Source organism: Eleginops maclovinus, chromosome 23 (genome assembly GCF_036324505.1).
Source record: "Eleginops maclovinus isolate JMC-PN-2008 ecotype Puerto Natales chromosome 23, JC_Emac_rtc_rv5, whole genome shotgun sequence".
In the NCBI taxonomy this organism is placed as follows: Eukaryota; Metazoa; Chordata; class Actinopteri; order Perciformes; family Eleginopidae; genus Eleginops; species Eleginops maclovinus.
This window is the reverse complement of record NC_086371.1, coordinates 7,174,847-7,319,025: the sequence shown is the minus strand read 5'-3', so window position 1 is coordinate 7,319,025 and position 144,179 is coordinate 7,174,847. Positions and strand designations below refer to the sequence as shown.

The window sequence follows — 144,179 nt, the reverse complement described above, 5'->3', positions numbered from 1 at the left end:
ATTGGATCGAATGCAAGTGGTAAAGGCTAAGGGAGGATTGGAAACGTGGATGGAGGGATGGAAAGAGTGACGGGGAGAGGATAAAGCAGATTTAAAGAGGGATACCAGTGATCAGATGAAGCCAAATAAAGCCAGAAATATAAAAGACAGCAGGAAAGAATAAGAAAGAGAGGATTTCAAGCGTCTGAGGGGATCGTACACACACAAGCCAGCGAGACGGATGAATGGATGGATGGGAGGATAAGGAGGATAGAGCACAGTTGAGAAAGTAAATTGAGGCAGTGGGTGAGATGGAGTTCTCATAGCTGGAGATTTAAGGGGTTTTGGAGCAGTTTTAAAAATATTCGGGAAGCGTGGAAATAGCAGCACTCTGTCATAGTCATTTGTTATTCTTCTATAATGGATTTACCTACATTTTTACAGTGGATCTAGACAGGAAATAAGGGGGGAAGAGAAAGAGGAAGGCGTGTGCCAAAGGTCAAGCCCAAATAGGGGAAGTGCAGAAACAAGGTGAGCCTCAATTGACATTTAACTCTACATGGGAATTAACATGCTCACCAATAAACAGAGGCTAGCGCTGGAGGATTGACAGCATCTGGCTTTATTTTAAGTTTTGTATTGTGAGTCACTCTCATAATTAAGTGGTGAACTAAAGTGGATTTACACATATAAAAAAATAAAAGGCACGGTCTTCAAAACACAACACACGTTTCTTAGAACAGCCTATAAAATAAAGCAGAGGCGCTAAGGAGATGACCCTGTAATGACCAAATACGGCAAAACATCTCATATATATATATACAGTGGGGCAAAAAAGTATTTAGTCAGCCACCAATTGTGCAAGTTCTCCCATTTAAAAAGATGAGAGGCCTGTAATTTTTATCATAGGTATACCTCAACTATGAGAGACAAAATGAGAAATAAAATCCAGAAAATCACATTGTAGGATTTTTAGTAAGAATTTATTTTCTAATTATTGTGGAAAATAAGTATTTGGTCAATAACAAAAGTTCATCTCAATTCTTTGATATATACCCTTTGTTGGCAATGACAGAGGTCAAACGTTTTCTGTAAGTCTTCACAAGGTTTCCACACACTGTTGCTGGTATTTTGGCCCATTCCTCCATGCAGATCTCCTCTAAAGCAGTGATGTTTTGGGGCTGTCACTGGGCAACACGGACTTTCAACTCCCTCCAAAGATTTTCTATGGGGTTGAGATCTGGAGACTGGCTAGGCCACTCTAGGACCTTGAAATGCTTCTTACGAAGCCACTCCTTCGTTGCCCTGGCGGTGTGTTTGGGATCATTGTCATGCTGAAAGACCCAGCCACGCTTCATCTTCAGTGCCCTTGCTGATGGAAGGAGGTTTTCACTCAAAATCTCACGATACATGGCCCCATTCATTCTTTCCTTTACACGGATCAGTCGTCCTGGTCCCTTTGCAGAAAAACAGCCCCAAAGCATGATGTTTCCACCCCCATGCTTCACAGTAGGTATGGTGTTCTTTGGATGCAACTCGTTGAGTTTTTACCAAAAAGTTCTATTTTGGTTTCATCTGACATTATGACATTCTCCCAATCCTCTTCTGGATCATCCAAATGCCCTCTAGCAAATTTCAGACGGGCCTGGACATGTACTGGCTTAAGCAGGGGGACACGTCTGGAACTGCAGGATTTAAGTCCCTGGCGGCGTAGTGTGTTACTGATGGTAGCCTCTGTTACTTTGGTCCCAGCTCTCTGCAGGTCATTCACTAGGTCCCCCCGTGTGGTTCTGGGATTTTTGCTCACCGTTCTTGTGATCATTTTGACCCCACGGGGTGAGATCTTGCGTGGAGCCCCAGATGGAGGGAGATTAGCAGTGGTCTTGTATGTCTTCCATTTTCGAATAATTGCTCCCACAGTTGATTTCTTCACACCAAGCTGCTTACCTATTGCAGATTCAGTTTTCCCAGCCTGGTGCAGGTCTACAATTTTGTCTCTGGTCTCCTTTGACAGCTCTTTGGTCTTGGCCATAGTGGAGTTTGGAGTATGACTGTTTGAGGTTGTGGACAGGTGTCTTTTATACTGATAACGAGTTCAAAAAGGTGCCACTAATACAGGTAACGAGTGGAGGACAGAGGAGCCTCTTAAAGAAGAAGTTACAGGTCTGTGAGAGCCAGAAATCTTGCTTGTTTGTAGGTGACCAAATACTTATTTTACAGAGGAATTTATCAATTAATTCATTAAAAATCCTACAATGTGATTTCCTGGATTTGTTTTTTCTCATTTTGTCTCTCATAGTTGAGGTATACCTATGATAAAAATTACAGGCCTCTCTCATCTTTTTAAATGGGAGAACTTGCACAATTGGTGGCTGACTAAATACTTTTTTGCCCCTGTGTGTATATATATATATGTAAACTAAACATGATTGATTTTTACTTTGTTGCCAGCAAATATTTACATGCATTTAAGAGTTTTCCAGTATTGTGTGAATCATTTAGGGATTAAAACTGATCATCTTCTGGGAATTGAGATTAGAGGATCGGACCCAACACCACCCAATAAAAACAAACCCTTCCTTCCTGTGACCTCTCGTTAAAAAGGGTCAAATCCAAGTGTGTGACTGTAGCCCTTTAACATTTCTCAGTTTTCCCCTCCTCGATTCCTTGCGTCTTAGTCCCGCCCACAGGAGATGCGAGCATGTCTACAGGATATTCCATATATCAATTCATTTCATTTACAATATTTCCCCCTCAGACCAATCATCCCGGTGGCTTTCCGCATCTATAATCTGTTATTGTCTCATTATACCACATTGTGAATGAATTAAAAGTAAATATATAAATTTTCATGAACACAGTGCTGCTGTGCCTCCTCTCATCACTAATGGACGTCGCTTCAGAATGACGGCTCAGAGGAGAGGATTTCTCATTTCTCTAACCGCCTGTTGTTTCCTCTCCTCTCTCCTCGGCTCCCCTCCTCTACTCCTCCGCTCGCATCTCCTGTGGGCGGGACTAAGACGCGAGGCGAGGAGTCGAGGAGGGCAAAACTGAGATACGAGAAAGGGCTAGAGTCACACACTTGGATTTTACCCTTTTTAACGAGAGGTCACAGGAAGGAAGGGTTTGTTTTTATTGGGTGGTGTTGATTGTCTGATCCTCTAATCTCAATTCCCAGAAGATGATGATTAATCCCTAAATGATTCACACAATACTGGAAAACTCTTATATTTATTTAAATATTTGCTGGCCAAAAAGTAAAAATCCATCGTGTTTATTTTTAGTTTACACCTAGATTACAAATTAATATCTTGGAAGTTAAACAGTTTAGGCATTTAAATGTCAACACATTTGTTCGGTTTCTGGGAATGAAAATGTTGTTTCCCAATGTGCTAGTTATTAAGAAATAAAGCTGTGTAATAACAGAGTCCGTTCTTCTCATGCCAAACAAGATGAGTGATACCATTAAACATCAAAGTCTGTGAGTCACTAATTCAATTAATGGAAGTGATGAAATGCTTACACATCCGAACAGTTTTCCTGAGGGTTGTTGGGATGTTTGTTTTACAGAAAGAGAGTGAAAGACAGATGGAGAGGAACGAGTGTGAAAGGGGCAGAAAGCAGAAATGTTATCCAAAAGTGAGCGGGGGAAAGCTAAATAACGAGCGTTTGACAGAGAAGGAGAAAACCCCTTTTCAAAGTGGCTTATTAGATTTCGCTGTACTTTGCTTTTAAAAGCCATGAGTTCGGGACAAAATTATATGTTTCAGAGCACTGTAAGCAAAAAATTCTGCCTTGAGTAGCAAAAGCTAAGACATTTGTCTCAACAGTGAAGCGGCCAGCCAGTCATTTTGAGCAGAGACCCATGTAATTTACTGCTTTCCCAAGCACAATGTAAACCAAATTAGGGGTTGTAATACAATGCATGGCTTACATTGATAACAAGGCCATTTGACTACAAGGCAGAGAGTCAGAGGGTTTGGCCCATGACCATGTGCGAGAACACAAGTCATTATCACATATACGAACACCCTCACACACAAATCATTGTAGAGTTTAAGATGAGACTGTAAACTTTGCTGTGAAAGTCTTTTAAGGCCAGATCCAGTGATAAACTTTGGATTAGTGCACTGAAGCGAGCAAAGAGAGTTTGGACTAAACATTTGTGAATTATTTAAGCTCCGAGCGGAGAAAGGGAGAAAAAGGTTTACATTGCCTTGCTTGGGCCCTCGATTTCCTTTCCCAGGATATTAATGAGGAAATGACACACACTTGTAAAGAAGGAAAGAGAGGGAAGAAGGAGAAAAAGAGTGAACGAGGGATGTAGGTTTCAGAGGGAAAAGAGCTGGTGATTAATCTCGCTTTGAGTCGACTCCACCGGGAATTCCATCAAAAGGACGGCGAAAAGGGGATTTTAATTGCTGCTCCCTCCACGTTTCCCAAAGCGCTTACCTTCTACCCTCCCCTCCACCGCCCGCCCTTCATTCCTTCCCCTTTCCTCCGCCATCCTGGTGAGGGGGGTCGCCCTGGAATCAGACAGGCCTCCCAACACACACACACACACACACACACACACACACACACACACACACACACACACACACACACACACACACACACACACACACACACACACACACACACACACACACACACACACACACACACACACACACACACACACACACACACACACACACACACACACACACACACACACACACACACACAATTACTTTCAGATGTTGGGTGAAAGCAAAGGCAGGTAGGCGCTTAAAATGCCACCTCACTCTCTACGGCCTGTGTGTGTGCAGCTCCTCATTTGAGTATTTAAACGTGTTTATATTGCTGTCACGTGTCTGGGTGCTCCACCTGTATTCAGTTTCAGCTTAAAGAAGAGTCCTGTTAGAGCTAAACCACCAGTCCTACTCAGTGTGTTGATAACCTCACATGTGCACTGACCCTTTTTTAGCTTCCAGATTGGTCTGCATGCATAAAACTGCTTGTGGAGTTTGTCCCTGCCACATCTGCTGGATTAGTTTCATCCTTCTGCTGAAGGAACTCTTGGAGTGGACACTGGGGACCAATGAGAGGTCCTTGAAGTTTCCCTGTGGTTCCCCCATAAAAATGAAGAATAGTTTTATTTCTGTATTATTTCACCTACAAGTTAACCAAATCTAAGAGTGTAACTGTGCTGTGCAGCTTGTACAGTAGACCTATCGTGTCAAAAGTGCACCTCCATTTACAATTTACAGACCTCTCTCTCCCCTGGATACTCCATAACTGTTAGATATACTCCATTTATGATACTCCAAGCATTACAGGAGATACTTTAAAAAGGGCAATGCACCATGAAGTTCATTTTGCTCACTTAGAGGGCTCCTAATCTAACACCAGTTCTAAAATGTCTTTCAAGTGGAGCTTTTGATGTCTGAAAAATAACCACGATAATGTTGAGATTACTTTGGAGTTATCTCCCCTTGGGCTTGGAAAACTAGGCATTTACATACAGTATGGTTATTAACACAAACATGTGGATGTTGAACAGAAAATGGGACTGTATGAGAAATATTCGATCCAAGAGTTTAGAGCCATAGTTGGGATCCACCAATTAAATCATTCAATTAACTGGAATTGATTTCAATACTAAACCACGGGGATGCCCCTTTAAGAAATATGAACTAAATTCAATCTAGTCAGTGAATAAATAGATGACTGATGCCATCAATCGATAAATTAATTAATTTACTTTTTGTAGCTAAAATATAAATATGTTAAAAACTGTGACGTGGGCCGGGAGAAAATATCCCTAAAAACATAAGTGTGAATGTAATTTAGTTGTATGGCAGTGTCATTTTATTGGAGACAGCGTTACTGTACCGGCTGTTTAAACTGGGTTAAAGAAAACCCCAGTAGGCTGTTAAGATAATGTACTTGAGAGCAAATGGCCTGCAGCAGAACCATTATTATATTTTAACAATCGGTGGAGCATGGAAAGAAGGAAGCTGATGTATAAACGGATCCTTGGACATTGATCTTTACACTCCAAGAATGTTTCCTTTCATTTAAGAACAGAGGTTTCTAATGAGTGGCTGCTATCAGATTCAGCATCCTACTCAAGTGCCTCTGTATCTATGTAAACAAGGGGTTGAAAGCTGTGTAATATCCAACAGTGGGACTGCCTAACTACAACACAGGTGAAACCGATGAACACTAAATTTAGATTGACAATAAATAACCATATACTCCTTCAAACAAAGAATTTCCCAACCCGATTTAGCTTTAAGTCCCCTCATCCCCTTTTTCACCTCAACTTCCCCCTTTACATCAAACGGGATCAAAGTAAAGAGGTTAGAGGAAGGGGGTCTTTAAGTGGAGATAAGATGGGGGTGTTTGATTTCGATCACAGCTAGAGGTCTGACTGTCATGTCATGGATAGACGACTTTAACAAACTTCCCTCAGATGAAACCACCAGGCAGTAGTAATGTACCTCCCCCTGTGGCATCATATGGCCCTGGTTAGAGATAAAGGCCATTTTAAATGTTTGGTGGAGTTGTCTCTAGATGAACGTTAAAGGGCTGCTGTTGAGGTAAAATAACATGCGACTGCGGTTTGTTTGTGGGTTTTCTTCAAAAATGTTAGAAAAAGTAGAGAGAATTTGATGGTGAAAGATGAGACAAGTGATCGAGATTTTTAAAACCATAGAGAATGATTTAAGATTTTATATTTCAGATATAAAACATTTCCCAATGGTTTCTAGCCACTGACCAGATCCAAAGAAAATTCTATAAATAATAGTTACACACCTTTCTCATTGAATAAAACCCAACCAACACATGCTCACGAACACTTAGCATCATGTGGTTCTCTTTAAAGACTTTTAAAAGGTTTTCTTTCCGTTCTTAAATGCTAAAAATACCTTTTACAATGCAGAAGGTTATTGTTGTGTTATCTGTGCCTTGGGAGGGCAGCCGCAGGATAACATCTTTACTGTTGATGTTTGCAGGAACAGAGTGCAAGTGCAGGCATTTCCATTTGTCCAAACATATATCAGAGAAGCGAAGGGAAAGTAATAGTGTTTATGTGTGTAAAACCCTGCTTACATATAACTCAGCAAGATAGAGGTTTCTGATAATGTGTGGATTGGCCACTTACCATAGAAGGGGATCATGTTTGTCCTGAAACCCTCTGCAGACAAATATCTATCATGCGACACATCAGAACAAATCCTTTACGGTGCAATGTCTCCTTCAACTACCCATTCTTGCATTTTCAGCTACAGCTACAAAATACAGTAAACGTGTCAAATAACAAAAGGGAAACAAGAAGGCATCAGTTTAGAGCCAACAAATTCCCATCACATCTACATTTAGCATTTCGATGAATATTGACCTTTGATAAAACTCTATTGTTATGATCAAACCTGAACCATACCAAGCATGTCAAGCCTTGTATTACATATATTCCATTATCTTTTTTCAGCATAAGTGAAACATAATCCTCCCCAAATGTGTCCAAAAATACTTCTACACTTCTGTTTTTTGTACATATTGAACAAACAGTATAACACAATCATTAGTGAGCTTTAGAGGAAGTGGTTTCCCCCCCTTTCCACTCAATATGCTAAGCTAAGAGGGTGCAATCTTGTACTGTCTGCCTTAAAAAAAGATATATTCCACAAATATGTCCTTATACAAAGTCTATATGCTAAAAGGATGTAGCCTTATACTTACCATACAGAAAGGGCACTAACCAGTCTTTGCAACCAACAACTGACATGAAAGCAGACTAGTGTTTTCAGAAATGTCAAACTATTGCTTGATCCTTTCTCACTATAAAATGTTGTCTTTAACTTTGTCATGCAAGGACAAAAGAAAATACAGTATACAGTATGTGGTCCAAATTTAAAACAAAAAAGCGTGTCTTGCTTTTACTGACTGTGTCTCCGTGGTGCAGGAGAATATATTGATGCAAACTAAAGATTAAAGATAAGTACATAAGGTAAAAATCTATTTAAACAGGCATGTGGGAAAGGATAGAAAACTGAATCCAAACAAAAAACTCATTATGTCCTTGTCTCATGTGTAGCAAAAACCACCGGCCAGGAACATATTATTTTGCTTTGTGTATAAATGAAAGCGCATGTAGAAAAAAAAACATGCTGAGAAAAGAAAACACAATACATATTCTTGCAAATGAACTTCAGAGCAATGCGTGTTATCACTGCGGCTGCATGGGAGTGATAACGGACATTTGTTTTCCCCTGCATGAAAAACTGAGCGAGCAGTGTATGTAGGACACACAATGTAAACAGGGAGAGGGCACAGGAAGAAGCGATGTGGCGGCGCATTTAATTAAATACAGCCACGGGAGGTAAACATAAGACATCATGAGGCTAGGTTGGATGTCAAAACATTTCTTTATGATCAAATCTCCAAAGTCACATTGACAGTGGGATAGCAAGAGATGACGCTTTAACCCTTAGTTAACCAAGAACACTTCATTTTAGAGGGCTCAAAGTATTTGTTTTATTGTGGAAATAGAGGATTCAAATGAATTCCTCTTTAATTGTCACACACGTAAATGTGCACGGCATGACAAGCAGTGTGAGATTAAGTATCAGCATCCAACCCATCCATGTTTATGGGCACACTTTCACATGCTGTGCTTTGTCAGTTCTGGGACTTGAACAGGCCACCCTATGGTAATAGTGTGCAAGAACAACAAGTGTTGAAATCTAGATGCACAACAGTTTGACTTTGTGAAGTAATCTGCTGTTTCCAAGCTGTGTGTGGCCCCAAAATCAAATATCTTTACGATCAGATGTCATTGAAAGAACAAGTGTCACTCTGAATGCAACATGTAAAGGGTTTGTTTGTTAAAGTCACTCCTCTGGGTCAGGCGTGTTTCTAGTTAGCAGCCAACAAGAGTGTCAGATCATAATCAACGCGACACCTGCTGGGTTTACCCAAAAGCCCCTGCTCATATGGGTCGCATTACTGGTGTCTCTAATTGGCTGGCTCCCCTGTGAAGGATAAACAACTCTGCTCTGTGATTGGTCGAGCTACAGTTTGCTGGAGAGTGAAACTGCAAATCTGTGAAAAATGCAGTGTGTGTGTGTGTGTGTGTTTTGGTATAAATATGATCAAATTGTCTCAGAAAATTGCTCCTAATTCTATATGTCATGTTGTTGTTTTGGAGAAAAAATATTGGGAAAGAGAGAGAAAATGGAAAGAGATGACATCATGCAGTAAAACTTTCTTCATATTTAATAAATGAACTCTAGGCAACTTTCTCAAGGCTTGTGGGTTCATAAAAAGCGAAATGTTGCATGTGCAGAGTTTTACACTGGGAGGAGGTCTGCGTATGGTTCTCTGTAATTAAGCCGCTCTGCCAGCCTCCTCAGTGGATCCCATGATCCTCCGGGAGACATTCTCTTTAACCCTCAAACAATACAAAGCCCTTCTGGTACATATTTTACAGCCACATAGTTTCATACACATGCAACAATGCCAGAACACATTGTGCAGGAAAAAATAAAAAGTATATATGAATGTTTTATATGCACACACACATGCACACGTGCACACAAAGTCAAACCACAATAAAAGTCAATAAAAGAGTTTTAGGATGCTCAGGAGAGCATAGTTTTAAGACTTTCTTCCTGCTTTCACTACTGGATACCCAACACTTAGAGTTTCAATTACTATCATTCAGCAGTGTGTGGGGCTGTGTATTCATGTGTGCACTTTTCTGTGTGTGTTCACCGGTCCTCCATCAGTCCATGGGAGTCAAGCGCACAATTAATGACCTCTGTTCTCTGGTAGCCGGCAGCCAACGTGGAATGGTTTGAGTTAAGAGGAGAAATGGCGTGAAAAGAAAGCTAAAAAAGAAAGAAAAGAGAAACACTAAATGCACTCTGGCTCCACGGACGTCTCCTGTGACAGCTGAGGCTGAAGCTCTTGTAAGTCTCATTTCCACCCGGCTTACTCCCTGAATTTAATGCAACTCTTGCGGAATGAAGTGATTTTTCTTTGCCTCACCTACTTGAACTTTTCTTAACATACAGTTATTAACACCAGAGGAAGCACAGAAGCCAATAAGGTTCCTGTTACTGATGCAGCGTTCTGGTTTGAAGTAAAGGAGCATTTAGAAGGTGTTCAGCGGGGTAAAGAAGAAACTGAAAATATCAGACTTAGTAAAGAAAGGTTTTGAGGCAGTAAACCATGGAAAGATTTGTGATTGTGTGATTATCCTGTCAGCCAAGGCCCAAAGCAAACTTTCATCCAGAAAAAAGTCATTTGTTTGATTCATTGGCTATCAATCAATTTTCTATTCCAAATCAATCTTCAGTTGCTGCTCATATTCTTAACACATCCAGATTCTTCCAAAAGCTGCCTGAAAAACCGTGATCTTGGATGTAGTTTCCTGTAGGCAAAGCACCGTCAGACTCCAACCGCAGTCAGTGTACGGCTGCCCACTGAGTTAATCACACTTTCTATGAACTTTTATTGGTTACACACATGTAATGATGTATAATTGAGTAGAATGTCCAAAGTTTAAGGCTAGTTTACACATGTGGATAGTGTCTTGGCTGGTACCAATGTGCTGGAATAAAACATGAATTCAGCTAGGACTTACTTATTACACACTTTGAATTTCAGACTATTATGAGCTTTTTTGAACTGGAAAAACCAGTCATTTCTATAGAAGGACATTTTGTATTATCATAGAGGGATATATGGACAGAAAGGTGGTGAGCATGGTGAAAAGTCAAGTAAAAACAAAGGATTAACCTGGAACCTCAAGAGCCCAATATTATAATCAGACACACAATTTCAGAGGATGTTTTTTCTTTATGCTCCAGAAAATTTGAGAAGAAGTCAAAAAGAAAAAAGGAGAGAGTGAAGGGGAGTAAGAACAGAAGAGGGAAACGAGGAAATTAACCATTTTGAGGTCAAAGGAAAGATTAATGAGGAGGCAAAAGCCAAACAGAAACAGGGAGAGGAAGTAAAATATGAGTCAGTCTGTAATTGTGAAATTAGTCTCAATCATAACACTCCTACATTCACATTATCCAGGACACACAAATGTTTAGTCTCTGCAGTTCGAAAGGAATCTGAAACAGCAGATTACCAGATGGACAGAAGAAACATACATTCAATCTTTCACCCACATCTCACATTGTAGAAAAAAGTGGTATATCTTGTCCTTATAGACTTTAACTTTCTGAAAGGTCACATCCCTGTGTATCCAATCAGGCCTGAGAACACCTGTTCAGTGTTTCTTTTGGCTGTATTTATTTAATTATGTGACCACATCACTATTTCCGGCTCTAGCTTTATTTAGAATGGGTCAGTGCACATTGTGGCTGGATTAAATCAGTACAGAGAAAAGTTAGGTGTGGAGTGGAACCCGTTTGGGGAAAGTCATCTATCTGTGTCTCTCTGGACCCTCATCAGTGGACGTTGACTAAAAATAAAATAAAATAAATCAGCCCTTGTTTAAATACTGGGGAGGAGTAACTGGATAGGGTTATACGTACACCCTCGAGGCCTGGATAAAACTGCTTTGGTTGTTTTGACATCGTGCTAACAATTCATTGTGAGTTTTGAAAAATAAAAAACTCTGATGATTTAAGAGTCATTTATCTGCCAAACTCTAACCATTTATTGCAAGAAATAACTAAATAAGTGCCTTGTTTTTCATAACTTTCTTATTGTTTAATTTCTGACTGGCTCAAAACGCAGATCATGCATGCTTGTTTTTCAGCAGCCTACTCTTAAATGATCTCTTTCCAAAGGTTTCTTCCAATGGATGAAAATGTGATATAATAATAAAGCAATTTCATTATAACTCTAGGTTTCCAGTGTCTCCAATTTTTTTTTTTAAAGTTACATCATGGTTGAGATCAAGTGGTCTAAACCTATCATTGTACTGTTTACTTCCCAAGCTCTGCAAACTCTCCATTCACTCAAAGGTTCCATGCGATACCATGATGTTATTAAAAAAAGGTCTGTATCATGCAGCAATTGTACTTCCCGGAAAACATCTGTGGCATAGGAAAGCAATAGTAAGTAAAGGTAGAAAACAAGGTTTGGGAAGGGTCACTTGTGTAGCAATAACAAGGGCTTACCATTTGTTGTTGAGCAGCTGGAACAAAACCTTCTACAGTTTTGCACATCAACAAGTTAACAACAATAGTGAAGTGGAGGGAGAGAGAGAGAGAGAGCGAGAGAGCGAGAGAGAGAGAGAGAGAAAGAGAAGAGAGAAAGAGAGAGAGAGAGAGAGAGAGAGAGAGAGGATTTGTAAATTCAGCCTTTGATAGCTGATGTCCAAAGGGTCATGATTCATGTTGAAAGTGATTGAAAAGGAGAGGAATAATTTGCTCCAATCCCACATTACCCTCCTGGGTTCTACTGTGTCATCCACTCCTTACTTTATCTTCACTTCTCTTTCCTCCATTTTGTCTCTAGCTCTTTGTGTGATGGTCAACTGTGTTCTGTAGCGCTACATCAGCATCTCTCTCCCGTCCTCTATCGGTTTTATCTCTCTCATCATGACTCAGTTTCTTTCTATACGTTTCTCTCTCTTTTCATGGTATAAATTCAGCTGATGATTCCACATTATCTTTGTTTAAACACAGAGGAAGATTATATGTCTAAGTGGGGTAATAAAGCTTTGTGGAAGGAATCCACTGACCACATCTTCAACCTAACTATTTACTTTAGTTCAGTTGAAGAGTACCTTACATGTATTTAATGTTTATGGACTGTATCTCTTTATGCCTCTCTCTGCCCTTTTTTCTTTCTCTCACAAAAAAATAATATAGGAAACACTGTTTTGTAAAAAGTTATTTGTTTGTCTTTCTCTGCACCATCTCTCTCTTTAGATGATTTATTTGACTGCATTGCCGCACTCAGCTCCAGTTTCAGGCGGTTCGGCCAACATAAACCTTGTCACAACTCTGAATTCCTGACTGGGCTACAGCTTCCAGGCAGAGCTACAGTGGATCAGCGCTGGATAAATACACCAGATAAGCCGCACCAGGGCCACGCATAGCACAGGAGTTAGGCAAAGACCTCCTATAACCACAGAAGATGTGTGGTGGGATGTTTCATCCTAGGAGTGGAATTGGCAGCTTGAAGTGGAGCCATTGTCAGTGATACATGTCATTGTGTATGTCATGCTGCCTTTAAAAAGGGTATACCTTATGCCGATCCTGTTTACAAAGAAACATCTGAAGTTTATTACAATAGCTACATTAGCCTCCATTAGCTACTGGTCATAGCAGATCGAGTAGCTGTAGCTGAGCATACCAAATTGCGTTTATTTCTATAACACAGAAATGTTTTTTGTTGAGTAGTGCACAACTTAAGGTAAATATGATAATTTTCTGAATCCAAAATCTTTACGTCACAGAACGACACCTTCATATGATGATTGATCAGAACATTTCATATCATATCTAACCTTCGCCATTTTCTTGTATTAACCACAGCGCTTGATATTTAACAGGAGGAGCGTGTCAATTTCATCTTCTTGCATAACCTTTCTCACGGAGTGTGAGAGTTTATGTTACAATAAATTACAGTTTGCTGGCACACACTGCCGAACAGGGATCAGAGTGTCACTCAGCATCAGAGTTTCAGTGCTCACTTTCTGCCGAACGACCAGCGGGATGAAGTGGTGAGGAAGAGAGACGCCAGCTGGACCGAGACGGCTGCTGACTAACAAGAAAATCCCTTCAAATTTGCTAAACTACGCTAACCTGACCAATATTGTGAAATATAAATAATATGTCATGTTGGCCTATTAATTATCCAGAGGGCCACACATGTTGTGTAAGTTCTACTTTATTTTGTGGAAAAACATATTTTCTGGTAACAAGGTCCACGTCCAGCTTTCTTTCTTTTAGCTTAAACAGTAGCTCTCTTTGTCGATTACTACAAGGCCCCATATTGTGCTGACAAAGTATTTATTTCAGTCCTGCTTTGGTTAGCCATTAGCCTTTATTAAATTAGTCGGACCCGGTCGTAAATTCTCTACAGCTTGCAAGCAATTTGAGATTCCTGGACTACTCCGGGTACAGTACTGCATAGCTGTAGATTAATATTGAATGCACAAAAGCTCAGGTGTTGTTGTCTATGACGTCGTCACACAGGATGATGTCGGGTAAGATTTATAAGGTTTCATTAAAAGCTTTTGAAAGATGTTTTAAGTCACCATAGGCATCTCAGCAGTAGAACAAGGGGAGCAAATGCATTGCCATTATTCAATTGGTGCCTTTTATAAAGTAAAACAATCAGGGGATGTTTTTGCAGCATACATAAATGGTTATTTGACTATCTTTACCAAAACACAAAAATAGTAATGAGTTACTTCACATTTTTTGACAACCCTTTAGGTTGGTTTAATCAAATTGTTTAGAATGTCTGTCGATACATACAGCATATTAAAAAAATATGGAATTCTTCTTATTGAAGACAATGTACTGAAAATGAAAAAGAGGAATAAATAGGCAAAAATGAATGTTGTATGAACCAGCTTGGCCACCACCTCCTGACTCAAGACAATATAAGCTAAAAGTGAGATTGAACTGTTGCCAAAATGCCTAACAGATTTGCAAGTCAGTGTTAGCTTACTTAGCCAGCCAGCCCACATAACGAAAGCTCCCTTTCTAAAACAGAATTCATTAAGTGTAATACGTGGAAAATACGGTGAGACATTTTTCCTAATTCTAGATATAATTCACTTATCAACCTCAATGCATCATGTTCCATATATCAAAAAAGAGCTGACCCATATAATAACACATAAGAAACTCAAATAGACCCAGGTGTAAAAATACTCTTTTGAAACCATTCCATTTTCTTGTATAAACATTATTTTAGAAACCCACATCTTTTTGTTTGTCCTATGACCGTGATTTGCCTAACCCTGATGTGAACTCTGGCTGGTCTAAATCTCTCCAAACAACCCAGAGCACCTCGATAAGGGGTCGAACCTGTGAAGTCATTTCTACTCCAGTGAAACAAGGATTAGAGGTGAAACAGCAACAGGGGCCACTGGAGTGAGTGTTTGTATCCACGCATGTGTGTGTGCAGGCCTGCTGTGTTTTGAATTGAAAGCATGCAAGCTTAAAGTATGCGATGCATACCTGATATAGGAATGTGTATGCATTTCAGATAGTGTGTTTTTGTGGTTGTATAATTGTGTGTGTGTGCCCACTCGCTGTGCCTGGTCTGAGCCTGGCAGTAATGCCTGAAAGGACCCACTCTGTGTTTTCCTACCACTGTTTGATCAGCCTGACAGGAGACCATTGTTTAGAGCTGGCTGGTTAAATCTTTGTGACCAAGTACTGCTTGGCAGAGAAATTGCATTTTTGAGAGTTAGATACACAAATGATGGCTTAGATCAAGTCTTTCATCAAGACAAGTCACTGAGTCTGTCAGCCAGGATGAAAATAAAAACACTGCTGTTGTTATTCAGGGATCCACGCCAAAGACCCGGACACACTTTTAAGGAAAAATGTAGGAAACCAGGAGAGCACCCAAACTTTCCTATTAATAGGTTGCAACTTCATTTAGTTTACACACTTGGTGGAAATACAAGTCAAACAGTAACTTTAGCTGAAACTAGTCTATGTACATGTCAGCACACCACCAACAGTATGCTCAGAGAAGTTTTAATATACTGCCTTCCTCTTTTTGAGGTAGTCGGTTTTGCCATTTAGGGTGATCATTTGGAAATATTTCCTTACGCGTTTAACTGGTTCAAATAAAACCGTATTCATACTCTAGCCTGCTTTTTCAGGATCAATATAATAAACATTAAATGATATTAAATATAATATAATTTGTAGAAATCATAAGAAATCAACAGTATCAGAATGTTTTGTAATCATAAAACTTGAGTTACAAACGTTCTACAGTGCCCTTACTGTGTGTGCAAACTAACATAAAGCACAATAGTTTTGGTAACCATGTTTAGTCCTTCTAGCAGTAACCAGAATCTCCTTTATACAGTTTCAAACATGTTTATGGAGCTCACTGCAAATCTGTTGGGCACTGATCATCCCCACGGCACCAGCTCTGAGCCTTAATGTTCTGCAGTGCATGTGACAAGCAATAAATGTATTAGTGATTGTATTTACAAACATTTCACAACCATGATTGAGGGATTGCCTCCTCGCGGCTCCAACATGGCAAAAGCTGAGCCAGCCGCTAGCAGCTAACAGTGCTAACAGCACGAACAGCGCAAACAATGGCAACAGTGCTGACAGCATGCATGATGTCCCTCCCAAGTGTCCTCTGAAAGTTAAAAGCCACACACTGTGGTCCTTTACTGACGGTCATGTGCTGAAAAGCCACATACTGTAATGTATGTAGTGCTCCAGAAACCTTTCTCCAGGGAACCTTCCTGGAGTCGTTCATTTTTACGAAGGGACATCTCCCTGCTCGCTTTGGTTTAGCAACTGTGCGGTTCAGAGCTCTCCCAGGGAAGTCCAGACTTTTGATATTTTGCCAAAGCATATGTACATGGGCACTACAAAGGACAGAGGCAAGCGCGCGTTAAAGGGGTCTTTAAATAACCGTGGCTCTGATAGAGCGTGAAAAAGGTTGTTTCTGATAAAATAACAGACAAGTTGTATCACTTGGAATGACAGTAGCGTGTGACAGTCCATGCACACATGAGACAATAGTAGGATCTCCTCGGTCTGGCAGTGTAATCGTCTGTCTGTCTCTGGTGTGTGTAGCCAACATGGCCCACACTGCAGAACCCACTTCCCGTCTGTCACAATGGACAGAAGCACAGAGGAGATAAAGACAGACTCAAAATACCTGTTGGGTCTCTGTTACTCGCTCCTTTTTTTTTGTAGTGTATTGCAAACTGAAACTTAATACAGATGAACAAAACATATCTTTGCAATTGTCAACTGCCAAAGATGTTGTGATTTTTAACATTGCGGCCTGCACATCAAATCAAAACCATGTGCAGAGACTGAGGAGGGAAGCAGCCCAAAAAAATGCTGAACTGTCATCTTTATACTTTTCATGCCACCGGACACCAGAAGGGCTGACAAGGACAACCAACCCCAGCAGAGATGAGTCAGTGCTGGGGTGGAAACATTGGGATGTTGTCTTTCTTTTTAAACTATTTATTCAAGCAAGCCTTGCTGAACATGCAAACTCTTCCCAATTTTTATATGACAAAACCACAAACATCTTCACTGCAGCTGCACTTAGCGGCGGGGGGGATACCTGCCTCGCTCATCTCACTATCATGGTGTCAAAAGAATTCAAGCATTACTCACTCTTTCCTGAACCAGATTTTCAAAGAGAGTACTGGGATTTGAGCTGGCCACAAAACCACATGGGCAGCATTTACTGTGTAAGAACAATGGTGTTAAGTTGATTCTCATAAAGTATATTAAAAGGTGCTACTTGTAACTTTTTTTCCCCTCAAAATTAAGACCATGTTTCCCATAAACCCTGTTGTTTCCTGTGGCATGTGAATGTGTTTTGAAAAGTAAAAAGCACAAGAGCCAGTAGCAGCGATTGAAAGCTGCTACAGTAGGTTTTAACTGTCATTTTGAATAATGGTAGCGGTGTAATTTGGTCCCAGTAAAACAGTTCCTATTTTATGCCCAGCAACTATTTCCCTTCGGGTGTGAGTAAAACCAAGCGGTTTCACAGCAAAACTCAACTTAAAATCAGTCCAAGGAAAACAGTATAGTAGAGAGACTGATTTTTAAGGTTAATTAAGCTAGAGGTTTTTCATATATTCCCATTTTCATTCATAAAACTACATGCATGTGCTTTTGAACTTTTTTGTTATGTTTTGTTTAATGACGTTATCTTGGGAATATCGACTGTAGGGTCTATATGTCTGTGTGTATTTCTATGATTCAATATGTGTACGTAAATGCTCACGTTTCTCAGCAATACCAGAGATAAGCCATTCCCTGATTAAAGGACAGCTGATATCCTTACATTTATGGTTACCGCAGTAGTTAGCTAATTGTCACAAATTACCCGGAGTGTGGCGGTCATTTCCTCGTTAAGTGCTTAGGGAGGTCGAAGAAGGCTAACGTTACACCAATCGCATGAAGGGTTCTCAATCAAGTCCTCAGATTACCGCGAGTGTTGCCGCAGCCTGGATAGGATCAGGAAGAGGTTTTCGTTTTTTATTTCTCTTTGTGTTTTCACTCAAACATCTCTCTTTCTGTATCTGTTGCAGTTACTTTCACTCTGAATTACATATCTTTACGCTTTTTTCTCTCATTTATTCTCTAGATACGTGTGATTTATTTTCCTCCATCCCAGGAGAAATCATCTTCACATCTGTTTTCCCAAAAAAAAAAGAGTAATTTTTCCTTCTGTCTTTCTTTGTTTCTCAAATTTCAACCTCATCATTTCTCCTTCTGATCCTCTCCTCTCTCCATGTTTCAACTGCCCATTTATCTTTCTGTAAGTTTCATTCTAAGAATTTCTCTCTGCATCATTTCACCTCCGTCCCTCTCTCTGGTTTTGTCTTGATTTGAGCTGCCTAAGGCCAGCAGGAAAAAAAGAAAGATGGCATTTTTTTTTGTTTACAAGAGGAGATGTGCGGGAAGATTGGGGAGGGAATAGGCATACAAAACACTGAAGCAGAAGAAGAGGGAGGAGGATAGAAGAAAAGTATGGAAGTCGGTCTCCCGACAAAAGTGTTTGTATAAATCATAATGTGGAAACAACATGGACGCTAAAAAGAAGATATTTTTTGTAATCATGTTTAAATCGCAGCATGTGCTGCACCAGTACATTTCCTAAATCTTGTAAAATATTGCTCTAACTAAATTATTATCAGGGTTAATTCTTATAAATGACTTTTTTTAACTCATTTAAGTCACTTCTTGGCCAGCAACAAATAGTTATAACCTAATGCCATATTACAAATTACATGTGTTAAGGGTTAGGGTTAGGTTTAATAAATATATTTATATATATATATATATATATATATATATATATATATTAATTCATACAACATAATTCTGCATAGTATGAAATCCACTCTGGTATTTGAGTACAAAAATATTGGCCAACTTTCCAAGTTGTTCTGACTCAAGCTATGAATATCATCTGTTGTGAACTCATTTTTGTAAATAATTCTGACGCCTCCTGAACCGAGTATTAGAGGCGAAAAGGAATAAAGGAAGAGGAAGGGTATAGAAAAGAAGAGAAAACACACAAAGAATTAATGAAGTGAAGGAAAGTTTATCAGGGAGGTAGAAGAGAAGAATTGGAGAGAAGAGAGAGAAGGGTTTGACGAATAAAGGTGAACCGGCAGGATGGAGGAAGACTCAACAGCAGGAAAGGTCAAAGCTGTTGTTACTTTTGGCACTTTGTCAAAAACTCCAACAGATTATTTTTCCCAAGACAGAATATTTAAGACTCTTTGCGGTATTAAGAAAATGTTTAAAAAATGACATGGCTGTCATAACATTTGTACAGAAAAATGTTGTTAAGAATGATGGCTCCTCTGCCCGCCTCTCACAGATTTAATGTGCGCTGACGTCTGGATGAAAAATGATGTTTCCATCATAGCAGAAATTATTTTTAAAAAAGAGAAGCTTTTTTGTTTCATTTTTTTGGCTCCGTTTGAAAGCTTTATCAACACGTTATATCTCTCTTAAGAGAAGGGAGGCTTTCACTCTGTTACATGTACGCACACACAAAGGCAGTTAAAACCTCCACAATGCAGGCATACACACTCACACACGTCTTATATATACAAACACACATCATATACACATGGTCTCACTGTGCAGAAATGAAGTTGTGCCTACTTCTCTGTGTGTTGAGTGATACAGACCACATAGGAAGGGAATGTTTCTGCTTTACGTCACATTTAAATGATGAAAAGTTAAAGAGCCCACACACACACACACACACACACACACACACTGTACCCTTTTCTGAACAAGTACTGTACTTATTCATATAAGTGCTCACAGAAACACATTTCTCCCCTATATTCGTATCCGGGGTGTTTTCTGATTCTATCATGTACTATGGTTCTGTTCATTATTTTATCATTTATTTATTTATGATTCGCGTCAGTATAATATATTTTTCTGGCTTTCATTATTGTTTCAAGTGTAGATACTAACGGCTCCATCTGCCACTAGGAGTCCCCAAAGTCAGAAAAACTGTCAACTCATTTATTTTCTTGATTGAGAGGAACACAAAGATAGCTATGACTAGTTTTGATCAATCCTCAGGAGCCAGATGTGCAACACACCTTGCCAATGGTGAGATTCACAAACCTCCATAACTTTACTAATAAGTTGATACTCCCTAAATTTCCCTCACAGGTAACATTGAATATAATTCATAAGTCAGTAAGAACTTCCAAATCAGTGAACATTACAGAAATGTTTATTTGGTTCACTTGAAAGATACATTTCAACTGCAACATTTTCCGCAATTTTTGGAGCAGAATAAGACCTTTTTTTTATCATTGCTAACAGGTGCAGCGTGACCCAGCTGGGTCTGCTCCTTCTTCAGATTGCTGGTGCAGAACATGAGTGTATGTAATTTGGACCAAAATCTGGCCGAACTGTCTAAGACTATTATCTCTTTTTGAAATCTGAAAGAAAACATAAAGGCTGCAATCCAAAAAAAAGTCATCTTGGCATCCTAATTGTTCCGCATGCTGGTAAGGTTGTGGTGTAAGCGAGAAGAAAAATAAATCCAACTACTGAAAGACAAAGAAAAAAAATCACATAAATTAGCACTATTACTGCCAAAAAGCAGAGAGCAGATGGGCTCTGAGGAGCGGAGGAACAAATGAGGCGCAGAACAGAGGTCAGTGCTGAAGTAATGATTTAAACCATTTTGGAGTGAAAAACATATTGCAATAGCTGCTATGATAATACATTTGGTAGTGAAGGATCTGTGTGTATTACAATCTTGTAATCAAAATGTCATCATGACACAAAAAGGCTGTAAAGACTCTTCTCACATTGCAGATCAAAGTCCTTTAAGGTTGATTGCGTTGCCCTTAATTATACTTAAAGCCTCAAAGGGCTTAATGAGGTCCTTATGAAACAATAAAGGAAAATGACAACCTCTACAGGCCCCGAATTTGGCTACAACCCCTTACATACATTACATTTGTATTTATTCCATGTGGATTCATTGTTTTTAGATTAGACTTTTAAAAAATTCTACACTCAGTAGAAGTACAGTATTTGCCAGATGTCACTGGTGTGAGAGGTTATAGCCTTCAAAACTGGACTGATTATGTAGGAATGGACTAACAACATTGGCAACATCCAAATTGAATAGTTCTCCCCTCAAACAAAATCCTTTTAGGCTAAGCCACAATACTGTGTTAAACTAGGATCTTTTCAAGTGCACCTTCATGTCAACAATCTTTAAAGGAACTTAAGTTGCACGAACACCTGTCTGAGTTTTTAAACCAACTGAAAGTCTACTGAGAATCCAACAGCAATTACTTAAATACTATACTGAGCTTCTGTGGCGGAGCGGATCACGGAGTGACTGACTCCGCCACTGACAGTGGGCGGCACACACGCACACACACACACACACACACACACACATATAAACAAACATTCACACTATGATTCACTACTTACAAGGACAGGTGGCGAGCAGCGGTTTTTGCCGTCTCCCCAACGAGTGAGTATTTTGAAAAGACGGAGGCGCATCACTTCCGTTGTTTAAATATGATTTAACGATGCAAGCAGTTATCCTTTCTTTTAAGTTGAATAATGATGTTTGATTTAAATCTCGGTGATAATTAACCTATTTATTTAGGAGGTTAGAATATGAAAATATGGCATATATTTTATGTTCTAGAAGAAAGTCAACAAATAGATAATGCCCTATTCTGTTGAAATGATTGACTAATTGAGGGACAAGCCTACTGGGAGGGGCTATGTGTGTATATAAGGGACTGTCTTGGGACTGAAGGGGAGTCTGATTTTGGTTGCAGAGAGTATATGGTTGTTGTTTTTTTATTTTGTAAATAAAGCATCTAAGCTCAATTTTTCGACTACGCCAATGTTTGTGGAGGGTTAAGAGAGAACCCCGTCACACCATCTATTAATTAAGTTTGTTTGAGACAATAGGGACAGCATCTAGATGTACAGCAAAGCACTGATTTCACAAAACAGTTGCTCCGTTCAATTAAATGAGGCTGCTCAGTGAATTTCACCAGAAACTGCAAAAGCCTTACTGAATCATTAATGCTGATATCTGCAGTCTGCACTGATTTTGAGATAAAGGGAGACAGAGAGCCAAAAGAAAAAAACAGTGTACTGAAGTGTAATATTATTAGAGAGTTTTGGTGAACATAAGATGAATTCTTATAAGAGAGAAAGACTGACGTATTTAGAAAAAGGATGAGAAGAGACACCATTTAATCATGTAATGCTATATCGAGAAGGATGTGATGAGATGTAATAGCTAGACACCAAGCAGGATATCTGCCGCATTCATCAAACATCTGATATCTTCTTCAGGGAGTTCCCTGACCACCCAGCCAAAGGGTTTACAGACTCATAGATTTAAGAGAGGTTGTTTACGTCACTATCTCAGAAACAATCTGGTTTATCAAAGGAATGATCATATTTGGAACAAAACAACCAACGTAGTTAGAGAAGGTCCGGCTGCCTGATTCCCTTTCTGATCAGGGGATGGAGAACATGTTGATATTCAAACTTTCGATGACTTTACTTATCATTTAGATCAGATTGTGATTGCTCAATGGTTGGGAAGTTGACCGAGGCCACATACAGTCTGAGATGGATGAGAACCTTCATTATACTTCCAAAAATGGAAAGTAGAAAACAGACCAAAAGAAACCTAAATTATTTTAGATTCTCATTGTAAAAGAATGTTGTTTTATGTTTTGTCATAAAGTCAGCATACTTTATCTAACAGCCAAGTTCAACAGGTACATTTGAGCTGTTTAAAATTCCTCTGTCACACAGTTTATTTCCTCATGTGTTTTTTCATTTATACATTTTTGAACTGTTGCTCTGGTGTCTCTCACTCTCTCTCTGGTTTCATTGCTTTCCACTGATTATCGCCATCAAACAAAAAATAACAGATTACACACAGATGTAAGCACTCAGAGTTCAAGAGGCAGGGTGGATGCACATTAAAAGATTTCAACCAGTTTATCTCCCAATTACAGAAACACAAGAACATAAATTCAAGCCTATGTCATTGTTTTCCCTCAGAGGCTCTCTTAATCCAAATATGTATCACCGAGAGTAACATTTGGTGTAATTACTGAGGAAAATCTCACAGGCCAAGTTCCTGCTTTGTCAGAGTTAAGTTAATATAAACAAATGGCTCATGAAGTATCTTGAGTGAAACGTCATGAACTGGTTTCACTGCAAGGCTGCCAGCGCTGCAGCATCAACAGTTCCTCTGACATCTAATGAACAGCAAGAGTAAACAAGGAGGTGAAAGAAAATAAATTGATTCGCTAGAGAACACAAATATCATTAAAACTTGATCAAAGCAGCCAAACTAAAGACGTGGCCTGGTGAAATATGAAGAGTGTTAAAACAAAATATTGATATTGAGAGCCAAAGTGTGGGCGTTATTGGATCACAAGTTGTGTGCGTTCATGTGCAGCATACAAAATAAACAATGGGATCAACAGAGTGATGGCAATAATGTCAACACACATAACAGAAACAATGCAATTAGAAGAAAAAAAACAGGATGAAAAGTAATTAGAAGGATTGTAGGGAGCCGAGATAAATATAGTGAAAGAAAGATACATTGTTTAAAGGAAAAGAAAGAAAAATGTAGGGTGTCGGAATCAGTTGCTGCAAGTTTCCTCACATATTCTCATTTCAAAAAAGGGAAATGTGTGGAAACCCTGGACATAAAAAGGCACTGCTTCTTTGAAGACATTTTACTAGAGAAAATTATTATGCAGCTTAGCTTGATACTTTATTGCCTTCAATGTGTTCTTCATATCCCTAAGCTACAAGATATATACAAGTGTAATATATGTCGTCATATTCACTTGTGCAAAATCACCAACAAAAGCAACACTACAACAATATTCCCCAATGTAACCCTATGAACCAGAAAAACGTTAGAAAATAACAACCTGACAACACTTGCTACAAGTGCGCGCGCGCGCGCACACACACACACACACACACACACACACACACACACACACACACACACACACACACACACACACACACACACAGCTACATTAGTAAACAACAGTTGTGCTGATGGTGAGAGTGAGTTGAGGGTGTGTGTGTGTGTGTGTGTGTGTGTGTGTGTGTGTGTGTGTGTGTGTGTGTGTGTGTGTGTGTGTGTGTGTGTGTGTGTGTGTTGTTGTTGTTGTTGTTGTTGTTGTACTCACGTCAATGGCCTTTGGATCTAGAGAAATCCTCCTCAATCTTCTCCACGTTCAACTCGTTCAATCTCACAGCTAACCTTGGTCCACTTAGCATCTCTGTCCCACTGTGTTCCTCGATTTGGAAAATAAAAGGTTTGATGTCAATGACAATCTGTCGTCACAGGTGATTTTCTTTGAAAGTTTTTCCTGAAGATAGAAGTTCCTCAGTGAACAGAGAGGTCAGACCCAGCACGCACCTGGAGCATCGCGGATGTGTTTGATTTGTGTAACTTCACATGCCAACCGGGGGGTGCATTAAACCAGTCATTTATTATCGTAAAGATGCCACCTTTTTTCGTTTCATTTTGCCAAGGTACAAATATGCTACCTGCAATCTCCCAACAGCGTCAATTTGATTGAATTGTTAGGCTACTTATTGTTTGTATTGCAGGCCTGCATTAATTGCTAGCGTCCACTGACTCGTGAACGCACAGATCTACATCGTGCACCTTTTCCGGTGATGTGCCATAGATTGAAGCCGTGTTCGCGGGTACGCGCAAGGCTGACGTCATTTCCGCTATTGAGCGTTTCGTCTAGTTTTCTAAGAAGAAATGATTTACTTTCTCTACACTGAATCAGAGTCTGATTAAATACAGAGAAAGTAAATCATTTCTTTCCACACAAGTAATTTGAATATTCCTTCAATCCAGGGCACAACACCGGAGTGTCAGCTGAGTGAACAGTATTATGGGATGTGAGCGATGCCCTCCTGCAGCCGCAGACACACCGGCATCATCAGGTGAACAGACAGACAAGTGGACACACACAACTTACATCCTTTATTTGGTTCCATTCTCACTCAGTTTTTTATTTTATTGCATTTTGAGTTTTTCATTATGTTTGAAGTTTCAAAAGCAAATGGAATAATTATTGATTATTATTCATTAAAAAAGACTTCCACCAACACAAGTAAATGTTATAAGGCCAGTGGTAGAAATGATTAAATTCTAAGACAGAAAGCATGACTTTTGGTGCCAGATTCTAATTAAATGGGTTTCTGGTGCCTTTATGTGCACTGGGTGCATGTTTACCATCCATGAAGCTAAAAACAAGAATTGTGCTTGTTCAGATTTCAAATTAGATATTGTTATTGTTATACGATATCTCAGACTATCTTGAGCAACTGACACCATGAACTTGAGTAAAACTTTGCCTCCTTGAGTACTCACACTCCAGTAATGTCAACAAAAAAAATATCAAGCATGTTTGATTAACGTTCAGGATGTCCGAGACAAGGGCAATGTGGGGCTGAAATTACAGTAAAGGCAGTTTACAGTAAACATGACTGAACCAACTCTCTGACAGTGGGAGGTCTATAAAGCTTCATAACGGATGCCAAGTCAGGATACTGCAAAGCTTTGGCTCCAGTTGTTCAGTGTGTCTTACCTCCAGCACACAAACATACATACGTTAGCTCATGTTCTTCATGTATGTGTTACATCCAGCCGACACAAATCATGAGAAATATCACACTTAGGTTTCATTGCGGAAGTTTATACTTTGTAATATAGCAAAAAAAATGAGAAGCAAGAAAAAGTGTTTTGTAGTATTATTTGCAATTTTCCACTTTATATTGTGATTTTTGTCTCTGCAGCTTGATATTCATCCATGCTGAAATGTTCTAGGAAAAGGCATTTAACATTGATCTTTTTACCAAATGTGGCCGTACTGTTCAGTCACACTGACGCCACACTGTCTCTGTAACACTAATCTAATAATCTTCACAGGTGTAAACATAGATGCTGCATTCAGGATCAAAGAGCAGTGGTCATGGAAACAACAACAAACACACCAAGCTAGTTGTGTGTTTGTTAGTGTGAGTGTGTGGTTGTGCTATCATGTGGTAGTTATCAGTACCTGTGCATGATTCTTTGTCTCTATCCGTCTGTTGCATATGTGTGTGTGTGTGTGTGTGTGTGTGTGTGTGTGTGTGTGTGTGTGTGTGTGTGTGTGTGTGTGTGTGTGTGTGTGTGTGTGTGTGTGTGTGTGTGTGTGTGTGTGTGTGTGTGTTGTGTGTGTGTGATGCCTGCATTAATGGGAGTGAAAAAAGATGTTTGTGTGTTTGTAATATGTGAAGGGAAGTGGTTTGCCTATTAATTAGGTTAACAATGACCTATTGCAGAGGAACAGCTGTTCCACAGTGAGCTATGTTCCAACATTCACACAATTGTGCTTTCCTCCATTTACCTGATCTTATGCTTTCGGAAACGTGTAATTGGCTATTTTACAACCTCTGAAGCGCTATATGAGTGAGAGCACCGTTGTTGGTGTTCGGCTCTGTTTTCTTTCAGCAGTGATGTCATAGTGTTGCAAATTGAGAGGAGGCTTTGGCTCCAGAACTTTAGGTTTAGGTTATGGTTTTAATTATCTCACATTTGTTTCTGAGAAATTATATTTTTACGTCAGTATAATGGTAAATGGTTGTAAATACTACGATCCTCATGAGCCAAAGCTTGTCATTGCTGTGGAGGAGAAACCAGCCAGAAACATGAATGAGAGCTGTGACAAATTCAAATGGTTTGCTGTGGCAAATGGGACCATATTACTGTGCCATATAGTGGCTTATTTCATCCCAAATTAAACTAGGATCCAGGAAAGAGAACAGATTATATTTACTGAATGTTACATATACTGTAAAGTGTAATATTTAGTTTTGGCTGGGCATTAGCCATGCATCAACAATGTTTTCATATCAGTGATTGTTGGAAGTGAAGTCAATTAAACTGATATTCTCGAACATGGCTGCTTTGCTACTGATAAACATTGTTAGCAAAAAAAGAAAAGGACGTTTACCTTTTATCCTACCCTGGATTTTAAAAATAAGTCTTCTCTCTTTGCTGCTCTTCACTGTATTACTGCTCCTACAAATCTTCTGTGATTAACTTTTTTTATTTAACAAAAGTTCACCTGGTGTAAGTCTAACCTTTTCTTCAATGTGATTCTGACTGCATCCATCTGTCTGTAGCTGTTCTTTTGTTTATGCATCCTTACTATGTATTTGTGCACTTTAGCTTCAAAGAAAGGATGTTTTCACTGCTGTTGCTTGGCAGCTATCTCCGTAGAGACAGCCTATCGCGGTCACACAGAGGATTTCTATTGTGAGAGGTGTGGCGTTAAGGAAGCTGATCTCTGGGAGTATCAGGGTGATATCAGAGGAGAGAGATGCTCATCTCACCAAAGAGCAGGGTCTTTGCGTGGGTGTTTACAAGTGAGACGGAGGGGAGAAAGTGAGAAAGCCTTTATTGTCTGTGTGTAGTATTGTGTGTGTTTGTGCATGTTCTTGCGTGCAAAGATGGGAGCAGAGGGGGAAAAAGAGATCAGGGCCATGCAGCTCTGCACCGTAGTTGGGTTTCCTGTAGTCACAAGCACAAAGGAGGCTTATAGATAAGAAGTAAACAAACAAACTTCACTTCCCTTCACAATGTTGATATAAGTTTTAACTTTCAGCACAGCGCATCTTCACTGGTTGCAAAAAGGAGAAGGATAGTAAAGAAGTCTATGAGAAAAATGATGCAACTTTTCACTTTATTTATCACCTCAGTGAACAGTTGTTTTTCATTTAGTAAACGGCGGTCCCATTCATAATGATAATATTAAAGCCGGATATGCTTTAAGGCATAACAACTCCTAAAAATATATTTTTCAGAGGTTGGTTGTACTTGCACCACACTCTTGGTTCCCTTCTGGTTTCTAAAGAAACTAGATGGCAACAGCCACCAAACCATGATCACGACAGACACAAAGCAAATCTGGAGGCTTCCAAACTGTAGTCCAGAAACCAATAGATAATTTCACAATAATTGCATCTAGTTCTTATATACAGTCTATGCATTAAACCTGTCAGTCATCAAACATCTCTGTTTTTTATTGTGTATTGATACTTTAACAGCTTCTACTCTTTTGGTTTTAGACTTTCTTCAAGGTTTTGGAGCCTAACTAAAGGGATTTGCTTCCATTCAGACATAAGCACATTACTAAGGCATGATGCTAATGTTGGTGCATTGGCTAACTTGGCTTAAAAGTCATTGTAGTCTGTTCAAGAGTTTCCTTTATTGAAATGAAGAGGCCAAAAAACATAATTAACAGGCCAGAAATATACATAATTATGTTGAAAGGGTGTCAAAACGTGTTTAAAAACTCTACTTTACTCAAGTATTGCAGAACAGTTTTTCACAAGTAATAATATGTTAAATTATGATTGCATTTTCACATTTCACTATATCACAGACATTTCCTCACTTTTGGATGTGAGTTTCTACATAACACCCTCACAGTTGATTATGAGAAAAGGTTTTAATAAAAAGGAGGAAGTTGTTGAACGTAATAACAAGCCTTCCATGAGGGGGAGAAAGTGAGGATCCAGCCAAAGTATAAAGCAATGAAAAGCAATAAGTTATTGTGTTGTTAGAAAATACTTTTTACAGGATTGGCTTCCTTTATAGAGGGCACATGTTTTTTATATTTAGAGCAGTTTAAATGTTGTTTTTATTACTGATGACACCAGACATTACCAAATGGTTTATTGTGGGAGCCTTCACACATTCAAATAAGGTTTAGTAAAGTTCTCCTGTAAAAATGATTAATGCATGTCTGAGTTTGTCTAAGAGCAAACGTTAAAAATAAATATTACATTACCCAACATGGTCCAATTCCAGGTCAACTTCATTTTATGTTCTGTGTTTACCTGACAATGACCTCTACTGGCCATGTGAATTATGTCTCTTGTCTTACAGAAATAAAGGTAGAAGCAGCATGATGTCCAGCCCTATCCTTTGTACAAAGGCTAGGGTTTGGTTCCATAACCTTGCCTCGCATGAGCTTTCTTTTACTTAACCTTCAGTGTGTTACATACTCGAATATGATATTTGTTCTAGTGCACACACGGACACGGCTTCTGTTTGTTGTCTAGTTTTGAAGGCTTGTTGAACATGGATATGAGTTATAAAGAGATGATCCAATGCAAAACAAGTGCATTCTTGTTTCCAAATCTTGAGGTTGGTTTCTTTCAAAGCCCTGCACAGGTGTGTTTTCACTTATGCTGGCTGATTAAACCTCAGCTAAGTGCCAAGGCTTAGTGCTGATCATGTGACTGCAGTTACATGAGAAGGTGTGTTGAACTGGTTGCAATATATTTGTGGACTTATAACTATTTTTTTGTGTAATCCTGCAATATAAGTGGTGCTATTTCATTCTACATTGTTTCGACCTCTCCACACATTTAATAAACAATGAGATATGACCAGTGAATATGTCCAACAAAATGTCTTATGGTTTAACTCAAGCAGGAAGAGGTGATTTGATTTACCTGGTTTCAATTGAGAATTCCTTTACAACTTCCTTCTGTTATTTATTTATACATTTATTAATTGAGTGATCAGAAAATGTATACCGAAACGTACATATTAGTTGTATCATTCAAGAGTTAAAGGGATTCCACAGACTGTTGAGTGGTTCCTCTGTCATCAGAAACGTTTTTATTTAAACAAGCTTTATGGTCCTGAGGTACAACGCATTTTAGGCATTAATAGGGGGCAGCTCAATGCTCCTAAATTGGCCAATAAAAGGTAAAATGTTACAGAAACATGAATCTAATATAAGGAAGAATGCTGAAATACATACAGGCTGAAAGACCCTTTAAATCAAGTGATTAGGCCTTTGCAGGAATGGTAAACAGTATAAAAAGTAATGGCTCTCTGCATGGGGTCATGTGTGACTTCACCTACATTCATATACTTTCATGTGTGAACTAGCGAGTGTGCGTGTGCAGAGTAATAAGTCATACTTTTGGTAATTCTGAGGAATTTGTGGAGACCTATAGCCGTGCTCACAGCCAGTAAATACAGCCTGTTAATCCGGCTGATCACTGCGGCCCAGCGCTCTGATTTACAGGTGGACAAACACAAGGTGACTCCGGGTCTCGGTCTGGGCGTGTGACTTGTGTGTTAGTGCTGAGAAAAAGTCAGAACAAGATAAATTTACTCCTTAGCAAACAATCTGTCATTTCTGAAAAGTTTTACAGAGGAGGGCGGATGAGGTGATTGCAGTAATGCAGTCCGGAAAGTGCTCTGTTGAATGAACCTGAAAAAATCTGGAAAATGTTACAGCATGATACAATCCATGACGATATGAGTGCTCAGTTTGTCACCAAAGATATACTGAAGTGTTTGAGGTTTAATATCTGGTTACAATCTGAGTAGGATTCTTACAATTTCTTGGATAAGTAATTCCTGAACTGGAAACATTTTTAAAATAAAGTCATAGCAATGGTACTCAGCATCACGAGTGTAGAGAACGTTTTATAAGTGTTAACTTAGTTTTGGTTTAAATAACAAAACAATATTCAAATACAAAATGAATATAAACATGTCTAAGGAACCCTCTTTTAATAAACTAAATATGCCAAAGTATATTTTAAATGTTAAGACAAGAAAGATGTTTTTCTTAATTAATGATACTAAATTTAATTAAGTTACAGCCTTAGACTGGAAGATATTTGTCAATAAATAAGTAATAAGACTAAGAATCGGATAGAAACTCAATGCCAAATATCAATACTTTCAATTGTTATAGTACATGTAAACTTTACCTTGTGGTGATTCAAAAAATATTGAGTTTTGAACAAACAAGTTTGGCAAGTTTGATGCCATCACATAGCAGTGTTTAAAGCGCAGGATGAGTCAGCATTTAATCAGTCTTAACACAGATACTTATGATGATGACAATTTATTCATTAATAAATGTATGGATTTCATGCGATGCTGTCACTTATTTACATTATGAAACTATGTACATTTTGAGCTTGTATGAGCACATCTTTTAAATATTCTTCTTATATGTTTTATATGTTTTTCATCGTTGCAACATGGGCTTCCCCTTATAGGAAAGCAAGTACGTGTTTAAGTTTGTGTCAAAATCCAAACAATGGATTTGGTGAATTAATAATCTTTTCGAGATTTTTCAACTTTCCACAAGTTCATCAAGTGGAGAAGCAGAAACATTAAGACAGTGCTTCTGGCTATAGTGCCCACAAACCATTACCATTAGACTCAGTAAAGAACGATGATGTAATCTATCCACATAGCTTGCTATTAATTAATAAACAGAAGGAAGCTGGTCATATTCAGCCATTAAAGAAGGACAGTCTGGGAGTTTTGAACCATAACTTGCTCCTGTAACGACCCTCTCTACTCCACTAGGGGTCTCTGTCTGTGTTTTCTGCTTGCTGGCTCTTATTTGTGTTACAGGTGATCCAAACCTTCAGCCTGATGAGCCACACGTGAGTGGCTTGGATTAAGAAAAAACTCTTCTTTTGGACACAGCTTCTGTTTTATTTGTTGCACATTTTTCACACATGCATACATTTCTTACTACTGACTTTCACATGTGTTTGGGGTTTGTTAAATTGTTAGGTTCTGTTATCTTGTTAATAAATATGCTTATTGTTACTTTAAAACTCATCTGGTCTCCCATCATTGTTGCAGCCTATGAGTCGGCTGTAACATTCTGCAGACGTGGAAGTGTGTAGACAGCCAGACACAGACAATAAGACAAAAGTGGCAAAGACAAAATAAAGAGTATAGGACAGAGAAAAAGGGCAAAAAGTCTGAGGAAGGAAAATATACTGAAAAAGCGAATGGAAAGCAGATGGCAGGAAAGATAGACATTAAATGAGAGAAATTGAAACATCCTGAGAATATTAAAGCATAGGTTTAGCTTAAAATGGTCAAATTAAATTTGACACACCTGACGTTAAATATGTAACTACAGGAAATATTTTTGGCCATTTAAAAAACAATAAATAACATCAGTGATATTTGGACTTACCGTATATCATAGCCAGGAAACTACCTAACCCCAGGTTTTAACAAAGTTCAACACCTTTAAGGGTGCAGAGGGAGTGGGAGAAAGTGAGATATATACGCTCTGAGTGTGAAAGGTGGGCGAGCTCAGAACATGAGCTCATGACTGCAGCATTAATGTAACATTAGTGTTAAGTGCTCATAAAATCCCTTTTTGCTCCACATTACCTCAGAGTGTGGGGGAACGAGAAATTAAGTTAATAATATTGCTGTTATGAAAACTTGTATTTTTTATGTTTTTAATGAAACATCTCAGAACAAAGTGGAGGAAAATGAAACGGATAAATCAACACCTCGGAAAGCCACCAGCTCCGATGCGTATACACAGAATATTTACAGTAGCGATAAATATACTGAGTCAAGGGCCCACACAGCTACAACTTGCGAGCACACACAAAAAACTGTAGCATTCAGAGCTGCTCCTCCCTCTTTACATATTGTGTTTTGCAGCCCCCAAACAATCCTAAATTTGACAAAATAAATTCTGTGAGTTTGTTTCAGAAAAGTTGAAGGCCAAAGGCTCGCCAAGAAGCGTTATGAACAATGTTGTTTTTTCCTTTCTTATCACTTATGACGCACATGATTTGTTAATGTTTGTTCCCAACAGTGTTGAGAAAGAGAACTCCAATTTAATAAATGTGTTACACCGGCATCAAACTCATTTTTAAATGACCAATGACCGCTGGATTCGAACCAGCTTTACAAGGCCAACTGGAAAACGTTCTGTGTAAGAGGGAGTGTTTTCCCACGACTGCATGTGTCCTTGCACAGTTCATGCGGGTTAAGTTGAATTTGCAGAATGTTCCCAGCCGGAGTGTACTGGGTTCGATCTCTTATTCACACCTTAAGCTTCATAAAAAGGACTCATTGGACTGAAATGAAATAATGTCTTATACATCACAATGTTTTTAAACTTGTGTAATGCGGCGCCCAAACATTGTCCAAACCCTGAATTTGTCTAAAAACACCAGAAGGAATGTAAATATTACAAACACTTTAAGCATTAGATACATAAAATAATATAAAGAATAGGTACAATTGTCATAAGTTCATTTTAGGCATACGATACGATTTATCATACGATAAATGTATAGACAAAATGCATAAAATAAAATATTTTCATTTTGCAACCAGAAAAGCCCACAACTGAAACAGCTCACCTCATTGTAATGAGAAAGCTACCCTCTATTCTGTTACAACCTGCTTCTAACTCAGCTCTGATATCATCTTTGGGCAAGCTGAGCCCGGTGCCAACCCTGAATCAGTCCAGTCTCAGGTTTGGTTATACTAAGTCACACTAGGTTAAGCAAAGTCCTGTTGTATTCAGTTCTGTAGCATTCTGTGCTTTTACAGCTGGCTCCATTACATTACGCTTTTTATTTTCCCAGTCTGGGGGCTAAATATCCCCCGTTAGCTTAACAGGCCCCCGTGGTCGCTTGGACTGTGTGTGTGTGTGTGTGTGTGTGTGTGTGTGTGTGTGTGTGTGTGTGTGTGTGTGTGTGTGTGTGTGTGTGTGTGTGTGTGTGTGTGTGTGTGTGTGTGTGTGTGTGTGTGTGTGTGTGTGTGTTGTGTGGTAAAAAGAGTGTTTTTTGGTGAAGCGGGGGGTTGGACTACCTGGCATCCAGATGTGGAACAAGAAGTTGTGCTTGAAACAAAGCTATTCTTTCAACACATGTACAGATATTGTGACAGCTGGGGCACAACAGGTATTATTTTTTTTGCAGTAGAAGACAAGTGATAATAGCAGCAGTAGCAGCAGTGACATTTCCGGGGTGCCACAGGAGCAGTAGTGTTAGTAACAGTAGTAGGAGCAGTAAAGTAGAGGTACTGTAATGAGTTTGAGCAGCATTATACTGTATATTGAGCACCAAAACAACAAATGTGTCATTTTAAATTTTAGAACAATCAAAGAAAAATATAGGTGCTGGCGGAATTCACATTAGTTATTTGACAACTAAAAGTGGGGTCAAGACAGTCTAAAGTTTGGCTGCTTGAACCAGAATATGTTGGGTCTGCTCTCGGTTTGGTTCCCATTGGACATTTAGTATGAAAGATGTCATATCTTCATGGCAAGTGGATAGAATAAAACAACTTTTGACATTATGGAGCTGCCAAAGGTAAAAAGAAAACAAGTCAAACTTGATCCTGTATTGTGGGTTTGAATCCCAGTGCAACAATGATTATAATAATACGCCAGAAATGCTTTCAAATTGTACTTTGAGTCAAGACCCCATGTTCAACATACTCTGTTGGGTTGATGGTTTTCACTTTTGAACTTTAATGTGTCTGTGACCGCTTCACAACCGTTTTTTTCCAGCTTTGCTGCCCATGGCAAGGACATGATAATGCAAAATGTCTGTGAATGACAAAAACATATTTTGAGAAATGGGAAGTGAATCCAAAAGCTGCCAACAGACCCTCTCCTGCTCACTTTCTCTCTCCTCTCTCCTCTCTCTCTCGCCCTGCAGCCGTTTTCCATTATCAGTGCCCAAACCAGCTTGTTAAAAAGAGTGAAACTCAAACCACAGCTTTGAAAATTACAGAATTCCTTCATAAATGCCCAGCCCTCCCCATGGCTACGCTGGGTTCAGGCTTGAGGTGAGACCGCCATACTACAACATACACACTCACACACACTCATTACATGTATACATGCAGAAACAGCCAAATGTATTAGCACACAACAAAAGGCAGCACAGTATACTCACATCAATCTACACACACTTTATTAGCACACATTGATCCTAAGAAGGGAATGGACTCAACCATTAAATATCATGACAATACAAAAATACATGCTTACACAAAAATACACACACGCACACAAGTGCACAGTAATAGTTTTGTGGCCACATCGCCCTCTTTTCTTTCCTTTCATACTTTAACCAGAACCATTTCCTACAACAGCTGAGGCTGCCGCATAGCAACTGGTCAGACCTCCCTAGCAACAACAACATTATCAGTCATTTGACCTCTTAGTGAAAGCAAAGTAATAAAAAAAGATTTCGTTTTTTTTACAAATTTAAGGTTCAGTTTTGGAGTGTTAGAACTGGCTCTGCAGCACTTTCATTATTTTATATTTTATTGGGAATTTTTACAATAGAACAAAAGTTGACTTTAATGCAATTTAAAGGGATGTTTAGAGAAATATGAAGCAGTTATTCTCTAAAAAAAACTGTATTAAATCAATTGTCAAATGTGTTTTTGCCAATTGCACACCTGGCTACTGAGTAGATTGCTTTTCCAAATCTTTGAACTGGCAGGTAAATTGGGGCCAGTATGGTGATGCTGAATAAATTACACTTCTCTGCAGCTGCTGTTTAATTTCCCTCGTGTGTGGTGTGTGTGTGTGTGTGTGTGTGTGTGTGTGTGTGTGTGTGTGTGTGTGTGTGTGTGTGTGTGTGTGTGTGTGTGTGTGTGTGTGTGTGTGTGTGTGTGTGTGTGTCCTATCGCCAAACCAGGTTAATAAACAGTAATCATTCTCAGCTGCTGGTACATGTAAAAACTGCTTGAATCTTGAACAGCATGTATGCTCTCTAATACAATTTTAAAATTGTAACAGCCAATCTTTGTATTTTACATTTAAGTTTTGCAGCAGATATAAAAACCGAAAGCATTAGATACGGGACTAAATAATGTATGAATGTCATAACACCAAACCACGAGTGTTTCACACATACACAGCATTCAGTTTCGCTCTCCATGAGTAATTCTATGTTTTGCTTCAAGGGAAATTGGTGCACTTTGGCCATAATTGTTTCAAAACTGCTAGCTAATTATGACCTTTTGAAAACAAAGTGTACAGATTGAATGTGACATTTTGCTGCGCCTGCAAAATATAAACGCCCTCTTGCACTGGCTGAAGCCCAGTAAAACCTTATAACGAAAACAACCATGTCCTAACGTGTGCCTTGACTGAACAAGAAAGGCTACATTCACCGTGTCTGTCCACTGACCCCAGGACAAAATACTACTTGGATTTTGGTACAGTAAGACGGTGCGCGGCCCTTTTATTTAGAATTGTCTTTGACGTTATCATGGTGCAGTCGAGCTCAAACTGAAACAGAAGTTCATTGCGTTTCTCTTTGTCGTATCATTGCTTTGTTTCGTGTTGTAACTCCTGTCTGTATTCAAACCAGGGAGTTGATGATCACCATCTACTGTAAGTCATAAACCCAGAGTGAAGTACCTCGTACCAACCCCCTTCAAATTATCCCTTTAAAGCACTCTTAGCTTGACCTTAAAGACTACCCATCTTATAAACACTATACACATAATGTAGTGGTGCAAGGAATACAGAAGTTTTCCTAAAACGTCACAGTTTCAATAAAAACCCTTAACCTATTCAGAAAAAAAAACACATGCGTTATAGCCGGTTGTAATTGTTTTGAACTGAAGTGACAGATGCCCAGCAGCAGTATGATAAAGGTTGCAGTAATAGTCAGAACATGGAAGAAAGTAAGTACGTAATCCGCTGTCAACAGGGGATATTCTGCACAAGTTGAGTTATGTTCATGTTCTTCCATCACCGCTGGCTGACCACTTCTCTCACTAAGTCTCTACTTGTAGAAAACCAATTGACTCCTGGCTTCTAGACAGATTCTTTGAGGCAGGCAAGAGCAGAAAGTATAGCACAGGTTAATGATGTAATACAAAGAACCTAGAGCATTTCAGATCATTATTATTCATCAAACAATAATATGTTGAGGTACAGTTCCAAAAGGTGAAAACCATTATGCTTTAGTCATTTTTGAATGTGTGTTTGTATGGTTTGAAGTTGGACAGAGCTTTTGAATATATTGTTAAACACATGCTGTCTCTTAAGGTATAAAAAAAATCTCTCTGTCTGTACTCTCTCACGCGCACACACACACACACACACACACACACACACACACACACACACACACACACACACACACACACACACACACACACACACACACACACACACACACACACACACACACACACACACACACACACACACACACACACACACACACACACACACTCACTCACTCACTCACTCACTCACTCACAGATATAGTTCCAGCCTACTGCCTGTCACAGAGCAAGGATTTCAATGGAGCATACTCAACCATATTACCACCATCTGTCATGATAATTTGAGAAGAAAAGCAGCTTCCTTCAACTAAAACTGCACTGAAAACATAAAATACTGCAAGTGTGTATTAGTTTATCCCTTGACAGTTATATAGTCCTTTGCCACCATCTACTGGAATACACATGTAATAACCAATCTAAAGCCGCCTGGCAATATTGCACTGAATTCTCAACTGGATTCAATAATTTCTAGTTTTATTAATTTATTGCATTTGGTTGTTCGTCTCATATGTTATATAGTTTTGACAAGATTCCTGAAATATAAAATATAATAGTGATTAAAGTCATGGAACGACATGAAACTACTTTTTTCAACATCTTTGATTATCCATTGGATTTGATAACGAGGTGAATTGAAGAAACGTTCAACATCTAGTCTCCAATTGCTTAGAAGATGCACCTCAATTTTATTTGATCTCAAACAACTCAACAAGCCAGCAAAATGCTGCACAACACTACACAGTTGCAATTTTGTAGATTTTTTTGGTTGACACTGAATTAGCTAAAATAGGTTTTACAAGACACAAGGCTTCTTCATCTGCAACACTTTTTCATCTGCAGTTAACTGGGCAAAGTAAACATCTATTTCCAGATATTTTTGATTAAGATTCAAGTGCTTTATTTATCGATAAAATTTGAGGGTAAATCAGTGTTTCACCTCTAATGTATAAAACTTTGGAGGATTAAAGCACCACATGCTGGCAACAGCAAAATAATGTTTGTTTTTTTGGTAGCTTCGAAATGCTTCTGTTTCTGTTTGGTCGTGATGTTTTCTGTCCGTGCCATACAAAGAGCCGAAAGATTTCCCATGATGCTCTTGGCCGAGCAGCGGCCTGCGAGGCGTAATGCTGGAGGTTTGGCGTCATTAAAAAACGTCTCGCTTCTGATAATAATAATATTCTACCATTTTGGATCAGTGGCTGGAACGGTTTCAATACGGTGTTTTAGATTAGCTTGGTTTGTACGGTGGACTATGTGGAGAGAGATCAACGCTTGCCATTTGAAGTACCTCGATAGTAAGTAGAACGCTGTGTATCCCCGAAGCTTATTGGCTGTTGCCGTGCTGCAATTTCATTGGCTGTCCGTCAAGTACTGTGAACGTTATTTGCTCGTTTTTGGCAGACGTTCGAATTTCTGTTAGAGAAAATCTAACTAGCCTACTACTTCTCCAAGCCTCAAAAACGAATTCAAAAGCCATGTGTTACGGACAAAACACTAGCATGGCCACCTCAAAGGATATCGCTTTGGTTTTTTTGCCTAAAAAAATGCATATAGTGACCATTACAAAGTATCAAACGCTATGAAAATGGCCGCGGTGAGATACGAACTCAGTCATGCTTTCAAAAGGTATTAATCCACTGCCTTACCGCTAATGGCCTGAGCTACTGTTCAGACGTTGAAGCAACAAGCTGAATATGTATTATTGACTATTTACTTGTAGCTGTTCCCAATTGAGAAAAACTGTCACAATTGACTACAACTTCATCACTGGATGAATAGAGGCATGGTTCGGCAAGGGACTTTATTTATTTGTTGGCTGTCAAATACATGCAGGACAGTAATCGTTGTCCACAGGTGGTTCCCCCACACAAAGGCTGTGATACCAGCTTTTACAAAGCGTGCACTACGTCTGGAAGAAAAGGCCAAACAAAAAGGGAAAAAAAACAAAGATATGCTTTAGGACAGTTGTAAAACATTACAGTAATCAACTTCAAGTGCTCCAAACTTGCCCTACCCATTGGTCATGGGTGTCATGTTCGCCACACACCCGACATAGCTCCGACAAATCATCTGCTGATTACAGATAGCCATGTTATTGGCTGGAATAAATAGCACTTGCATAACAACTGAAAACAAAGTAGAAACCAACCCGTTTCCTTGATGAGCTGTTGCGTTATGTCCATTCGCAGATGGCTGATCCCCTGCTCATCAGCCACCAGTTTCATCAACAATCGACAAAATAAGTCCATAATTACCAGTTTCCAGAGTGTCTGCTTGTAGCTATTTCTTGTGCTTGTGGAACTGTAGGGCTGGACTGAGGTGAGGATGGGTGAGTAATTGCGGATGGGGAACCAGTTTGCCATTTGTGCGGCAAACGTGGTGTTGGCTCTATGGCCGAGTTGGTCTATATACTTTATGCAAGGTCTTGCCCTTCTTTGACATTATGTCAGCACTTTTTCAATCCATGCTGACGATTATAAATGGCCCGTCTAAACAGCTATATATATATATGTATCCGTTGCCACCTAATTTGCTAATTGACTTCATCCAGTGATCAATTTCAATGTCATTGTTACTGTTTTTCCCAATTGTTGGGAACATCACCTGTTCTTTCAACGTCTGAACGGTAGCTCAGGCCATTAGCGGTAAGGCAGTGGATTAATACCTTTTGAAAGCATGACTGGGTTCGTATCTCAGCGGCCATTTTCATAGCGTTTGATACTTTGTAATGGTCACTATATGCATTTATTAGGCAAAAAAACCCAAAGCAATATCCTTTGAGGTGGCCATGTTAGTGTATTGTCCGTAACACATAGCTTTTGAATTCGTTGTTGAGGCTTGCGTTGGCAGCGTCTGCCTGTGTCATATTGTGAATATCACCAGTTAACATGGGTGGGGTTTATTTCATCCATGTTAAACGGTGATTGTAAACAGCTGACAAGAGTTGACAACACTTATATGGTTCAAGCAGGGCATTGTTTGAGCCGGTCGGTGGTGAAATGAGTAACATTCATGATTGATATATATATTACCCAAATGTACGGTTTCGAATCCTGTCGCTAGAGTATGAATATTGTTTATTTTCATTTTTATTTTTTGGCCAGCATATTTTCTGTTGTTGTCTGTAGGTGATCTCGACATGTGCATTTTACATGAACTGGTGATGTTAACATATTTTCGCCGAGGTTTTCTACATTGTCTGGTCACACTTCAGACACACAAGTTACGTGAAAATTACGAACCTGGCAACCACAACATCTGGCGGAAAAGGTAAACAAACTCAACCAGTTAAACCGGAATCCAGTTAAACTGGAACACCGGCTCTCAGGATTTCAAGCATAATGCAACAGGGTTACCAAACATTAGAGCAGCAGAACAATAAATTAACGTTTGAATGACACAAAAGCAATAACATTTCCGATACCTTAGTGAATGTGTGTTGTATTATTAAAAAGAGGAACGATAGACTTGTTGTACGCCTCGACTCTCTGGGACAGGAACCATGTTTGCTGTTAAATTGCAAAGTTTGTGAGCATATTGCTGTAATAACGCCCACATGACATAAGGGGGCAGTGTTGGTCCGTAATGTTGCCTAGAGCTCGCGCTGATGGACCACAGAGCAAATCAATGACTTACTGTACATGTAATATACTTCATGAATTGAATAGAAAAGAATAGGGCTGCAATTCACAATTTAAAGTTTTATTTCAGATAATTGCCAAATTGTTTGATTTATTAAAATGTCAGGATAGAGTAGATGATGTAAAGTAATCTCGGTTTGTCAAAGTGATGTCTTTGAATGTATTGTTTTGTCAGTCCAAAACCTAAAGATATACATTTTAAGATTATATAATACAATATCCCAAATACTGCATGGAAAACATATTAAAGCAGAGCAATACTGCCTGAATAACTATTTGATTAGACGACTAATTGTTGCAGCTCTAATAAAACATAATAGAAAAGAAAGCTAAATCTATCCTAATATGTTCTAAAATATGACGTTGTTATATAGTACTAATACTACTACTATAATAACTACTCATAAAAATATTTCTTATTTAATTAATATAAAAGTAATATACAATTAATAAAGGCAGGTGATCTACTAAATTATGGTAATAACATGATTTAAATTTATTTAGGGTTAATGCCCCCTCCTCTCCCTCTAAACCGCTCCAAATTTGTCCAGCCAGTTCCTGCTCTCTGATTGGTCAGCTCTCTGATTGGTCTTCTCGCTGATTGGCTGAAAGTTCGGTTTGCGGACAGTCAGTCGACGCAGTTTGTTTTCTCGCCTGCGGCTGAAGATTGGACGGTGAGCCGCTGCTGAAGGATAAAGTATTCAGCTTCTCATTTTATGGATAAGTGTGTGAATGGTCATGCAAACCGGCGGAAAACGTAGATAAAGTCTGGTCTTGCATTCTTTCTTTTCCCGGCTCTGTGAGGGGTGTCCATCGGAACGGTTTACATGCGGACTGTCAGAAATACTACAGCCTCACGTGTTTGACTTTAGCTTAGATTTGATATATTTGTTTCTACATTTACTCGCATTTTCGCTCTCGGAGCCACAGGCTGCTTTGCTCACTGTCAAAGTCGACTTCATTCAATACTTGTTAGAGTTTCGGTCACAAACCCCTCTATACGTGAATCATTCTGGGACTGAAAAACGGATTAAGTTATCGCAGTCATAAACTGACTGAAGAGGAGGAGAAGGACTGATCGGGAGAAAGGCATGAAATACGTGCAGGTCATCAGAGGGTAACACACTGTGGAGATCTCATCACTTTTTACAGTAAGTAAACTATTCCTTTAAGCCACAGTCCCATGTATTTCAGTTATTTACGTATGTCCTAATGCATATATGTTGCTCTTTAGAATAAGTACGAACTTGTATCATTTTTATACCACCTTTACTTTCGTCTTTATTCTACAATTAGGCTACCGAGTCTTGTGTTGCCAACTAACAATACACGTCTAATATAGAGTCAAATGTACTTATTTCCATGAAATGATAATAATCTATAGGGGCTTCAATTTTGCAATATCCGTTTAACAGTCATAACATTTTACAGCATATATTATGCACCATTTGTGTATCATTTACAATACTACTACTAGTACAACTACTTAGAATACTTTCACAGTTACAATATGTCTTAAAAAGGGAAATTGAACCTGCCATGATGCAGGTGAATGGGTGGGTTTGGGTTTTTAATTAATTGGCATATAAATGAATTATGTTTAAGCACTCGTACATATAAATTCAATATACCTCCAATATAGATGATCATAATGCAAGCAATCACAGGTTCTGGGCTCACCTTCTTTAACGGTTTACTCTTTCATTTGAACCCACTTTCTTACTAAGATTTTTATTGGAAATTTGGGGAATAAAGATTGTTAGATAAATAAGATAAAAGTACATACTTTTTCACATGAAAACATGACTAAACCTGACTTTGGAAGGTTGGAAATCTGCTCTTTGATAGCCACAAATCAAATCAATTATCCAGCACTTTTAAGTGTGCGGCAGTTTTTTCGGTGGAATTGAGACACTGAGTTTGACAGATGCTGATCAAAGATACAACATGTGAAGAACTGAAATAGGATCCCATAAGGTTCAGAGAAGAATTTATGTGGCGGAGAGATTAAAACCACTGTAAGGAGAGACATGTGGACAGGTGGACGGAATAAATCTCTAAGGAAAAAGTTTGACTTCGAAAAAAAATTCTGCTCCTGTGCCATAGCTTCATGATGGATTTGTAGCGGTTCTCCGACAGGTGATGGACAACTTATTTTACTCTGACTGCGGTGAACTCTTGTAGACCCAGATAAGGTTTGGAAGACAAAAAGCAATCTGAATGAATAGAGGAGATCAAGTTGAAACGTTTTCAGGCGACATCTCCTATTTAACGTCTAACTTTAAAAATCATTATCTAGGTAGATTTGAAAACATCTGGATGTAGGAAATAAACACACACATTTCTCTCAGTTTTGTTTAGGAAGTAAAGGTGTTTTATTTCATGACTTTCTTTTATTAAATACTTTTTTTTTTTACAAAGTTGTTTTCTAGTTTTTGTCTTCTGAACTTTAAGACAGTTTTTCCACAATAAAGCTCACCAGCTGTGAGGCAATTGGAAGTTTTAATTCCTTGGCACAGCAGCTATTGTGACATAAATTCATAAAGTAAAACACTCATCAAATGGTGAAATAATCAATGTGGCTGGTAGATTTGTTTAGAAATGAGTATCCTCTTGCAGTTGATGATAGAGCAGTTTTGATAACTTGATTAACTGTATTTACACAGATGTGATCTATAGATTAAAATGCATGTTCCACTAATTACTCAGGATCTCGTAATATAGATAGATCACCTGTTATCTTTTCAATATGCAACTTCAAGAAACTTTAATTTCCTTTTTAGGTAAAGAAGCGGCTCGTTCCTCTTCCTGAAAATTGAAACTAAATGGATCTTGTCTGGGTCTTTCTGCTGCTGGAGGTGTTTCTGATGTCCGCTGCTGCCAGGGGTGAGTAACAGAAGCACTGATTTCCACTGACACTCGGAGCATTACAGTCATCGATGCCAGTAAGATAAATCACTGCCGCTGACACGAGTCAGTGGCGGCACTTGTAAAAGTGTCTTCCAAAGGTTCAGCCCGAGTAATTTTTCCGTGGTTAAATTTACTATTTTTGCTTTCTCGCTTTCACACTGCTGCTCTAACCTATGGGAGGACAGGTAGCAGGAGTGAAACTTCTCTTCTGTCTTTTTCCTCTTTTCCTGCACCTGCTCTTTGGAAGTTGTTAATATGCTTTGTAGAACGTTGTGCATTTTAAACATTGGGTCATTTGGCACTGATACATTTGCTCTGATATTGGAGTATCTGCACACTTTTGTCCTTGGGTGAACTTTACTCAATGAAGGCCTTTGCTCTTTAGAAAGTCAGTGAACCTTTGGCTGGTTATCCAGTCACTGTGAGGTATTCTTGCACCCGCCTGCGAGTTTCAGATTTGTAGTGTGGTTTTCTACATCCTGCTTATTTTTCAAAGATGCTACCTTGTTGGCTGTATGGCACAATTCAGTATTTCTATTCTAAATTGAACAACCCCACAAGAGTTCAGTGGTCAGGGTCAGTCACAGAGTATCCCCGGTATTTGGCGTTCTACTTTGTTTCTCTAAATGACACTAAAACAAATGGCTACAGAAGCTGTTCATAGATGAGAACACAACCCAGCCTGCAGGCTTAATGGGCAGACGGTCCCCATGCTAGCGGCCACTTCCGAGATCACACCAATGATGAGTTTTCAGTGGGAACAAAGCAGCATTCAGTGAGGCGAGGCCGAGCCAGCATGCAGACACGGGGCCGAAAGTAAACACAGGCCCATAGACCGCAAAGAGATGAGATTAGATTAGCCTATTAGGGATGTTTGCTGTGCAATGCTACAGCATTTACTCCCCCTCACCGCCTGCAGTTTGTCATTGAAACCAGGGCAGGCTGCAGAGAGAGACAGAAGAAGGGGGTGCATGGGAGGCAAGAGGAGATAGATGGAAAGAAAAAGGAGTCTCGACTAAGACTGGGGTAATGATGAAGTAGGGAAAGGGGAAAAAAAGGAACTAGAGAGGAACGAGTGAGGAAGGAAAGAATGGACAAGGGAAGGAAACAGATTACAGGAAGGGGTGTGAGAGAGAGGACAGGAGAGCATGGAGAGGACAGAGGGGACAAAATGCTCTAATTAACTTATTAGGAGCTAAGTTCTCCTTTATCTGGGATTGGCTTGACTCGTGTTGCCCGACAGATCTTATCTCTTTGTGAAAATGTAGAGATTTATACAAATCTGCCGTGAAATGTTGACAAAGGCGGTGATATTCGGTTCTATGTTTATCAAATGTAGTGTTATTTTTGGTTATCTGTGTTGTTATCTGTTACAATGACTGAAGACTACAGAGAAGCAGGCCAAAGGCATTTATACGGTACTCGGGTGTGTGTGGAGTGGGATGCTGGGTTTTAGTGGTCTGAGGTTCATACCATGTAATTGTGAATTTGTGGTGTTTGTATTTGAGTAATGCTGCACGTCATCTGTTCTCTGTCTGTATCTCATCTTAAAATGTTTAACAGAAAAGCAGAGTAAGCTGAGGAAAAAAAATGCATTAAATTGTAGATTTTTGACCTATTGTGTAAAAAGCAGGAGTAATATCTTTGAATATTTGAGGCAAACTCTTGTACCCGCTGGATACAATTTTACTGACGTTTTTTGCATCAAACAATTAAAGTCAGACAATGTTAAGCAAAATCAACGTATTAATCCAACATGATTGCAGGCGGTTCAGGGCGTCTGCCAGTGGCACCAGTGCAACAGGTTTCAAGGAACAAATCAGAAACAAGCAGGTATGCAGTACATCACTGATTTTGTTCATCAAAATTTACAAAATGAGTGAATAAGACAGCTTTTGGGATGGTAAACAATATACAATTTACCCCTTTACCAGTTCCAAACCATGATCTGTCAAGGTAAAAGTTAGAAGTTACTAAAGAATTAATTCAGGACAGTTTAATAAATCAAATGGGGTACAACATTTTATACCACATTGGACAAATCAAATAGAAACAAATATAGAAAAGCCTCCTCTCAGAGCCTCCCCTTATCCACTGCCGTCTAAGGAATTACCTAGAGAAACATTTAGGGACTTGGCTGACTAATGATGAAGAGTAATATGCATACTGGAGAGGGGTTTCTCAGGGCAACTGTGCAAACACTGAACAATAAATAGCAAAATGTCATAAGACACATTTGAATATGGAAACATTAACTCTTTTGTGGCGTTATCTTGTCCCTGCACCCCCCTTTTGCACACACTGCGTTCAGTCAGAATCAATATAAGTCTGCAAGTATTTAAAAGAGTACTGTCCAATATCTTCTTTATAACCGCACAGAAATACTGCAAAGAACAGCGTGTCTTTTTGTATAAAGGAAAGAGCAAATAAAGAATTCCTTTAATGATTAGATGCCAGAAAGCACCAATATTTTAGAAGATTGTTATTAGTTGCTTTTCCCTGGGTGTTTTTGGAGTCTGTGAGTGCTGAGCATCAGATGGCACTGAAGGCAGTTTTCCATTGCGTGTGCCGATCAGCAAATGAAAGCAGGAACAGTGGGAATGCTAAAAGGTTTGTTGGATCCCTGCAGATGAAGAGAAAAAATAAGCGATTGAGGGCTGGAACAGGACAGAAAGAGTCGAAGAGATATAGATAAAGAGAGGAAAAGGGAAGCCAAAGAGAAGGAACAGGATGCAGACGGAGATTAGCCTCGAGATAGGAACAGAAAGATAAAGACGCAGCATTTATGCCCCTTTATTACAGCAGAGTCACATAAACCACACACCAGAGGCTTACACAACCCTGCTGTGTGAAGCAGTGTCTGGGCCCCTGTGTGCATGTCTGTGTGTGCGTGTGTGTGGCTGAGCATGAGACTGAGCAGCTGAGAGATTAGCATTCTCCGCTGTTAGCTGAACAACATTGAGCTTGAATACAGAGGTCATAGAATAGCAGCAGGCCAAAGCATTGTGGGCTACCTGCAGCTTCAGACGGAGGTATGCAGCATTTCCAACGCATGGTTGAGTACGGCTCAACTCCCCTCAACTTGATTAGCTTCATTCTTTTTTGCTTTTTCCAATAGCGGAGTTATGGATATCACTTCATATTTTTTTGGTATCAGCTCTGTCGTGGTATGGGTGAAGTATCGCTTAGGTAAAATGCTGCAGACTACTGATTGGTCAGACAGACATCAGTTCTGCGACGTGGTATTCAGTGTTCGGCACAAAAATGGCATTATAAATGACCAAATTACCATCTTTATCACTTTAGATTTATACAATAGTATTCTGCAATAATGTTGTCTATTAGGTTGCCAATGGAAGGATCGATCCTTGAGGATGATGTCACAGCAATTTCATTATGATCAGCAAAGAATCCCACTTGCATTAGGTGGAAAATAAATCCTGAAATGTACCAAATGAATTGGCTTAGAGTCATGAAGGCTGTGAACAGTGTGAACTATTTAAACTATCTATACTGTCAATAGTTTTACCTCCAAGAAAATGTGCCATTTCACTTTCTTTAACATCATTAGCACTTTTAGCTTAGCATAAAGCAAAACCACAATATTGTACCACCAAGTACAGCTACCTTCAAGGACAGTTTTCTCTATTTTCCACATCAATCTGAAATCTCTGGGCTGATGATAATGCAGGTGGTAGTTGGGGATTGAAATACACTATAACATTAGACATTGCATTGAACAGATCAGAAGTGTGTTTATTTCTGAGTGTCTTTTTGACTGCTTGCCATCTCACACACACATACATTAATTTTGCATGTGATGTGAAATGCCACATGTATGTCAGATGGTTATCAGCATATCGGATGGTATTTATGTAAGCCAGCTGTAGAGCGCTTCAGTCAAACAACTGAAACAGGGTGGAGAAGATAATAATAATAATAATAATGTGATCGTTGATGTTACTCCAGGAGGGATTTTCATTTTGTATCCACTACAACCTGGGATGATGTGTGATGAAATGAACTGCGAGTATCATCACATCAATCTTGTCTGCCTCTACTGCCCCAATCCTTTGAAGCAGATTCAGAAAAGAATGGATGTCCAAAAAAAGTCAGATGATAAATGTGGGTTTGTGTCCATCGTCTAAACAATTAAAGGTTTTCCATTAGACCACCCATTCCAGAGGAAGTGAGAGGGAAAAGATGAGAGGGTTCATTTGTTGTAATACCAAGTGTAAAGAGCCACAAACACATTAAAACTGCATCTTCACTGTCTCGAAGCTGGCAAAAACAGAGAAAGAAACGGAGAGAGACGAGAGTCGTCATCTCTGAAAACAGTGTAAACAGCCGCATACACACATGCTGAAAACGTATACAACTAGAAGATGCTACCAATAAATATGACCTAACACACGTAAGCACACACAAAAACCCACAACCACACACACATAGCCCACAATCACTTAACAACCTCCTGTCCCACACACTCATTACTCAGGAATGTAATTAGCAGGCTAACACTAACAATGATGGGTAGGAGAGGTTTCTCTTCCACTTGCTCTTCGATGCTTCCCTATGGTAAAAAGACAACTCATCTACATCTTGTGGGAACAAACCTTTGCTTGACAGCTAACTATTATTTTCAGTACTGATTCATCTGCCTATTGTTTCCTTGGGGTCCGAAAGTTATTGAAAATGTCTTTGCCAAGTCCAAGTTGACGTCTATAAATGAGTTCATATTCAGTCACAAATAGTATTAATAAAATAGTTTCAGGTAATTTTTCTGTGTCTTATTTTCTCTTGTACCTGCTCGGACATCAAGCTAAATGGTTTCTGCATACTGTGAGTAGTTTCCAACCTTCAGGGATCAGAAAGAAGTAGTGCAGGAAGAGCTTAAGTGGTTCTAATAACAGATGAAGGCCCACATGAATGATTACAGAGATGTGTTAATAAATGTATGCTCCTTAATCATTTCTTTTTCAAAAGCAATGGTCTTGGTGGCACAGAATTTAATGAAACGAATCATGTCATGTTATGCTTAAACCATGTTAATGTGTAGTTCTTCCACACACTGTGTTCAGCACTGATTAGCCATGATATAACGTGTTGTGATAAAGTCCATTGTGGTATTTGTGGCAGGCATCTGCCTCTCTTCAGAAAGGAGGAGAGCATCTTGATTCCTCATAGAGTTAACAACTGCATACCGGAGACAGATGCTTCAAACACACAGCTTCACCTCATTGTAAACAGACACACTTTATAGACTTAGGTCAGTAAATCCCCTCCACCCTCACTCCTGTTTGTTAAGCATGCAAAGCGTCCTAAGTCACAGCTAACTATCGTAAATACCATTTGACATGCTGATAACCATTATACTGCCTGATGGGCATCTGCCCGCCAGCCGCAGCGTTTGTAGTGGAAACGCTGCGTCCAGAAGGTGGGAACTTTCATCAGCACTCACAGATGAGGGTTTTAGGAAAAGCGCATTTTCTCAAGACCGTTAATATGGAAAAATGTTCAGTTAGTGAAGAAGATCTTTTTGTCTTGGGGCCTAGTTTAAGATTTCCTTTATGATTGAATGAAAAATAAATAAATAATAACAATATGCATTTTAAGTTGCTCTATTATACTGCTTCATTTATTATTTGTAATGGTCAATGTGTTCATTTTGTGCTCTGAATGTTAGAAACGTGTGTGTTAATTACATAGTGATTAACAGACAAAGGGAAGCTTCAAAGGACTTCAATGACTCTTTCAGTTCCTCTTGTTAAATCCTAATGCAAGGGCCACATGTTGTATTTTGGGCTGTTTGGATAAATAGAGCTGTGGCTAACAGAGAAAAGTTCAAGAGAGAAAGTTAGAGAATGATTGACACGTTGAAGAAACCCTACTCCCAATCTTCTTCTATTGTCTACTGTAAATTTGGTTTGAAAACAGTTTGACTTAGAAGAGATTTTTTTCAGTTTAGAGGGATGTGGGATGTTTCATCATATATTCTTGTTTAAAATCATACAGAAGAAGAAGATGGACGTTTATTAATCCCCCGAAGGGGAAATTCAGTTTTCCACTCTGCTTTTGTTTTTTACATGCGCACACAGTTGCAAATGCACATAGTTACAGTATACACATGCACATGCAATGAGAGGATCCAGAGCGGAGAGGCAGCCAGTCTAGCCGGCACTAGGGAACAGTTGGGGGTTCAGTGCATTGCTCAAGGGCACCTCGGAAGTGGCCCAGGAGGTGGTCCTCTCCAGTGTCAGTCCACACTCAGTCTTCCTTGTTCTGATCGAGACATGAACCGCCAACCCTTCAGTCCAAGATCCAAGTCCCTACAGACTAGACAAGTGCCGCCCAAAAAAACCCTAGATAGATACAAATATCTATGTCTGTCTTTTACCCCAAAACAAATTAAGCAACTGTGACCTGAAGCCCCCCCCCCCACCTCTGCTTCCCCTGCTCTCCTTCAGAGTTTTACGGGGCCTGTTAATGTTGAAGGCTATTAGCCCACATTTAGATAAAGTCAATGTTTGCTTTGCCTCTACTAATGGTGGGGTAGTAATGGGGCTGTCTGGACGCTCTCTGTGGGGGTTGACAGCGTGTCGCATGGATGTGAAAATGTGACGTGTGTTTGTAGAGGGGGTGCAGCAGAGAGGAGAGCAGCCGGAGAAGATTAGATAGCAAAGAAGGCTTTGTGGGAGAAATAGTGGGAGACAAAGAGAGAAATGTTAAAGAACAATGATACTTTGACATCAGTTTCCCCCTTTACCCCCCTTTAGGGAGAACAAAAGGCTGTAAAAATCATCTTGTGCGACACTATCTGACAGCTTCACATATTTGTATCAACTTTTCATATGAGCTATATCAAGATTCAAGATTTTGGTCATATAATACAGTATTGGGCAGTTACACAGTCCAACAAAATCCTTACGCTCAGCTCGCCAAGCCTAAATATTATATATAATATAAGAAACTATGCATACAAACAAACATGAGATAAGAAATGGCATATAATACAAATATTGGCTTTGACTGTGTTTTTAATGGCTGCACATTGCGTTAAATTGGGAATGTTGTTGTTATTAGAAGCATCATTTCATACATATTTTCCCAAGATTCAGCTTAAAAAATGTGGTATGTTTTGAGACTTTGGAAGCTACATTAGAATAAATAAAGATCTTTATGTTTGAAGAGTGTTTATCTGCACAGCATGAGCTTGTACTGATGTTGTACAAGACTCTCGGAAAGTCAAAGTGATAATTGACAAAGGACAGATTGGAAGAAATCCCGCTGTAGGTACAAACAGAAAAAGTATGATATGAAGCGGTGCGTTTTTGTCAGCAGGACATTAGAAAGATATTTGGGGAGTAGAGGAGATGTCTCTCTAGGTTTCCCCTTTCTAGCATCCCTGTACACCAACACTCCCATGATTCCTGTAGTTTTTGTAGCACAGAACAATGATTTTGCTCAAGATGGCACCTTGCACTGTGGTTGTACCCGTGGACATGGTAGTAGCAGGTAGTTGAGGATGGTTTAGTTTGAACTCCTTGTTTGAATGTGACATTAGGTCAAAGTTTGTTTTTGTTCTCCCTCTTATGCTATTTCTTCCCAGCTTCTCTCTGTCTCTCCTACATAGTGCAGTATTGTGTGGGTCGTGGCGCCACAGTGCTGTATTGTGGTCTCAGTGGGGTTGGGGTATGTTTGGTCAATGCTACAGCACTGCGGGTCAGAGGTCAGCCAGTGGATCGGGGGTGAGGGAATGTGTGTGTGTGTGTGTGTGTGTGTGTGTGTGTGTGTGTGTGTGTGTGTGTGTGTGTGTGTGTGTGTGTGTGTGTGTGTGTGTGTGTGTGTGTGTGTGTGTGTGTGTGTGTGTGTGTGTGTGTGTGTGTGTGTGTGTGTGTGTGTGTGTGTGTGTGTGTGTGTGTGTGTGTGTGTGTGTGTGTGTGTGTGTGTGTGTGTGTGTGTGTGTGTGTGTGGTGTGTGTGTGTGTGTGTGTGTGTGTGTGTGTGTGTGTGTGTGTGTGTGTGTGTGTGTGTGTCAGAGAAAGCACATGCCAGCACCAGAGGAGACTGTAATAACACACCAGGAACCCCACAGGACAACACACACTGCTTTCACTCCTTTATCTCCCCTCTGTCTCCGCTCAGTAACCTCACTGACACAGGGTCAGAAACAGAATGACCAAACATCCAATAATACCTTTAATCCAGCTATTATGAAGATGATGTCTAAATGGTTAGTGTTGCTTAAATATAAGAAAGATATAAAGTTGAAAATACCTGTTTTTATGGTTAAATGTGCAATCATGTCGGTTAACAAATCCAATCAAGGAATTATACAATTAAATCCTGATTTACGGAAAATCTTTTTTTTTTTTTAAGTTATTTTTTGGGGGCTTTTTGCCTTTAATCAGATAGGACAGTGGAGAGTGACAGGAAAGTGGGAGAGAGAGTCAGGATGGGATCCGAAAAGGACCACGGGTCGGGAATCGAACCCGGGTCGTCGGCGTGCGGTACAGGTGCCCCAGCCAGTTGCGCCACGGCCGGGGCCGGAAAATCTTCTACTTTGAAATCTATTTTTAATGTCTTAAAATATTTACATCTGCATATCTGGACAACTATGATATTAGTTTAAGTCTTCTTTACAAATTCAGGCTATTAAACAATACCGTGAGGTTATACAAGTAAGATTGTCTCTAACTGTGCGTTTTAAAGGTGTACGGTGTTTTTGGGGTTGAGCATCAGCTGTGGTATAATTTTATCAGAGGCAGAACTCATTGACATAATATAATATGTAAATGGACACCTTACTATCCAAAATAAGATTTAGTCTTCGGCGAAACGAAAACATATTAAATTATCAGTTATATTTGTGAACTTTAGGGAAGGACATTTCTATTAAAGGGCTACTTTTCCCCTTAGCCCTATTGGTATATAACATTTAACCGATGATTTAGTTCTCCATCTAAATGTCTTTCCAGTGAAATAATGTAAAAAGACTTCCTTCAAAGCGTAATCCACAGGGAGGTCTTTATGGGTGTCATGGCGCTAATTGTCTGTACTCTGCTTCCTTTACATCGTCTCTCTCTGATCTGTCTCTCCTCTCTGTCACTCTCTATCTCACTCTCTGACAATTTAATTCCCCGACCACTTTCTTTGTCTCTGCTGGTTTCTCTCTGCCTTGTCTACCCTTCAATCAGACATTTTCCAACCTCCTTAACCCCCACCTACCACACACACACACACACACACACACACACACACACACACACACACACACACACACACACACACAGAGTCTCCAGCTGTTATTCCTGATGGCCTTACAAATGAGATGTTGAAAGGTGATCTCTGGGACAGGAGACACAGACTCTTGTTTTCTTTGGGCTTGTGTGTGTGTGTGTGTGTGTGTGTGTGTGTGTGTGTGTGTGTGTGTGTGTGTGTGTGTGTGTGTGTGTGTGTGTGTGTGTGTGTGTGTGTGTGTGTGTGTGTGTGTGTGTGTGTGTGTGTGTGTGTGTGTGTGTGTGTGTGTGTGTGTGTGTGTGTGTGTGTGTGTGTGTGTGTGTGATTTACTGTGATAGACAGAAAGACATAAAAAAAAGGAGACCCTAAACAAGAGAAATACCACCACTATGACCTCAGTCTGAAATGTGATTGACATGTTATGGACGGTCGGCCACGCTCTCTCTCCTTGGATGTTTATCATACACATACAGATGACCTTTGACCCCAGGAAGTGGAGGCTGATCAGGGGCAGGATGTTAAGGCAGACAGCTTTGGGAAATAGTTTTTGTAAGCTGTGGCAGTAGATTCTAGCTATGACATATTGTGCTTGTTAAGTTGTGCTCTTAATCATGCCAAATGACGATAAACAGCCTCAGGGGGTGCAAATCAATTCATTTATAAACTAATTGAACTAATTTAAAGTTATACAAGTAGCTAACTTCATTAAGGAAAAACTTGCTCAGGTTGTGTATTGCTAGCATGTGCGCTAGTAGAGATAGCACAAGTTACGTTAAGTATGAAGTTAGCAGTTATATTTGTGAACGTACCATTGCAGTGTTTACAGTTTATTGGTTGATGAGAGACGCTACAATTTCTCAAGACACACACCAAATTCCCGTCTCTTGCAACCTGCTGATTAAAGTGCCAGAGGTTAGCCAGTGATCATACAACAACGGCTCAGATAGATAGATACCTGGAAGTACTTTATTGATCCCAATTTGGGACATTTTTTCGTTGCAGCAGCTAAAAAACAAGGCTATGTAATTACAATAATGTAAAATGAAATAGCATTTAAAAAGAAAGAAAAAAAGGCACACAAAATATAACAGAACACAATATAGAGCAGGACATTATATATACAATAAGTGTGAAAGGTATGGAATATTAAATAGAATAAATATAGAATGTACAGTATGGTATGGTTTGATTCCAGTTATCACAGTGAAGCTACGGAGCAGAGAGTCATCTGCCAGCCAGAGGTGAATTGTTATACAGCTCCACTCAAGGTGGACTGACTTCTCTCATTGTAGTGACAGAGCGATTCTCCGACACACATGAGGGGACACAAACGCATTCGTCTTTCTCCCAGTGCCAGCTGTCCATGTGGAATCCATACTGCAGCGGGAATGTGAGAGGACTGTGGGAGATGTGGGGGTGGGTTCTGCAAGATGGGAACTAAAGGGGACATATACACTGGTGACTGTGCCTTTGTGGCTAGACGGATCCATTTTTTATTGTCTCCAGAATAATATTTCATCTTAGAATTCAAAATGTCCAAGATTAACATTATTAGTCAGATTTAACATAATTTGCCACCTATGTTGATCGGCGTCCCTAATCCCAGGTGTGTGAGAACAGATCCTCTGATGGGATATACTGATGCCTTAAGTCTGTTTTTAGGATTTGTAAATGTAGCTTAATGTCAAGCTTAATGTCAAGTGAAATTCACTGGAAGTGCCTGTCTTAAAAATGTGTGGATTGGCTTTAAACTCGTTGAATCTGTCTATAAAAGCAGAATTATGTATTCGGGTTTTCCATTCATTTGTATTAATCCCATTACCTGGAACGCAATACCTTGAGGGGAAATGTGTGCTTAGACTCAAGGATCAACTGATTAAATTATATTGATCAAAGGTCGTGCCAATTCCTAAATCCTGAACTTATAAAAATATGAAATGGTGACATTTTGGACAGACATGGAGTAAACTGTAACTTGAGTGGTCGGCAGGAGAGTACCACGAAAAATAATTTTGGGATTTGTGAGTAGGTTTTTTATTTTAAACCTTCAGCACTTGGCTTTTAATCTAAGAAATGTGGCTGTGCAGATAGAGAAACTGGTTTTGAAAACAATGGACTTGATTTTAAAGTTGTCTATTTGTTTTGTACAGGTCATGTCTTTTCTAAATAGTTTTGATATGAATAAAACCCGAAAAATATTTAAAGCCACACAAACGTCTACAGTGAGCCAGCACTCCTGCTCCTAGACTAAAGTCAAGAGTTCGACTCTGAGACTGAGACAGTGTGTTCTGACACAATGTGGTACAACTATTTCAGGATTTCACAAGCAGCCAAAGTAGACATTGCATTCAGCATTGATTATTATTAATAATTAGAAAAGCAGCAGAGAATAGCATGCGTGGCATTTCTTGCATTTTTCCTAAAGTAACAGGCAAAACATTGAGCAGATCTGTACAAAAATCAAGACCAGAGTTTCTCCAGACGTTTGGATACAGCCGCAGTGAAACAACGGGGACATTAATCCCCTGCCAGTAAGCACACAGTGCTGACGTCTAGCTGAAAGCCCGCACACCAGTTAACCGTGTTGATTATTTCCCACTGCATGGCCCTTCATCACATTGGTCAGCTCAGCCTACGTATTATCCCGAGGTAATCCCTCTGTTGTGCTGGCACCATTATCACACAGGGACACAACGGGCCTATTCTTCCAAATGTAATTAACAAAGGTACTTATGGGCTGCTTTCTGGGAATTAACTGTTGTGTTGTCGCAGCTTTAGCGGAGGCGGTGAGATGTGGTGGAAAAAGGAGAAAGGTGGGGGAAAAGGAAAGCTCTCGGATCAGCCGTGTAGTGGAGGTTTAGCAGTTTGGGTTTTAGTTTAGAGAAAACTGTATGTAGCTTGTATTGCGTGTAATTGTATTGTATGTGGTTATGTAAACCCACAACAACTTTTTTTCAGCTGAGGATAACAGGCCTCTTTAGGCTCAGTGTCAATGCATCTTTCAGATAATCCGGTGGGTTCTCATATGGTTTACTGAAATAATAGAAATGAAATATAGAAATACAACATTCAAAATGAGAGCCACTCAATGCTTGAGAACTACTACAGTTGAGAAACACACATTGGACATTACATGAAAATGGTATATATTAATATCAGTTTAAAAGATATGATACATATGTTGTAAAGTATTTCAAATTGGCTCAAACCACAAATGCTGCTTGTATTATAAAACTGAATAAATTATAAAGTGATATTTGAATAAAGAAATACTAAATTGTCCGTTCTGCAAAACAAGTTCTTTCCCCTACCACCCCCAGGCCTCACCTGCACAGGTGTTTCAGTTAATGTCCGTTATGACACCCCCCCCTCTCAGAGTGGGCATGTGAAAACCGGATTTTTGTTTAACGTCTCCCTCAGTCTCCTGTTAGTTTTGTTCTCACGTGTTATGGCAGAACAATTTGATCCTTCCATAACTCGTATTATTACATCATAGATCTGCTAAACATCCGCTGATCAAAGGTGTAATCTTAGCCAAGATAATTGAATCACCTCATAACATCCTCAAAATGAGATACATTTACAGGGCTGTTTTACTTCTACTACTATTTACTTTACGCTGCTACTTTTACTGAGGACAGTACTGGTCTTAAAGCTCTTGTAGTAATAGCCTATATCCAGCATAAAGGTAGAATTGCTGGACTGTTATGTACTTGGTTCTATGTTTTCCCAGTGTCTGACTCTAAATATGACTGTAGTTATGATTATGATTTTGGATGATGAGAGGAAAACAAGTTTAAGGGTTGAAAGAAACATGACAGCGAGAGATTAGTCCACACACTGATCGCTACAAGTGACATGATGACTGATTGATTTCAGGTGGTATTCTGGGATTGTGTGTGTCTGAGTGTCCACTATCAGTCAACACTTCTCAGGCTCAGTTTCTGAATCACCCTGCAGTCGTGGCCAACACTGTGTGTGCTGGTATTTTTACTTTTTTACCATAAGTGGTGAGTAATGCACGTAGTTTACGGCACTATGCTGCACTAGGCAGGGATTTATACAAATGTAAATGCACTGTTTAAGGTTAAAGGTCACAAATCTTTAAGTTGTGACATTTTTAAACTGTCATTTAGTTATTTCCCTCCATTATTTTCTCTTTTTTGGGAGCCAATAAGATGTCAATTAACATGGGGCAATATAAATGGATATAAAGCCTATAGTTTAATCCCATGCAATTACACACACATACCCCCACCCCTCTCTGTCTCATTCACACCAACACACACAGTAGCCTGAAAATGAGACAGGGACCTGAGCTGAACAAATGGACTTAGTCACGGCTGAGGATTGGTGTGGAATGTATGTAGTGTGTGTGTGTGTGTGTGTGTGTGATCGGAATTTCTGACTCCCCACCCAGTGAAGCACAAATCCCAGGTGGAGGAGGAGTAATACTGAATTATTACATGTACATTTAGTTGTTGCTTTTTATGTGGAATTCAGTCCTTCATTGCTTTTGCTTGGCATAATTATTTGAGGCTTACAGATAAAAACTCGCTCATAGAAACTTCAATACCTAAATATACCGGTTAACAGCGATGTTATACGTGAAATAAATGGTTTCAACCCTCTGTTACTATGTCATTAACACACGAAATCAGGTTAGCAGAAGCCAAAAGTTTGAGTTAAACACAGATAAAAGCAATGTTTATGAAGTTGATGACTCAGAAGGTATTGATTTGTTCAGTAGTCTAGATTAGAGTTATGTTGTTGAAAAGTGAAAGGTTTTTAGACATTAAGTTACATTAAAACAGTCCATCAACATCTATGGTATTTATATTTAGGGCTATCCTCGACTCAATACATTCTTGGTCAGGTAGGACTTTAACCATAAAGTAACATTTTCATGGACAGATCTTTATAACACTCCTGCAAAAGCATTTCTTTAAATCCTGTGTTTTCAGTCGATGTATTAAAGCGTTGTTTTGGAAATTAATGACTAAGCATGAAAAAGCAGTCTTATTTACATAACTACATTTAAATGCAAGTCGTAACTATGTATTAAAAGATATTGTAATTACTGAAAGACATTTGATTAACTTGCTTGCTGCCTCACTCAAGGGAATTACCTTCGTAATGTAAAGTAACTACTTGTTGAAGGAAATGACTTAATGTTCCTGTTGTTTCTAGCTTCCAGGGTCAACTACTTGTTTTCAACCCATTTATATCTTATATGCAATTATTGACCTAGTAGGAAGCCAAGTACACTTATTGAGATGTTTATAAAACCAATCTCTCTCTCTTGCCTCCGTACTGTCTCCTTTTTTATCTGTTATATCAATATCAAAGGCTCCCTTAAAGCAAATATTCACCTGTTTATCATTAAAGTGTGTGTGTGTGTGTGTGTGTGTGTGTGTGTGTGTGTGTGTGTGTGTGTGTGTGTGTGTGTGTGTGTGTGTGTGTGTGTGTGTGTGTGTGTGTGTGTGTGTGTGTGTGTGTGTGTGTGTGTGTGTGTGTGTGTGTGTGTGTGTGTGTGTGTGTGTGTGTGTGTGTGTGTGTGTTCTGCTGTTAATGAGTAACAGTGTCTGCCTCCGAAATGCTGATAAAAGTCAGGTCGAGGACACCGTTTACTTCACACACACACACACTCACATGCACTCCAACAATCACACACACTCAGGAGTGTTAACTATTTCTTATCTGCCACCGGCTATGTCTTGCCTTATCTATGAGGCACGAGGCACACACACATACACAGGACACACGTACAGCGGATGTATTTACTGAGACCATGTTAGCTGGATCACTATAGCAGAGGAGTGTGTTTGATTGTGCTTCGGTTCAGAGGGTCACGGCACAGTTGTGTCCACTACTGGTGCCTGCAACCTGACATTGACAGAATAAGTCAAATGACCCTGACCTCAGATTCCTCACATTCAACCACAACACCTGCCACAGTGAGGAGAGACTCCACAGGCACGGGTGAAGGTCGGCAGCAGTGAAATTGTGAAGCTGTTTTCATTTCCGTGTGTTCTCTAAGTCATGGAACAAGCTACCTGACTATAAGCCCTTAAATGCACCTACATCTACTCTCAAACACAATATAACGTCATGTTTCGCTAGAAAAAGCTTTGGTTCGATTTTATTCAATTTGACATAGTGGCCAACCATTCTCTTACAACTTCAAGGTCCGTCCCATTTGGCCAATTGGGCCAAAAATATATTTATATTCATGCTGTACTGGCCCCGTGGATGCAGAAGATACCCATTAGCTTTGGGTCATTTTACACTTCTCTTCCATGCACAATGCACACCAGTTTACTGATGCTATTTCTGTTATGTTTAAATGCTTTTGCATAAGTGGAAAGTAATAGAAGTAGAAATAAACAAATGTATTCTATTAACATGTTTAAGACCTACATTTCTCTTACTGAACACCTGCAGACACTATGGATCTGGAGCTTGTGGTTTATATAATGTGGTCGCCAGCTTTATTGAGAAACCAAAAAAAACATTTTGACTTAAAGGTATTTCAGGAGGAATGTAAGCAGAGTCCACTTCCTGGTACCTCTCTGTCTCAGGTCTTATTTTGCCCTAAAATGTAACCCAGTCCCCATCCTCCATACCCTGAACTGGAATAGGACGTGTGGCCTTTTGACCTACTTTAAGCCCTTAGCTGGTCTGCTCACTCCATTTAATAAGTCTCTCTCCTGCTTACTTGTACACATATGCTGTTAAGAGGAGATACAAAAGCTTGATCTGTAATGTAAAGCAAACCTCATCAGGTCACACGGATGTTTTGGAGACACTATGTCATCACAGGAGACAGGTGTGGCTTTTTAATATGCTCGCTGTCAAGCTGCGTAAAATCCAATTTACCTTTCTTTTCCGTCTGTGAAACACAAAACCAACAGAATACATCATTTTGTGTTTTGTTTGGTGAGCAACTATCTGAACGGTTTTCAACAAGTCATGACTGCGAGTTGTAAACGACCCGTTCAGGATGTCTGTCAGTCTTCATCTTTTTTTCCCTTTTGTGTCAGAGGGAGTTAAAGTAACACAAGGTTATAAAGTAAATTCTGTAACAATTCTATCCAAGGTACTTATTAAAATGTCAGTTTCTTGTCGAGTCTGAACTTTACCTGTAAATCCGAATTGTTAGCAGGGATTTGTTTGGATTAATTCATCACCTTCCTCCCTTAACGCCCTGCTGAGCTGTGTCTGATATCTTCCCATTTATTGCCTCATTTTCTTAACTTCCTTGCATTTATATACAAGGACTGAATTGTTATTACACATACACCCTCACACAAGTGCACACTGTGTATGATGTGGTTTCTGAAAAGCCCTTTATAATGCTTCATAAGCTGTTTCTAGTTTCAGCCCTCAGGTTTTCGGTGGTTTGCAGAACCTAATGTTCTCACGCTGGGTTTCCTCTAAAGCCTCATTCCCACTTTTCCCATGTTCTGTATTCTCCATCTTGCCGATATTTTAGATTAAACTGCCACAGTGTTTATTTTAGGAAACACAGGTGCGCAGGTTTTTTTTTAATGGATTCGCATGTTGAAACTAAAAGCAACCTTTGCATTAAAGCACTGTTGAAACAATGTTTCTACATGAATAGGGCTTGGTCTCTGTGTTTAATCATCTCTCTGAACACAAACATTAGGGATGATACCCTGCAGGTGTGTTAAGGTGATTAATGTTCAGCTTTTGTCACTAGTTTTTCAAAATCTCAAATGAAGTGGAACCTGTATAGGATTCTCCTTTTCATAGGAGGCTGGTGATCAAAAGGTTCCCTGTAAAAACAGATTTTGCACATTTATAAACAAAAATGTCACATGAAATTACTTTATTTCACTTATTCACAAAACAAGAGTCAGGGAAACTGTGTTCTTTAATGGCTTTATTAACCTAACTCAATACCAGCAAAGTGAAACATCTTATTTGGTTTTTAGTGTAGTTACTATTGGTTATAAGTGTAACACGTGAGTAAAGCTACTCAGATTTATTTGTGTGTAATTTTAGAAGCTGTATTTGTTATTGAATGGTCTGCTTTGACATCATCAAAGTTCACAGTGACATTCAAACTGTTTTTATTAAATTACCCAGAAGCTATTTCAATAAGTTATGCAGCAATTCTTGGTTTTCCCACAGTTGCAAACACAAGACAGAATTTCAAAGTAGCAAATTGTTCCCACATTGGCTTTTCCTTCACTGAGTTACATTTATCGTCTTCATAAATCTCTTCGTCTGTATTCATTTGGGTGGGATTTGTCGTTAAAATGATTCATTGCTTTTTAACTTTTTAGGGCTTAAACTGGGCAAATGTATTGATCTTGCCAACCGAAAAGGAAACGTCTGTGGTACATTTTGCACCTTACCCAGAACAAATGTACACACTGGTCTTTGTTTTTGGAGGGAACAGTGAGAACATGAGGTAATTATATGTCACATTTAGAGTCCATTTGAGTCTGTATTTGTGCGAGGTGCTTTTTCTAAATGAGCTTTAGGGAAATCTTTGAACTTAAATCTCCTCAAAAGGGATAGGGTAAGGCTGGACTTGATGAAAGCTTTTACTGTAGTGAAAAGCAGACAGGTGCAGCAGCCAGAAGAGAGAGGAAAAAGGTGGAACCATATAGCCAGCCATTAGAAAAGCTGCAGTGAAAGGAGCCGAGACAAAGAGGTGTGAGGACAGGTGAGGATGGAGAGAATAAAAAGAAAGAGAAAATAGGATTTAAATGTGTGTGTGTGTGTGTGTGTGTGTGTGTGTGTGTGTGTGTGTGTGTGTGTGTGTGTGTGTGTGTGTGTGTGTGTGTGTGTGTGTGTGTGTGTGTGTGTGTGTGTGTGTGTGTGTGTGTGTGTGTGTGTGTGTGTGTGTGTGTGTGTGTGTGTGTGTGTGTGTGTGTGTGTGTGTGTGTGTGTGACAGACGATGGTGTGGTTTGCTTTTAGGATTTGGTTGCTGTACCGACCACTCAGCAGATTCCTCAAGGTTTTCCTGGTTTCTGTATGTTTTCCTTTTGTGTGCGCGTGTGAGACAAGTGTAAGCCTTTGGGTTTTATGTGGGAAAATACGTGCGTGTGTGTCATGTAGCCCTTCAATGATGTCGGTGTATCCTCCCCTGCCTCGGGCCTGGTGTTAACTGTCAGGACGGAGTAACAAGCAGCAGTTGACCTTTTGTCAGGGTGGAAGTGACAACAAGAAAGTGTATACCTGAAGAAGACAACTTAATGTGTAGCCATCAGTCTGCCTCCTGCCTCGGGCCCTAGAAAGGTCTGAACATTTTAGTGTGTGTGTAATTGAACCACAGGAAGAGAAGGGAAGACAATCAGCAAGATGTCAGACATTTCTTTTGGCTTAAATCTGTCAGTTTAAGCAGAAAGAAATACTCAGAAACCTGGATCAGCTAATGTGGCTCAACAAGCATTCTTACTGGTCATAATCGATTCAGGGAGTATTGACGAGATAACAGGATTCAGGCTTGTAGAGATAATTCAGATAGAAAAACAGAACAGCGGGGGATTACAAAAGTGTTGCGCAAATAGCTGACCGTTATTTGGGTAATTTGCGTTGTGCACACACACCTTTTCATTGAAGAACATTCAAGGGAGATAAACCTTCCTGCCTGTTTTAGTTTATTTAAAAGTGCGAGAGAGAAAAGACAGTTTTTAAAGTGATCCAATAATAATGATGACCTTTTGAGGACTTTGTTGTCTCTCAGTGCGTAAGTCTTTCATAACCCAGCATGCATAAGCACACACACACACACACACCTCTACCTTGTGCAGTACATCAACGCTGCTTCCCGCTGTTAAGTGCTCTCCATCAAAAGCATTCCTCGGCTCTCCCCTCTCGCTCCAGTCTCAATTCCCTGCCAACAACAACAACGATGTGTTGGACTCTGCAGACCCATTGTTAGGGAAATTAAGAATATAATCATTGTGTAAATACTGATTTACTTTGTAGTCCAGTGTGACTGTCATATTATTATGTTTTCCATATTATTGTTAATGCATTTATTCTCCATTACTGTATTAACCAACTGCCAGTAGTTTTCCACTAGCTATAGAACAATACCCATGTAGTCTGCATAAGACACACAGGGTGAACCTTCAGTTCTGCTTCCTCTATTTTGTATCTTGTATTTGTGAAGATAAGGACAAAGAATCATCTCTACTCGCATCCCTATACCCACTCACACCAGATAATACGTGATCATGTTGTACAACCTTGAAACTTAATAAAAGCTGCTTGCAAGGGAGCCCACGTCGGAGTTGGCTGAGTCCAGGTGAAGACCTTACAACTCTAAGACCCTGACCGGACCCCCTTGCAGCAAGTAAAACTTTAAACGTTTGTATTCGCCTTGCTTTGTTCACTTTGTATTATGATCCTTTTAGTAAACAGCGCTATGTTTGGAGCAGGAGGTTAATTATTTATTGCCTCTAAACCCAACACCCATCTCACTCTAAGACCAGAGGAGCGTTAAGGGCATTAAAAAGTGAACCCTCTATCCAAAACCAAAACATAAAGGGCAGTCCCGGCTGTCACACACTGCCAAAGTATGCACACAAAATTGACTAAATTAGCAGCCATTTTTTCAGCCCTCTAGAACAATGACAAAGTATTTGCATGCTTTGCTTTCAGGGCAATGTGAGAATACTTCTCCTTCTAATGTTAAATATGATACTAATCCTACTTTGTCAGACAGTTATGGCATTGATTATTATATTCCCCCCAAGGTAAAAGTCTGTGCAAAGCATTAGTGATTCTGATTTAAACAAACAGCACTTTGCTCAGACATTAGCTGGGAATGATCTTCACATTTCGAAAAAGAACACAGAACCAAAGAAAACATACTCAAATTGGTTTTATGCTTAACTTTAGGGCTTTATATCTGCTAAAGTTACCATGTGAAAATGCAAAGGTTTACTAGAAGTATTTGTTGGCCAAAGAAGGATAAACAGTCTGTCTGCACTTGAGTGTGAGGACTAATAACATAATTTATATCTGTATATTAATCTCGATGACAGAGCCAGACAAATGTGAGGCAAAGATACTCTGTGAGGTGAATTTGAGTGAAAAACAATACTTCTTTTACTAAAGTCATAACTCAGTCAAATCTAAACCCTAAACTAATAGAACATTTGGCATACTTTTAGTAATGCAAATTTGCCAAACATATAAAAATGAAGGCTGATTAAATATCCTGTTTGAAACTTGGAGCAGGATTTCCCACCACAGAAGTAAGACGAACAATAATAATAGGAGTTACAAAATCCATTATACACTAGAGACAATATGTGGGGGGGCTGTTTTGAGTTTGCTTAAAACAATATTTGAGATGTATGGTCACTGGTGGATCAGGAGGTGGGCACTCGATAAAAATGATAGTGATCTAACTCTCGGGAAAAAGCGGTCCCCAAAATATCAAACTTTTTCTTTAATGGAATACGAGCAGTGCATTTGCGGTTGTTTTTGGGAGTCACCAGTCAACGAGCAGAACGTGTGAACTTATTCCTACTTTATTTGGCCTTGAGCTACCATCCATGCAGAGGATGTGCAGCTCGGGGCTGGAACACCCTGCCTCTGTGGGAGTAGTGTGCTTCTGACGGGGATCGTATTTTCCTGTCATTAGGGCTACAGAATACCAGACGTGCTCGCTTAATCTACAGACACACTCCCTGCATACAAGGAGAAGGAGAGGGAAGGGGTGCGTGGTATGTGTTTGTGTGTGTCTGGATGCCCGCAAACAATCTTCAAGGTGCTTTAGATTGTCTCTGGGAGACAGTTATAGGCAAGGCAAAGGCCCAAATGGACTAAACAGACCAACGTTTTAAAAGCCTGCAATTTTCCCACACACACAAAGACACAGGCTTTTCTAAACAGTATATAAAACAGACACCAAAACAAAGATTGGAATTAGAATGATTTGATTATATTTAGCATAACACTCGGCAGCACATATAGGACTCACACGTGTAAAGAAACACACACCGACCCTTTTTCTTGTTAAAGAGTAGAATAGATGTTTTACTCTCTTTAGTTTCACCCCTAGAGACAAATTTAAAAAGACTTTACTTCAGTCATGTATCATTGAAGAGGAGGAGGAGGAGGAGGAGGAGGAGGAGAAGGAAAGGAGGCTGCTGGTCCGTGTTGCCTTCAGCGGGCAGAGAAAGAGAGAGAAAAAGAAGAAAAGGGGGAGGTAGAGAGGTCAACTGTTGAAAGTTAAGGGTTCAGTTCGAGGTCCTGCTCCTGCGATCCTCTGGGGAAGAAACTATAGGGAAGTTATGTGTGAGTGCAGATCCGAAAAAGGCAGGAGACCAGTAAATCACACGGCAGAGAAAGAAAAGATACGGTATTGAGCGAAGAGGATGGTTGCGAATGAGTGTGATGAAAGAGGAAAAGAGAGTGCAGGGAGTAAGAGAGCAAAATAGAGAGGGGGAAAAGAGCGATGACAGAGGAGAAGAGAGGACGGGAGGAGGGTAATGGGAAGCGAGGGGTTAAGGGAGAAAAAAAGAAAAGTAGCAGGGGAGTAGAGAGAGTTCAGAGGAATGAGATTTCAATCTGTTGGGCGAAGAAATTAGAAGAAATAAACGTATAGAATTAAAAAAACAAGAACATTAAAAGGTATTCACCATAGGGAAAAAGAGGAAGATGTAGGAAAAATAGGCACGAAAAAAGAAAGAAATAGGACAGGAATTAAAGGTAGAAAGGAGATTATTTACAACAAGGAGATATACAGTATGTAATAAAAAGGGAGTGGAGGTATAGAAAAGGAGAAGTGAGCTGTTGGGCCCCTGATGAGAAAGCCATACAGCTGAAGGAGCACATGGAGGGAGGAGGAAGAGAAGCTCCCGTGAATACCTCTGTGTGACTAATGCCTTTTTCACACATTTACCCTCCCTCCATCCATCATTGTGTCCACCTCCTGTTAAAACAACAGCAAATGCAGAAGACTACTGTAACTGTTCTCCCTTTTTTTTTTTATTCAGCTCTATGCCGACGACTCTGCCTTATTCAGCTCAGACATCCACAGCTGCACATTGGTGGAATAAATCAGTCTTTGTTTTGTTTCGGGGACAATTGACAGCTGGCCACTGGTGGGGAGTCTTTCTTTGAGTCTTCTGAACACCCTGAAAAAAGGTGGCAACACTTTCCTGTCAAGCAAATCCAGAAAAGCAAATATGCATTCAGCTTAATGCATCAAACTATGTGTGCAGGAGATTATAGTTCCTGTTTTTGTTTAACTTATATCTGATTGTATTTCATCTTAGGCGTGAGTCAGTGTTCCTAATGATTTTACATGAGTTTAAACAATCAGCCAGACAGGTTGTAAACAAACTATTGAAATGTGGAAGTTTACACTAAGACCAAATTCAAAAGATAAGTCTAATAACTTGATAAGTTACATTTGCAATACAGGGGAGCTTATAGGTTCAACCTTGATATTCTGTGCTTGTTGTAGTTGTGCAAACATATTTGTTCTGGGCAATGAGGGATCATTTCAAGGAGTGTGAGAAAATATAAATATACCTGAAGGTCACACTATATTTTGTGTAACTGTATTGATTCTCCGAAACACTATATCAATTTTAACCAATACATGAATGTGGCAAACGTAGCTGGGATTGAATAGAAGTGCTGTGATACTGGATATTACAAGTCGCATAATAAAAAAGATTTTATGCAAATGTGTAAATGCAACGACAGTCTTCCTAAAATGTTATCTTAAAGATCGCACAGGAAAGAAGACCTTGGTTTGTGCAAGCTAGAATCATAGTCAAGTCGTTCAGTAGGTCAATTGGTCGTTCATTAATAGGAGGGTTTGCCTTTTGCCGTCCAATTTCCTCTTTAATCTGCTTCACTGGGCTCAAATATATTGGGTTATAAACTCATACTCTACTGATCACCTATTGTTCATCGGTGGCCACATGCCAACTTCTCTTTCTCTCTAATAACAACACAATAGTACTCTTCTTCTGTTTACTAACCCATTTTTACAAGGGCAAATCAAGGTATCAGTTATTAACTGTGTGATAAGAAGGTATCAGAGAAAGGGGGCCATAAATGAAACCCAGCTGAAATGTTTACATTTGCGTTGATATGTTTCTAATCTTTATCAGCCCACATGTAATCTTCCAGATAAGCCTCTATCTGGGGCATTGTTGAAGTCCACCCAGCCTTTGTCCTTCCTTTAAATCTTAAACTGACATGACCTGCAGGGAGTTGTTTTCCAAACAATTGACTTTTGTGGTCTGTTAGGACACTTTGTTTGCTACAAGGTGGCCTATTGTGTTTTCTTGGATTGTTTCAAGACTGAAGGAGTAACGAGATGGAGAGTATGCAGTGAACCTTGCTAACTCCTACACCTCCTCCTGCTTCTTCCTGTTTGTCTTTCTTTTTACTACTCCCCTATTCGGCCATATTTCATTCTCTTCTCGACTGACTCCCTTAAATTCCATCCTCCCTCATTCCCCAATTTCCTCCCCTTTTCTCCTCTTACCTTCCTCTCCTCCCAGCCCCTTATTTGTTCTCTCCGTCACCCCTACAGTTTCCTCCCACCTACCCCAGTCAATCAGCCCGCTCCTTCACCTCCCTGTGTTTTTCTAGTGTGCAGTTTCACAGCAGAGCGGCTACTGAGCGGTCAAGGTCACGCCTGATTTTATGTCTCGCCACGACATCTCCGTTGATATCAGCGTGGCTTTGTGTTTGCTCCCCGGGCGCTCTATTGTTGTCTGTGATAAAATGTCAATGTTTCAGCTAAGCCATGATTATCTTCTTAAAGGTCAGAGGATCCCTTGTGTGTGTTAAAAGCCATATTTGGAGGCTTGTTTGGTTCTGAAAATAGCAATGAAAAAAATTAGCTACCTGGAGGTGAAGAAAAGGCATTTACAAGCGGTCATTATAACCTTGATCCTAAACCTGTTGACACACCCACTTCTCCTCAAATACCTCCGTTTCTCAACAAACCTAAAAGTCATCTGTCAAGCAAAATAAAGACAAATACCAATCATTTTGTTTGCATCTTCTCACTATTAAGACTTTGCAGCTTTTCTGTGTCCTGAATGATTGTAACGGCAGCATTTGGGGTTTGGAGTAGAGAAAAAAAGGGGTCATTTTGACCTCAAGCAAATTCAATGTGAATTGATTTACTACATTTTGACATTTTAATAGTTTTACCAAACCTATTTAAGGTGGAACTGAATACAGGCGGGTAACAATGGATGAATAATATCCCTTGATAGGAAGATAAATGAAATGTGTTTTAGATGTATCTCTGCCAATGTGAATCAGATTAACCTATGAAAAGAAATCTGAAAAAAACAAAAACGTTTTCTGATAGGAAATGAAAACACTTTAGTAGTGGGTGTCTATAATGTCAACTAACCTGCCTGTTTACACCTTCATTAATCAGTAAACTGTGTTTCCTTTAACTAGTCTGAAGAGGAGTTGTGTTTAAGGATGAACTCAGCATCTCAATAACTCCCTTTCTCCTCTTTTACCCTCCAGGTCCTCCAAGGGTGTCGGAGCGGGTGGCCCACCGGCAGAGCGTCCGTCTGGGTCGCACCATGAAGCTGCCCTGCCCCGTGGAGAGCGACCCCCCACCGCTCATCATGTGGACCAAAGATGGCCGCAACATCCACAGCGGCTGGACGCGCTTCAGGGTGCTGCAGCACGGTCTGCGGATCAAAGAGGTGGAGCCTGAAGACGCAGGGACGTACATCTGCAAGGCTACCAACGGGTTCGGCAGCGTGAACATCAACTACACGCTCATCGTTATAGGTGAGTGAAATGAGACACAAATATCAACTTGAATAAGTTTGATATATATAAGATATAATAAGTGTCCTCAAAATTGTGATTGGACAAGAAAGCTACACTACTAGCCTTTAATTGAGAAAGTGTGTGGCTGTGTTTACGCGTGTGTTTGTATGATGACAGAGCGATAAAAACCAACCATATTTATTCTTTCTCCTATGATCCCTTCATCACACATGATTATTCAAGCTTTATTTTTCTTTTCTTTGTTATTTTTCATGCTGGCTTATTTCCATTGATTCTGCTATGAGTTTCTAGGATAATAGAATACGTTTTTTATTTTATTTTACCATTAATCTGTTAAAGAAACAAACTTTGGACCATAAACTACAGCAAACCTTAAATTCACTCAAAATACAGACACTATAGACAGCCTGAGGTAATACAATGCCAGTTCAGAGTAATAAGGTATGGTTTTGACTGGTATAATAAGCCAGGTTGGGTTTGTGCTGTCATTATACAGTAATCAAATCTGTGTAGTTCCCCGACAATGAAGCTTTGTTTTTGTCTGAGTTGTTATGCTGTGTGCGCGTGTCTGACCACAATTGTTGTTCTTGTGTGTTCCTGTATGATTATGAATGAGCATGACATGTGTGTGTGGGTGTGTGTCTCTATGAAAGACACATTGTTGGGCTTTGTTTTTTATTCTACATGATGATTTTCCAACACAGCGTCTGAAACACTGAGTCAGATGTCAGTGTCTGATTTATATCTTTATGTTAAGTTTTTCCAACTTTTAATGTTGGCGATACTCTGTGACAAACTTCTTGCTTCTATACAGTTGTGTTCCCTTATAATATTTTGAGACTCATATAGCTTCTTCCCGTAACTTCTACCATGTAAACAAAATACCTGGCGGGTCAACGGTTTGTCAATGCGCATTAACACATGCAGGTGTGTGTGTGTGTGTGTGTGTGTGTGTGTGTGTGTGTGTGTGTGTGTGTGTGTGTGTGTGTGTGTGTGTGTGTGTGTGTGTGTGTGTGTGTGTGTGTGTGTGTGTGTGTGTGTGTGTGTGTGTGTGTGTGTGTGTGTGTGTGTGTGTGTGTGTGTGTGTGTGTGTCAGGTTCCAGCGTTCCAGAGAATCTCCCTCTGCCCGCCGTCGGCACTTCAAAGATAGACTCCCGCTAAATGCTGCAGTACAGATATAACCTGCCGATATTAAGTGGGAATCATAAAACAGTTCAGTTGGCAAAAATAAAAACATACACGGAAAAAGACTCAATGCTGGTTATCTTGGTATGGATTCAGCAATATCTCTAATATTAAAGATACAACTTTTGCTTAAACTAGAATTATGAAACATTCTTGAAAGTACTTTTTCTGTTTCTGTCAAGTTTGCATTCCAATTCCATGTGCACAGGCATACATTTTTAGCTCAATTATTTGGCAAATTGGCCCATAAATTAAACGCTTCTATTCTCCAGTAATCATTATCGCTCTGTGATCCAGAGCTGTATCGGTATTAACCTGAACTTCAAAGGCAAGTTGGCATACAGAGGGCACCGGGTGGGGGGGTAGCAGCTGCAGCTGAGGTCATCCAGGCAGACAGCTGCTGCCTCTCTCCCTCTCTCCCTCCCTCCCTCCCTCCCTCATTCACTCACACTCATTCACCGTGTCTTTCATTCACTTTCATATATGCGTGCACACATGTGCTTCAGAAGCAATGAATCGGGTGAACCCTCATGAGCTGCTTTGGTCTCATGAACACTAAGGATTAGTACCTTAATAAGTGAAATAAGGACTAAAAGTGATCCTGAAAACCAAAGCTTTCAATGTAAATGTAAAACGTTCAGATAGGTGCACTATTGGGCTGTTTTGGTGCACCTGCAAAAGTAAAGGTGTTGTAGACAAAATAACCTTAGAGTTCAGTATCTTCCCTGGAGAGTTCAATCAAAGTGTCAAATTTCAGATGTTTAAAGATGATTTCAGAAAACTCATCCTAACATACACCCCCAGACAACTGTGCAATCTCCACCTTCTGAGGAAGATTTTCTGATTGGCCAAATTTACCACAACAGCTATTAAAAAGATATTGAAAAGACATTGTGCTCTCTACTGCTGTTCCCAAGACCAAGGATAAACATTTTCTCCAAAGAACCTTATTTGTAACTTCAAATCTTGTGCTAGAGCTCTTACTTTAACACAAACTCTGGTTGAAAATGCTCTTAACAAAAACAAAACATGTCATTTAAATGAATATTGTATTTCAACTAGCTCCTCAAACGTTCACATGTCATTGCACCAAATCCCATTCAAACTGGGATCAAGATAATTGCTGCATGCTATCCAAGATAAGAGGCTCCATGACAACATTACCACAGATTTCACAAATGGTACCCAGAGACACTTAGTGCTGCACGGGGTTAACCTTCAGAGTTGACCCCTTGCTGTAATTCAAGCCGCGAATCATGCCCCGGCTTCTCCTCAGAGAGGCAGTTAGCGTGTTTTCATAGCTGGAACAATCTGCATAGGCAATGATGTTCAAAGCATGGATGCAGTTGTTCTGAGTTTCTCTCTCTGCTGCTTTGCATTGCCTCCTCCTCCTCCTCCTCCTCCTCCTCCTCCTCCCTGCTTTCATCTCCTCTCTTCTCCTGTGTGGTCCTGTGGTAATTATTCTATGGCCGCTGCGCTTCACAGTAATGAGCCCACACCTGCGTCTTATTGTCTTTCCCTCTCAATTTCTAACTGTAAATATCTTTAGCACCTTTTTCCTATTAACGCTCAATCTCTACACTCATTCCTCCATCTTTAGTCACCCGGCTCATTTTCCCTCGACCACGCTTTAACTTGTATCAATATTTTCACAGTTTCCTATTTTTTTCCCGGACGTTATAGCAATTTGATTGCCGTGAAACATCCTCTGTACCGCTGCCCTGTGGTCGGGAGTGATGGAGAGGCGTTTGTGTGAAGGCAGGCTTTTGTTGGCGGGGCAAATTAGAAGATTCCTTCGAGTCTTTTATCGTGTGTAGGTTGGCAAATGTTTGTGTGAGTAAATAGTCTATGTGTGTGTGTGTGTATGTGTGTATATATGTGCTTGTTTATCTGAGGCGCTGTGTATGCTACGTTGGTGTACGCAGATTTATGGGACCACCAGTAAAGAGAAGAGAGAGGTTTCTGCTGAACAGACATCAATGTCCTCCAAAAATCTGTACACAAAGAGAGCTCTCATTTCTTCTCCCAGTCGCTTCTTCTCTCCTGTCAGTCTTTCGTAATTATTTTTGTTCTCCATGAAAAATAAATGATGGAAAATAATATTTGAAATCAGATGTGATAACAATGGTTGCGTGTCTTGAGCAAATTTGTGAAGTAAGAGAGAAGGAACAGTTGCCTGTTTGTTTAAGTTTCAATGAAAGTCTTCATCAACTCACTTTTGTCTGATGGTGTGTGAGTGTTTGCATGCAGGTTCATTCATTACTGACTGGTGTGGTGATTTGTGATGATTTAAGAGCCCAACCTCAGAAGCTGACATCTGGCCCTAATTGTAGAACAAAGAGGTGGAGAAGGATATCAAACATAGAAATACTGTATGCCTGAATTTATGAGATTTTGCATGATTCATATTCATCAAGCTGCAGATGCATAATGAATGTTGAAACGAGAAAAATAAAAGCACGAGATGTAACGTGAAACGGAAAATATACACTCGACAGTTGTTGGTAGAGGATTTTTGGAGAAAATGTATTCTATGTATACTGAGCGCTGCAGTTTTATGCCAGGATTAGTCCAGTTTCCGTGTCAAATGCAACTAAAATCAACTATCACTGAACACAGAGTGACACCATGAGGTCACACGGCTCAATCCTGTATGTCACGACAATTCGATGTGACGTTGCATGCAGGAAAAATGTTGCTTCAGTCCAGTTCTTGGAAAGCAAATCCCGTTCCTCATTCAAGGTTTATTCCCTCTCCATTGAACTGCATTGCATGTGTGAGACTGCAGCTGTCTTCCGGGCCAAAAACGCACATATCGGATCAGGTTGCAGACCGACATCATCTCTGGATCCCTCAGTTCCTCCGTCCTGATACCTCCTCTGTTTTTGTCTTCTCACATTACGCAGTTTTTAATTTAGATATCTGGTGCCTCGTCTGGAGAGGATGTAGAGGTGGCCAAGGTTTGCAGCCTAATTGGTATGAGTCATACACACACACATGTAATTGCACAGTGCCTTAAAATCTCAAATAACACAACCTAACCCTCACCCACCTACGTACAAACACACCAGGGCAGCTGTGCCTGTCTTGCTGTATTTCTTCTGTGTGTGTGTTTTCGTGTGTGTGTGTGGGTTAAACGTTCTTACCGCCAGATCCTTCTGCTCAGGTTACACACACAGCACTTTCTCACTAATGGCAGAAAAATGCATGGAGCGAACCTGGAGCTGCAGCTCACTGGTTTTCAGGAACCGCTCAGTTGGTGTTCGGTTTGAGGGTTTGAGGCCTCACGGGGGATTTTCTTTTTCAGGCAGGTCTCAATCATGATTTACAAACCATGAAAAAGAACTCATCGAGCGGTTTACCCCCCCACTATAGTGTTGCCTTGAATCAAATCCCAAGTTTCTCCTGTGTTTCTCATTTCTTGCTGCCTGGAAAAAACATACTAAAGTTTAGTGCAGCCTTCTCAGCTTATTATGCTTTATCGGTTTTTCCCTTTCCTGTTGTGTTCGGGTTTTGGTCCATGTAAATGGTCTGCAAAGCCTAAAATCCCAAAGGTCATGCCAGAGGGAGTTTCTCTCCCACACAGTTTCCTCCATTTTTGTGTTTTAAACCCACACTATTACAATAAATGTGTCAATTCTTTGCACCTTCAACTTTGGGAGCCCAGCAAACGGAAAGGAGTCAGAGCTAAAACTACGATATGGTGTGTACCTGATATGCATCTTATACCATAAGCACTCAGGGATGCCTCAACTTTAAATTTGAAGGCATACCCACTAATACACTGCTCAGAGTCTCACGACATTTTATTAATTCCTGATTAAGTTGGAAGAAGCAAATCAGACTCAGGGAGAGTGAGTTTAAAGATGTATGTCTTTTCTATCACTCTACATCAGATCTGTTATGCTGGTCTTCCTTTTGTAAAATTCTTCCGCCCTTACAGTGAGGTAGACAAAGCCTCTCCTCCGGAAATCAGGGTGGCACTGGGAGGAAAGGAGATGTAAACATGCTGGTGTATGTGTATGTGTGTGCTCATATGAAAGTGCATGGGGGGGGGGGGGGGGGTTGTGGACTTACAGACAGGGGGAGGAGGAACAGTGTCTAGTTTCAAAAGCTGTTTTCCACCTTGTTGTTGAGTCCAGTTGAGACAAACACAGATGTACAAAGATATATATGTGCTGTAGCTTTCAATACGTATCAACAAGACAGGACAGGAAGACGTTTAGTAGTTTTTCCATGCACTCAAAACACACACACACACACACACACACACACACACACACACACACACATCTCAGACAGATGTGGACACACTCCTCACAGGCCCTGGCCTCCATTTCATGGCTGTCTGTCCCACATCCTTTCGTTCTGCCTCGTTTCACTTCGAGCAAAGACACGGGAAGACAGTGAACAGGACAGGAAGAAAAGACTAAATATTATTTTATATTTATTTTTTCCCGACGTCCGTTTAAAGATGTAGACTGGAACAAAAAATAATATGATTAGAAATTCTGTTTAATCCTGTGTCCTAACAGGTTGATATGTCTGTCTTAAATTCAAAACGGGGAAGTTTACCTACTTTCTGTTGAGAAAGTAAACACTCAACAGCAGCTGCACAACACCTGTTTGAAAGGTGACCTGTAGGAACATTTAAATACTGGATCAAAAACATCAAAGAACAAAATATTGAAGAGCCCTGTCTGCTCTGATTGGTTAGCTGGCCAGCTCTCTCTCTATCAGGTACAATGTGTTGGAGCGCTAGCCAATAGAAGTGTGAGTGTTCCCATTCCACTTTTTGATTTTAGCCTTTGCAGATGTTTTACATGCACAACAACCTATATAACACACTACAGGAAAGGGACTCACAAAGACAGCCTCTCATATCTTGAACCTCATCACCTCACCTTCTTTGTCCTTCCTCTTACCTTCTTCAATTCTCTTTCTTCTTGTTATCTCACTCACAAACCCCCCTGTGGTAGTCTTCCTCCCGCTCCACCAGCCAAGAGAAGATATCTTTTCTCTCGAGCGTCTTTCAGCTCCTCTTTCTTCCCCTTTCTGTTTGCCTTCATGCTCCATTTGTGTGTGTGTGTGTGTGTGTGTGTGTGTGTGTGTGTGTGTGTGTGTGTGTGTGTGTGTGTGTGTGTGTGTGTGTGTGTGTGTGTGTGTGTGTGTGTGTGTGTGTGTGTGTGTGTGTGTGTGTGTGTGTGTGTGTGTGTGTGTGTGTGTGTGTGTGTGTGTCTTGCATCTGCTATTTGTACGCCAAGTCAAGCTCCCACAGACCCCTAATGGATCTTAAATGCCCTCTGCTAGCTTAAACTTCAATTCTCCGTACGAGAGGCCATCTGTCAGTCAGCGGGCCTTTTTGTCGAGAACCTGACCGGGAGTCATTTTGAAGAAAAAGTCCACCCTAAAACAGAATAATGCACAACAATTATGTGATTTTGCTAATATGATACACTAATGTCTCTCCCTGAAGTTTGACATTTATCAATTCAGCTTTTTTTTTTCTCAAATGTTCAATATTGTACGTGAACACAACATTTCTGTCCAGGTTTGCCTCCACTTTTTCCCACTTAGCATCCCCTGTGTTTTGAACAAAAATACAAATCAAGAAATCAAATGCAATGATTCTTAGTACACCTCTGCCTACTCCTCACCATCTATCTCCCTTTTATATTTGGTTTTAGGTTAGACTTTGCCTTTAACTTTATCTGGCACAACGTGTTTTCACTCTGTGTTTCCACAGAAACTCTCCCATAGCTAATATGAGGTGTTACCTTACTTCCCAGTGTGTGTTTTGGCATGGTGGGCATCCTCTGAGTACAACACATAAGTATGATAAGTAACAAATGTAGCACAATTTAACATCGGCCATTTGGTGCACTATTACTCATATCGTGAAGTATGCCATGTCCCCAAATACGAGTACAGCTGAATATTTGAGGATGTGGGCTGCCTTTAAGCATCTCAGTTCCTCCCTTTGTTTAATGCAATTAAGACCAAAGTTCTAGCTGTGAGGCCAACAGTAACACAAGATGAGAAGGGGGGGGGTGGAAATAAGACAGAGTGTGTGAGGGAGTAGAAAACGATACTGAGAATTTTTGGCAAGAATTAGAAAAATGTTATACTCATATTATATCAAAAGTTAACAGTTTGAAAGTATATAGTAAGTTTATAGTAAACCTGGCGTTAACACTTGGTATCAACAACTTGCATCAAGTATCTGGTCCTATGGTTTCTGATTTAATTTGTTTTGTTTGTTCTTTGTTTGATTTTTGTTCTTGTATGTTCAAGGTCCAAGTAAAGCAATTTGTGGGGGATAACAAGTTTTTACTTTTCTCAAAGCAAGGTATTAAATAATTGTTACCTTCAATGATGCGAACCCTCTCAAGCTGGAATAAAAGGATATTCACAAGAAACAAACAGAAGAAAACAAAATCTCAGGATGGGATAAGATGTTTCCAGTTTGGTGCTTATTCCTGAATAATGACAGAACGGTTCATCCATTTCCCAAATTATGTTAGCTTTTCATCAACCCTTTAGCAAGAAGTAAGTGAAAAAGCAACTAACGAAACATGAGGTGGACAAGCAGTTCAGAAATGTTAAAGGCATCTACAAATCCTCTCAAGGAGACCCTCGCTGCCCTTAGAGTGCATAACTCCCGCTGCCTCAAACCCAATTACACCCACTCTGCACTTTCATGGCCAAGGGTTTAACCTCTCCAAAATCTCATCAGTGCAAACACACACAAACACACAGAAGAAGAAGAGATGGTAAGGGGAATGCTGCAGGGCAGATGGTCAAAACTTCAATTAAACCCAATCACTGTAATGAATAGATTAATACACCTGTATATGAAGACAACACTAATATCTAATGGGTTAATATTCACTAATATTACATTTGCGATATCGGGAGAATTCAACTTTTTTCATCACGATTTGAGTGATTTTTGCAATGACTCATACAAGATGTTTTCTTAAGTCTGTGGAGTATGATGTGGAGGCCAGGACATCTCTGTAGCATGACAATATTACATTTAAAATGGTCTGACACATTTCAGCTTTAACACATATTTATCCTCCATAGTGCATAGGCCCTCCTCAAATTATAGAACGATGGATTTTTTTTACATAAATATAAAAAATAAAACACATCTTCTAAACATTTGGTGATATTACTGTAAAGAATGGGGCCTGAGATAAATGAACAGTATATTTAATTGATGAAAAATACCGAAATGTCTCGCTAACGCCAGTATACAATATTTCTGTGATAAGCTACAACTGCGTGATAATGCCATGCAGACGGGTGGATAGATGAGGAGAAAGAGAATAAGAAAGATCTAGGACATGTTAAAGGGAGGGGGGAAAGGGGTGTCTAGTGAGGGTATTCGTGTCTGATCTGAGCAGTTAGCAGGGGAGCTGTGTACTCCTGAATAGACAGCTTAGTGGCAATTATGCGGTCTGTAGGATTTGTCCTGTTCACTATTGTTACCCTCAGGAGGAAGCAACCCACACACACACACTCATGCAGACACACACGCAGAAAAACACACTCTGTTCAATTCTTATTTGGATTCTTATTTTTTCCGTTAGTTTCACTTTTTGTGTCCATCACATACAAATAAAGACACAGCCATGGCTTTGCAAGAAATCACACACACACACACACACACACACACACACACACACACACACACACACACACACACACACACACACACACACACACACACACACACACATTGTGCCCCCAGCCCACCCCCAGCCTGTAACTCAATAATAGGCTGCTCTATTGACAGACCTGCTTGTTCGCTCAAGGAGTCTTTTCTCATTAGGGCTGGGATTTTGTCGCAGGCCTTGCAGGCTCCATTGTCCCGCTCCGAACGGGTTATTAGGCCTTCCCGCTGTAACAACTCCCCCCGCTGAATAGACCTGAGAGGAGATGAGAGCCGGCGAAGGGCAGGACAGGGTCTGGCAATTAGCAAAGACATGTTTGAAGAGAGGAGGGAGAGAAAAGAAAGGAGGAATCAAGGAGAAAGAGAGCGCGGACCTGCGCTACAAAAAGGCTTCTTTTGAAGTTTTAGAAACTTTTGTCTGCTTTTTGCTGCTTCGCTCTTGCGCCATCATCAAAGACTGGTTCTTCAACACGCAATATCCCTCCTCCTCCTCCCTCTCCCTCCTTTCTTTCTTTTCTCTCCTGTTCTTCCATCTCATTCGTTACTCTTTTTCCTGAGAATGCATTCGGGCCCGCGCTGAAAAGCCCTGTATCTCCTGCAGCTGCTTTGATGTCTTAATGACGACGTGAAGAGCGAATTATGCTCTGAGATTCTCTCCCCCCCCCCCACCCCTTCACTGTGCTTTTGCCGCTCTTCAGATTCCAGCAGTTACATCTGGCTTTTCCAATCTCATTGAAAACAAGCAGGCGGGATACAATGGGAAAAAAACGCTCGCATCCAGAGCAGCCGGCATGGAAAAACTTGTTCCTCTTATCAGGAGGTTTATCAAAGTTTCAGCTATGTATCCCAAAGCCTGTGTTTTATCTGGATTTGATAAAGCCTCGTTGGCTATTCAATGTTTTCTTGTCATGTGGTCGTAGAAGGCGGGCAGACTAAACTGTTGTTTTTAAAACTCCCACCACGCCATATCTCTGCTCCAGGAAGTTTGATAATATCCTTTTAACGCGTTGTGTTTTTAAACATTTAGCATAGCTGAGGGGAAAGAGGCAGACAAAAATGACTGATTACAGAAATATCAAATGATATGTAATTTGAAACAGACAATGTCACCGTCAAACGAGACGTGAGCTCAAACAGGCTGCTGTTGTTCGGAGCCATCGAGTGTGTGTGTGTGTGTGCATGTGCTCACTTGTATGATGTGCATTCCACTGCATTATATTTCACATAAAAGCATGAACAATATGTGTTCATTCTGCGTGTGTGTGTGTGTGTGTGTGTGTGGTGTCTTCCCAATGGTTCTTAGGCAAACACAGCGATGGGTCTGCGGCGCCTCTGCTATCAGCCTGGAGTTTGATCAGTGTGACAGCATGCTGAAAACTGATACTGACACACACACTCTGACACACACTAAGACTACAACCCATCTCTTCTCTACATTCCTCTGTTCTGACTCTTTTTTGTACATCTATAAAGGCCTTTATGCTCGATTTCTTGATTTTTTAGGATCGGTTGTTTTGTCTAAATTTCTGAATATTGAATTAATTGTTTGCACATAGCTTTGTGGCATGCAAACCAAACCTGACGCCCTTTAAAATGCCTTTAAACTCTAGAGGTTTCAGGCTGTTACAGGATAGTCCATGCTTCCATTCAGTAACATCCTTAGTCAATTTCTCTGTGTGAGCATTGTATCATTGGATGTTCTGACGCTTCATGCCAACATCGGTCGGGTTTAAGCTGCCGTGACGTGTCGAGTGTCTTCTTTTCGCTTCTCGGCTGTAACTCCAGTTGGCCTGAAGACCAAAGCTCTCACACCAAGTGGAAACAGAAGTAAGACTAAAGAAAGGGAGAGCAGAGGATCTGTAGATGCTGTCAGATGTGTCGTTAAACAACGAGAACAAGCCGCAGAGTTGAGCCGCTCCCAGCCACCACAGCCCCTTCTCCTCCTACTTTACTACTACATCCATTTAGGACTCAGCATGTGGTAACTTAAATACTGCTCTGACACACGGTGAATATGGCATTGGTGTGAATATCTAATTTGTGTTGATTACATTTTCTAAAGTATGTAAATCAACACAAATTAGAGAGATTTTCTGCCTCAAGGCATTAAATTCCCTCCTGTAGATGACTTTGGGCGAAACACATTTACATGAGAGAATGGCTGGGCTAAATCCATGTTAAAATTAAATGTCAACATTTTAAATCAATATCGGGCCAATATTGTAAGGTTTTTAAATGTGATAAAAATGCGAGTAAAGGCAAATTAAGAGCCGCTTGAATTATTCAGAAAATGACGTCAATTTATGTAAGGCAGCTTCTATAAAAAGGACAGACACTTTGGCGATATAAGACATCTAAGACTGTCTTGTCTGATGCTATGGTATTGATATACTATTGATATAGTATATTGCATAGCTTTAAATGACAGCAGAAGAAATATGTGTGGTCTGTTTACACAAGGACACTTGTTAATACATGAACATACTGCAGACAACTTCCTGATGTTCTGTGTTACTAATTTTAACCAGTTTCACTACAAGACCAAACATATGCAAGCTGCTGAATGTCTTTTCAGCTCTCCTTCACTATCGGAGGTGAGATAGCATCAACAGAGCATCCCACTGTGTGCAGTTTGTAAGGTTTCAGTATTATTAAATCACAAACAGCTCTGAGTAACACAAATGAGAGATGAACAAAGCAGGCATCCGGGTGAGTCATGTTGAAACGTGGCCCGGCGGCGCATCATGATGAGCGGGTTTGTTTTACATTGTTGTAAATAGTTGTACATCAAAGACAGCCTGTCAGCATGTAGCCTTTCTCAGCAGAGTGTGCCAGCATCTTTGAAGTTCAACACTAAAACACACCTTCACCAGGGGTGTGTAAAAGCTCATGAGCACTTTAGTGAGCGTACATGCAGATCTGTGCTGAAACAATCATACGTCCAAGTATGTGCAAAGCAAACAAACTCCTGCACACATTTGTGGACATGCATATGAAATACCAACACTTCAGAGGTCCAGCAGTTGCTTTGAAGTGTGACATGTTTTAAAGCCGCTCTGAAATTCCTGCAGGGATCGCGGTTGAAAGCAGCAGTAGGCAGACATGGGCCACTAAGAAGCTACGACAATTTAAATATTTATGTTAGTGTTATATGTGTGTAGATTATTTATTTTACTGGGGATACTAGGCGGGTTGAGTTAACTGCATCAGGGTGCTTTAATCAAAGCAGTTGTACATTACGCTTTTCAATCTGATTTATCTAATGCTTCAAAGCACAACTGACACTCAAAATGTATTCCTTATATGACTTTCTTACTTAAGCTAAAGTACTGTAGTTTAAGTATAACTTCAAATTAAGTAAAATAAACCTTAACCTTCCCCAGGTTAAAGTACTCATTATGTATAATGGCCCATTTCTTAATCCTATTATAATATATTTGATTGTAGATGGATCGTTTTGGTCATCACCTTATTTTTGCATTTTGTAAAGGTAGAGTTTATTTTATTAACTTTATATACTGCCAGGTATCTTAGCCTATAATAATGTATGATCATTTATTAGTTGATTTAATATTTTGTTTCATTATTCTAAATCTCCAAAATAACTAGCTGTATCAAATATTATTCGTTATATTAGTTATAGTTCACAAATAGTCGTTGTTTAACTTGAGAACAAGTGGATGAGCCCTATTGAAATATCAAAATCATTAAGATCTTAAAGGAAATACGTTGTGCAATTACCAAACCTTAATTGGGGATTTTCTTCTCACTCTTTTCCAGCGGTTGCGAAAGCACCGCGATGCCCCGTTGTGAAAGTGAATTCATGGACGTAAGATGAGAAAAAGGTCAAATAGGGAGAAAGCTACTAAAGTACTAATGAGTAAATTTAACTAGAGTATAATTTGATACAGGGAAGAGCAGGGTGGGCGAGGGAGAGAGATATTGAGGGTTCAAAGTGCCGAGCTGAGGCTGGCGGTGTGCGTTTCAAAGCCGGCGCGTGGCGATGGATGTGAGAGATTTGTTAATTCAGCAAAGTGAAGCGCTGCCTTGATGTTTACTAGAGTTACACAGGCAGCAGCTGGACCACTGCACGCACCCACGTATACATACATGCATACACTACACACACATACGAGGCACCATTACACACATACAGGCCATTACAGTACACACAAACACACCACGAGGCGAGAGATAGTGCATATGTCCTCGCTTTCAGGCAGATGCACACATAAATGCAGGCAGATGGATCAATAGGCACTCGTAAATACATATTGCCTACACATGTTCACCTACATCAAGACACATCTTAAGTTTGAACATACTTCTAACACAAACATTCAATAACATGAATCGACCAACGGTAGAAGGGCACATGTACTTAAAAAATCTGTAAATATAAACCACCAAACATGATTTAGACCTAGTGTTTGCACAAATATATACACTTGTATTCAAAAAGCAGAGACTCATACAACTGTTGTTTCTTTATTAAGTCACTAAATGACAGCCAGATCTTTGAAAACAACAATAATTGTGATTTTCTTTTACCAGCCATATTTGCTTTATAGGCAAAAATGGCAGTTTCAGAAAATAATATGTGGTCCACGAGTACATCTCTAAGTTGTGTCTCCGTCCATCATTCTGTTAGTTTTCTGCGTCCTGTTGTGCAATAGACCGTCACAGGACAGAAGCTACGCTTTGCCGATGTGGACATCCTCTATATTTGGGTTATGACGGTAGTTTTTTTATAAGCCGGGATGGTTTGAGGTGAAGCAATTTGCTAAATATATCTGACCTGGGTGCTCTTAAACAGACCGTGCACCTTCTGCGTCCCCTTAAGAATGACCCATACTGGCGAGCTAAAGTCAAGAGCAGCGGATCTCAAACTTTTGGGGGTACAGGTGACCTTTTTTGACAGGCTGCGTTTTTCTACAATTAAGTTTAGAGGCGCTAAAAAGTTAAACTATCCAGAATTTTATCAAAGAATAGATACAACAATTCCAAAATAGTCATCATTTTGTGTAAGAGATCCAATGTTTTTCTGTTATTTCCTAAATCTTGCAGTCTTTCTGTCTTTGAGTAAGCATTTCAGAAAACCTTAGAGGCAACCAGATTTACCTCAAACATTTCTGTGTTTTTATTTTTGAGTGCTCACATAAAACTTGTGGAGACAACATGTGGTGTTGCTGAGCATGTAAACAGAGGTTTTTGAGTAAGAGTCAGTCTTTTATTTGTTTATAATCTCAAGAATACAGTGACCAAAGGATTGAAATCTGCCTAATAATGCGAAAAACATTGATGAGCGCATATTTTAACTATTCTATAGGGAACACTGTTTATTGCACACCTGGTTCACAGGTGCGCAGGAGAAATGAAGTCATGCCAGATCATTTAATGAACTGCTGCACACTGTCAGCACTTAGTGTGTGGAAAATAAAGGTTCTGACCTTCATCTTATTCATTCATACCTTGAGATTCCTTGCTTTATGTTACTGTGACTTCATATGTAATCTGTGGTACCTATACTTTATGTTGACACACTCTGTTTCCACTCCTGTGATCTCAGCCCCCAGTGAGCAGCGGACATGAAGTAATTCACTAATTCCATTGAATCATTTCTGCCCTTGACTGGATCTTCTCCGTCATGTTAATCTGCTGGGGGGGGGGGGGGCAGGGTCAAGGCTTTAGGCTGCAGCTGCATGTCTACCAGATTCCTGCAAGGCGTCCCTATCGTCTCCATTTTAGGAGAAATCTCCGTCTGTGTTCCACGCTTGACCCTGGCACTCCATCAACGAAGTGTGAACAGTGATGTAAAACAGCTACGTGAAGAAGCACACACTGCACATGCATGGAACAATGCAAACACACACATATGGAGAGCAGAGAAGAAAGCTGAGACAAAAAAAAGACAGAGGAGAAGTTTACTTTACTCCGTGGCTTATAAAAGCTAAATGAACTTATCCAGATGCAGAAACAAACACATGCACGTTACATTCACACACACCAAACCCAGAAAACTTGATCCCTAACTGTATGTTTTCAGAACCCATAAACCTCATCACTGTGTGACGTTTATGAGCGAGTGTGTGGAACCACTTGTGCCTGTATGTTATTTCATCGCTCTGTTGATATTTTACGCTCTGACACAGGCCGTGTTCAGCGTTAGTGGAGGCCGGGTTGCTTCGTATATTTTCTCACTGTTGGTTTTTGCAACATTTTTCATGTCATAACCAAACCCAGGCCTTGCTGCTAACCTAAACCTGACCGCCAAGGGTAAATGGCCAGTGCCTGGCCACAGCATCTGAAAATATACCAGCGCGAATAACCCTCCTGGAAAATGGATCAGGATTTCGAAATGCCTCGTAAAAATGCGGCATGTTAATCACATATTGTGTATTTGGATAATATCAGATGGAGATTGAATGGGGCACGATTTGTGCTTTGTCAGCTGGAAGCAACGCAGTTGAACTCTCTTCCTTCCCCTCACTAAAGCGAGTTAGCAAAAAAGTGTCTCTGAAATTCCTGGAGTTCTAATCACAATATAAAGGGATACTTTATTGATCTCTAGTTGAACATTTCTTTCCGTTTGCCTCCTTGCAGGGTCAGGGGCCGGGGTCAGCAGTATGAAAGCACAAGGATTTAGTTTCTTACTCAAGGATACCTGAAGGAATCTCCAGCCTGAAACACTTTCACCGAGTAAAAAAAGTAGAGAAATAAGGCGATGAACAAGATGTTTCTGGTTTTCTATAGTGCTCAAATGTTTTCTCCTGTGGATAACAGGCCAGATGTAGACATTTGATGTCTCCAGCAGCTTCAGTGGAGTTTGATTTCTCAGAATCTGTTAGCCATCTAAAGGCAGAAAGGTTTGCCTCTTCATATTTAGACTATTTCAGTCTCTTCTGCCCTCACTGTGCTCTAGGTGGAAAGTTAGGCAGCAAGCTCAACACGCTTCCATTATGGGTTTGAATATGGAGTTTGCGTAGGGTTTGAAAACTGTGAAAATCGTTCTGGGCCCAGGCCGCTTTTACTATATCGTCTTTTATTTCGTACCTCTGAAAGTTACAATAAAAGACCTGGAAAATGCTTCGTCTTGAGTACTAGGGCCGATTTGCAAGTCCATTCCCTTCGATTCCAAGCTCCGTCTTCAGAAAGTTGTCAATAAAAGTTAACATTGACGTGCCGTCCGTACCTCCTTAAATGCCGTATATGCGAATGCTATTGCAACAGGATCATGCCTCTAGGTCCGTTACCTTGGCTTGAAGAAACTTTTGTTGTTTCAGAGGGTACAGCAGGGTGTCTTTTAGCTTGATGTCAGTCGTTTCTTTCTCTTCCACTCGCTGCTCTGCCTCCGTTAGCCTCTTGCAAATTCAATGATAGTGATCAAGATTTAGGAATATATGAGATACTGTAAATAAGAGTCAGACCAAAGGTTTCTACATCCTTCTAATTGTTGTTAAATGGAGTAGAAAAACACAATAAAGAAACTCTTCTTGCTTTCATGAGGTATAAACAAACCTTCAGTCTCCAGCCAGAAATATCTATCTACAGTATTGCAGTCACCGTAGATGTAAGGTTTCTAGAGAGGTTTGTAGGCAGGATTAAGAGTGTCATTTCTTAACGACATGACAAATGTTAACCACAAAAGTTTATTCTGCCGTTCACCTTGAGTCACCATGGACATGAGCACTAACGATGCCACGTAAAATATGAGTTACCATCGAGAATGACGTGAGAGAGCAGTACACTTTGATACAGCTGTATAGAGGGTCCATAAAAGTTTCAGTGCAGAGGGTCTGGAACTATTTTCAGCCTGCAGGGGTGGTACATTTTACTTCCTGGAACAGGGTTTTATTGCTAGCAGTTTTAGCCAAAACTCTGCTCCCCTGGCTTAAATGAGTTACCTGGAAGCGTTAGCTTATCGGGGATTTTGTCGAGAGGAACTGGGAACTTTTGTGGGATTTGCTGTCGTTTTTTCTCCTGCCTGACCATCATCTGAAGCCAATTGTACTTTCAAGAAGAAGAAAAAAACTTCACAGTTACATTGTTGAGGCGTGAAACACAAGACCACCAGATGTTTTTAAGTGAGATCACATTAATATTTACTACTTTCGCCATAAAACCGACAAGGACAGTGCGTGAGTGTGGTTTGTAGCCTCCTGTCCATCTCCAGCTAAACTATAAGTTAGACACAGAGAAAGCTGGCTAAGTGACTCACACAAGATTAAAAAATATGCTGACATAACCTATAAAGCAAAGTTATTTAATGGGAACTGTCTTTCCTTGAGGGAAAAAAGGCTTTACATGAAGACAGAAAGAAGACAATTGGATTTTTTTCAGATGGGAGCAAAAAAGCAGCGCCTTGGTAGCTAAATGTTTCCATCAATTGACCACTTGAGACCTTTGTTGCATATCATTCAGAGAGAGTGGCCACAAGTATGACGCGGCATAAAAAGTCATATGATTAGTTTTCCTTGAATACTGGTCATCATATTGCCTGAAACTAGTCGTCAATGTAAAGATAAAGTCCATGTGACATCATCATCTTCTGGAGTTGAACTGAACATTTTCAACAATGTGCGTCATCAGGCTTTGTTGCACACAATAAAAACTAAGCTTCAAAGGAAGCCGCTGCAAGAGTTCAAGATAATTTGTGGTGAGCACAATGTGACTGGTTCAATGGATCAATGCAGCTACTCGTGCTTTTCAATGGTACGCGTCCTGAAGAGATTTGAGATTCCTTGTATATTTCAAACTCACACCATCTTGACTGAGTGACTGACAGCTGCACATACAGACTCAGACATGCTGCTGCCTGGTTGTGAGATGCAGTCAAGGCCATACTGAAGCTTACATGCATGACACAAACCAAACACACACACACACACTATCGGTTAACCCGAGAGAGGGAAAACAGCACCTCTGCCTGTATGACGCTACATTATTATTTCCTCTAAATGCGTGTATGTTTGAGTGGAAACAGCTTTTTTCATGACCATACAGTCACCCTCCTCCCTCATGTAACCACTCATACCTCTCTCACACACACACACACACACACACACACACACACACACACACACACACACACACACACACACACACACACACACACATATACACAAACACAGGTGGCTGTAATTAGTCTGTTGAGCCCATTCATGGCACAGGATCAAACTGCGGCTTCAGGAAATACAGATCTCTGCTTAGAGTTAGACACACACACACTTAAACACACACACACAACTACATATTTATTCACCTTCACTTTTTATTAGGGCATCGAGGGCTGGAGGACCTATTGAAACCCTCATATTTTTTATCAGTATTATCCTTTTCATTAAAGTATTGTCCTCTTGTCTAATGTGATGCTGGCTTAGAAATGGTTTCCTCTTAAACTGTTTTTGTTTAGTCTGCAACTAAAACTCAGCTCTGTTTGACTTCGCTGTAGAAACTCAAACTCTCAGTGTTTACTTCTTCTGCGTGAACACAGACGGGGAAGGTGGAGATCAGGGGATTATTGGTAAGATAAGGCCTGATATGTTAAACACATCCAATCTGATGAAAGAGTGTACACGGCTGGTGTTTGCTGCAGCGGTAAGCAGAACTTACACAGCCGGATAGGCTGGGCACGAGGTTACAAAAGCAGTGATAATGCTGCTGGAGGAAAAAGCTTTAGCTCTGAGTGAAGAGATTTTCATATTGATGACCAGGCATGTTCCTCCGTTCTCCACCCTTTTTGACTTTGTTAAGAAATGATAGGCAAAGAATGGACTACTTAATACAATTTGGCAACGTTAATGAAGGTCTTACTAGGTTTTTACCTCTTGATTGTTCAAACATTTGTTAGAAAGCTTCCTTTTCATTTTATTGTTCTGCTTTTGTACTCTGTTTTTGCACCTGCAACTAACTGAGGCAGGATGTGAATGGCATCCACCATTTTTACATTGGTTTCACCATGTGACCAGTATGTCTATAAAAAATGTAATAAAACTGTTGCTTTGCGTTAGAGCTACAACAGAGGAGCGACCACAAACTGTATCCATCCAGCTGTTGGTGACGTCACATCTTTTATTTAAAAATCCTAAAAATAGAAAGATATGTCTGTTCAGTTTATGTGCTATGTGTTTTGTATTAACCTTGTAGTTTTGATTTATTTATTTGTAGGTTATCATCTGTAGATATTAAACTTTGTCAAAGAGCTTGTGTTTTTGGTCTGGATAACTAATGAAACTTGCTGATGTTTGTCCGTTGGTCAAAGGAGAACTACTTTGACTCTACAGACTTCCATTCACCATTGCCAGCAATCCAAAGCATGTTTTTATTTCGAACTACGCTGCGGGGAACTGTGCTATGACTTCAAACCTTTAATACTCCTTGTGCAATCCTTCTTCTGCTGTTGGAGCTTGGAGCAAACTCAGGTTCGGTCTGTCCAGCGGGAAGCTACACAATTACTCTAGCTGCAACCTAATTCAATTGTGACTCAAACTTTGCACCTATTCCGCTGAAAAAAGTGTGAATACCGATATGAATCGATGAAGAAATCCTTTTTGGATCTGGTGGCTTTGGAAAAACAGGAACTGGCAACTCGGAAGCTGAGAGATTCATGTCAAGTGCACTTCTGATCAAAATTGTTAGCCATAGTGACAATTCCCTTTTTTAAAAACCTTCTTAAAACTCACATTTTAGGCATTTAAGTGGTTATTGCGCATTAACCATTCTTATGTAATACGATCTCAATGTTCAATATACACAATATGTCACTAAGGATTCATTTTGAATAACCTAGCAAAGGTGGGATCCATGTAGCTCAACACCTATACACACACACACACACACACACACACATCTTGAAACCTAATTTCCCTCTAAAATGTTTGCCAGTTAAAAAACCTTTGTTAATCAACCACAAAATCCCTTTATAAATCAGTTTCTGTGTAGATGTGTGTGTGTCCGTGTTAGTAGATCTTTGTCTTTTGCCCGATTGGTTCACACACATAGGTTTGCACCAAAAGGTCAAAAAGCTGGAAGCAATTCCCGGCCGAACGTTGACGTGTGTTGATTATATTTCAGAGAGTGCGAGCCCAGAATGGCACGACGTGTAATCGCATTTGTAAACAGCATCGTAAAGTTGCACTCGTAAAAAGTTTCGTTGTTCTCTTGGCCCTCTCCGAAGGGGTCCAAGGGAAGGAGGGGGGGGATATTTGGAGCAGAACACACTGTCAGGTGTTGTGTGTGTGTCTGCATGCGTATGATGGTGGGGGGATAATGAGATCAAATGTTGGAGCATTTCAGATCAAAAGATGTTTACCTTACGAGGATTTCTTTTCACGTGGAAATTGTTTCTGCATGTTTGATTTAATGAACGTTGGGAAATGTCATCAGCTCACACACACGTCCCTATTGTGATTACCGCTTACTAAACAATACACACTCTCAAACACACACGAACGAGCTGTTAATCTGTCATGTAAACCAGTGTTGTCGCTTTAAGAGAGTAGCCGTTAACCGTGCTGTACGATTGTCTGTTCTGCGGTTACAGTTAATAAATCTCTCTGCACTGTCGCCTTTTTTTCTCCTCCAGCTCTCGTCTTTTCATCTCTCTCCCGCCGCCTCTTGACCTCCTCTCAGTCAGTCAGTTCCGTTTCGTTCTCCGTCGCAGCCTCTTTCGATGTCTCTCTCTCATGCTGTTAATGGAGGACTGTGTAGCAGCCCGACTTATAATCATTTCCATAAGTCTACAAGCCCCTCCGCTAGCGAGAGTGTAAATCACAGTGACGTGTGTGTGTGTGTGTGTGTGTGTGTGTGTGTGTGTGTGTGTGTGTGTGTGTGTGTGTGTGTGTGTGTGTGTGTGTGTGTGTGTGTGTGTGTGTGTGTGTGTGTGTGTGTGTGTGTGTGTGTGTGTGTGTGTGTGTGTGTGTACTAAACGTGTGCAGACGTGGACGGTCATGTGCTATAACACACATCTCTCTTCTCTTGACATTATGACAGCTTTAAAGCCTCGAGACTTTGATTTTCTCCGTTGGATCATGTGACAAAACATTCTGGATAATCTTTTCGGTATCTTGATTTTTGTAAAGACATTTCATCAAGACTGAGACAAGGAGATTTCAACAAAAAGGTGTCAGGAAAAAATAATACTGAGGAGAGCGATTAAGTTACAATCAAAATAATATGAGTAACAACTTTGATATTTTCAATACCGATTTACATGCTGATAATGCTGAGATCCCAAAACACCCGAAACATTAACATTGTGCGTTATCATCAATGAATATATATATTTTGATTGATTGGTTAATTACTTGTTCTATTAAATGTGAAAATATGTTTAAATTGTCTCTCAGAAACGGAAGTCCAAAAACCTAAATATATATGCAATAAACAGTTATTTAAAACAATGAGTAGACGCTAAAGATGTGCATTTTTGCTTGTAATATTTCAAATAAAGGGTTTTCGCCGGAGAGTGTCTGGCATGCCCCTTAGGGATGAGGTGAGAAGTTTGTCATTGCGTTGAAAGGAGCAAGTTGAGGTGGTTTGGTTACCTGGTAAGGATACCACCTAGACTCCTTAGGGAGGTGTTCTAGGCACGCCCAGCTGGGCGGAGACTGAGGGGCAGACCCAGGGCCAGGTGGAGGGATTACATCTCTACGCTGGACTGGGAGCGCCTTGGAATCCCCCAGTCAGAGCTGGTTGATGTGCCCAGGGAAAGGGAAGTTTGGGCCCCTCTGCTGAAACTGCTTCCTCAGCCCCCCCACTCCGGATAAGTGGTAGAAGATGGATGGATGCTTATAAAATGATCAACATTGTTCATTGGCTGCCATATCTCACTACAGGATGTGTATTTTGTAAATTGTGTGTTTTTCTTTATCTTCATATTTTTTAATTGCATATTTTCTTTGGCTGTCTTTGGCTCTGTTGCTGCTGTAGCAAATTTAAATTTCCCCTTTGTGGGACGAAGAAAGGGATTCTGATTGATTGTGCGGAGCATTATATTCACTGCTAACTATATCTGTAACACGACTCGTCCTGCAAATAGAACGTTTCCAGAACAGGGACAAGATGTTTTAGAACATCTACGGTATTACATTTTGGATCGAGAGCCACAGCATGTTCATCCAACCATTTTATTACAATGGCACTGTGTTATGTTGCAATTTGCGGCAACGTAATAGAAATAAAGTATTCTCAAATGAGCCTGTTTGGAGAGTGAAGCATGTCTGGAACGTGGGCTCTAATGCAGAATGTGTGTCAGATAAATGGACGGAGAGATCTTTTTCTGAACCCACAACCCCCCCGCCAGTGTAGAAAATGTTAAATATCTTGTTTTATTCTAACAGCAGTAATAATGGGCTTATAAAATAAAATACATGTGGTTTCATTGTTTGCAGAGTATTTTAACTGAGTTATAATGACAGTGTGTGTTTCAGTAGGGGGTCAGATCACTGACAGGCCAATGAACTGCAGAAGGACGGATGTGTTTGTTCGGCTGCTTCGTAGACGAGCCTGAAGGAGGAGAGAAATATTAAAGAATATATTTCTAAAGGTCATTTGTCTGACACCCAAACACAACATTTACCATGTTATCCTGCTGCCGTGGCTCTCCTTAAATAGTAATCCCAGAAACGCTGTGGTACACCAACCAGAAGCCATTCTGTAAACACATTACAAGTTCCTCTGACATCTTGGTCCTGAACTTTTTGGTCATGACGTTTCAGATTTATTCTTGTATGGCTATCACTGCTTAAAAGAAACTGAAATGCCTCACTTCTTGCAGACCAAACACAACAATCATTCTCAGATAAGAGCTGCCAATATTTCACATTAAAAATATGTTTTAGTGAAGATTAAACAACTCTGGGTTTTTTATCGTATTCATATAAAAAAACGGATTGAAATATTTACATCGGTAATGTACTGTATAGTGGTAAACATTGGTGCAATATAAAAGAAAAGAACATGTAAAACCCTCTAACAATGAAAGGATGAATCAGAAAGAAACGTTTACAATTCTGCTGTAGATGTTAGCAGTGCTTATGTTGGTGAAGATCATGTTAAATGTTGAAAACCTTCAGATATTTAAAGACCATATAGTGAGATTGTTTTTCAAACTGCTCTTTCCCACATCAAGAATTGAATTTGTACCTCAGTGAAAAATGAATAATTCTAGTGCACAATAGCTTGATTGAAGAAACCCGATTCAAGCAGTTGATCAGGTTAAAAGTAGAGCCAAATTGCATCCATGTAAAGATTAATTTATGGTGTTTTTTAATATGTATCCAGTCGGGTTTGACTTCACTTTGTCCAAAACTGCAATCCTTAGCGGTATTTGAATAAAGCTAAAGCAAATATAACTTTTCTTCCGGAGTTGGGTAAAACTTGCGGTAGTTCCTGTCTGAATTATGAAGTGAAACATTGACGGTTGATGCATGCTGTGTCTGAGTGAAGCCTGAATGTGACCGTGGTCAGTTTTTAGGGCTAGCAGTGGTTTTCTGGGTTTGTCAGCATCAGGCTGGTTTTGGCCCTGATGCTGCAACAACCAGCCTCCACACACGAGTTTCTGTCCACATATCCAGTGTCTCTAAATTAAAACCTGGAAGGACATGACCCTTTAGGAAAACACTGGCCCCCTGGACACATTCACACACACAAACACACACTGTTAAACACACACACACACTCACATACTGGACTGTCAGTACTCATATTCCTGAGCGTGCTCATGTCCAATTGCCGCCTTTTCTCTACAGACCTGAGTGTAAATACAAGAAGGGGTTATACAAACACACACACACTCACACAGGGGTACCCCGCCAGTGGATGTGTGAAATGTAGCACACTGTTGAACCATTTACCCCCCTGAAGATGAAAAGGGACAGGAATGAAAAGAAACAAAGAAGAAAAGAGGCAGAAAATGAAATAGAAGGCACAGGAATGAGGTGAAAAAGTGAAGGTTGGAATAAGAGGAATGAAGAGAGTAAAAACAAGAAGTATATGGCAGATTTTTTATACCATGTGTGTGCAAAATTGAGAATAAAGTCTGCGTACGGTAATGAGAACATGACGCAGAAATAACCGCTTCTATCTTTACCGTCAATTGTTGAGGTCAACTGAACAATTTTTAGAGTATATATCTGCCTCAATCTTCCTTATGCAACTTGCCTTCACATATGCGTATGTGTACTTGGCAAGGTGTGTGTGTGTGTGTATTAGTTGTAATCACCAACCAAAGTATCTGGCCCGACATTAGAAGGTGGAACAAGATCAGAAGAAAGCATTTTGTTTATTGAAAGCAGCTGAAGCAGGGAGGGATATGTTTTCTTCTTAGTGTGTGTTCAGCTTTACACCAAACAGTCAAATATGAGATCTACACACCTAACAAAAAAAAAACAGCGGTCAGAAAAGAAGTGGTTATCAAAGTCATCCGACCGACGATGGACAGTTGTTCAGTGGTTTCATAAAGAATGGAATCAAACAAACAATGAAATAAATATATTACTTTCTAGTTGCTATTTTACCTTTTAATAAGAACTGCATCGTAGTTGAAGGCAGCCAGAACGATTTGACAAATGATCCATGATATAATCATAATGACGCTACTTGGGTACAATTTCACGGTACTTTTACTTGAGTATTACCATTTCCTGCAACATTGTCTTCCATGTCCACTGCAATTCAGCAACACATATTGCACTTTTATTAGTTTTAGTGACTTTGAAGACTCACATTAATGATTTAAATGATCATAAACAAAACATAATCATGCATAATTAAAGGTTAACATAATCGTTATTGATCACTTCACAAAATTCACAAGCTACCCGGCAGTATATATAGTAAAATAATACAAGGTGTTTCTTTAACAGCAGCGATATGAACCTGATGAGATTCATCAGTTCATAATGAACCAATAACAAATAGGCCATTGTGCAGAAGGAGTAGGATAGTAATAAAGTAAAAGTATTATTTTCTGCACAACAATTTAATGCAAGTACAATGTACTCTTACTCAGGTAACAATTTGAATGCTCAACTTTCAACAATGCTACTTTTAATGTGAATAAAACATCTGAGTAATTGATCTTTCTGAATATAATCAGAGCAGCACATTGTGAGCTTTTGCCTTAGTATATATTCTATAAATTAGTGTTCAAGAGTATGATGTTAATAACACTACAGTTATACAGATTATACCCATGGAGTTTGCTCTGTGAACATCTTCAGAGGAAAGCTTCTTCTCCAGGTCTTCAGTGAAGCGACTCGTTGATCTTCTGTTTCCTGCTGTCAGGTTCTGATTTGTCGCTACATCAGTACACCAGTACACAGCTGCTACACATATATGTGTTTTGAATTTTGGAAATATTTAGATACTTTTTATGTCTTGCTGCAGTTTATGGACAGTGGAATCAGTCCCGCCCCCCCTTTGTGAGTGCGTCTGTAGGGGGTCGGTCTGCCAAGAGAGGTTTACGGGCTCGCACCACGCCTCGGTGGGGGACCGCTCCCTGTTCGGAGCGCTAAAGCATGTTCCCTCTTCACATCAGACCCCCACGCCGCTCGTCTTCAAACGCGCCGCCCTTTCTCAGAACACGCCGTGCATGTGGCTGGAGGGAGAGATAAAGGGGGAGTCAGGGGGGAGGTGCAACAAGAATACCGCCACCTCAAGTTACCACTTAGTTAAATAACGGCAGATTGCTCGTACATGCACAGACACACCCATTCAGGAATTCATATCACACACACACACTCATGCGTTCCTGCTATTAATACCAGCCTCCAGGATGCAGGTCATGCCTCGTATTTGCATGACGAATGTGACTCCACCCTTCAAATAGTGATGCTTTTAAGACATTTGGCGCTGCATTAAACACTCTTGAGCTGGCAGGTGGATTTTCTGTAAATCCACGCACTTATCCGCATCAAAATGAGCAATAAACATTTCCATTTAAAATCACACACTCTCACGTATATCCTGCAGGTGGTCCAAGGCTTTTTAGTCCTTTTCTCTCCATAACTACCAACAGGTTTTAGTTGAAGGTTCAGGTTGAACTGCACACATCCCCACACATATTTGGACAGACCTGATAATGCAGTGTATCAGTTTCCCCCCCCCCCCCCCCTCCATTTTAAAGGGCCCCTTGCATACATGGGTCCCATCTTGAAGCGGTTCCAAGCGTGAAGGTTCAGACAGATGTTTGTATCTTTTTGATAATCAATGTGGGAAGACCTGCTGAGGGACGTAAACCAATACACCAGCGTGAGAGCAAAAGCAATATGATACCATGGAGTGTGAGAACGCCACATACAGAATGAAGGTATTCAAAAAGGAATTCACTCTTTGGATCAAAACAATTCTCTCTGAAAGCAAGTTTGTGTTGAAAAAATGCATGTTTCAAATGTTTACGGCACAAATAATCATGTTTCCTTAATGCCATGAGTCAGGAATTAGTTATTTAATGGTTAAGTAGAGGCGAGTTAAGGGACTTGTAGCAATCATTTCACCGCTTTCATCACCAGTGAGTGACAACACGTTGCGGGCACAGTCAAGAGTGGAGGACATGTCACGTAATTTGTCATTTGGTTTTCTGGTTTGACAAGAAATGTGAAGCGGCTGAGCCATTTCAAAAGCGTGGGGGGGTGATGAGGGCCAAGAGCTGTGTGGAAAGTACGCTTTTGAACGCCAGAAGTGGCTCCTTGCCTTTGATTTGAAGCTCTCAGTGTCACTTTACAACCACACTTTACCTTCTACAGTCTGCTTCTCAAAATGTAATCCTACTGTTGCAGAGCTTTCACATTGAAAATCTGTATCTTAAAAATATTTTCAAATGTTTTCTTGTAGCAATCTGCATCCAATTTGTGAGAGCAATGTATCTCTGATAACTTGAATTTATGTTGGACAACCATGCGACCCCGTGCTGAAACAGCTGCCTCTTATAAAAAGAACTGTCAGATACTGATATAAGACAGAGAGAAAACCCTCCTAAATAATCCATCCTAACTCCCATACACTTGTGAGACTCTATGTCCTTTTTATAAATCATTTTTAGACCTAGCTTAGCTTTGGTGCACAGGATTCATCTTTGTTTTTACTCTTAAGTGATACACAAGTGGGTTTAGAAATAACGGCTTGATTGTGACAAACCAAAAGCACATATTTACAATATTTATTTGTCTCATTCACAGAGTTTACTTGTATGTCATTGTATACACTATTATACATGATTGGGTCTACAATTAACCCATTTTTGTATTATAATCCGTTATATGCATCGTCCATAATTGAATCACATATTAGCATCACCTTTGATAAATTATTTGGTCTCCAAAATAATTTTTAAAATCCCAGTTTTTCAAGTTGGAGGAGTTGCCTTTAAATGGGTTGTTTTGTAAGAGATATTTGGTTGAATTTGATATTGATAAAAAAAACATCTCCATATCTAAGTGGCTGAAAACAGTATTTTTCTGTCCTTTCTGCATGAAAAATATATTTTACTATGGTTAATTGATAAAAAAATGGTTGGCAATCAATTTCAATGTAATAGCTCTACTATTAACAAGTTGCCAATTCCCTAACGATGCTTCTCCTGTTTCTCTCCATCACCAGATGACTCCAGTTCCAGAGGTGGAGCGGCGACGGCCAATGTCGACTCTGAACACGCCCCGGAGCTAGCTGGAAAACCGGGTAAGGGCTCACATCTCACCTCATCACTACTCCTATAATAAACATTTCAGAAAATGAGAAGTGAGGCTAGAAGTGACACTTCAGATAGCCGAGGGGAGTGTGTAGCATTTAAAAAATACAGTAGCAGATAAACACCTTGCACAGTCAGAGGGCCACACACAGACTCACACAAACACACACACACACACACACACATCAGGGTGGCTGTTTGCTCTGATAATTGGCTCTGACAGAGTGGAGGACAGTCTATTTGTGTGAGGTGTGATTCTGTGGGACACATTCCTCCCCCCTGGTCTCCCTGCCATGTAATTTAACCCTTTGCTTTTGTTATCCTTTTATACAACTCTTATTCACCGTCTCCCGCTCTTTCTCTCCCTCTCTCGGTCATAAATGTCCTCGCACGCTCACCCTTAAGTCAGCAAATGTTTACTCTCTTTGTTTTTTCACACACATTCTTTTGTTTATCTTTTTTCCTCTCTGTGCACACACACGATCAAATGTACACACTCTCTGCTGTAGCGAAGGCTGCTTCAAACTCACTTAAACACAGCCCCCTTATTTATTTGAACAGTAACGTGAACACTGCGACCGCTGTTAACCTTGCAGTCGTTGGGACAGAAGATGAAATGATTTCCTCCCTGATAATGTCACTGAGTGTTTCAAAGACTTTGAACACTTTTATCTGTTACATAAACTGTACTTCCTGGATCATATTTCATTGATAAATGTAAAAATAAATCAACTATGCATGTAAATCCAACTCTGTTTTGAAGATAGTTAGAATAGATAGAATAGTTTCTCATTTTGACAAATTCGAGTCAGATAAGGAGCTATAAGGCAGTTAGCATAGCTTAGCATAAACAATAGGGGTAGAGAAAAGCTAAGACTGGTGGTGTCAAAGGTTAAAATAACAATAACTGCTTTCTTGCACTTTTCCATACTCTCCTAATGGAATTCAATGAACAGAAATGTAGAAATTACAGTTTGCAGAGTTAAAGCAAGTTATGTTCCAAATTATGCAGTGTCTAATACTTGCTGTTGTTTACATGAAGAAGAAGTTAGAACTCCTTAAAAGGATTTCTGTTGTTTTTATTATATACACTTTGGAGGCAGCCAGGCTAGCCACACAGACATCAAAGTGGTATCAATCATGTAAATAAATCAATCACAAGTCCAAATCCTGACCTAAACATTCACCTTAAACCTTGAAATCAAAAAGATCCCAAATCAAGATATACCCAGATGACATCATTTTGCTTGAATCTGAAATGTAAATCATTGCTCCCTCTCTCTGCGGCTGACACACTCTGTGATCAAAGGCGGTGCGTCGGGGGGTCGGCTGTATTTTTACACTGTGAAGTGTGGCGTTGAAGCGGCCCCTGAGACCCAGAACAAGCTGCCCTCTCCCCGCTCTGCCTCTCACCCTCTCCCCTCTCTCTATGGCTTGCTCTGTTTTTCTTTCTACCCCTTCTTGGCCCTCTCTCTTACCTTTGCCTTTTTTTATTGTTTTAGCTCCAACCCGCTCTCTTTGTTCTCGTTTTTTATTCTGCTGTCACTCCACTTTATTCCTCTTTAGCAATCTGTCAGTGCTAACCTTAATTTGAACTTCTATCTTTCTCTTTCCATCTGTTTTCTCCTTCACTTCTGTTTGACTTGGTGCAGCTCGGTCAATATAAATCAGTTCATTTAACTTGCTATATTTAGTTCCTTCTCTCCCATCTTTTTTCAGCTGTTGCTTTGGCTCCTGTTGGTTCTTCTCAATTATTTTCCACCTGAGCTCGAGCAGTTGAATTTATGTAATCATCAAAGTAGGACGTTACTAAAACATTACACTATTAATCATTGCCTTCTATTTATCCTCCTCTCTCTGAGGGTCTATTGACTCAGTCCGGTCACAGTTCAGCTGCAGTCCAGTAGCTTTTCTCAGAGTCGAGATGGGGGGGCGTTTGTTTCTCCTGTCATCCTGCCCAGCTTCCCGCCAACAGCAGAGGACTGTATTCCTCTGAGAAATGCAGCCGTACTGAAATCTACAAACCCGTCACATAACTCTCCCCCTTTGTTTGTTTACTCAGGGCTAGGATAATAACTGCGTCCAAAGAGAGAGGCGCAACAGCAGCAGTTTCAGGGTGATTTATCGCCCCGGTTGATGGCTATCTGCTGTGGCTAGAACATGAGGGCTGTAAAATCAAGCGCTCCTGTGAATGATTTCCTCCCTCCCTACTGGATCGTATTTTTTTCTTTGATCTGCTTTCGCTGCTCACTGACTGTTGTGTTTTTACAAAGAGGGATATTTGTGTATGAATAGATGCTAATGTATTTATTTTTTTCAGCATCAGGCATGGCACCTGATTAAAAAGAACATAAAAACAGTAAACAAATACATATCACTTTTAGGAAGATATATATATTTAGAATACAATACACATTAGAAAGAAATAAGTTAGAATACACTATAATAGATCAAAGTACCACAAATAAATAAACAAAGGATATCATGTGCATTCGACTGTTGTGCTAAGAAGTTGCAGTGTCAGTTGAATATGTCAAAATCGTGCAGGGTTATTGTAGGTTAAACAAAAGAGGAACGTGTACAAACTATGAAGCTGGCAGTTCTCTTCTAGCCAGAGGTGAGGTGATGAAGAAGGTAGATAAAACAGAATAAAAGATAAATAAAATTGATGGTTTTCTGTTTGCTTTGCACTTTAAAAAGGAATATGTGTGTCTGAATGGTCGGGTTGGGTGAAGTCGTGTTACTGTGCGGGAGGATGTGGATGTTTGAAGAGGGGTGAAGGGTTAGCTTGCCATTTTATTGTTTTGTAAGAAAGGATTTGCATGAATGAACGGATGTTTGCTATGAACTCACTGTCTGGGTTTTTTATACGACCTGTGCAAAGCTGTGCATTCATGACTGGATGTTTACAGAGATGTTAAATAGCTGTCTAGTTTTACACTGGGGTCTCAGGGACGCGTGATTTCAGGCCAAATATGTGGCTTTATTTAAGAGCGGTGCGCAACCCTGGGGCCAGAGGTGCAGGATCAGTGGAAAATAAGGAATCTGGTGTGTGTGTCAGCAAGAAGAGGAAGTGATTCAAACATTTTTCTTGAACAAACAATTAGGTTTATTACAGCAAATTAGGTTTGTATATACCAGGAGGCACACTGCCATATGTTATTACTGCACAACACACAGCAATGACCTCACCATGTCTGACCCTCACTCCCTTTTTAGTGTTTTCTTAAGTCCCTCTCTTTCTGACTGAGACCATTCAATTTGTAAAAATACACGTCATTGAGTTGTTGAAGGGACATCTTTTGCACCCCAGGCATGAATTTACTTTTGTGTAAATGCAGATTATTTTATTTTCTTCAAACTATGAAATGGATTTCATGGTGCAAAGTCGAAGGTTACAGCAGAGTATTTGTTGGGGAGAAAAAAGGTGAAAATGGGTAAATAACAATACAAAGAAACAACAACGCACAGTTCAGAAAGCCAAACGAAGCTTTCTTCAAATTGCCTTTTCCTATTTTTTGAGTAGCAAAATGTTTGCTTTTCTTGAGATGATGAGCTACAGACACACAAAGGGAGGGATGACGTGTCTTTGATCGCCCTTTTACGTCTCATAAAAGTCTCTCTTATATCAACCATCTTTCCCAATCTGTTCAGTTTCCACTGGTTTGAAGAACCGAACACTGCTTGTAAATATAAAACTGCTCAGTAAACCACTAATAACTTCATCCGACTGCGTGAGAAAAAGAGCGTTTGTTGTGTCTTTACTTGAGTGGAAAGTTTTATACAAAGTAGTGTTACGCTTGAAGTCCACATTCTCAAGGCAGCAAAAAGCATTCCCTTTTGATCTCCAATACTTTATCTCTTTCTGATCAAAGTCTATCCCTCTCTCTCTACTCGCAGTGCGTCCACGTTTCACTCAGCCGTCAAAGATGAGGAAGCGGGTCATCGCTCGTCCTGTGGGCAGCTCAGTGCGTCTGAAGTGCACAGCGAGCGGGAACCCTCGCCCCGACATCGTCTGGCTGAAGGACAGCCGGCCGCTGGTGGACGAGGATGCTGGAGTGGGAGGAGCAGGAGGAGAAGGGAAGAAGAAGAAGTGGACTCTGAGTCTGAAAAACCTGATGCCCAAGCACAGCGGGAAGTACACCTGCCAGGTGTCCAACAAAGCAGGAGAGATCAACGCCACCTACAAAGTGGAAGTCATACGTGAGTCACCATTACAACATAAATAAATGTGTCTCCTAAATGTTTCAAACTATGTGAAATATGGCTGCATGTGGTGTATTCATGTCATGACACATCAGGAAGAGCATTTCTGGGATTGCGGTCTTGGTGTAGGATATACCAGCAGGAATGTGTCTCTGTTGTTCGCAGTATGTTTGTTATTGTTTGATTGACAGGCCTGTCTGACTAAATAATAAGGTTGACTCACAATACAGTGATAATGTTTAGAATTTTTAAGGCGTTATGATAAAAAGACCATAATTAAGTGTTTAACTATTTTAATTTGCTGTCAAAGAGTCTGATGGTAATGATCAGGCGTATTCTGCTTGGAAAGTACGTGAATACATCTTGTTATAAGAATGGTTAGTCATCAGCAGATAAATGGTGTAAAGGTGAATACATATCTTTCCTGTTTTCCTGGACTAAAAAGTGACAAATAAGTATTATAGTAAGATGTTTCTGACACTGACTGTAACTCACCCAAAAACCGTCGTGTTTGATGAGTAGCATTACAGGTGTGAGAAAATAAATACATTTTAGATGTACTGTCCCTTCATTATAGTCATCAAAAGTGTTCACCTACAGTCATTGAATAAACTATAGAGAGTGCACTCGATGATCAATGTTCACATTTTAATTTCAATGCATTTAAATAATGTAATCAAGGTTCAAGGGGTTTTTTATTATCATGTGCACAGTCGCTGCAGTGTAGTTATGGCATTAAAAATCTTTGAAAAAGCTCCTCCAACAGTGCAACATATTATAAAAGGACAAAAGACAAACTAATAATAAAATAAAACTAAAAAGTGGTGCAAAATGAAAAGTGAATAGAATATAAACACAATAAGCTAACTTATGCTTGGCATGATGAAAGTGATCAAGTATATGCAGGATTCTATGTAGTATAATAAAATATACAATAACAGAATGTAAGAGTTAACATTAAATATTGTAGAGTGATGTACAATTAAATACTAAAAAATAGGTACTTTTTGTACTAATGTCGGCCTTTTAGGTTTTATGATTGGTTGCAACTAGCTAGCTAATGACTTCCACCAAGTGCAAGAGTTTAAAATAGTTTTCAAAATCCTTCAGAGGCATTTATTGATCACCACCGGGCTTGTCAGCAAACACCATCAGGGCGAGCGAGGAATGCTCTGCAGGATTCAGAGCGGACAGAGAGCCAGCTGCAGTTTCAGTCTGAAGCCGCTCCAGTTTTACTGTTGAGAGCAGAATGTGTGCTGTGATGATTTGTGAGTGTTTTCTGATGTATGAGGTTGTGTTGGAGGGCGGCATAAGCTGTTTTGACGCTGGATGATTTAATGTGAAGCTGTTTGGTGGAGGTGTGTGTGTGTGTGTGTGTGTGTGTGTGTGTGTGTGTGTGTGTGTGTGTGTGTGTGTGTGTGTGTGTGTGTGTGTGTGTGTGTGTGTGTGTGTGTGTGTGTGTGTGTGTGTGTGTGTGTGTGTGTGTGTGTGTGTTACTGAATGTGATAACTCTGTTGAGAGCCTCAGACCTGCTCCTCTCACTTTACTTACCACATCTGTTGACCATTAGTGTACAGCTGTAGTCTTTCCTGAAAGACACCATGCATGTGCACACACACACACACGTGAAGAGAATGGAAGTAAATCAAACCGCTGCTTGCTCAGGTCAAATGTGACATTTTCTCCATCAGTGGAGATTCACTTGGCCGTCAGTCATACACAGGCTGTTAGAAAGAAAACTTTAAGAGAAGGAATCCAGCACAGAAAAACATCTCCCATAAAAAAACATATATAATCCATAAGTAGAGATAGTGGATAAACTTTGCGAGGAACATAATTCATAAATCGTTTATCTTGTTGGTTTGCATCTGCCCGACAGAGCATTCTTCTGCTCTGAAATCGAGATATATTCAATTCATATTACCAGCCATACGCCATCCAGCATTCCTCCTGTCCACATTGGAGTCCGGCCCCTTTGGTTTGCATGTTTGCATTCCATTGTAGGTATCCAGCTCACCAGATGTCTTAGGGTAATGCTATGACTGTATTCACACTTCTAAAGCTAGTAAATAAGTAAAAAAAACATGTGTAACACTACTACGATGTGTTGGGTCCAACAGATAACTCTAGGTTCCAAACACACACCTGCAAAGCAATTTTATCGGGTTACGTTCTTGTGTGAAAAAACAGACGGTTGAATATTGGTGGCAGGTGTGTTTACTATGCTGTATAAACTCAGACAGAAAAGGCAGGAGCTGGAGATACGGGGTGTGTTTGTGTATCTTCAACAGAGAGGGAGGATGTGGCGATATATTCATCAGTTACTGTTCAAATACTGCTGCAAACCATATTATATCCTCTCAGGGTTTGTTAGTTTTATTTACTCCAATATTACGATGAACCATAAATGTGGCTCTGCCTTCCCCCTGATTTTAATTCTGATTGCAGCTGAATTTGACAAGGTTACAAAATCCACTAAAGCCTATTGGGCCAGTTCTTTTGTTCAACTAAAATAGAATTTGATACTAAATATACTTTCTCTTTCTGTGTTTGCCCTGCTTCAGAACGTACCAACTCTAAACCCATCCTGACCGGCACTCACCCCGTCAACACCACCGTGGACTACGGAGGAACCGCCTCTTTCCAGTGTAAAGTTCGCAGCGACGTTAAGCCCGTCATTCAGTGGCTAAAAAGAGTCGAACCCGGTGACAAGAACAAATTCAACTCCACCATCGAGGTATAAACAAACTCACTATTACATGTCAACCTAATTCTCTGAGGCAAATAAACTGAATAGATAAACGAGTAATTTGCTTGATTTCTTCCAAAGGTTGGAGACCACCGCTTTGTGGTCCTGCCTACAGGGGAGGTGTGGTCCCGCCCTGACGGATCCTACCTCAACAAGTTGCTGATCGCCAGAGCCAAGGAGGAGGACGCCGGCATGTACATCTGCCTGGGAGCCAACACTATGGGCTACAGCTTCAGGAGCGCCTACCTCACTGTGCTGCCAGGTCAGAGAGGAACTTTTACTGTGTACTGCAGCTGCCCCAACAAAGTATTTACTTATGCTGGCAGTATGCACACAAGTAGGACATACTAGCATGACAAAAAGCATGCTGGTGCAGCCTGATGTAGTAGGATGTTCTGGTGCTTCGATATTTTGGATTTGATTCATACTGGGAGATACTAAATTGTCTTCTAGCATACAAAATAGTAGGTATTGGAACGTACTGTGACATGGACATGAAGTTTATTATTATTATTATTATGGATAAATTATCTCTGTGGTTTAACATACTAGAGAGGGAGTAGCAGATTAGATTAGAGGAGGTTAACTTTAAAGTTGTTTTGCTACTTTTGATCATGTTAATACCAAAAAAAGACCCGAAGGACAGTCTTCAGAAGTTGTTACCATCGTGCTGCACAATAGTAACTGCTTCGCTTTGTTGCATGGGGAGCATGTATTTTCAGAACAACGGCCTCTTTTCAGCGTACAGGCATTCAGACAAATGAACGTATGGTCAAACTGGAATCTTTTTTGGAGCATCTCGTCAATCCACCATACAGCAGAGCAATCTTACGCAGCTACTTCACCTTAGACACCAGCAGAGCTTACACCTCTTCTTATTATAATTTCATCTGAGGATAACATGTTGAAGGATGATTCTGTCATATTCTCTGTGTTTCATTTCCTCTTCTCCTTTGCAGATCTGAAGCCCCAAAACAACGCTGTCCCCACAGCAACCTCCCCGAGCCTCCCCTGGCCGGTCATTATTGGAATACCTGCCGGTGTCGCCTTCATCTTAGGCACCGCCCTCCTGTGGTTCTGCCAGTCCAAACGTACGTGCTCCTCTTCTTCTGCTTCATCCTCCTCTGCTCTTCCCGCTGCCCAGCGTCTACCGGTCCCTAGTCGAGACCGAGCCTGCCCGGCAGTCTCTCCTCAACCGGCCAACGGGGATAAAGATTGTCTTTCATACGAGGACTACATCGCTCACCAGCAGCTGCTCCTCGCTCAGGGAGGCACTGGATTGGCCCCCAAGGTCTACCCAAAGGTCTACACGGATATACACACACACACGCATTCACACGTGGACGGGAAAGTGCACCAGCACCAGCACATCCACTACCAGTGTTAGCACACTTTCACATCCCGCTCTCATACAAACATGTCCCTGAGCATGCAGACTCCTTCATCACGGTCCAAACTCGCTGCTGGAAAGCCACATGCAGGACACCATGAGGACTTTTATACAGAAACACGGAGCAACTCTTCCCCGCCATGCTGCAGCCACGTTAACGTGTACACACAGACTTATAAAAGACACAAACTATGAAGAATGTAAAGAAAGAGGACAAAGATCCTTATTTTTTAATGAATCCAGTGAAATGTATGAAAGAAAAATCCCAAAACATGTTTATCAAAGATTATTTTCAAATAATATTTTCTGTAGATTTAGAAATCTTCTTTTTCTTTTTGCCACTTCAAAGTTCTTTCAGTACTTTGGACACAACCACAATCTCCTCAGTAACAGCAGAAATAGCTCGCCTACAACTATATCTACTATTGTAAATAGAGGGATATGGCATTTAGCATCCTACTTCCTCCTGGGTAATATATATAAAGAACAATATAGCATGTACGTAATGTAATAGATTCATTTAAGAGTATATCATCGGGCATCAGCCAAATTGAGCCATATAAAACTCCACCTGTATCGACACCTTCTGCATTCAACCTTTGAAGCCAACAGCGCAAAGAGATCATCAACAATGCCTCGGTGTAAAAACTGTGCCTTCAAACCATTGTTTCCAGATTTCGTGGATAGCTGCCGGATCATTGGATATGTCACAGAGTCTTGTTAATCTGTTGTCAGATTTAGAAGGCTTTAAAGAAAAGAACTTCATCCTAAAGTGTCTCTCAATAAGATCTCGGGTGTAATGGATCAGGGCTGCATGTGCTCGGTTCCAAACAGGGACTCTTCTGTTGTCTCTTGTTTTAAGAGCAAATCTTTGGATAGTGCCTTTCGTCTCACCTCTCTTGTCCTCTTTCACCCTGTCAAAATGATCAAAAAGGTAAATGAGATGCTGCTTTAAACTGAAACAAATATTGATATCTCAAAAATATTGAGCCGTATGTGCTGCATAAAGTTGTGTTGATTACTTTAGCAGAGCATACATCACCTGCTTTTAGTCCTGTGTAATGGAAATGAACTAGAATAACTATTTTTTTTGTACAATTCTCACGGCTGCAAAGTTTTTTACTAAAATAAGAGATTTTTTTAAATTATGAGATCTACAAATGTGTTTAAAATGTATTTACAGGTGGGTTTTTAAGCAGTTCTATCACCATACGAAAACCCCCACACACCCATGATACTCCTCCACATGTGTTTTCATTCATTCTGGCTGAACCTCCTTCTGTTTTGTGCATTTGATGAATATGTTCCTCCCTCTTTGTTGCACCATATAGCCTGGGACAGCTAAAACCCTCATCATACACCACGACTTCCTCCAGAGCAGAGGTCTAATCAGCCAGGTTGATTGGAAACACCTGTGAGGAGCTTTCAGTCGCTAACGAGGAGGTCACCTGCAGCAGCTGCTATGAGTGAAGCTAATTAGGACGCTATATAAGTGATCCCTGGGTAAGCTGCTTTCAAAGCCAGTGTAAGCTCTATTTGGAGAGAGTGGATTTAAACATAAAGTCATATTTGTTAAGTGGTTAGACCCCCATGGAGCCAGTACATGAGGAGAGACGTATCACAAAATCCCAAACGATTTTAGAACAGCCAATCAAAACCATCTTCAAAACCACAGTTTAGTATTAGAGTATTGTTTTTTACAGTACTTCAGCCACAGGGATTTTATTTCTTGGTGTTTTAAAGAGAAACTGTTTTCCACCCTCTCTTATGAAGTGATTTTTCATGTATTTGAATGGCATTTCACTCTCATTGTATCACTACATTTTTACCTTCCCTGCTTCTGTTAGGGCGACTCAAATCTCATCCCAGGAAACAGCTCAGTCTCTCTCTCTCTCTTTCTCTCGCTCTCTCTCTCAGGTCTCCATCTTATTGCTCCTGTGTGTTCTCATGAATCTGACCACTATGTTAGAAAGATGAAAAACTAAGATCAGCTGTTTCACATTACAGGTCTCTCTGAAAGGCGCACATGCCACGTACAGATCAAACAGTGGGGTGACTCTGTCCAGAGATGCTTAAAGGTTGTTTTTTTTAAAATCTCAAATATGAAAGAAACCGATGCTTGTCATATATTCGATTGAACAAGGTGGATTTTTCTCTCCACAGAGGATTTTTTAAGAATGAAATAAATCAGTAAGAACTTCACAAGGGTGTGTTTGAACAGCCATGGGACAGGAAGTGATATATTGATTTCACCCAGTGACTTTAGTTACACATGTGGTCGTTCTTAAGCACGTATTTTTGCACATAAATCTTTAAACTCAAATAGGAGAATGTACAAATATATACATATGGATACTTCATGTATGCCCATTTGTTATAATACTCATTGGTATGCTATCTTTGTCCTGAAAATGTCAGAAAAAAACTCTAAGCCAGGCCTTTAGTCTCTGTATTTGCCTATTTTAAATCTCTTCATTTGAAAACCTGTGAAGCTCTTCACTTTCTGAGTAAGACAACTTTAAAGAAAGTGTAGCCTATACCTAGCCTTTACTCAGATACGATTTGCCACAGCTGGATACCTGTCAAAACAAACCTTTTATTAAACCAATAACCAAAATGAGCATCTTCTACCACCGTACACAGATAACCTCTGTGATGTTATCCGTTGTCTTGTTCATCCCTCCAGTGCAATGCCCTCTCTCCCTTCCTGTAAAACTATTTAATTACATTTAACGTGACAAATTGTAAGTAATTATCGGTACATCAGAACAGTAGGCACACAGTATATCAAAATTATGTTCCTCACTCGCAAAATATTGTTGTGTTGTGATCTTGTTCTTGTTTTCATATTTGCTCTGGTTTGAAACATCTGTTGAAAAAGGGACACCACACAGCTGGAGTGTGTTCTTTGATTGTGTTGACATGTCCTTCTGTGAAAACTGTTATCAAACGGTTCCCTTTGTTTCATTCATATCACATGTTAAAATCGTATCATGTCAAAGCTAACCGACTGCCAGTAGACAGACTGTGTATATGTGCACTTACCACTAGCATGTACATGGAATGACATTAGTGTTGAAATGATCGTTACTGTTAAATAAAATAGCAGGAATACTTTGAACCCTGAATAGTTCTAGCAACACATTGGCCGACCTAAACATTGTAAATTGTCTCAAGATTCAAAAGTTTCTAATTTATTTAGTTTTTTCATATAATCGGGCATTATACTGCATGAGTGGATTTTGTGTTATAGTAGTTATGTAAGCTATGTAGCAAATACCATGTTCATGTCATTGTAAAATATGTATTTATGTGTTGACGGAGTATTCAAAATTTTATCAATAATCTTTGTATCGACAATCTTGTACAGACTATTCTCATTTAGGTTACATTTTATTTTTCCTCCCATTGTAATCAGTGTAAAGGTGCCATTAAAAAACGTAAATCTATGTCAGCTTTTTCTTGAAGATTGCATCTTATCCATGAAGATGGTTCATTGTTCCAGTATATGTAAGATGAGATAAGAATCTCAGAGTATCTATCAATCAATTTACTGCCACAAAGAGATTCCAGTGCAGAACAATACCTCTCAGTGCAGCGTGGGACCGTCTTTAAGTGAATGTCCTCTAAATAGTTGCAGCCTTTCAATTGTGAGAGCTGCAGCCCGCTTTTCATCTCTCAGCGAGTCCATGTGCAGGGATGACAGATGGACAAGCAGTGCGTGCAGATGGAGGGTGTGAAGCTCAGCATCTCTCTGTCCTGCTCTGACTCATTTAGGGGAGGAAAACACTGTTGAAAGGATGGGGCACTGCGAGAGGGCGGAGGTGCCAGCAGGGCAGGACATGGGAACAGAATAATAGAATAATAAAAAGCTTACCACATGTTCTTCACATTTTCAGCAACATATATTTTCCTAACTTTTGCAGTGCCTTCTTAGAGACTCTTCATTTGACTGTGGAGCAATCTGAAACATGATGACGATATCCTTACTTTTGAAAAAATATGTAATTCACTTTTTGGCCATTTGGGCGCAGCAGAACAAGCTTAACGCAACATAACATATTATCATATTATACATTTGATGAGGCTATTCACAAATCCAACTGAGCAAGATAAGCATTAGGTGTGATTTATGTTTCTGAGTAAATAATACTCTCAGCTGAGCTCAGTTTTCATCAATTCCTGAGAGAAATATGAGCATCTTTAGCTGCTAAATGCTACACTATGTTCACATGCTAGTAAATCACTTTGTCTGTATGCCCTATGGTGAGCAGTGTACTAAGGGCTTGATAAATGTGTGCCCACTGCTGCTGGGAACCAAAACAATGTGCTGAAAGGCCCTAAAACAGCTGCATAGTCGACTAAGCATTCATTGCTACAAGCCTTTCACTTTACCCAAAGTCATGTGATTCATTGTTTATATAAAATATATAACAGAGCACCTATCTGTTCAATAATCTGTTGCTGCCCGAGCTGCCCACCCAGATCTTCCTCGGTTTATTCCAAGGAAGTAAGTGAAGGTGTGGCAAGGAACATAAAGCACATCACTTCCTGTGTTGCAGTGGATTTTACCATGGAAAGACAATAAAAGAAAGAACACAAAATACAACTTTCCTAAGATCTAGTCAAATTATCTAACGCCATTGCTTTCTTTGTTTCTCCAGATTTCATTTGAATTGGATCAGATGTTGTGTATGAATTCAACAATGGCCATTTTGCCATCCCGTATTGTCTGTTTGGATCAACATAGGATCAACAATATGCAACAATTATTCCGTATCTTTTTTAGATTGTAAAGATGAAGATTTAGTAAAGGGTTAAGGAGCTGGGAAAGAAAGTTGGATAAAAGAAACACTTCAAATGTATGGAAAAGCTACATCTCTCAGAGGAATCTGCGGTTTTGAAAGTCAACAGTTACTCATGACTTACCGAGGAATTTACAAATCCTCCATGAGTTGGTTTTACATCTGGTAAGCCTCACCGGTGATAAATAAATAGCATAAGATTTAAAGCTATGACAGACATATTGCATTCTACATCTGTGCAAGTGTGAGAGAATAACTGAGTGGATAAATGTAACTGTAGAAGGAAAATATGTGACTTTCCCAGTTTTTTTTTCATCCTTTACTCAACTCTCATTCTTCTCTTATCTCAAAGATTACATCCTACTTTTCCTGTTTCTTTTTTCTGTTCGGCCTGTGAATTTGATTGACTTGAAGAGTTTGCAGGGAGGACAGACAGAGGAGGAAAAGATGAAGAGGAGCAGGGAGGAGGAGGATGACACAGAGTGCAGCTGCTGACAGATGTGTTGAGCTCACCGCGCTGACGAGAGCAGAGGAGAAAACGGAGAGAGGATCTGCGAAGAGCGTGGAGGTGTCGAAGGACAAGGGAAAGAAGTCTGCAGAAGAGGTAGGGAGGAGGAAACGCCACAGAGGAGCGGTACTGTCTTTGTTTCACAATTAGATCCTTCAATTTAAATAAGTTTAATATATTAAGAAGCCCTCACAATATTTTGGCTCTTAATATTGTAGGCATGAATGACCATCTTAAAACAATTCTAACAGAGTAATGTCTTTGACTTAGAGAAAACCTAATATATGTCTTAATTCCAGTGCAGGGGGCTTTCTGTATTTAACCTTTGTTTAACCAGGTGAAAGCTTTTCAAAGACAGGTCAAGCCCGGAAGTCAAAAGAACAATACCGGTAAAGTCTCACTACAATAAACACATGAAGTCGGGCCCTGGGTCCTGTTACACAAAATACCGAAATCTCAAACATTTAGGGATTTCAAGTCTCAAGTGACCATCCAAATAAATTAGAAACAATAACCAAGTCATTGTTGTTCATACCACAGTTTGATCTGAGTATATGTGGGGGTTCTTCGGGAGTTTTTCCTAAGACCAGGGTCTAAGGACAGAGGGTGTCGTATTCTGTATAAACTGTAAAGCCCCCTGAGACAAATGTCAAATTTGTGATATTGGGCAACATAAATAACCTTTGATTGATTGAGTAAAATTTCATATTGCTTGATTTATTTTTTTAAAGAATTTTCCAACAGGGGACGATTAGTCGAATAATATATTCACTGTAGTTTGCCATATATTGCCATATTTTCAGTGGTTTTTTTAAGCTTTTAAGGTTCTTTGTATATTTAAATTTAAATTTGTTGTAAATGCTTGTCTTTAGAATTTTCTTTTTTAATGCTTAATAGTTTCTTAAAAATATTTATTTTTATCTTTTTTTTTTCTTGATCTACTTGAACAACAACATTTTCTTAAGATTGTTTATGTTCGCACCACCAGGCACCAAATAAAGTTCCAATTATGTGTTTACGTACCTGGCAATACATTTGATTCTGATTCTTATTGCCTATATTACTGTAATGACTGCACATTTGTTCTTATATATCTAAAAACACTAATACTTTTGTGTCATAAGTGCATATTTGTATTTACATTTTTTAACTTTTTCATGACTTTGGGTGTGGTCGTACAGATCAATCTGATCTGGTGAAACATTGTGTCCTGATCCCCTTAAAATCATTTGTAATTGAATAAGGATAAGTGTCTATTGTTCTGCAGGGAGGCTTCAATTTAAAAGAAAAAGCTTCCTGTAAATAATTTGTATACAGGAACACAGACAACAGGATATAGTTTTTGTCAGAATTGTACATTAGAGCTGAAACTCTTGTTGAATGAAACGTTTAACCTTCTGCAGCTCGTGGTTTGGCAGGCCTTTGTGTTCTGGTGTGTTCCACTTTGTGCAGAGGAGTGTGAAGACATTCCTGAGCTGCTGAGACGAAGGATGACTCCTTTGTTGGGTTAAAATCACTGTTTTGTTTTTCTTTTGACATAAACCTTCTGTCAACATGACTATTTCACACAGCAGTGTTAAAAAAAAAAGGTTTTCAGGTAGTTTGACACCTATTTCTTTTAGCAATAGAACATGCTTTTTTTTTTTTTTTACCAGTTTTAATGGCATTAAATGATTGTGACATGCATGGAGATGCCTTACATATAACCATGGATACCAAAGAGGCTGATAATGTAAATCCACATTTTCTGGGAGTTGGAATGAGTCAGTGAGCATATTTCTACTTTATAACTTCTTTTAACGTGAGTAAGCCTTCAAAATTATAGTTAAAGGTTTGCTTTTCTCTATTGCAGCCCCACTTTCTCTGACCAATAAGATGGCTGTATTTTGACTACATCTCGTGCATTGCCAGAGCAAATGTTGAGTCCTGTAGTCCTTGAGGTCTTGCAGGACCTTTTGCTCCCTCTCTCAGGGTCCTGGTGCGCGGTTGGCTGGTTAAAAGGGTGTGAACCCGCAGAGGAGATTCCTGGGCGCTTGAGTCAACAGCAGCTGTGGTTGGTGATGAAGAGAAGCTGTCCAAAGAGCTTTTTACCGGCAACTGCCTTTTCACAGTGAAAGGAAGGCTCAGGTGAATAGAGTCAGTGACCATGAAGGGCTCACACACACACACCTGGGGAAAAAACATACACGCAACCAAACCTGAAAGATACCTACACACACACACACACCTGAGAGTTTGACACGGTTAGGTAACACATGAGCACACAGCTACACATGGAAGTTTGCACAAGGATGCACACACAAAAGCACAGATGCATGCATCACTCACACACACAGACACCTGGCTGGCATTGAAGCGCTGTTGTTTGCAAACCTCTCCCTCTCTGCACTCATCCTCCACATAGCCATAAAGCCACTATTAAAACTAGGAAAACAAAAACACAAAAAGAGGCTAAAAGAGGGCGACAGGCGGCTTCCATCCTTCTTCCACCCATCCCTCCCTTCCACCCTTTCTTCGTTTCTCTTTACCAAATGTTTACCTTCCCCCCATCCCCCCCGTGAAAAGAGAGGGATGTGGACAGACAGGGTGAGAAAAGAAAGAAATCTGGCAGAGGGGAAGGGAGCCAAGGCCTTTAAAGTCTGCCACAGAGCCGTGACAAAAGCCTCCTAATCTCGGTGTTGTCTTTCGGCCCCTTTTTCTCCCTGCACATCCTGCCAAGCGTGTGTGTGTGTGTGTGTGTGTGTGTGTGTGTGTGTGTGTGTGTGTGTGTGTGTGTGTAGGATAGAATAAGAGAGGAAGAGAGTCAGTGTGTGTGCATTTGTCTGAAAAAAGTTTTAGAAAAGGCAAACCAGGCTGATGGGCAAAGAGATTTTGTGTGATAACGAAGTTTTGTGAGTGTGTGTGTGTGTATGTGTGTGTGTGTGTGTGTGTGTGTGTGTGTGTGTGTGTGTGTGTGTGTGTGTGTGTGTGTGTGTGTGTGTGTGTGTGTGTGTGTGTGTGTGTGACAGGAAAGTATTCTTTCCACAGTCGTGCTGACATCACTCAAGCATGCATGGGACAGTTGGAGGAGGCCGGGCCCCTTCAAAGGCAACAGCCTGCCTTCACATGGGATGCCTGTGTGTGTGTGTGTGTGTGTGTGTGTGTGTGTGTGTGTGGTGGTGTGTGTGTGTGTGTATTGATGAGAATAGGAGTGGTCCAGGTCACCTATCCTCACCTGTTTCTCTTTGAATCATAAACCGCCCCTATTCAGCTCTCTTCCGCTGAAATGCAACAAACCTTTCCTGTCCGGTGTGCTCAACAATTCCTCGATGTCATCCTTTGCACCTTCTTCAAAAGCAGCAGATGTGTTTAGGTGTGTGTGTGTGTGTGTGTGTGTGTGTGTGTGTGTGTGTGTGTGTGTGTGTGTGTGTGTGTGTGTGTGTGTGTGTGTGTGTGTGTGTGTGTGTGTGTGTGTGTGTGTGACCTCCTCAGCGTCCCTTCTTCATCCTGTTGATCCCTATCAGAGGCAGCTGTGGTCCAAAAGCCTTCACACACAGCAGAGGAATGCATGCAGCAGATATTACGATATATAAAAAAGGCTCAGATAGACTACAGTGCCACCTAAAGGCCGATCAAAGTAACGTCAAATCAGGGCAGCATTTGTGGCCACAATTCACTTCCATATTTTCCAAAAAGGATTTTAATCTGCCATCTGTGGAAGGACCGTGTTGATAATTAAATGGTGACCTATGGCCTGTTTGATTGAATGCATTTCTGTGTTTTACAATACACAGTGCTTTTTGGTGCAGAATATATTACACAAAAAAACGTATTAATGTAAAAGGCTGTAGTTTGATGACACATTATGATCATATTCTAACAATACAATTTGACTAAAAGCAAACAGATGATATTGTTGGGTTATCCCCTTCCTGCATAACCAGCCAAACATAAATTTACAAGGGATGGCAAGACTTTTGGTTTTTGTTGTAAGCTGAGATGTGAATAATTGTATGTGGGGATTTTTTCCTACACAAGATAAGACAAACCTTTAAAAGACCCTGTAGGGAAATGGAATGTCAAGCAAGAGCGATGAGAGGAAAACTCAGGATGGGACAGGAAGGTTTAAACTAAACTAAAAAATACAAGTTGAATCAAATAAAACAAAACAATAAAGATTAAGACAAAGGAGCATGCTTCACAGGATATCCATTAAAAATCCCACCCATGTAATGACACACAAACAACTTAAATCATGTTTTTATCCCGAATAACTAAAGTACAAACCTTCAAATATCTGATCCTAGACTGGTTTGATCACCTCATCAACCCCCAGATGTGGGATCTAAACAATTCATTATAATTAACCAACATGAGGAGTACATGTTTGTGGTTGATCATCAAACTTCTTCAAAGGAGGAAACTATAGGTACAGAACAATTAAGTAAAATAAAGTTTCTGAATATTCAAATCATTCAAATCCTTCCTGGTGACTTTTCCAGGAATACTTTAAATCTTCATTGGTGTTCTTTTGGGCTTTTTCCAACAAACATTGTAACTAGTGAAGGTGATTTTACACAGTAAGTCTTCACAGGAACACTTTCTGTGCACCTCAGAAAGACAAATAGCTCCGGTGTGAAATCATTTAGTTCATGTCGTGTCTTGCCTAGAGGGGATTACATTTACAGCCCCAAACAGCACAGGAGTGAAACACTGAGTGACAAAGTGTGAAATCTGGATCAGATTAAGAGAGGAGCCTCTCTTTTTTACACACACACACACACACACACACACACACACACACACACACACACACAGAACGATGGAGATAGAGTAATACAGAAAGGGAGGGAGGGGTGGACTAGCTGTGGGAACATGCTGCTGAATAATTACCACTGACATCAGAATAGTTTTCTTTAGCTCTCTGAAGTGGCAGAGCTCATTTGTACAGCCTGGAGCCATAGGTGTGTGTGAGGGTGTGTGTGTGCGAGAAAAAGAGAGAAGAGTGATTGAGAGGGAGAAGGAAATGTCTCTGGATAACCTTCATTTGAAAGAAAAGTGCAGGAAACACACACAGAATAACTGTAAATGGGAGAGGTGCCGCACAAGAGATGACCCAGTGTGTGTGTGTGTGGGCATAAGGGAGAGATTATTCTGATTTAGTCTTCTCCCTGTCAGAGGGTGACACCATGACAGCTTATTCTGCCCCGGGGAGCCATTTCTCTCTAAGTGGACCTTAAAAAACAGGAAACGGCCTCAAATCCCACCGGAGCACAGAGGAGGATCAGGCCTACTGACTCTGTACAATACCCTCTAACTTCACTCACACACACATGCTGGTAAGGGCCTGAATATAGCGTGTTCAAACCCAGAACACACACACAGTCACACCTGAGCCCTCTTCAATAGACGCCATTCAACGCCCTGACAGGCGGGGACAATAGAGGCAGAAACGCGGGTCGACAGAGAGAAAGGACCTGTCTGAACACATCTGTCTGCCCTTGCCACCCGCCGCACCGCATCAGCTTTTCCCCTGGGATGACTTCAGGTGATATCATGTTCCTATAAGGTTACACTTTTTTGCTTTGCCTTCACTTGCAGCTGTTTTGTAACAAGTTTGGAGGGTGAAATCACGAGTCATGTTACTGAAGTTACAAGCAGCAGGCCAGGAGTGTGGAGGATAGTTCACTGCATCGCTGCCTGAGGGCTGTTCCTGATGTCACTGCAGACTTGTGAAAAGTCTAGTAATTAGATGCAATTTTTCCTTCATCTAATCCCCGTTTTATTGTTGGACCTTGAGCAGGTGCTGGTGCAGAGCATGATGTTGAATCAAGGCACGTAAAGCTGCTGGATCACAAGAAGTTCACTTTCAAAGACAACACGGCTAAACTCTGCTGGATAACCTGACGAATGACATCAGATACTGCTCACCATATTTCATTTAAAAGCAGACAGACTCAGGTCTTTATTTCATCACTTTAACTGATTCGACAACAAACAAGATCTGAGTTTAGTATTCAATGTACAGGTACGGTACAAGCCGAAAACATTACACTTAGATTTAAAACACATCACACAGACTCTTTGGTGATATTAATACCTCTATCTACATGTCAGGGTCCAGGTGTGTGTCCCCTAAAGGCTTTCTGACTGTTTATGTGTGTGTCTGATAACTAGGAGGGCAGACCAGGGAGGACATGGAGTGTCTGAAGGAGGAGAGAGGTTTGAAGATGGGAGATTTCCATCCAGAGCTCTGTCCGTACGAGATTTCTGGGGTCAACGGAGTTCCTTGAAAACGACTGCGAGAGGAGAGGAGAGGAGAGGAGAGGAAAAGGGTTCATTTACAGTTTAATTGCATTATAATAAAATGATAAAAACCAACCCTGCATATGTCAAAACTTTACACATTTCCCAGCTTTCCTCATAACATTATTCAATCATTTTTAGATAGTTTTTTGACAATTATGTGTGCTATTATGAAGCCGCCATATAATAATGAAAAAACCTGTGATGATAATCTTAGCTCCTCAAACAATAGATGTGAGTTGAATCAATTCAAAGTTAGTTCTCGGATTTTCATTGGAATAGTTTACACAAAGAAATAAAACCTCCAAATGTATCCTTTGATTAATGATAGGGGATTTATCTGTTCAAATAAATGCTAAATTGATGTACGTGTCCAGCTTTGTTGTAGTTTATTAAAAGTAAACCTGACACAACAAAGTTGCTTACAATGTGAAATTGACTTGAGTTCTGAAAGTTAAGCTATGAAAAAGTGTTCATTTGAATTTTTCGGATGCTATCCTAAAGCCCTTAATGAGTCACCTGACTGTAGCCGAGGAAGCTGAGTGGTTGGCCAGCAAGTTCTGATTGGACGACCTGTGAGGGATGGTGCCTGAACACCAGAGATCCAACGTTAATCCTTAACAAAGGTCAAACACATAAAGATTCTAAATATGCCCGAGGTGTTTCTGTGTCATTCTAAGTTTTTATGTCTATCCTTCCATCACATGCTCATTTGGAAAAACCTAAGTAGACAAGATAAATGGGTGCATCATCTTTTAAAAATAACAATTAAATTGTTCAATTCCCACAATTGTCCTTACGCCATGAACACAACCCTGTCCTACATAGAGCTTTATGATAAATGGCTTTTCATCTTTATTTAGTTTTGACAAAACTCTTAATTGTGTTTGCCCGATAAATCCGCGGCTGCTGCTGGTTAAATATTATGATTGCCTTCATTTCAATATTTACTTAACCAAATGCTTATTTGAAAGCTGTCGCCTAATTTTTCAGCCACAATGGAGTTCAAATCCTTTAAGGCACTAAATTACAAAATCAAAGAGAGGAGCTCAGTAGGAGTAATTCTAAACACAACAACAGCCAACATCTGTATTCCTTTAATCACTGAGGGTGGTCAGCATGGAGTCCATAACCACCAACACACCTCTAGAGGAGCAGAGACACTTTTAGTATGTCATAGATAGCATGAGGTGTGATTTCTTTACCCATGTGTCTTGTTTAAAAAAAGCTGCAATAAAATCATTTATAATAATATATTTCAATTTCACAGAGATTAGTCTTTTTTTTCTGTTCTGATCATAAATAACTAATATTCTATCATTTTAAATAAATGAGATGCATAGAACAACACTTTGTTTTTAACAGTCGAATACCATATATTTGCCTCCTCACACATCCATTAAAAACAGGTCAATCTGTTAAGAAAAACTACAATTTTGGTAAAGCAAGATATAATAGAATGTATTTTTATGCTGTAATGGCTGTGAAAACAAAAAATGTGTTCTTTATGGGTTTCAATGGGACATATTTATCCTAAGTGTCTGTATTTAAGCTACAGGGTTTGTTATAGGCTTAATGTAAGAGCTGAGGTTAAAATATATGCCTTAGCATTAACACAGCCAGACGTATGATTACACATCTGAAATCCAATCATGACCCTCTGATTGTAAGAGGGTTAAAAAGACTTTAGTTTAATGCTTATAAAGCACTTAAGGCTGTATACTTGTATACGGATTAAGTGAGGAGTGGTGTCAAACCACTAACCCTGAATCTACTGGAGTAATGTCTTAGCAGAGTTATGGCTTACAGAGGAATCACCAAAGCAGATCCAAGGTTATGAGCTAAATTTGACATGAATCACAGTTTAATGAGGCGCAGCAGAGCACATACCCATTCGCCCGTCTTGTGGAGGACTGATTAACGACAGTCTGGGGACGGTGATGGGCTGAGAGACAGAGACATATAGACACTTCAGAAATCATACCTTTGTGTTTGCCTGTTTTCAAAAGAAATACACTTTTTGTACTTAAGTCATGAAGTGAATGTTCAGACGCTGTATATCTGGATAATCTATGTTGCATTACACAAACTGTATATTAAAAATGGATGCTAACTACAGGAAGAATAATAGCACTTACTTTCCTGAACAGACTCCTTTCATCTACGTCCATATTTTCAGAGCTGTGAGACATGAGAGCACGCTTCATTAGTCCTGTGTGGTTCAGTGGGCTGAGCACTGCCTGAACTAAAGCCAAACGTCTCTTTAACAGAAACCTTTATCGTTTTAATCCCAAGACAGATATTCACGTCTTGGAAAAATATTTTCAAGAACAAGAATGAAGACCAATTGCCTAAGCTAGCTTTTGTGAAAAGTAAATACATAGAGTTAGGTGATCATTATTAACTACAGTGAGATAATTCAATGTTTTAACAGTGGTTTTTTACCATGCGTAATCATAATAATGCATCATATTGATAGCAATTTCTGGAAATCAGTAGATTGTTTTACTGAAAATATTGTATATTTGTACAAAACTTGAGCAAAAAACGATTAATAACAAGAGGTGCTTCTATTAGGAACTCTTTGTCGGATTCATAATTTATTTCAGTGACTAAAATCAAAAGCTATCTATTACAATCTCCTTAGCATTGTACGACCCAAATTATTTTTGCATGACAACTCCATTAGCATCGATTTACTTTTAAATTCAAAACTAAATGGAGCCCTGAGGCATGGCGGTGATTCTGCAGCTGGGGTTAATATCGGCTGTCCATCATCTGTTTGCTCAGTGGAAGAATCTAAAGTCTCAGTGAATAAAAAAACATTTGCACTATTAAACGCCGGCAGACAATCAATCCTGTGTCAACGGCGTGGAAGGAAACCCAGTAGGGAATCCTGACTAAACCCAAGCAAAGCTTAGCTTATTCAGGTGTGTGTGTGTGTGTGTGTGTGTGTGTGTGTGTGTGTGTGTGTGTGTGTGTGTGTAGATAACCGCAGGGCAGTGCACAGCTATACAGCAGCTAAAGCTAACATAAGACACCGGGGCTGAACTCAGGATATAGCTTGTTTGCACTGCGAAATACCTCCTACATTTTCGCCCTCGCGCTCTTACGGTGAGAGGGAAAGAAGGGCAGAGCTAAGAGAAACACAGACTCAGATGAGGTGAAAGGTGTGCGAAATCAAAAATGAACACAAAAAAAATGTTCAAATATAGAGAAGAAAGTTATGGAGGGACGATACTCACATGTTATTGGTTGAGGAGTGTCTAGAGATGGACATCGGGGAGTGATATGGGATCTGTAGGACTGACACTGACAGACAATAACAACGTTAAGAACTCACAAACATTATCAATGATGAAGAGACATTAGTGGTTAGGAAGGGAATAAATGAAAATACATGATGTGACCACAAAGACGTGGTTGGCATAATTTGCCTTTTTTAGCCACAAGCTAAAACCAGTAGTGTTGATTGGTCAGCCTAAAAATGTTTAAACTTTTCCTAAAGTTGAAATATGTTTTAATGTTTTTACAGTCTTTGGTTGGAGCTATAATCACAATTAAAGTTAATTTACATTGCTTTTCTTTCATACGATACTTCAAACGTTTGTTATATCCAATTTATCGAGTTATATATATCACTCTCACTCTGACAACACAAGTCAGAACCAACCTTTTCTTGGATTCTAGTTAATTAGTCAAATGTAAAGTAAAGCAAAAAATAATATAATATATTATGAATGAAATGGATCTTCATTCTTTTCAAGTTCAGCTTATCTTCCTGCACTGACGCTACAATGCAGAGTGAAAGAAATATAAGCAGCCTTTCAGAAACAGGTATAATGAACAGTGTATTATCATGTACAATGATTGCTTAGTGTGATAAAAATCATTTTTATTCAAATGTAAATGGCAGTTCAGGGTGTTTACGTCTTCCATAAAGACCAATACAAGAAAGCAGCAGTGACACATAAATTGTATACCATGGGATTGTTGTTTACCTGATTTGTGTCCATGTGGAGTGTGAGAGCTGCGGCTCATCTGAGGCACTGATGAAACTTTGGCACTGAAAACAATAAACATTTAGATATAACTACGCTCCAGCACTGGTACGTTTAGAGCTCAAAGGGGCAAATTCTAACAATGAATATTTTTCAAATACATTTCAACCAACAAAACTTCCACCTAATAACTACTTTTCTATATTTTCTGGCCTTTTTCAAAAACAAAATCTGCCTGTTTAAACAAGCTCAGTGTTGGTGATGGTTGTAAACTTCCAGGAGTAAATGTGTCAGGAGTGACCCCTAGTGAGAGGAGAGGAATTACAGGCAGCTGGTTGGTAATAACTTTATGTGCTGGCGAGCTCAAAAAAGCCATTATATTCCATACAATGTTTATTGTTTAAATCCTGTGTGAGCGAAGGGTTGAAAAGAAACATGAGTCAAATGCTTTCTAGCTAATATTTTTCAGGATAGCTTGATTGGTGGAAAAGTTAAAGGCCGCTAATTCTACAGCATTGTGGCTGTTGAAATCAGAAGGAAAACCTGCCAGGAAGCATTTACAAACTGAACGTACCACACAGAAATTAGTTACATATTTTAAGAAGTAACATCAAAAGTATACAATTGCTAAACATGAACAGTATTCAGTCAAATTAACTTATGGGTGTCTGAAAATTGAAATAACGATTAAGTGCGTATCTCCTCTATGCTTTACCTCTGATGATGAAGAGAGTTTTCCAGCTTAGTGATGTAGGCGCTCTGGTCATTCAGCTTCCTTCAAAGGAAAGAAAGTAAAGAAATTAGGAAAGGCACCCAACTTTTAATTTACAGCAGTTGAGAAATATGTTTGAAACAGCAATATTAACTTGTGCTTTAACTTACTTTGCCATCTGCTGCATTTCTTGCTTCATCTTGACTAGTACCTCCTCTAGTTTGTCATTCTGTAATTGATACATTGGATGGGGACACAATAGGGCAGCCTTTGTGACTATCTTGTAATATAAACGGTTCCTATTATTATTATTATTATTATTACATTTAGTAGGCAGCAAATAGAACAGGAATACATTTCAACATGGTAAGAAAACATTAAAAAAATTAACAGCAGACATTTCACAATTTTTCGACAACATAGTCCATTACATGCCAGATGAAGAACATAAAACCCTCAAAGACACACACACAAAAAACCTTCACAGCAGGAACACAGATGTCTCTCACCCTGTGCTGGTAGTAAGACAACAGTTTCTTTTGATGTCTTGCCTGAAACATTAAAACCTGAGGAAAAGGAAACAAACATCACTATTATTTCTGTACATATATAGCATGAAGAACCCAAACCACCTCCAACTGACAGACTTTCATCCCGAACTGATACAACAACAATTAACACCATTTTAATATTTGATGACGAGATAGAAAACGACCAACTTTGCTGATTTCTGTGAAGTTTTTTGTTGCCACAATATTGATGTCGGTGAACAGGGCCTTCATGTCTGAGCTGCTCTGAAACAAAGACATTTCAAATGAATGTAACAAAAATAGAATTTGATCAGTCTGATATTATTGTGCTTTTATCCCAGTCAGAGACCACCACAGCCACCCAAAGGATTCAATGGGAATAAAGATGCTTACTTTGTCAGTGAGAGGTGATACTTGGCATATCGCGTTGCATATTAAACACTTCCCTGGTTTTCCTGAAAGAAAAGTTCCAATTCAATATGGACAACAACACAAAATGCATATCCTTTCTACGCTTATATTAAATAGAGTATTCTCTAAATCTAATTTAGGAACGGAACAAAAAGGGGCTCTCAAAGTGCTTACCCATGAGACCCAAAACTAATTAAGTGTAACCCCTGGGTTTAACCCTGGAAGCCAGAGCGAATTCAAATATAATCAAACTCTTGAGAGTTAGACTTAGATTACACCCATCGGGAACAGACCCATGGCTTGTGAATATGATCGGCTTTCCTAAAGTGGGACTGAGAGACTTCCAAGAGATTACTTCAAGAAACCCAATATCCAATGTTGATTGGTATAATTTACCTCTTACTTCTTTTGAGCATATGACAAGAAGCATACATGGTCTGATCATGTTACACATCTGTGATTTGTTCTGTGGTCTTTGATTATAGACAGATTTTGATTAATTTTTATCTTAAAAACAGAGGGACGATAGCTCATATAAGACATTTCTGAGAGGGTAGTTGGGGGGGGGCTGTTTCCACCCTGAAGTGGAATGAGTCTTTGATTATGGACAGTTTTTTAATGATGTGTATCTGTTTTGTGTGCCTTAGAAGTTGTTTTGGTCTCTTTTTAGTGATTTGTTGTCTCTTTGCAGTTGCACTTTGTCACTTTTTGGTCCTTATGAGTCTATTTCTGATTGAAACATGTGTCTTTAATATTTGTAAGTGAAAGTCAGGGGTCGGACCGTAGGTGGGCCAGTTCAGTAATCCTTCCATGACTTATCCTCTTTTGTCTTGTTTTACGTTTAAGAATAAACCTGGAAGACCCCCTTAACAAGGAGCTTCACTACATCAAGTATTTCCTTTCAATTGTTGATTGATAACAATTTACCAGATTAATATGAAGCCAACTTTGACATAACAAATACTGACAAACGTATCTTTATAAGCGAGAGTGTATTTACTGGGGGACTCGGTTGTCTCTTATGCATTCAATTGTTAGATATAAGGGCCAATCTTGAATACACATGGTGTAAAACTGGGTCTTCAGCTCTGCAATATCCCACAAAGTCCAACAGATGGCCCTGTTTCACTTTCACCTGTCTGGTACAATTGAAAAGAAGCTAAACATCCCCATCAGTGATTGCTTTGCCTGTCATAATGTTAGCGTCATTAAGTTGTTTTCTACCTTTCTGATGACAGACATTGCAGATGATATGTCCACAGGTGGTGACCGCCAGTTTTCTGTCAGCACTGGGACAAAGGAAGCAGGAGTTGCAGCAGATCCAGTAAGACATTTGGAGACCTGCAAAAAAAAAAAAAGAGGTTAACGTTCAATTAAGCTAACCCACCTTGTTAAGTCATTAATGCTAGTTGTTGGTATGTTTACATAGCATTAGCACATTTTGCGAAGTGGTTATCTGCTCCAAGTTTCATTTACGGCTTTAAAATCTGCTCTGTCTAGACAACTTTGTAAAGCGTTTCTAGAGCAACAAATGCACATATAAATTAATTACCTAACCAAGGATACCCCCGCTGCAAATTAAGCTAAATGCTAATACCGTTAGCTAGCATAACTAACTGGTCTACGTTAAAGAGGGACGTCCTTAGCTGCTTTTAAATGATTTAAATGTCTGCTAAAACTGCTCAAAGTTACTAAACTACAGAAACATGTCTGTTGACTAATGATCTTTAGCTATGTCAGGCTAGCTAAATTAAATATTTACTTTTATTTAACGTGAACAACTGGCACCTAACGTCAGTTTTTACGCTAACCACTAACCAGCAATAATAACGTTACCCTCTCCGAGCAACTGCTATATGTTAACTGGCTAGCTAATGACGACATTCTAGCTTAATTTCGGTTAGAAGAAGTATTGTAACGTCTTATAACACTTTTTTCACAATTAACTAAACATTTCCACACCAGGTAAGTCAGGTAAGTCATAAATACTCCATCTAAAAATGTCCAACTTAAACTCATGATTTTTGTTCAGTTCTAATATTATTATTGGAATGTAACTGAGTAGGCTACTCCAGTAATATACTCTTGGGGTACTTTTAATTATGAGTATTTCCATTTTCTGCTACTTTGTTCTTCTACTTCAATACATGTCAAGGTAATGTTTTAACTTTAACTGCACTACATCGATAACATACATACATGGGATTATATGATAGATATTTACTACTATTTTACGCAGTACTTTCCTAAATGTCTTCCATATTAACATATTACATCATAAAAAACGTGTTTTTTCTAATGAGTCAAGCAGAATTACATAATATTCTATAACAAAACAGCTAAACTGGCTAGCTAATATCAATATAGGCCTACCAATATAGAGTAATAATAGTTCACTTATTAATCTCTTTCACAACTAGCTTAATATTTCAACATTAGGTAACAAAAGTTGATGTTCAAGGCCTTTAACTTATTGTGGTCACCGATTTGTTCCTAAATACTCTATTTAAAATATCCAACTTAAAGTGAGACTTTTTCTTGTTCAGATATAACTTATATTAGGCCAATGTGATTATAATGTGGGCCATACAACTATAGTTTATATATACAAACAGTTGTGTCGGTTTGATCCCCAAAAAGTATACAGTGAACTCTTGCCTAATGTAATGCAGTTTTAAGGGCGAAAGAGTTGAACAATAGAATGAGAGCAAACAATAATTTGTACATAAACAACATTCAAATTAGTGTTGGTGGATTTTATTTAACCATAAAACATCCTTATGCTTTAATCATTCAGCCATACATAGTTTTGAATCCTAAATGTCATCAATTGGCTGTTTCAATTGAAATAAAGTGTACATCGTCATCCAGTATGCACCCTAAACACTTGAAAAGTTATGGGCAGGACATCAGGTAAAGCGCTGACAGATCAGAGGTCATCGTCAGACAAGCTTCTTGGCGATGAAGAAGTCTTTGAGTCGTTTCATCTGCCAGAAACCAACCGTCAGCAGCACAGAGGTCTGCACCATGGCCCACCACAGCACTTTGCTGTTGGTGTTCTCACCAATCTGGCGAAACACCTCCTCTTTTTCCTGAGAGGAGGAAGATTATATAAAAGATTCAGAAACATTTTCAGAAAAACAAATATTATTTGCACAGTAAAATGTTTTTTTTACCCTCTGGTACTCCTGCTGCCTGGTGATGAATATCATCTGATCTATGAGGTGTCGGAGGCTGTTCTCCAGAGTCTCCAAGTTGTCTTTAGTCTTGTCAGTGACGGGGTGTACGGAGTGCTCTCCCATCTGAACATCCAAATGTAGCTTCTGCTCAGCATGATGAAGGAAATTGGGTTATTGTTCAATATAATAATATTACAATGTATGTGTTATTGCATTTTTCCCCCATCTTTTTCTTATTAATTTTCAGTTTGTGTCCATAGGTCTCACCAGCCTCTCTCCAGCAAATACAGAAAACCTTGTGGAGTTGGTTTGGAAGCAAAGGTAGTGCTGACCAGAGGCGTGCGATGTGAAGGTGAATTTAGCAAATTTACCATAGCGTTTTGACATCACAACCTAGAGAGCAGGAAGGAGACTGTTAGGCCAACATTTCTTAAGCTGTGGGTCAACAAAATTAACATGTGTTTTTGTCTCATTTCAAACATATCCAAAAAGCTGAATTTGAAATGAAAGTGAAGATCTTTTATACATTTCGGCCACTTGAGTGAAGTCCTGTTCTTAAAAAGATTTTGCTGGAGCTTTACAGTTTGGTATCAATACCTAAGTAAATATCAATACCTCTTTCTACACTGGCAAACAGATTAATTGTGTGTGTGTGTGTGTGTGTGTGTGTGTGTGTGTGTGTGTGTGTGTGTGTGTGTGTGTGTGTGTGTGTGTGTGTGTGTGTGTGTGTGTGTGTGTGTGTGTGTGTGTGTGTGTGTGTGTGTGTGTGTGTGTGTCATGTATTTTATTGTTGTTACGAAGTGAGAAACTAGTGATAGGCTCATGTGTTAATGAACCATCACAGGGGATGTTTGACTTGGTGATGGATTACTCCTGTGAGTGCAGTACCTCATGGTTTGGGTCTCTGACTGTCACAGTGACACCGAGGTGAGGGGAGTGGGAGAGCGCATTCATCTCCCACGGCTCCAACAAGAAATAACCTGAAGGTAAAGCAGACTTCACATGAGTGCACATACACAATCACACACACAGTAGAGGACAAGGTTATAATTACGTTTTTGATTTTGCAACGCTTATATTAAATTAAGCATGGAGAGGGAATAAAAGTAACATTTATATTTGATTTACAACAAAAATAATATTGTGTGTTACTATTACAGTAGTTAATATATACATTACTTTTATGTCTCTCTTTCTCTCACTCTAGGATTGTTTGTTAAACAGTACAATGAGTTAAATGAACAATAAATGAAATGCTCTTACATTTTCCTGGTAATTTTATGTTAAACCACACGACAAATCAGTTTTTACAAAGACTCCACTTTATTACACAAGTGACTCTTGGTTGCTGGAATAAGAGAAACACTATCACAGAGGTACACATAACATTAATGTGTGATTCAAAATACAGTTTTCCAACCTCATTCCACATTGATTCCCTGTGTTTGATTGTAAACGACACTCAGGAGGAATATTCCCTCTTCTGGACTCACCGGTGACGAGCATGTCTTCAGGAATCTCCTCAATGATGCACTTCTGCTCCTGCTCTCCGAGATCAAAATACATGGCTGCTGCCAACACCAGGTAACACTGGAGGAGAAAGCCAATGCCTCGCAAACTCATTTTAGCTAACAATGAGCTATTCAATTACAATACACTTGACAGTGACCAAATGTTTGGCGTGTAGGTTCAGTTTTCTGTAGATCTCCAAATTCTTACACCAGATGTATTTGTCATTGACTATAGACAAACCCTCATGTCCTTCAGCATATATTTTGAGGGGGGAGGCAAGAGGGACAGTTTGAGTGTGAGAAACTCACAGGTGCTGTTTTGTGTGACGAGACCTTCTGGTCAACTTGTGACTGGTTAAACTGGGAGCCAATAGCAAAGCTGTTCAGTATAATGATTGATGGGACAGACTACTTCCTGCAGACATAGAGAATCCCACAGTAAATTAAAGTACACTTACGGAAAGGTCAACTTTATTATAAGGTACCTGTGTCATGGGCACAATGCTAAAGTTTGTTGCTTTAGAAAAAACATCATGAATCAACATCACAAAAACAACATCAAAACATAAGAAAGATTTGCTGTTGACATTATCACATCTTAAAAATAAGAACCTGTGGAATTAAACTGCTAAAATAAAGAAAATATCCACAAACAAAACTTGTAAAAGGTTATATGGGATTAAACATGTTGATGCTGCAGGAGACTGGTCTGATACTGCTGTAAATGTAATTCCCCCGGAGGGCCGAGTGCTTGCTCTGCACTAAATCAAAATGGATAGATGCTGAACTTTGCCCTAAGGGTCAGCTCACTAGCTACAGCAAGATGCAAGAAAAGCAAATAACATATTCAGAAATGTGTTCATCTCATGTGGATGTCCTTCAAGTTTGAGAATATATTGGCAAACTATACTGTAGTACATTGATTTATTGCTAGCCTTGGCATAAGACAAATGCACTTATCATCTGGCCTGCTGATTTATTTACATCTTGTATATTTTTTGAAACATGGTGTTCACCTTTTAACCTTTCTAAGCTGTAAAGATTACCAATGTCACCGTGTGGGTTACTACAGTATTAAAGAGAGTTCAAATGTTGTTGAACATTGAAAGCCAAACCATAACACACAGTAGTGCCATACACCAACTCTAGACGAGGTCACTTACAGTATAAAGTAAACCAACCCACAACCCCCCCCCCCCCACACACAGAATAAATCATCTCATATTTAGCATCTGCAGAAGTTGTTTCTCCTCAGTCAGCAAAGAATCACACTTTTTTTTTAATACTTGAAAAGGCCCTGTTTTGCTCGTTTTGAGGTTCATATATTTATTTTGTGCCTCTACTGGGACATGTCTCCATGCTTTAATGTTCAAAAACCTCTTTATTTTTCTCATACTGCCTGTGTTGCAGCACCTCTTTTCACCCTCTGTCTCAAACCAGAGCCCAGTCTGCTCTGATTGGTTAGCTGGCTTGCTCTTTTGTGATTGATCAACTGCTTAGAAATGTCCCGCCCCTTAGCCTATCACTTGCAATGTGTTGGAGCGCTAGCCAATAGAGAAGCTTGTGTTAGATAGTGATGACTCTATGTTACATAACAAAACAAAGGAGCCCAATGGGGCGTTGCAGGCAGTGGAGAGAAACTCCCCATGAAGGGAACTTTCAAATTCCTCCTTTGCGGAGCATTTACATGCACAAAAACCTATATAGCACACTACAGGAAAGGGGAAGCTCGAAAAAGCATAATAGGGCCTCTTTAATCAATTTGTTTAATATCCCTGCCACTGAAATAGTACTGTAGTAGACTATGGATATATTTTGGTCATGTCCGTCATATTTAAATCATATTTTCTTTTAAATACTATCATTAATATTCTGCAGTTAACTGTGTACCAAATAATGCTAACCTGTTAGTTAGTTTCAACATAATTTACTTTGGATTCATTTGTATATTATGCGGGAGGAGTCACAGTCAAACCTCAAATTCCTTGTGTTCAAGTATTCTGGCTGTATGTAACACATGTATGGCAATTACATTGTTTTTTATACATAGCATAATGTAATATTGATCAAATAGTACCGTATACTTGGCATTTGCTTTACACCTGCATCTCTCTGACTGATGAAAACACTGTAAGGAGACTAGATCATCTCTTGCCTCCCCTGATTCTCTGTCTCAGTCATCTTCTTTTCCCCTGTCATTCAAACCGGAAGGCGCTTCCTCTTGCACCAGATGTTCTTATTGCTGTTCACTGAAGAAGCGAACTTTAGGTCCATTTCAAATTGTGTTGTCGCCATCCTGCCAAGAAACCTCTGAAAAAAAGGGTCACTATAAGTGTAGGTGCTCTCTGTTCTGCCTATTAAACGTATCTCCTGCTTTAGAGTGGGATGTGCTGCACTGGACGTCACAGCTTGAAGTGTGCTGTGTGAGGTTTCAGGCCTTGTGGGCTAAATCAACATTTGGTGAACGGTTTTAAATAGTTGAGCGCATTCATCAGTTTTATGACCAACACTTCATCAGGGTGAATGTTAGCCAACATCAGGCTTCAACTCCGGTCCTCCAGTTAGTAGATTTTTCCCCCTAGATTCAATTTGATCCTGCAACCGCAGTGTTAGTAATATTGCCCTGGAGCCCAAATGTGTGATTCAGATTTAAAGGTCAAACACTGCACTGAGCAAAGGGCCCTAAAGAAGCATTAAACTCACAAGTGTTATTGTGGTTATCTAGGAGCTGTGTCTTTCTTGAAGAAACCGAAATCAATGAGATCACAATATCTTATGATGTATTTACACTTTATTGATCATACAGAAACATGTTTTTTTGGTACATTTTTTTGCATTTTTTACAAAAGCAATGGACTTATATCTCAATAACATAGAGGAATACAACTTATAATTTCCGACTTGATATACTGTACACTACAGGTCAAAATCCTGTCAATAAATATACTGTTTGTCTTAAGGCAAACAAACATAATGACTTTTTAAAAATGTGGTTTTGAATGTGGGGAGAATGATTCATCTGACTCACTTCTACTAACGGAACAATCTAGACGTCTTGTTGTCTCGTATTTCTTGGATGTAGGGATTTTTAGATCTTAATTATTATTTAAAGGATTTATTTCCAAATCTGCTTTATGGAAGCTCCTTGGTTTTATAATTCCACTGTTGGCAAACACATGATCTATGATCTTCAGAGATGTCCAATTAAACTACATTACAATGCAAACATGTGTTTTTAGCTCATGGCTGAAACAATATTGTACGATCCTCTGTCAATTAAATAATCTGTCATAACAGAATTGGTGTCTAATAGCTATTTAACCAAACTACACCTCTCTAGTGCTGTCAGATACATCAAAGTGACTTCAGGGAGAGACATTTTCTGCTTTTTAACAATCAGTACATTAGTCATTTCCACAGGCAGGGCAAAGCCAGGGCAGAAATAAAGGAGTCTGCTTCGTGGTATTCAAGCCTCATGTGAACACAGCGCGGCCCTTTTGTTGTTGTTTCTCCGTCTTCTTCCTTTCCTCCCTTTCCTCCCCTTTCTCTCTTTCTTCTCTCTCCTCTCTCTCCTCTCCTTCTTCTCCCGCCTTTCCTGGCTTAGTCATAAACAGTTGTCGGGGAAGCATTTCCTCTCTTCCTCCAGCAGGGGGCATGCTAATCCGTTGTTGGCCGGGTGCATTATGACATAGCGTGTGCGGTGCTGCACGCCTGTGTCTCCACACTTGCCTTTGCACAAACCCCATGGAGACCACACTGACACCTCGCAGTCCAGAGGGGTATCTGCAGTGAGAGGGAGGGAAATATAATCACATTAACATTTAGACTTGGTTTGTTGTTTTGCACTCATTGTTTTCTAGCTCTTTCAGAAATCAGAATTCCTTTATTTGTCACATTTACATTATTACAACAGCAGAAGTAAAGTGCCTTTTCTACACTGTATCTCGTGTGCATATGACATACAAGCCTTAATCTTTGAAGTGCAGATAAGGTAAACAGAATAGACATACACATTTAAAAAATAAGGCAAACTTTAAAAGGAGTCTGGCTGATTTGTGTGAGTTTCTTTAATACGTTTGAATGGAATGAAGAGAAATAAAAGGGCAACATACTGGCATTCAACCCTTATTTTTTGTTGTAAAAGTGTATAAATTAATTAAACGGATAACAAGGAATGGTGGTATGCTGTGTGTGCAGCTCTTTATGAACGGAAAGCTACCCTTATAGAGTCTTGGCAGTGGTAGTGTTGAGGTATGTTTAATTATGTAATTTAACCTTTATTGAATTAGTTTTTTGCTGACCATGCTTGATTTTTATTCTTTTTTTGATACAGTTGTGACTTGCGTCACAGTAAAAAGAAGGGCTTAATAAGAACCTGCAGGCAGATAGGGATTTAGAGCCTTGCTAAAAGGCACTTTTACTGTAATACGGGATTATTATTATATATTGGAGCTCATCTTGAACTCTTAAGTTACGTCTTTCTTGATTTTATGCTTTCGTTCTCCAACTTGTTGAACTTGCCGGGATACCTCCGTGCTCCTTGTTGGGAGCTTCCTTACAGCTGATTGGTATCACAGATTCAGCTGTGGGTTAAGAGTAGAAAAGCAGAAGGATGGGAGGCGGTACGGAAGCTACGTGGATGGAAGGAGGGATGGAACAAGCAAATGAAATCTCCTTCATCTTGTGTGTCCATTAAGGACCTAAAAAGGAAAACATGATAACATGATGTAAGACCCAAAGATGATTTATGTTTTTGTATCGCAAAGATGAAATGTACAACAGGTGATTTCTAATCTGTTATAAGCATGTAAGACACGGAGGGACTAATGGAGGGAGGGAAAGATAAACAGACAGAAGGGTAAGATGTCGCATTGGGATCAAGGCAGGAAACCCCGACAGGCTCCTGGCTGCATTCTGTTGTTTGTTGATGGGTTGTCAGGGGAACAGACTTGTAGTCTTTGATGCTGAGTCAAGCCTTTGCATTTATCCTGAACATCGAACCGCCTGCCAGTCAGACACTCTATCTGTCTCCCTTTCCCTGCCACAAAAACCTGTTTAGACTTCCAGTGGTAAGATATGTTTTTAGAAAAGGTTGTTTTTCCCTCCTTAGAGTGCATCACTGTATTGTTTGGCTTTACTGTATAGTCTCACACACTGTCCGTCTTCATTTTTCCTACTTCTCCTTCTTTCCTTACTTGCAGTAGGGCTTCTTTTTTACAGTAACCACTAATCTGTGTGTCTTAATGTTTAACAGTCTGAGAACCAACATTAAATAAACACAGCTTCACCTAATGGATCCAGATCTAGTTAAAGCAAACGTGTGGGATCCTATTTTGGGTCGCGACCAAAACCTTGCTGTACAGAATTTCTCTCTTTCACTTATTAATTCTCTCATTTTAAGATGTTTTCCACTGGATGCCAGATGTGCCTCTGGAATTTTCTGATGCCCTGCTTTCACTGGCTTCTTTGCATTTTGGTTGGAAGTAATAGAGTTTGTGTGTGGCCCTGTAATGGTTCCCAAATGAAAGCAATTGAGTCAGCAAAAGACTTACACCCAAACACCTACATCTGTTCTATGCACCACTTAATCTCTTTTGAGTGTGTAGATTAATCGATCAGTGCAAAAGGACAGAAACCCTTTGATTATATTGTGTTAACTTATTATGTGCATGGTTAAGATATTCAAATATGCGTTTTTCTGTTGGACATTTAGGTCTGTTACTATCATATACATTCAGTGTTTCCGAACAAAGTGAGTTGTATGTACTTTTAGGGTTTACTAAACCCTGTTGATCGCATTTCCTTTCTCATAAAACATCTGCAAACATCTTTTAGTGTTATAAAATCCCTTAAATGAATCATCTGTAACTTCAACTAGACTCCCTGGTTTGTATTTCATCGTCACTTTGGTGCAAGAAGCCACTCTCCTCCTCAGACTTACTGATGAGCTTGTCTTCAATCTCGTTTCCTGTTGGCAGTAGGTTGGACTCAGTGGGCTCCACAGGCAGGCTGATGATCTGATTGGTCTTCTTTATCTTGGTCAGCATCATCTTGGCAATTGGCGGCAGGTGCTTCAGGCGGGGGTAGTAAAAGGAGTTAGCAGGGTGACTGGGGAAGGAAGATGTGATCTGTGGACGGGATGTGGACAAGGAATATAAGTGAATATATGTGGATTCATTGGAGATAAAAGAAGGTATCAATATTCATAGTAAAATCTTTTGGATAACATCAAAGAGAGGCGTGCTTTTCTGCATATAAGATCTTTTTGTGTTGATTATTTTGAGTACTAAAGTTCTCATGCCATTGATTGTCGAATTATGATGTTAACTTTATCAACAATATCTGTCACTTGATAAATAGGACAAACAAAGCTTTATAAGTTGTTTGATCTTCTGTTGAACTGATTTCATTTACATTTTCTTCACACACACACACACACACACACACACTCACACACTCACACACACACACACTCACACACACACACACTCACACACACACACACACACACACACACACACACACACACACACACACACTAATGTTCCTGCGTTCCTGGTGTTATCATGTTAACCTCATGTTCCTGTTCACACCATGCCTGTTGGATTCACGGATGTTGCACTTGGCTCAGGATGACCCACCTGTGTGATTTTGTCCTGTGGGAGGGTCTCGAAGTTTGGGGAGGAGAAGGTGAACCCACTGTCAGTTCCTGCATCGTACGGGAAAAGATCCAGCGACACATTATCTTTCCATTGGTCGCCGTCACACAGATCAAAGCTCTCCACTCCCACAAACCAGTCAGGGCTAGGAACGAGACGTACGAGGAACGACAGCTGCAGAAAGAGAGAAGATAGTAGACCGTGGGGAGGGGGAAGGAGTAAGAGAGGGAAATCAGGAGGTGTGTCGGAGTGAGCGATTGGAGATGAGGACAGAAGGGGAGGAAGAGGTGGGAAGGAGAATGAAATATGGTTGTTATTTAATGTAAAGTGTAGGGTTTGATCTAAGTGTTTGTCCTTTGATAACTATTTTACCTGATGTTGTATCAGTCAGAAAGTGGGTTAAAGCCAGAGGAAAAAACGTTTACAACAGCAACATAACTCATAGAAATAATTCAATTCTTGTGGAAGTTACAATAAAATTAGGACTTTATAAGCCAGATTATTCCAACATATTCATTACTCTCCTGTTAATATAAACTCAGCCAGAAATTCAGTTTGGCTTCCCAATATCAATTTCAGACTCAAGATGGACAGTTTTTCTTTTACAAAAAGTTTTTAAAAAACAACAATGTAACAGAATCAGGGATAGGATCTTTTTTATTATATGATGCAACTTTCTTGTCAAAACTTGCAGCCTACATTACCCACAATGCAATTTAATAAACCTACAGGTTGGTTCCAAGGGCTTGGTGTTATACTGGCAGTTGATTACTCAGCCGATGGCCTCAAGCCCAGACGAGGAGTGGGCTATAGAGGTCTGGTAAACTCACTTCTTTCTATCTCCAAACACCAGATTATTTTTCATTTTCAGACTTGTAGTCTTCAGCCCCATTCGTAGTCCAATAACTCACCCACCCCCAAACACAAGTGTGGTTATGTAAGCAACAGAGTTCAGTTTGTTTCTTCTGTCTCCAACTGGCCTTTTTCCATTTCTCTCACCTCCTAAACCACACTTGCGTCTCCTCCTCACTCTCCTTTCTTCGTCCAAGCCTAACATTTTTTTTGGTCAGACATGCCCCCAACTTTATGATCCACCCTGAGACTCATCAGTAGAACGTTTGACTGCCAAATCATGCAGAGTTGTATTTACTGTGTAGAGACATAAATTAAACTTGCTACATTTTGGAAGCTCTCTTTACGATGCAGCATATGGAAACAGACGCTCTGTTCTTTGTTTTTATTGTGGCATTAACCGTTTTTCTGCAACAACCTGCTCAAAAAGGAACAATGCACCACTTTCTTACAATGTAATCCATTTTTTAATGATCGTCAATTAACGTTATTGTGAATTATTACTTTGCTGAATATGTTTTTAAAAATATTGGTCTCCTTTTTTATTGATTTGGCTTTTTTACTCACAATTGCTTGGGTAATTAAAAGTGAATACACTCCAAAAATAATTGTACACTGCTCAAAAATTAGGTGGGTCAAAGTTGTATCGGTTAGGAATTTTGCAAGTGGAATGGATTGCTTCAACAATACAAACATTCTTACAATTATTTCGATATTCACTTCTACAAAATCTGTTTATAATATGCTAAAACTACAAGTCTGCGTGATCCATGAACTGGTATTAAAATATCTTTATATTTGATAGGAACGATGGTTAAGTAAAACAGTTCATCACCTTGTTATATTGACCTGTCATACGGGTCTCTGTACCTGATTCCCTGAGCCAGATTGAAGGAAACCTGGTGTTGACAGACTTACATAAGAGTGCCTGGCGAAGACCTCAAACTCTGTCTTCATCTGGCCCGTTCCTCCCACGACAGCGGGAGCTGAGACGATCCCATAAACACTTTGGATGCGTTCACCGGCCACCTCCACTTCCTTCATGAGCGTCCAGGCCTCGCCCTTCTCTGCAAACTCCCTCACTCCGTTGCTGGCAAACTCATTACGCTGCCACATGTGGAAGTCGGAGCTGTGGGTCACCCCTAAGAGCAGAGAGAGGGGGAAAGGAAGTCAGTTGTTTCCAGAGGTATTAGTCTGCAATAATCTGAATTACAACAAATACAAATTGTATTAATAATATCATATATATCTCTGCAACAGAAGAGATTTTTTTATTTGTTGACAAGTTGCCAAACCCATACTTTGTGATGTCTGTGTCTTATTTGGAAAATCATTGGCATTCAATGGGAAGAAACATTTATTATTTCCCAATTATAACAAATAGGGCAACAACATTTTGCCTTTAACTTCCTGTATACTGACCGAACAGGACATTCTTCTGTCATTACATATGTCTCTAAAAGTAGTTTCTACATTAGCTCACTGTTACACAATCAGTATATTATTCCAGTTAGTCACTTACCGATGAGGTTGGACCACTGAGCAGGGGGTCGGTACACGGGATACTGTTTAGGGAAAGCGGCCTGGGTCCACTTGCCAGAAAACGTTAGCTTGTACTGGGCTGTTTCTGAGGCCGTGCACATGGGGACGTCAGTAGGGACGGGCATTGAGTGAACGCCTTGACCCAGAGTCAGCATCATGAGGATCAGGTGGTAGAGAGCCTCAGGGATGGAGAGGGTGTTCCTTGTGGTTTCCATGGTAGTGGGGTTTGTTTGGGGAGGATAAATGACCTGAAGATGGAAATGAATGACAAAGAAAGGAGAAAAAACATTACTATCAAGATGAGTAATCAAGCTGCAAATGTTTCAAGGTGTAAACTTTTTCAAATGTCTGCTATACTGTACAGTGTTTCTTGATGAATGGGATTCAATACAATGAGTTCTTGTAAAAGATTTAGAGTTAGTCTACTTCATTTATTTTGGATGGATATGTGCAGTTTTTCTTCCTTTCCTGTCAGATATACTACCACACACAATTGACTTGGTGGAATGGAAAAGCGTCTGTTGTGGTATCAGTGCAGAGTTTAACAAGTTTGAACAAGCGGGGCATGTGAGTCAGAGAGAGAATGTCTTACTTAAGCATCCCTCACTGTTTTTCCACTGTTTAGACTTGTAAAATCAGTTAAGCAATCACAGTCTGGCAGAAGTAGATCTTACAGTAATGGAGAAACAAATAATGGAAGTTTGGTGTTTGTTGTTGCTGTGGTTACAGCCTGGTGAGCTCTAAAGAATAAAACAAATCCAGCTGACTTTCCTAACTTCATTTATCATATCAGGATTGGGAGCTACATGGCACTCATCCTGCAGCCTCCTTGGACTATTGCAATGGCTTTTCACTAGTTTGGCATTTTCTCTCTCAGGGCCTTCTCTCTTACCTGTATTATTGAGGAGTGTTTCATGAATATGTGTGGAGAGTGCCTGACTAATGAAGAGCTAAGTGTTCCCCAGGGGGAAATTCATTTTTCTATGAAGCACATCCTAGCACAGATCTTTGCCTCTCAGAGGAATTTACATGAGCAGCTTGCAAATATGCTAATGTGTAGTTTTCTTAGTTAAGTAGAACACTCGATATCAAATGCTGCTTAATGCAGAGTTAGTAAATGTGGACAAAGATTTGCTCCCAATTTAATCTTTTAAAATGTTTTATTAAAGTGCAGTTTACATATTGTAAGAAAAAAGGGCAGTATGCATTAACAGATATTTGCATCCCACTGCAGCAATACTCTCCCTAAATTAAACACATTGCAACCATATAAAACCTGTGTTTCAGACTTTATTTTTGTGGGTTTGCTTTTGCAATTAGAATTCTTCATATGATTGCATTACATTCTACCATTATATAATAATTCCAGGTATTATTCATGCAAATTTGGTAGACTTACAACATCAGCTGACATTTCCCTAAATATAAAGATCTGAGTGCTGTCTCTGGGAAACATAATGAAGATGTGGTGAAGAAACTACTCACTCTTTTTGCCCAGGCTTCCAGGTGGATGGATGGTTGCAGCAGATGAGTAGAGAGGAGGGCTGGAGGTGAGGAGAGGGGGAGAGGAGGGCGGTGGCTGTCGCAAGTAGAGACTGCAAAGCTCCAAGTCTTTTTCTCGCCTATTTATGTCCTCCAGGAGGTTCACCCCTCTCACTCCCCACTCCTTCCACCTCTTTCTCCACTCCCCTCTTCAACTTTTTTCACTTTTCTTTCAATACTCTCGATCTGCCTGTCAGTGACTCCCCTGCCCCCTTCATGGCCTTTGACTTTGGCTCTCCCTCCTCCACTTTCTGCCTCTCTCTCTGTTTAAGTAGCCCATTAACTGACTAATGTGTTCAGCAGTCCTGGATGCTCTGACAGGGGTCCTGTGCAGCACCATGGGTAGTGTCATGTCACAGTATGATACTGTATATTCCTACATATATGAAAACTGAGGCTCATAATGTATCTCTAGAATTCCCTTAATGTCTCTTGGTAATGTTTTTGGATCCCAGTACTGTTTTTTTACCTCATGAAGGAAGTTATGTTGCCTGTTTCAAAGTCAGTTTGCATAACATCTTTGATGTTATGCCTCATCAAGCTAGTTAAGGTATTGTCCGACAAAAATACGGAGGAATTCTTTGCCTTTATATAATAAGGAGATAATGTGTTTGATGTCACTACATCAGGGTTAAGCAGAAACCTTGTACATTTCAGGTGAAACCCTAATTTAATTGAATTTTCACAGGACGAAATCAGTGATTTATTCCGTTTCCAAATTAAACTCCATAGTTGATTCGATTTGTTATCATCCTGGCAGCAGTTCACTTCATTAAGTCATTGTTTTGTCACTTTAATACGGAAAAAATAAGGTATGTCACAACCTCAAAGAGCCCCAGTTGGCGTTTTTTTTCCAATTAGCAACTAGAAAAAGGCACTTAGTACTGTACAGATTTCCGACGGGTCTGTCTCCCTCTTCCTATGCAAAGAAGAAGAGGTAAATCTCACTCAATCTGCAGATGCTTTGGTCGAAATGAGCCTAAGACTGTTGGTAAATTGACTTTATTTATATATACGCTTTCTCCAGCCTTTACAACGTCTCAAAGCACATTATATTTTCAAGAGGCGACCACTCTACCTAACAGTCGTCCTCATGATATAGATGTTTTCTTTTGAGTCATGACAGTGGCCAAAATGGGGCCTGAAACAGACGTAATAATCGATACGGAAATGCTCCATACCGACAATATATCGTACCGCAATACTTAGCAATAGTATCATGATAGGGTTAGGAAATTCTTAGTTTCGACTTTTTTCAGACATTCTCAGAATTTAGAATTTTTTCAGAAATTCTCAGAACTTTTACATTTTTCAGAAATTCTCAGAATTTTGACTTTTTTAGAAATTCTCACAATTTTGACAGTTTTACAAATTCTCAGAATTTAGAGTTTCTTCAGAAATGTTCAGAATTTTGACGTTTTTACAGAGACACAGTTGCACACAGAAGATACGTTTAGAAATGGAACATTATTTACATTAAATCTGGATATACTAAAAACCTATGTACAGTATCTGCTGCAGAGTACTCAGTTTAGTTAAAGTGGATGAGAGGCAGCTTATTATAGGTTATTAGGGGTGAGGGAAATAATAGATACAGAAATGCGCCATATCGCGATAGTATCTTATTATGGGAACCCTGGTGTTTCTAACCCCTAGTAACAACCAGTGTTGGGCAAGTTACTTCCAAAATGTAATACAGTACATATAACTTATTACTGTCTTTTTAAAGTAATAAGTTACATTACATTATTACTGTCTCTGAACTGTAATGCGTCACACTACTTTTGCGTTACTTTGAGTTACTTTCACCAAAATAACCGCAAAAGTAGGGCTTTAAATGCTATAATGTAGTTTATTGCAGCTCAATAATTAAAGCTATCTATCTATATATCTGGCATTACGTCGCTGTTTGTTATTAACAACATGTTAGTGGAGCCTCTGCACGGCATATGAACGAGTCTCCATGGCAACGTTAGCTCACCTTGTCATTGGTGTGTTAACGGGGATTTGGCTGACAAGCTTTCTAAAAGCCGGCGATTCCACAGAGGACAGAGGCTGCATATCTTCAACACTGTCACAAGTCTCTTAACTTCTCTGGGTTCAAGCAGCAGACCCAGAAGAAGTTACCTTCTGTTGCTTAGGCTTGCCCGTGTCTTTTTGTTTTCTTTTCTCCGAGCCTGCAGCTCTCCATTGTGAGCCTGCAGCTCTCCATTGTGAGCCTCAGCTCTCCATTGTGAGCCTGCAGCTCTCCATTGTGAGCCTGCAGCTCTCCATTGTAAGCCTGCAGCTCTCCATAGCGAATCTGTTTCTGCAGCCGTCTTAACCCACAGTAAAAAGGCTTACTGAGTTACTATTCTACTCGCACAATTATCTCTCTGGTGTCGGAATGTCTCGCGGCGTTTGTGAATTCTTAGAAACAAAACACCACATCATTTCGGGTTAAAATGTGTTGTAACTGCATTACTGAGAATTTTTAACGGGTATTATATTACCCAAATTTCAGAAGTAACCCGTTATATTACTGCGTTACATCAAAAAGTAATACATTACTGTAACTCCGTTACTTTTGTAACGCGTTACACCCAACACTGGTAACAACCCCCCTTCAATTGATACAAAGTGCCACTAAAGTGATGCAATAAGTAATGCATTCAATTATATTCACATTTCCAGGCAATTTATCATCTTTTAAGCTGTAATTTTCAGCTTTCATCACACATTTCCTCAAAATAAAACACAAGAAATACTGTAAACAAACTCACAAAAACCCATGGCTACAAACAGGAAGTGTTTGTCGTCATATTTGTGGTTGACAACTCCAGGTTAGGCTGGACATAAACAGACGAGGCAGTGTCGCTCAGAGTGTTTTACATTGTGTGATGTGTGACTAACACACCTACGGGCAGCCATGATAACAGCTGCTGCTTTTTCTCGGATCCTGTGTTGTGTGTCTTTAATCTCTCAGACAAGTTATAGAGGCTAGTTGTGTGTTTGTTTGTGTGTGTTTGGGGTTCTGTGGCCTGGTAATTGACTTACTGAACCTGGAGATTGCAGACAACACTCCACACACATGCCAATGAAAATAATTGCCCACATGCTGAATCAGCCCACATCTAATAATTTCCATATGGTCATGTTTGTTACTTACACACACACACACACACACACACACACACACACACACACACACACACACACACACACACACACACACACACACACACACACACACACACACACACATATATATACACACACACATACCCCAGTTGCCCTAAATGAACCTCCCTCAATTTCCAGGATATATTGTTTATACCTCAGTGGCATTTGGAAAGGGAAGGTAAACTCATAACCGTCCTGGTAGCTCTTGCACAACAAACAGAGCTGGTACTTTATTCAGTTTCTTGAGAGTGGTTGAGCTTAATGAGAAAAGGAAGCAGCCTGGACGATGTGCCTGGATGGTTTTCAGATTGGGTTCCTGGCACACAGAATTCTGCTGCTTTAATTCATTAGGTGGATTTGCAGTTATTATCATGTCAGAAAGCAGTGGGGTGCCATATTGACTATAAAAAAACAGCCCATATTTTCTTCTGTGTGTGCATAGATCTGTGTGTCCTGGATCAGTCCCCTGAATTCAAACCAAGTCCTGATCTGTTTCGGTGATGCAGGACTCCGACCCATGAGTTGCGGAATTGCCCATCAGGGATCAATGGCATTATTATGATAGGAATAACAGTAGTGGTAGTAGTGTCACTGTTAGAAGGTAACAGTCCCCACTCAAGGTCCACTTGAGCTGCCAATGTTGGAACATGTTTATTAACTCCATTTGAGCCGTTATCGGTAGAGCACAAATGCTTAGTTGAAAAACCAATGAACAGAAATCGCTATTTTGATCACCTAATCATTTGTTTTTGTTGATGGACTAATTGTACAATAGTTAAACTGCCTTTTTCCTATTTTCATAGTGTGAACAAACTAATATATTTGGGTTTTTTAATGACAAAACAAGACCCTTAAAGACATCAAGTTGGACTGTGAGAGACTTGGAGTGTTTTTAGCTATTTTCTGTAAATTTATAGACGTCGTCTATGATGTCGGACTAATCGATAATGAAAATAATATTCAGATGCAGCCCTAACTTGTAGGACTTTTCTGCCATGTGAGCTTAAGGTGATTCGTGATGTGCATTGCAAATCCCTATTATTTTATCCCTTGTCAATTTCGTGTTTTCTGCTTTTTCTCCTTTTTGTTTGGAATTGTTGATCCAGAAACAGATGTCACATACTGTCACAAACACTGTCCATGTTCCCTGCTTGCATTGTTTTGTTACTGTCTGTTTCTGTGGCAACGCACAACTTCCCCAGTTGAACGATTGCCAATTTGTGCTTTATGTTTTTAGCATATGACTCAAAACGTAAAGGCAGGTCTTGATCTAAAAACACGCTGTACCCAGTCTGAGAATATAATGTGTTTGTGTAGGAAACGACCAGTTCTATGATGTCTATAACGGAAGCTGTAAAAACCTGTAGAGGGGAGAGCCTAGGAGATTACACCACAAGGACCTCAGCCAAAGAGGCAAGTGGCATGTATCTGCTGCAACTGAAGTAGGATGTTGTTACATATTGTGGTTGGAAGCTGTGAGGTCTGTCAGTAATCTATATATTTCAGCTGACATAACTATGGTGAACGGATATAATAAAATCACCAAAGGAGGGGTTAACATTCTCATACGCTTCATCTGGCTTTCAAGCTGGCTTCCTAGTGTGTAAAACCTGAAAGAGGACTATCATCGGTTCATCTGAGACCTTAATTTTTCTTGAATTATACATCAAGGTTTTATCATGCTGAAGCATTAGGAAAAACACTATCATCAATCAAATTGGAAATTAATTTAAGCAGCACACCTGTAACCAATATCGGACACACTTGCTCACTTCTTAGCTTAATACCAGATGGCCATAGAAAAAGGAGGATTCAAATTTACAAAGCACCAGAAACACAGTGAAATTTAGACTCTGTAAACCCATCCTCCCTAGTGGCAGGGGTATATATACAGTGTGGTGACATGCTCAAGGGCACCATGGCCATTCCAAGGTGACAAACTGGCCCCTCCCAATGTAGAAGTCCACTCTGTACTTGGTCCGGTTGGGGAATTTGAACAAGGGTCCCTTCAGTTCTCAAACAAAGTCCCAATGGACTAAGCTACTGCCTCTTCATCTCATCTGATTGTAATGGAAAGTTCTGGAGCAATGGAGTCGAGACACAATGAGAACACGAGAGAGCTGGAACTTGATGGCAAACACCGAAGGTTTATTATGAAGTTATGAATATTTCCCCAACACTGATTATTCCATGTATTGAAATAATGAGCTGAAGATAAAAACATTTGGAAAGCCTTCTTTGTGATTCCTCTTGGTCGTTATCTTGCTTACCTTTACCTTCAAATGCAACTTAAGCTGAACAGCCAATTGATTGGATGACTTTTGCAGAATGAAAGTGTGGTTTCGTAAGCTGCTGCTCATGGTGCTCCTTGAATCAGCTATACTTACCCTTGGCTGTACCCACTAACCTCACTGGTGTTTCATATGAATGAAGGTTGTGAAAGAGCTTTAATCCTTTTTATATGCAGGCACATACTTTCATTGCAAAGAAATATCATCCAAAAGCAGGTTTACAAGCCAGAATGAACTCAAGCCAACGAACATTGAACTTTCTAGCAGAAACTGGAAGTAAGACAGAACACTTTGATTTTGGTGACAGGGTGAATGTCGAGATGCTAAAGGCCACAGAGGGGCCGCCATATGTTAACCCAATGTGCCTGGAAAGCCCGGAAACAATGGGGTTTGTTGTTGTTGGGGTAACGGCCGGTGTTTATTTGGTGACAGAATGTGAGGTCCTTGTTTTGACTCTCTGGCTTGGTTTAAGAGATGTTTAGCACAACTGAAAACCCACAGACATGGAAGACAAGAGGGGTTGAGTCATCAGCATTCAAACACACACACACACACACACACACACACACACACACACACACTCACACGCATGGAGTAATTCACAAGTTCACACACAGTAAATAAAACAAAAAACACATTTAACCTGTCAATCATTATGAATCAGCCACTCACTTGCTGTTTCTTTTGCGCAACGCACAATAATGTTTACAGACAGACAAACAGACACACACACACACACACACACACACACACACACACACACACACACACACACAGACACACACATATACACACACACACACACACACACCTGGTCTTAACATTCAGCCTTTTTTCACACTGTTCTCTCCCATATCCCCCACTCAGAGTATCCCGGGGGTCTTGTTAGAGCAATAATCACCCCTGCTTTCCGGGAATAATTTCCTCCACTGTGTGGGAGCAATCTGTGTGTATGTGCATTTATTTGCACATTTCTAGATTGTGTGTGTGTGTGTGTGTGTGTGTGTGTGTGTGTGTGTGTGTGTGTGTGTGTGTGTGTGTGTGTGTGTGTGTGTGTGTGTGTGTGTGTGTGTGTGTGTGTGTGTGTGTGTGTGTGTGTGTGTGTGTGTGTGTGTGTGTGTTGCATGAAAAGGATTGTCATATTGTATATCCAGGCAGCACGTTGCTCACCCTGGTTTTTGGCTGGAGCTTCACTTGTGTTATGCAAATAGTACAGTATAACGTTTTTGTGGTCGGTAATGTGCTACTTCATTCAAAGATGAGTGAGTATTTTATGCTTTCACTGGAAAAACACTACCGGTTCCACCTATTCAAGCCCTAGTTTTGGCTGATTTCAATGTTTTTTTGTACAGGAATCCAAACACATAAACTGTCTGACCTGCCTCAACCCTGCACTGATACATTATCTGATACCGACTGTTAGACTTTACGGAAGCAGACCTCTTTGTGCCATCCATCATCAAAACCCACCATAGTCAGACAGACCAACATTAGATATTAAGACCAAAAACATCTGTTTCAGGTTATTAGGTGACCGCAGAGTATTAAAATACAACACATATAAATT

The 144,179-nt window shown here is 39.8% G+C and overlaps 4 protein-coding genes and 1 long non-coding RNA gene across 5 annotated transcripts; 2 read left to right on the top strand and 3 right to left on the bottom strand.

Moving 5' to 3' along the window:
* The first annotated feature begins 41,321 nt into the window (after window positions 1–41,321).
* On the top strand, window positions 41,322–108,071 carry fgfrl1a (fibroblast growth factor receptor like 1a). Its single transcript, XM_063877105.1, has 8 exons — window positions 41,322–41,938; window positions 43,571–43,673; window positions 68,448–68,720; window positions 96,190–96,267; window positions 100,178–100,480; window positions 103,048–103,220; window positions 103,314–103,494; window positions 104,192–108,071. Exons 2-8 carry the CDS (start codon window positions 43,613–43,615, stop codon window positions 104,617–104,619), a joined length of 1,497 nt encoding a protein of 498 aa, XP_063733175.1. The 5' UTR covers window positions 41,322–41,938; window positions 43,571–43,612; the 3' UTR covers window positions 104,620–108,071.
* Window positions 108,072–115,849: 7,778 nt separating this feature from the next.
* LOC134859950 (probable E3 SUMO-protein ligase RNF212) lies at window positions 115,850–123,506 on the bottom strand. Its single transcript, XM_063876755.1, has 13 exons — window positions 123,427–123,506; window positions 123,099–123,215; window positions 121,857–121,918; window positions 121,653–121,727; window positions 121,443–121,499; window positions 121,104–121,162; window positions 120,937–120,996; window positions 120,222–120,286; window positions 119,466–119,532; window positions 118,359–118,401; window positions 118,111–118,165; window positions 116,740–116,809; window positions 115,850–116,213 (listed from the first exon to the last, which is right to left on the bottom strand). Exons 2-13 carry the CDS (start codon window positions 123,205–123,207, stop codon window positions 116,069–116,071), a joined length of 867 nt encoding a protein of 288 aa, XP_063732825.1. The 5' UTR covers window positions 123,208–123,215; window positions 123,427–123,506; the 3' UTR covers window positions 115,850–116,068.
* On the top strand, window positions 123,067–125,610 carry LOC134859952 (uncharacterized). Its single transcript, XR_010165177.1, has 3 exons — window positions 123,067–123,198; window positions 125,314–125,405; window positions 125,546–125,610. It is a non-coding gene; the product is annotated as an uncharacterized LOC134859952 (long non-coding RNA).
* Window positions 124,635–126,859, bottom strand: si:ch211-255i20.3 (transmembrane emp24 domain-containing protein 11). Its single transcript, XM_063876756.1, has 5 exons — window positions 126,547–126,859; window positions 125,942–126,033; window positions 125,321–125,446; window positions 125,051–125,197; window positions 124,635–124,966 (listed from the first exon to the last, which is right to left on the bottom strand). The coding sequence occupies exons 1-5, from the start codon at window positions 126,674–126,676 to the stop codon at window positions 124,817–124,819; spliced, it is 645 nt and encodes a 214-aa protein (XP_063732826.1). The 5' UTR covers window positions 126,677–126,859; the 3' UTR covers window positions 124,635–124,816.
* A 2,476-nt stretch (window positions 126,860–129,335) lies between these two features.
* On the bottom strand, window positions 129,336–137,227 carry spon2b (spondin 2b, extracellular matrix protein). The gene is made up of 6 exons (XM_063876576.1): window positions 137,103–137,227; window positions 135,598–135,865; window positions 134,994–135,217; window positions 133,206–133,397; window positions 132,506–132,692; window positions 129,336–130,347 (listed from the first exon to the last, which is right to left on the bottom strand). Exons 2-6 carry the CDS (start codon window positions 135,830–135,832, stop codon window positions 130,169–130,171), a joined length of 1,017 nt encoding a protein of 338 aa, XP_063732646.1. The 5' UTR covers window positions 135,833–135,865; window positions 137,103–137,227; the 3' UTR covers window positions 129,336–130,168.
* Between the last annotated feature and the right edge of the window lie 6,952 nt (window positions 137,228–144,179).

What these genes read in the sequence shown, in the direction of transcription:
- spon2b (XM_063876576.1), bottom strand. Translation starts at nt 135,832, where the DNA reads ATGGAAACCACAAGGAACACCCTCTCCATCCCTGAGGCTCTCTACCAC. An exon ending in CACAGGACAAAATCACACAG is followed by an intron (nt 132,693 to 133,205) that starts GTGGGTCATCCT and finishes TCCCGTCCACAG; the next exon opens with ATCACATCTTCCTTCCCCAG. An exon ending in GATTGAAGACAAGCTCATCA is followed by an intron (nt 130,348 to 132,505) that starts GTAAGTCTGAGG and finishes CTCTCACTGCAG; the next exon opens with ATACCCCTCTGGACTGCGAG.
- LOC134859950 (XM_063876755.1), bottom strand. Translation starts at nt 123,207, where the DNA reads ATGTCTTACTGGATCTGCTGCAACTCCTGCTTCCTTTGTCCCAGTGCT. An exon ending in TATCACCTCTCACTGACAAA is followed by an intron (nt 121,728 to 121,856) that starts GTAAGCATCTTT and finishes TCTTTGTTTCAG; the next exon opens with AGCAGCTCAGACATGAAGGC. An exon ending in TCCACAAGACGGGCGAATGG is followed by an intron (nt 116,810 to 118,110) that starts GTATGTGCTCTG and finishes TCTGGTGTTCAG; the next exon opens with GCACCATCCCTCACAGGTCG.
- si:ch211-255i20.3 (XM_063876756.1), bottom strand. Translation starts at nt 126,676, where the DNA reads ATGAGTTTGCGAGGCATTGGCTTTCTCCTCCAGTGTTACCTGGTGTTG. An exon ending in TGAAGACATGCTCGTCACCG is followed by an intron (nt 126,034 to 126,546) that starts GTGAGTCCAGAA and finishes CTTTACCTTCAG; the next exon opens with GTTATTTCTTGTTGGAGCCG. An exon ending in GGCAGCAGGAGTACCAGAGG is followed by an intron (nt 124,967 to 125,050) that starts GTAAAAAAAACA and finishes TCCTCCTCTCAG; the next exon opens with GAAAAAGAGGAGGTGTTTCG.
- fgfrl1a (XM_063877105.1), top strand. Translation starts at nt 43,613, where the DNA reads ATGGATCTTGTCTGGGTCTTTCTGCTGCTGGAGGTGTTTCTGATGTCC. An exon ending in CTACACGCTCATCGTTATAG is followed by an intron (nt 68,721 to 96,189) that starts GTGAGTGAAATG and finishes CTCCATCACCAG; the next exon opens with ATGACTCCAGTTCCAGAGGT. An exon ending in GGAGCTAGCTGGAAAACCGG is followed by an intron (nt 96,268 to 100,177) that starts GTAAGGGCTCAC and finishes CTCTACTCGCAG; the next exon opens with TGCGTCCACGTTTCACTCAG.